The 125,881-nt window shown below is 37.5% G+C and overlaps 1 protein-coding gene and 1 pseudogene across 1 annotated transcript; both read right to left on the reverse strand.

Annotated features, from left to right (window-relative positions):
- Window positions 1-7,242: 7,242 nt before the first annotated feature.
- On the reverse strand, window positions 7,243-117,240 carry LOC123394002 (ankyrin repeat domain-containing protein 26-like). Its single transcript, XM_045087424.1, has 23 exons — window positions 116,905-117,240; window positions 108,969-109,083; window positions 108,644-108,817; window positions 105,956-106,062; window positions 104,126-104,263; window positions 101,783-101,850; window positions 90,388-90,421; window positions 84,582-84,657; window positions 78,268-78,391; window positions 77,670-77,728; window positions 74,132-74,222; window positions 66,967-67,049; window positions 64,352-64,500; window positions 50,714-50,747; window positions 50,239-50,365; window positions 44,969-45,182; window positions 41,691-41,874; window positions 39,350-39,502; window positions 29,854-30,123; window positions 28,991-29,205; window positions 27,580-27,745; window positions 14,196-14,241; window positions 7,243-7,462 (listed from the first exon to the last, which is right to left on the reverse strand). The coding sequence occupies exons 1-23, from the start codon at window positions 117,147-117,149 to the stop codon at window positions 7,323-7,325; spliced, it is 3,012 nt and encodes a 1,003-aa protein (XP_044943359.1). The 5' UTR covers window positions 117,150-117,240; the 3' UTR covers window positions 7,243-7,322.
- On the reverse strand, window positions 89,059-90,239 carry LOC123393992 (annotated as a pseudogene).
- Window positions 117,241-125,881: the final 8,641 nt, after the last annotated feature.

Raw genomic sequence — 125,881 nt, forward strand, 5'->3', positions numbered from 1 at the left:
ATCAATAATCAGAAAGCTATCCATGAACAAAAATGGCTCTGGAAGAGCTTAGGAGTCCTCTTAAGAAATCTTAGCAACACAGTGAAACAAAAAAATTGAGAATAATTGCAGAAGAAGGGAAAAATGTTTCATTTTGCCTGCATCATCTCACCCTTCAAGCTGGCACTGCTCAGTGCCAAGAGTCCCCAGCCAGAAAGAGTTCCACTTACCAGAAGAGGAAAAGCAGAGTGAGGGACCAGCTTCTCCAGGCTTTCAGGATACTGCACAAAGGTCCCACTTCAGTTTTACCCCACCCAGAGACCAAAAAAAGTGAGATATGCATAGATGGCTAGGAACAACAAGAAACACAATAGCTACTAATAGCAGCCACATAGCAGGACCCACTGCAGTGAAGCCCAGCAGGTTTTGTCAGTGAAGAAATCAACCGCCAACTTAGCCTCCATGGAAGTAAGTTTCACTAAATTTCACTAAGATGAAAACCTGCAGTTTTCACCAGCTTTCATGTATTGGCATTTGCTGACACCCGTTGTCGGGGTCTCTTCCCTCTAATTCCCCTCTCTGGCTGCAAAAAGAGCCTGGAAACTGCACCAGCAGCTAGCCCAGTCCTCTGTTGTTGCACAAGCGTAAGATGCCAGTCTAGACCCCCGACACTTACCCCACCACCATGTGTGCACTTGGGGCTAGCCCAACTACCTGTGCACTTGCACACTGCAGGCCTGGCAAGCCTGACAATTGTCACTGGCCTCTGCTGAAGTGTGCAGGCCTTGGAGTAAGATTGTGGAGGCGTAGAAGAGCACACCAACAGCCAGGGATTCTGTAATTGCTTGTGGGCCTGGATTAGGCCCTGTATTCTGTCACTAGCACCACTAACTGTGTACCCACACATCCCAGGTTTGAATCCTGTCAATGGTCTACTCTACTATACACACATGGCAATACCCAACAGCTACAGTAGTGCATGCCAGTGAGCCTGTAGCTGGGCCTGCCCTTTGCTGCCTTCCATGACCCCACCACTGCATGATGTGGCCAACTGACATGACATGACACAGGCACTTGCAGCTAGACTCTGAAGCCAAGTATGCCACCGTGAGCTCTGACCACCATCACTACATGCCTTGTCTCTAGCCATTGTACCTGGAAGTGTCACTGAGGACCCCAACTACCCTTGAAGCCACTGTGGATCCCTTGAATGCTTACCAAGGACAACAGTGTTGTCAATGCTGTGAACCCTAGTGGCCCTAGCCAAAGAGAACCATGCCACCCACACCCCACACTTGGTGCCCTGCATCAGCATGCCCCCACTCTGAGATCAAAGTCTTATATTACCCAAGTCAGGCCATAAAGTTCAGGTGACTACTTCAGATGCATAGATCTACAAAAGGCTATTGGAATCACAAAGAATTAGGAAAACATGACTCCACCAAAGGAATAGAGTAAACCTCTAGTACCTGGCCCCAAAGAAATGGAGATCCAAGAATTGCTCAACAAATAATTCAAAACAGTTATTCTAAAGATGTTCAGGAAACTATTAAAAAAACCATATAATCAACTTAACAAAATCAGGAAGACAATACAGAAGAAAAATGAAAAGTTCAACCAAGAGAAAACATTCTTTAAAAATACCAGATGGAAATTTTGGACCTGAAGAATACAGTAACTGAATAGTTCAATAGAGAGCTTCAATATCAGACTTGACAAAGCAGAATAAAGAATCAGTGATGTAAAAGAGAGATTAACTGAAATTATCCAAATAGGGGAGCTAGAAGGAAAAAGAATGAAAAAGAATAAAGAAAACTTATGAAAATTATGAGGCACCATCAAAACTAAACAAAAGAAAACAAAAAACAATGTAAGGATCACTGGAGTCCCAGAAAGAGGAGAGAAAAATGTGGTGAAGAGCTTAGTTAAAGAAATAATGGCCGAGAACTTCCCAAACCTGGGGGAGATATTTGGAAGTTAATGCTAACTAAGTTAATGAAGGTAATAAGTCACCACAAAATTTTAACCCCAAATGATCTTCTAGATGATGTATTGTAATGTAACTCACTAAATCAAAGACAAAGAAAGAATTTCAAAAGCAACAAGAGAAAAAAACTCTCTCATACAAGGTAAGCTCCATAAGGCTACAGCAGATTTCTGAGCAGGGACCTTGCAGGCCAGGAAAGAATAGAATGATATTTTCAAAATCCTGTGAGAAAGAAACTGCCAACCAAGAATACTTAACCTGGCAAAGCTGCCTTCAGAAAGGAAGGCAAAATGAAGACTTTCTCCCCCAAAAAAGGAAGATGATGGAGCTCACTACCACTAGAACTGCCTTAAAAGAAATGCTGAAAGGAGTACTTGAAACTGAAATGAAAGGATGATAATTAGAAACATGAAAACACATGAAAATACACAACACTGGTATGCTAACCATTTAACTCTAGTTTCACAGTTAAAGGACAAAACTTTTTAAAAATAACTATAGCTACGTATCACCTGGAGCACTGGGTATGGTGCATAGACAATGAATTTTGGAACACTGAAAAAAAGTAAAATAAAATAAAAACTACAGCTACAATGATTTATTAATAGGTATGCAATATAAAAAGAAGTAAACTGTGACATCAAAAATATAAAAGGGTAGTATATAATATAAAATATATATATATACTATATAACATATAGTATATAATACAAAATATATCATATTTATATATATATATATTTATATTTATAATATAAAAATATAAAAGGGAGTAAAAGGGTAGAGTTTTCATGTGATTGAAGTTTCATTATTATCAGTATGAAATAGACCGCTATACATATAAGATGTTTCATGTAAGCCTCATGGTAACCAAAAAGCAGAAACCTACAATAGATTCACAAATGATACATGGAAGAGAATCAAAGCATACCACTACAGAAAATCATCAATTCAGAACGGAAGGCAGTCAAAGAGGAAGAAAGGTATAAGGGAACTATAAAACAGCTAGGAAACAATGAGATGGCATAAGTAAATCTTTATCTATCCATAATTACTGTAAATGAAAATGCACTAATTTCTCCCAGGAAAAAAACACAGAGTGGCTGAACAGATAAAATATATAAGACCCACATATATGCTTTCTACAAAAGACTCACCTCAGCTTTAATACATATAGGCTAAAAGTGAATGGATGGAAAAAGATATTCCATGCAAGTGGAAACCGAAAAAGAGCAATTGATGTAGCTTTATTTACATTAGACAAAAGAGACTTTAAGCCAAAAATAGTAACAAAAGACAAAGAAGGCCATTATAGAATGATGCAAGAGTCAACTGATCAAGAAGATACAACAATCATAAATACATATATGCATCCAACACGAGAGCACCGAAATATATTAAGCAAATGCTACTAGATCTGAAGACAGGGGCGCCTGGCTGGCACAGTTGGTAGAGCATGCAGATTTGGGTTTTGGCTTAGGTCATGATCAGGGTCATGAGATGGAGCCCTGCATCATGTTCTGCACTCAATGCAGAGTCTGCTTAAGACTCCTTGTCCCAGGTGGAAAACAATTTACCATACTAATGGACATCAAAAGAAAGCTGGGGTGACAATCCTTATATCAGATCAATTAGATTTTAGGCCAAAGACTATAATAAGAGATGAGGAAGGACGCTATATCATGCTCAAAGGGTCTGTCCAACAAGAAGATCTAACAATTTTAAATATCTATGCCCCTAACATGGGAGCAGCCAACTATGTAAAACAATTAATAATAAATTCAAAGAAACACATAGACGATAATACAATAATAATAGGAGACAATAATACAATATTTAACACCCCCTCACTGAAATGGACAGATCATCCAAGCAAAAAATCAACAAGGAAATAAAGGCCTTAAATGACACACTGGACCAGATGGACATCACACATATATTCAGAACATTGCATCCCAAAGCAACAGAATACACATTCTTCTCTAGTGCACATGGAACATTCTCCAGAATGGATTCCATCCTGGGTCATAAATCAGGTCTCAACCCATATCAAAAGATTGGGACCATTCCCTGCACATTTTCATACCAAAATGCTCTTAAGCTAAAACTCAATCACAAGAGGAAATTTGGAAAGAATCTAAATACATGGAGACTAAACAGTACCATTCTAAAGAATGAATGGGTCAATAAGTAAATTAAAGAAGAACTGAAAAATTCAAGGAAACAAATGATAATGAAAACACAATGGTTCAAAATCTGTGGGACACGGCAAAGGCAGTCCTAGAGGAAAATATATAGCGATACAAGCCTTTCTCAAGAAATAAGAAAGGTCTTAAATACACAACAAACTGTACACCTAAAGGAGCTGGAGAGAAAACAACAAAGAAAACCTAGTCCCAGCAGGAGAAGAGAAACATTAAAAATCAGAGCAGAAATGAAATAGAAACTAAAAAATAATAGAACAAATCAACGAAACTAGGAGCTGGTTCTTTGAAAGAATAAATAAAATTGATAAACCCCTGGCCAGACTTATCAAAAAGAAAAGAGAAAGGACCCAAATAAATAAAATCATGAATGAAAGAGGAGAGATCACAACCAATACCAAAGAAATTCAAACAATTATAAGTACATATTATGAGCAACTCTACACCCACAAATTTGATAATCTGGAAGAAATGGATGCATTCCTAGAGACATACAAACTATCACAACTGAACCAGGAAGTAATAGAAAACTGAACAGACCCATAATCAGCCAGGAGATTGAAACAGTCACCAAAAATCTCCAAACAAACAAAAGCCCAGGGCCAGACGGCTTCCCAGGGGAATTCTACCAAACATTTAAAGAAGAATTAATTCCTATTCTCCTGAAACTAATCCAAAAAATAGAAATGGAAGGAAAACTTCCAAACTCATTTTATGAGGCCAGCATCACCTTGATTGCAAAACCAGACAAGGATCCCATCAAAAAAGAGAATTACAGACCAATATCCTTGATGAATACAGATGCGAAAATTCTCACGAAAATACTAGCCAATAGGATCCAGCAGTTCATTAAAAGGATTATTCACCACAACCAAATGGGATTTATTCCAGGGCTGCAAGTTTGGTTCAACATCTGCAAATCAATCAATGTGATACAATACATTAATAAAAGAAAGGACAAGAAACATATGATACTCTAAATAGATGTGGAAAAGGCATTTGTCAAAGTACAGTATCCCTTCCTGATCAAAACTCTTCAAAGTGTAGGGATAGGGGGTACATACCTAAATATCATCAAAGCCATCTATGAAAAACCCACAACAAATATCATTCTCAGTGGAGAAAAACTGAGAACTTTTCTGCTAAGGTCGGGAACATGGCAGGGATGTCTATTATCACCACTGCTATTCAACATAGTACTAGAAGTTCTAGTCTTAGTAATCAGACAACAATAAGAAATTAAAGGCATCCAAGTTGGCAAAGAAGTCAAACTATCACTCTGTGCAGATGATATGATACTATATGTGAAAAACCCAAAAGACTCCACTCCAAATCTGCTAGAACTTGTACAGGAGTTCAGTAAAGTGTCAGGATATAAATTCAATGCACAGAAATCAGTTGCATTTCTTTACACCAACAACAAGACAGAAGAAAGAGAAATTAAGGAGTTAATCCCACTTACAATTGCACCAAAAACCATAAGATACCTAGGAATAAACCTAGCCAAAGAGATGAAGAATATAAACTCAGAAAACTATAAAGTAGGCATGAAAGAAATTGAGGAAGACACAAAGAAATGGAAAAATGTTTCATGCTCATGGATTGGAAGAACAAATATTGTGAAAATGTTTATGCTACCTCAAGCAATCTACACATTTAATGCAATCCCTATCAAAATCCCATTCATTTTTTTTCAAAGAAATGGAACAAATAATCCTAAATTTTTTATGGAACCAGAAAAGACCACAAATAGCCAAAAGAATATTGAAAAAGAAAGCCAAAGTTGGTGGCATCACAATTCCAGATTTCAAGCTCTATTACCAAGCTGTCATCATCAAGACAGTGTAGTACTGGCACAAAAACAGACACATAGATCAATGGAGAACATAGGCAATAACCTCTTCCATATCAGCCACAGCAACTTCTTTCAAGATGTCTCCAAAGGCAAAGGAAACAAAAGCGAAAATGAACTTTTGGAACTTCTTCCTTATGATTTTAATAACATTTTCTTTTGTATAACTTACTTTATTGTAAAAATATAGTATGGAATACATATAACACAAAACACAGGTTAAGTAACTGTTTTTTAACATGTAAGTTTCCTGGTCAACAGCAGATTATTAGTACTCAAGTGCTTGGGGAGTCAAAAGTTATTCACATATTTCTGACTGCAAAGGGTCGGTGACCTTAACCCCTGCATTATTCAAGGGTCAACTGTATTAGAATTAATTATCTGATTGTCAAGGTGGTACAGTAGTTATGCAGAATGTACTGACTTGTAGGATATAAATGCTATGGTAATCAGACATAATTTAACAATTGTCTTGCAAATGGTTCTGGGGTAAAAGTTCCTTTTTTTTCTTCTAATCTTAAGACTGTTCTATAAAAGTAAAAAATAAACAGAAAAGGTGAAAAGCCTTAGGCAAAACTTATTTAACGTGAGGGAAGAGCTATGAATCAGTATTTATTTATTTATCTATTTTTAAAATTTTTTAAAAGATTTTATTTATTTATTTGACAGAGAGAGAGAGATCACAAGTAGGCAGAGAGATAGATAGAGAGAGAGAGAGATGGAAGCACGCTCCCCGCTGAGCAGAGCGCCTGATGTGGGGTTCGATCCCAGGATCATGGGACCATGATCTTAGCTGAAGGCAGAAGCCCAACCCAATGAGCCACCCAAGCAACCCAGAATCAGTATTTAAAATTAAAATTATACATAGGTATTATGGCACTATAAAAATTAGAATACGTGTAAACATTGACATTAAATTTAGCATCAATATATCAAAGTAATGTCTGTCTAAATCTCTACGTTCACATGGAGTAATAAAAATTGGAAAATACCAAGAAGTTATCAATTAACATGACTGAAGTATTCATGAAAACTTGGTTGGTTGGGTGCTGTTTAGAAAGCTTGTATTTGGGCAGCCTGGAGCATGTAAAACCCATAATGCTGATTTCCACATAAAAAATCTGCTTAAAAGTTAATTAGCTGCCGAGAAACATAGCTTAAAATATTATATAAACTTTCATTACACACATGGTCCAGAAATATTTTCCTTTATTAAAGATTTTTGCATATCATACATTTAATAGGAAACAATTAAAATGTTGTGTAAACATCCAATAAATAAATTTTTACTATTTATCTTTCAGATGCTATACTTTTGCTTCAGAAACTCTGAGTACTCTCTGTATGCTTTTGTTACGTCGTCACAATCTGTATGTCTTTCAAAAGTAGATTCTAAAGAGGTGGCCTCACCAGGTAAGCCTAATTCAAATTCAGTAGCAGCTGAAAAGAAAAAGAATTACAGTCTTTATCTATAATAATTCATTTTTAATTAAAAGTCACTAAAAAAACAAAGTTGAAGCCTAATGAGTGTTATGAAGAATGAAAAATGTCTAATACAACTACAATATAAAATACAAGATCACTTTTATTTTTATTTTTTCCTGCGTACTTTTTTTAATAATTTTTTTCAGCATAACAGTATTTATTTTTTTAAAAAGATTTTATTTATTTATTTGACAGAGAGAAATCACAAGTAGGCAGAGAAGCAGGCAGAGAGAGAGAGAGGAGGAAGCAGGCTCCTTGCTGAGCAGAGAGCCTGATGCGGGACTCAATCCCAGGACCCTGAGATCATGACCTGAGCCGAAGTTCCCAGCTTAACCCACTGAGCCACCCAGGCGCCCAAGTATTCACTGTTTTTGCACCACACCCAGTGCTCCATGCAATCTGTGCCCTCTCCAATACCCACCACCTGGTTCCCCCAACCTCCCAACCCCAACCCTTCAAAACCCTCGGATAGTTTTTCAAAGTCCATAGTCTATCATGGTTCACCTCCCCTCCCAATTTCCCTCAACTCTCTTCTCTCCATCTCCCCTTGTCCTCCATGCTATTTGTTATGCTCAACAAATAAGTGAAACCATATGATAATTGACTCTCTCTTCTTGACTTATTTGACTCAGCATAATCTCTTCCAGTCCCGTCCATGTTGGTACAAAAGTTGGGTATTCATCTTTTCTGATGGAGGCATAATACTCCATAGTGTATATGGACCACATCTTTATCCATTCTTCCATTGAAAGGCATCTTGGTTCTTTCCACAGTTTGGCGACTGTGGCCATTGCTGCTAGAAACATTGGGGCACAGATGGACCTTCTTTTCACAACATCTGTATCTTTGGGGTAAATACCCAGTGCAATTGCAGGGTCATAGGGAAGCTCTATTTTTAATTTGAGGAATCTCCACACTGTTCTCCAAAATGACTGCACCAACTTGCATTCCCACCAGCAGTGTAGGAGGGTTCCCCTTTCTCCACATCCCCTCCAACACATGTTGTTTCCTCTCTAGTTAATTTTGGCCATTCTAACTGGTGTAAGGTGGTATCTTAATGTGGTTTTAATTTGAATCTCCCTGATGGCTAGTGATGATGAACATTTTTTCATGTGTCAGATAGTGATTTGTATGTCTTCATTGCAGAAGTGCTGTTCATATCTTCTGCCCATTTTTTCATATGATTGTTTGTTTTGTGTGTGTTGAGTTTGAGTTCTTTATAGATCCTGGATATCAACTTTTTGTCCCTACTGTCATTTGCAAATATGTTCTTCCATTCCGAGAACCCTCTTTGTTTTGTTGAGTGTTTCCTTTGCTGTGCAGAATCTTTTGATCTTGACGAAGTCCCAAAACTTCATCTCCACTTTTGTTTCCTTTGCCCTTGGAGACTTATCTTGAAAGAAGTTTCTGTGGCTGATATCGAAGAGGTTTCTGCGTATGTTCTCCTCTAGGAATTCTGATGGATTCCTGTCTCACGTTGGGGTCTTTTATCCTTTTTGAGTTTATTTTTGTGTACGGTGTAAGAGAATGGTCGAGTTTCATTCTTCTACATATTGCTGCCCAGGTTCCCCAGCACCATTTATTGAAGAGACTGTCTTCTTCCCACTGGATACTTTTTCATTCTTTGTCAAAGATTATTTGACCAAAGAATTGAGGGTCCATATCTGGGCTCTCTACTCTGTTCCACTGGTCTATGTGTCTGTTTTTATGCCAGTACCATGCTGTCTTGGTGATCACAACTTTGTAGTAAAGCTTGAAATCAGGTAATGTGATGCCCCCAGTTTTATTTTTGTTTTTCAACATTTCCTTAGCGATTCAGGGTTTTTTCTGATTCCATACAAATTTTCGGATTATTTGCTCCAGCTCTTTGAAAAATACTGGTGGAATTTTGATCGGAATGGCATTAAAAGTATAGATTGGTCTAGGCAGTATAGACATTTTAACAATGTTTATTCTTCTGATCCAAGAGCATGGAATGGTCTTCCATCTTTTTATGTCTTCTTTGAGTTCTTTCATGAGTGTTCTGTAGTTCCTCGAGTACAGATCCTTTACCTCTTTGCTTAGGTTTATTCCCAGGAATCTTATGGTTCTTGGTGCTATAGTAAATGGAATCGATTCTCTAATTTTTCTTCCTGTATTTTCATTGTTAATGTATAAGAAAGCCACTGATTTCTGTACATTGACTTTGTATCCTGCCACATTGCTGAATTGTTGTATGAGTTCAAGTTGTTTGGGGGTGGTGTCTTTTGGGTTTTCCATATAAAGAGTCTTGTTATTTGCAAAGAGAGAGAGAGTTTGACTTCTTCATTGCCAATTTGGATGCATTTTTTTTTTCTCTTTGTTGTCTGATTGCTGTTGCTAGGACTTCTAATACTATGTTGAACATGAGTGGTGAGAGTGGGCATCCTTGTTGTGTTCCTGATCTCAAAGGGAAGGCTGCAAGCTTTTTCCCATTGAGGATGATATTTGCTGTGGGTCTTTCATAGATAGATTTTATGAAGTTCAGGAATGTTCCCTCTATCCCTATACTGTGAAGCATTTTAATCAGGAACGGATGCCGGATTTTGTCAAATGCTTTTTCTGCATCAATTGGGAGGACCCTGTGGTTCTTCTCTTTTCTCTTATTAATTTGTTCTATCACATTGATTGATTTGAGAATGTTGAACCATCCTTGTAGCCCAGGCATGAATCCCACCTGGTCATGGTAAATAATCTTTTTAATGTGCTGTTGGATCCTTGTTGAGAATCTTGTTGAGAATCTTAGCATCCATATTCATCAGTGATATTGGTCTGAAATTCTCCTTTTTGGTAGGGTCTTTGGCTGGTTTGGGGATCAAGGTAATGCTGGCTTTGTAGAAAGAGCAGGTCCAGGTTCTCAATTTCTTCCTGGTTCAATTTTGGGAGTTTATATTTTTCTAGGAATGCATCCATTTCATCTAGGTTGCTTAGGTTATTGGCATATAACTGTTGCTAATAACTTCTGAAGATTGTTTCTACTTTCTTGGTATTCATTGTGATCTCTCCCTTTTCATTCATAATTTTATGAATTTGAGCTTTCTCTCTTTTCTTTTGGATTAGTGTGGCCAGTGGTTTATTGATCTTATTGACTCTTTCAAAAAAACAGCTTCTAGTTTCATTGATACTTTCTACTGCATCTCTGGTTTCTACCTCAGTGATTTTAGCTCTAATCTTGATGATTTCCCTTCTTATGTGTGGAGTTGGTTTGATTCGTTGTTGATTCTCCAGTTGTTTGAGGTGTAGAGACAGCTGCTGTGTTCTGGATTTTTCAATTTTTTTGAGGGAGGCTTGGATGGCTATGTATTTCCCCCTTAGGACCTCCTTTGCTGTATCCCATAGGTTTTGGAGTGAAGTGTCTTCATTCTCATTGGTTTCCATGAATTGTTTCAGTTCTTCTTTGATCTCCTAGTTGATCCAAGCATTCTTAAGCAAGGTGGTCTTTAGCTTCCAGGTGTTTGAGTTCCTTCGGAACTTTTCCTTGTGATTGTGCTCCAGTTTCAAAGCATTGTGATCTGAGAATGTTCAGGGAATCATCTCAGTCTTTTGGTATCGGTTGAATCCTGATTTGTGACCGACCCAGTATGTGGTTTATTCTGGAGAAGGTTCCATGTGCACTTGAGAAGAATGTGTATTCTGTTGTTTTAGGGTGGAATGTTTTGTATATATCTATGAGGTCTATCTGGTCCAATGTGTCATTCAATGCTCTTTTTTCTTTAATGATTTTCCACTTTGATGATCTATTTCTGAGAGAGGCATGTTAAGATCTCCTACGATTAGTGTATTCATATCAATGACTATCTTGATTAACAGTTTTCTTATGTAATTGGCTGCTCTCGTGTTGGGGACATAGATATTTCCAATTGTTAGATCATCTTGGTGGATAGTCCCTTTAGAATTATGTAGTGTCCTTCTGTATCTCTGACTACAGTCTTTAGTTTAAAATCTAATTTGTCTTATATGAGAATCACTACCCCGGCCTTCTTTTGAGGCCCATTCGCATGAAAGATGCTTCTCCATCCCTTCCCTTTCAGTCTGGGTGTATCTCTAGGTTCAAAATGGGTCTCTTGTAGACAACATATGGATGGGTCCTGTTGTTTTATCCAATCTGCAACCCTGTGTCATTTTATGGGTGCATTTAGGCCATTCACATTGAGAGTGATTATTCATAGATACATTTTTATTGACATTGTGTTACCTTTGAAGCCTTTCTTTCTGTAGATTGTCTCTATATTTCTGTTCAATGCTATTCTTAGGTTCATTCTGCTTTTATAGAACCCCCTTAATATTTCCTGCAGTGTTGGCTTGGTGGTTGCATAGTCTTTTAAGACTTGCCGGTCTTGGAAACTCTTTATCTCTCCATCCATTTTGAATGTCACTCTTGCTGGATAAAGTATACTTGGCTGCATGTTCTTCTCACTTAGTGCCCTGAATATATCTTTCCAGCCCTTTCTGGCTTGCCAGGTCTCTGTGGACAGGTCTGACATTTTCTGATGGGCTTTCCTTTGTATGTAAGGAGCCTCTTTGACCTAGCGGCTTTCAAGAGATTATATCTACAATTATGATTCCTCAATTTGACTATCAGGTGCCTTGATGTTTTTCTGGAATCTATAGTCAGGTAGAGACCATTCAGCCTCTAGTACATGAATGCTGGTTCCATTAGCATGATTGGGAAAATTTTGATGAAGAACTTGTTCCACTATATCTTCCAGACTTCTTTCTTTCTCCTCCCCTTCAGGGATTCCAATAATTCTGACATTGAAATGTTTCATGGCATCCTTTATTTCCCTGATTCTGTTTTTGTAGCTTCTAAGCTGTCTGTTCCAGGCTTCCTCCTGACCCTTTCTCTATGTTTGTCCTCCAGATCACTAATTCTGTCTTCTGTCTCAGTTACCCTAGCTTTAGAGAGAATTTAGATTAGATTGGAACTCATTGAGAGCATTGTGAAGCTCATTCCTGGTAGCTTTCAGCTCTTCCCTAACATTGAAAACATGATCTCTCTTTGCTTTCAATTCAGCCCTAATCAGTTCCATTTGATCATTCATGGCTTTCTCCAACCTAACTATGTCTGGATAATTGTTAGCCTGAATTCTCTTTCTGACATATTGTCTATGTTGATAGCTGTTAGCTCTGTTGCAAAAGGCTCATCCTCTGTATTTTTCTTCTGTTGGGCATCCTTCCTCCTAGTCATCTTGGTGAGAGATGGCTGAATGGATGTAGCTGGATGAATCAACCGTGGTGCAGTCAAGGTGCACCCGGGAACACTTCTGAGCAATCAGGATTGCCCACCCAAATGAGAGAAAAAAGAAAAGAAAAGAAAAAAAAGAGAGAGAATGAGAGACAGGGAAGAAAGGGAAGATAAAAAAGAAGGTTCAGCCCAAATGAGCCCCAAGGTAAGATTGATGAAGTATACAAACAAAAACAGATAAACAAAAAGACTGCCCACTGGCGTCTTCTGCTCCAGTAGAGATCCAGATGTGTATAATTCTGATATAGGCTGATTTTGTGGGTGATTGGAGTTCTTTGGAAGGTAATCAGCTCACTTTAGGGTACAGGGTGAAACGGTGCCTACTCCTACTTCCCAGCCATCCTGCTTACCTCATTCATCTATTCTTATCTCTGTGGTCAAGTATGGCAGGACCCATTGGATTTTTATGGTCATGACCAGCAGAAAAGTCTCTTGTCTTTAGGAAGAGAGGGGAACCTTCCAGACCAACAAGCCACCTGATTGCTTCTACAAGATCACTTTTAAATATATTTTGCTCACAGTTGCCCACTGAGGTAATTACTATTGTGGATAAATATCAGAGCTTCTGTTTTTCTCATTACAAGATGATAACAGAGCAGATCATATAGGACAGACTGAAAAATCAAGCAGGCAAGTTTCAGCGTTGAACATAAGAACTCACAGAAGGAAAATCCTAGTTTTCTATCAATATTGTCTGCTTTTTGGTGGAGGGGATATGTAAGCTGATACCTGAAGGACAGGGAAGAAGCATGTAGGTAGAGGGAAGATGCATATACAAAGAATGTACACAGAGAGTGAGAAAGAACACTTGTGGAACTGCAAGTAGTTGATGCTGAAGAGGTGGGAGAGCAAAGCCGCAGAGTAGGGTAAATGTTAGAAATAGAGAAGGCTGAAAAATCTGGCAAGAACCAAACTGATTTGGGTGTTTTTATTCCATGTATGGAGCTTGGAGTTTTACCCAATGGCAAATGATAAATCAATGACAAAATCAATGACTGGAGATTTAAATGTCACCTGTCAAGTGACAGCTATTTGAACTATAATTGCTTAACTATTACCTAAGACAAGACTTCTTTTTTTTTGGGGGGCGGGGGAGGATGTTTATATCATTAGCAGAAACAAGGATTTGAGAAAGCCCACATATTTAGGTTTACAGTTCCAGAGGGATGGCCGAAGTGAAGGAAGATTACAGCTTGAAATAACAGATAAATAGGCATTTGGAGATTTTTTTTTAAAGTCTGAAACAATGACTAAATGAGGAATAAGTATATATCTCATTGTGTTTATGTTTTACATTTTATTAGATATATATTAAAAATTTTAACATAGTACCATTATCCAAACAATAGAAAGCATTGCCATTTAGTATTCATAGTTTACTTCAGAAATCAATGACCACCTTAATTCAGAAATTTGGCAACATACCTTCCTTTGCTGCTCTAGATAGAGTTTCTTCAAACTCCTGCAGCGCCTGAAATTAGTCAAATATTATTTATAATGTTCAAGTTAAACAAGAGACTTTACTGTAGGAATTATATATATCTTATGAAATGTGAACTTAAAATAACACTATTATGTCCTCCATGTTGTTCTGCTCCACAAATAAGTGAAACCATATGATAATTGACTCTCAAGAGGAAAAGGGAGTTGAGGGAAATTGGAAGGGGAGATGAACCATCAGAGACTATGGACTCTGAAAAACAATCTGACAGTTTTGAAGGGGCTGGGGGTGGGAGGTTGGGGGAGCCAGGTGGTGGGTATTATGGAGGGCATGGATTGCATGGAGCATTGGGTGTGGTGAATAAACAATGAATTCTGTTACACTGAAAAGAAATTAATAAAAATTTTTAATATAAAAAAACCACTACTAGAGACTAAGTTAGGGATTGCTTAAATAGAAAGATAATCACATAAATAAAATAAACCCCTACTTATTTTAATCTTAGGTAACAGAAGAAATACAAGTAATGCTATTTAGATAAATCTGATAAAAAGTACAATTAATATTGGTCTATTAAATATACAAAATTTCTGGAAGAGGAGGAATATGGCAGAGGCGTAGGGGACCATAGATTTGTCCAGTCCCTGGAACTCAGCTAGAGTTTTCAAATCATTCTGAACACCTGTGAACTCAACCCGAGATCTAAGAAAAGAACTGTTATAATTCTACAAATAGAAAAGTGACCATGTTCTCCAAGGTAGGAGGTGTGGCATGGAGAAGTGAATCCAAGGTGATACATGGGAAGATAAACTGTTGGTGGGGTGGGGTGCATAAACCACCTATCAGAAAGTGATATAGCAGTGGCGTGCAAACTGAAACTTTTATAAGTCTAATCTGATGAGAGACATCCCAGTATGAAAAGCACTCAGGTGGAGAAATAGGTCGGAATCCTCGGTAGAACTGCCTGATCTCAGGATCCCCAGGGTCACAGAAAGAATGGGGTGCCTGAGTATGGGAGAGTTCCCAGGTGTTTCAGCAGGGAAGCCAGCTGCAATCAAAGAGCAGAGGAGGGGGCTTTCAGCTCAGTGTTGCCATTAACCACAAACCCCATCCCGTTGGGTAACTGCTCTTAGAGTAATGGCCCAACACACAGAAAAGCCAGGGCAAAACATCCCTCCCTTCCCCTGGAGGAGCAGCATGAATGCTTGCCACAGGAGACTGCAAAGTTTGGAAACTCCAAAGGGGGTAGCATGGCTGAGATAAAAATGCTCAAAGGTTGAGCATGCAGAGAGTGCATACAGAAACCAGGGAGACAAGAGTGATTGACAGATTTTCTGTGAGGGCACACTGAAGAGTGGAATGTGCCCACTTTCAGCTCTAGGGCCGGACACTGGGAGGCTCACATTTTCATTTTAATCCTCCAAGAATCAGCTAAAGCACAAAGGCACCTCCCCCAGAAAATCAGCAAGAACTTAGCGCTAGGATCAACTTTAACCAATCACAGAGAACTGCAAAACTCTAGTGCTGGGGGAAAATACTCTCTAGGACTCATGGCTCCTTAATCTTTCTAGTTTAATTTTCTTTTTTTCCCCCATTTCAACTAATTTCTCATTTTATCAACTCGGGTTTTTAAATTTTTTTATTTCAATTTTTATAGTTACATTCTATCCTTTCATAGTGTTTAACTTTATTTTTGATTATATATATATTTTCCTTTCTTTACAATTTTGGGATGTAGGTTCCTTCAGCAAACAGACCAAAATATACACAGAATCTAGTGTATTGTTCTGTTTTCATCACCTGATTATATTCTCTCTCTTTTTAAATTTTTATTTTATTTTTTATTTATTTTGGTTTCTGGTCTCTTCTGAATGGTTTAAAATTATATTTCTCTGAGGTTGTTGTTATTTTAGTATTTTGTTCTCTCATTTTCTGTTCTTCTCTAGACAGAATGACTAGATGGAAAAACTCACCTGAAATAAGAGAACAGGAGGTACTACTGACTGTCAGGGACCTAATCAGTATGGATATAAGTAAGATGACAGAATTAGAGCTTGGAATAACAACTATGAAAATACTAGCTGGGCTTGAACAAAGCACAAAAGACACTGGAGAATCCCTTTCTGCAGAAATAAAAGAACAAAAATATTACCAAGTTGAAATCAAAAGGTTATTAAGGAGATATAATAAAAAAATGGAGCCTCTGCCTCCAGAAACAGTATGGAGTTTCCTCAAGAAGTTAAAACTATGACCCAGTAATTATACTGCAATGTATTTACCCCAAAGATGAAAACATACTGATCTGAAGGGGCACCTGGACACCAATGTTTATAGAAGCAATCTCCACAATAGCCAAACTGTGGAAAGAGCCCAAATGTCCATCAACATATGAATGGATAAAGAAGATGTTGTGTGTATATAAATACAATGGAATATTACAAAGCCATCAAAAAGGATGAACTCTTACAATTTACATTGATGTGGATGGAAATGTAGGTCACTATACTGAGAGAAATAAGTCAATAACAGAAAGACAATTATCTTATTGTTTCATACATATAAGAAACAGTGCATAGAATCATAAGGGAAGGAAGGGAACACTAAATAGAAGAAATCAAATAGGGAGACAAATCATGAGTGTCTTTTAACTATAGGAAAAAAACAGATGTTTGCTGAAGAGGAGGTAGGATGGGGTAGGTAATTGGGTGATGGGCATGAAGGAGGGCAGGTGATGTGTAGATCACTGGATATTATATACAACTGATGGTTAACTGAACATTATATCTGAAACTGATATATCATGTATCAGCTAATTGAATAGAAATTTTAAAAAATTCATCACATACATAATGGGTAATGGTGAAATAAAACACTTCTTATCTTTTATAGACTTACTGAGCTATAATTAACTAATAAATATTAACTATTTCAAATTTTAAAAATTGGAGGCTCTAACGGGTAGGATAAACAAAACAGAAAGAAGAAGTAGTGAGATAGAAAACAAAATGATGAAGAATAAAGAAGTTGAGAAAAAAGATAGATAAACAATTACTGGATCACGAGGGGAGAATTCAAGAAATAAGTGACACCATAAATCAAAACAATATTAGAATAACTGGGATCCCAGAAGAGGAGGAAAGGAGGTGTGGCAGAAGGTATATCTGAGAAATTATAGCAGAGAACCTCCATAATCCAGGGAAGGAAAAAGGCATTCAAATCCAGGAGGCACAGAGAACCCCCTTCAACATCAATAAGAATTGGCCAACACTTCGACATATAGTAGTGAAGCTTGCAAATTTCAGAGACAAAGAGAAAATCCAGAAAGCAGCTCAGGACATGCCAGAAAAGACTGGCAAGGTATAGTCAGGGTGCTAAACCAGAACAATATGCAGCCAAGAATACTTTATTCAGCAAGGTTCTCATTCAAAATAGAAGGAAAGATAAAGAGTTCCCAGGACAAACAGAAACTAAAAAATCTGTGACCACCAAACCATCCCTGCAAGAAATACTAAAGGGGATCCTTTAAGCAAAGAGAGAGCCTCAAAGTGAGATAGACCAGAAAGGAAACAATATACAGAAACAATGACATTACAGGTAATACAATGGCACTCAATTCATATCATTCGATAATTACCCTGAAAGTCAATGGGCCACATTCCCCAATCAAAAGACATAGGGTATCAGATTGGATAAAAAAGCAAGACCCATCAATATGCTATCTGCAAGAGACTCATTTTAGAACCAAGGACACCTCCAGATTGAAAGCGAGGGGGTGGAAAACCATTTACCATGCTAGTTGACATCAAAAGAAAGCCAGGGTGGCAATCCTTCTATCAGATAAATTAGATTTTAAGCCAAAGGCCATCATAAGAGATTTGGAAAGACACTATCATAATTAAAGGGTCTCTCCAAAAAGAAGATCTAATGATTGTCAAGGTTTATGCTCCTAACATGGGAGCAGCCAATTACATAAGCCAACTAATAACAAAATTAAACACATCGAGCATGATACAATACATAGTAGGGGACTTTTACACTTCACTCACTGCAATGGACAGGTCATCTAAGCAGAAGATAAACAAGGACACAAGGGGTTTGAATGACACTTTGGACCAGATGGACTTCACAGATAAATTCAGAGCACTCTATCCCAAAGCCACAGAATACATATTCTTCTCCAGTGCACAGGGAACTTTCTTTAGTAGAGATCACATATTGGGTCACAAATCAGGTCTCAACCGGTACCAAAAGTTTGGGATCATTCCCTGCATATTTCCAGACCACAGTCACTTCAAGCTTGACTCAGTCACAAGAGGAAATTTGGGAAGAACTCAAATACACAGAGGTTAAAGTGCAGCCGACTAAAGAATGAATGGGTCAACCAGGAAGTTAAAGAACAAGTAAAAGAATTCATTGAATAAAGGAATTAGAAAACACAACCATTCACAATCTTTGGGATGCAGCCAAGGAAGTCCTGAAGAGGGAAGTATAGAGCAATACAAACCTTTCTCAAGAACCAAGAAAGGTCCTAAATACACACCCTAACCTTCCCCCTAAAGGACCTGGAAAAGCAACAGCAAAGAAAGCCTAAATCCCACAGGAGACGCGAATTAATAACAACCAGAGCAGAAATCAATGAAATAGAAATGGAAAGTACAGTAGAACACAGCAACAAAATTAGGAGATGGCTCTTTGAAAGAAGTAATAGGATCGATAAACCCCTGGCCAGACTTTGCAAAAAGAATAGAGAAAGTACCCAAATTAACAAAATCACGAATGAAAGAAGAGAGATCACAACCAACACCAAGGAAATACAAACAATTTTGAGAACCTATAATGAACAACTATTTGCCAACAAATTAGGCAATCTGGAAGAAAGAGTAACAGAAAAACCTGAACAGACCCATAACCAGCAAGGAAACTGAAGCAGCCATCAAAAATCTCCCAAAAAAGAAAACTCCAGGGACAGATGGCTTCCCTGGAGAGTTCGACCAAACATTTAAAGAGGAATTAACACCTATTCTTCTGAAGCTGTCTCAAAAATAAAAATGGACAGAAAACCTCTAAACTCTATGAGGCCAGCATTACCTTGATCCCAAAACCACACAAAGACCCCACCAAAAAGGAGAATTACAAACCAATACTGATGAACACGGATGCAAAAATTCTCACCAAGATACTAGCCAGCAGGATCCAACAGTACATTAAAAGGATTATTCACCATGACTATGTGGGATTTGTTCCTGGTCTGCAAGGGTGGTTCAACATCCGCAACTCAATCAATGTGACACAATATGTTAATAAAAGAAAGAACAAGAACCATATGATACTCTCAATAGTTGCAGAAAAACCACGTGACAAAGTACAGCATCCTTTCTTGATTAAAACTCTTCATGGTGCAGGGATAGAGGGAACATACCTCAAAATCATAAAGCCATCTACAAAAAGCCCACAGCGAGTATCATTTTTCAATGGGGAAAAACTGAGAGCTTCACTCCTAAGGTCAGGAACATGGCAGGGATGGTTACTCTCACCACTGTTGTTCAGCATAGTACTGGAAGCCCTAGCCTCAGCAATCAGGCAACAAAAAGAAATAAAGGCATCTGGATCAGCAAGAAACCAAACTCTCACTCTTCGCAGATGATGTGATACTCTGTGTGGAAAAACCCAAAGACTCCACCCTAAAATTGTTAGAAGTCCTACAGGAATTCAGCAAAGTGGCAGGATATAAAATTAATGCACAGAAATCAGTTACATTTCTATACACCAACAATGAGATAGAAGAAAGAGAAATTAAGGAGTCAAAGCCATTTACAATTGCACCAAAAACCATTAAGATACCTAGGAATAAACCCAACCAAAGAGGCAAGGGATCTGTACTTGCCTCTTCAATAAACTATCAAACACTCACGAAAGAAACCGAGGAAGACACAAAGAAATGGAAAAACCTTCCATGCTCATGGATTGGAAGAACAAATACTGTTAAAATGTCTATGCTTCCCAGAGCAATCTATACGTTCAACACAATCCCTATCAGAATACCATCAGCATTTTTTTCAGAGCTGGTACAAATAATCCTAAGATTTGTATGGAACCAGGAAACACATCAAATAGACAAAGGAATGTCAAAAAAGGAAACCAAAGCTGGTGGCATCACAATTCTGGACTTCAAGCTCTATGACAAAGCTGTCATCATCAAGACAGTATGGTACAGGCACAAAAACAGACACACAGGTCAATGGAACAGAATAGAGAGCCCAGAAATGGACCTTCAACTCTATGGTCAACTAATCTGTGACAAAGCAGGAAAGAATGTCCAATGGAACAAAAGACAGTCATTCCAACAAATGGTGTTGGGAAAACTGGACAGACACAAGCAGAAGAATGAAACTGGACCATCTTCTTACACCACACACAAAAATAAGTTTCAAAATGAATGTAAGACGTACATGTGAGACAGGAGTTGGGGTAAATTGGAAGGGGAGGTGAATCATGAGAGACTATGGACTCTGAAAAACAATCTGAGGGGTTTGAAGTGGCGGCAGTGTGGGAGGTTGGGGTACCAGGTGTTGGGTATTATAGAGGGCACAGATTGCATGGAGCACTGGGTGTGGTGAAAAAATAATGAATAATGTTTTTCTGAAAATAAATAAATTGAAAAAATTAAAATAAATCCTAAAAGAGAACACAGGTTGTATTCTCTCTGACTCTGGCCAAAGCAACTTCTTGCTACAAACATCTCCAAAGGCAAGGGAAACAAAGACTTCATCAAGATAAAAAGGTTTTGCATAGCAAAGGAAGCACCTGACAACACAAAAAGATGACATACAGAATGGAAAATGATATTTGCAATCGAACATATCAGATGAGGGGCTAGTATCCAAAATCTATAAAGAACTTATCAAACTCAACACCCAAAAAACAAACAATCCAGTCAAGAAATGGGTAGAAGAAATGAACAGACATTTCTCCAAAGAAGACACACAAATGGGCAACAGACATGAAAAAAATGCTCAACATCACTTGGCATCAGGGAAATTAATACGAATCAAAAGCACAATGAGATATCATCTCACACCTGTCAGAATGGCTAAAATGAACAAGTCAGGAAACAACAGATGTTGTCAGGCATGAAGAGAAAGCAGAAACCGCTTACACTGTTGGTGGGAATATAAGCTGTTACAGCCACTCTTGAAAACAGTATGGTGGTTCCTCAAAGAGCTGAAAATAGAGATACCCAACGACACAGCAATTGCACTACTATGGGTTGATCTCAAAGATATAAATATATTGATCCAAAGGGGCACCTGAACACCAATGTTTATGCCAGCAATTTTATTTATTTATTTATTTATTTATTTATTTATTTGAGACAAAATGAGAGATAGAGAGCATGAGTGGGGGAAGAGGCAGAGGGGGAGGAAGTAGCAGACTCTCCACTTAGCAGACAGCCTGAAGTGGGGCTCTATCCCAGAACCGAGGAATCATGAGCTAAGCTGAAAGCAGTCACTTAACCAACTAAGCCACCCAGGCAACACTTGGTACCCTACATTAGACCCCATTTTGGGCATTCAGTGAGAGGATACCTTTCAAGAGTAAGAAAATTTTAAATGGGAATACTTATAATATACAGCTGACCCTTGACCAACATGGGTTTGAATGGTGCAGGTCTACTTACACATGGACTTTTTTTGATACTGTATTTTAATGTATTTTCTCTTGTGTTTTTCTCATTAACATTTTTTCTCTAGCTTTATTATGAGAATATAGTATATAATATAAATGTACAAAACATGTGTTGATGAACTATTTATATTATAAGAAAGGCTTCCAGTCACCAGTAGGCTATTAGTAGTTTAGATTTTAGATTCCATGCAGAAGCCAAATCATATGGTATATGCCTTTCTCTGCATTATTTCACTTAGCATAATACTAGGTCTATCAATGTTGTCACAAATGGCAAGATCCCATTCTTTTTTATAGCTGAATATATATATATTATATATATAATATATATATATTATATATATATTATATATATATACATCAATCACATCTTTATTCATCTATTGATGGACACAGGTTGCTTCCATAATTTGGTTATTGTAAATAATGTTTCAAAAAACATAGGGGTGCATATAACTTTTCAAATTAGTGTTTTCATTTTCTTTGGGTAAATACCCAGTAGTGGAATCACTGAATTGTACTGCATTTCTATTTTTATTTTTTTTGAGAAATCATAACATTTTTTGAGAATACCATTCTATTACCATACTATTCAGGCCTTATAAAATTAATAATCTGACAATACTACTAGACAGCCTTTTAAAACTAATAACTCAATACCACTTGATGGGAAAAACTTTTATTGAAGCAATTTTATAATACCATTAATAAATACTATGTAAAATATAAAATATTTTTATATGACATGACTTAAGGAATTACCAATGTAATGTTACTATCTTTTCCCCCATAATTTACTAAATATTTACTTCTGTGACCTTTATTTCCAGGAGAGAACTGTGTTTAGATGTAGAAATAGCTTGAAGTCCACTAATAAGGAGAACGCATTTGCAATTTTATTTATACTTTTCCATTTATCAAAAAAATAGGAGGGTAAGAAAATTATACACAGAAAAACAATGTTCAATGTATCAGCAAATTTTAATTCAAAGAATTATTAACTAGAAGGATTTTCTCATAACTGTTAGTTTTCAAACTATGGCTCATAGAAATCTAAGGGTCCAATGGGACATAACAGGATTGAGGGACAAGGAAGTCTATAGGTGTAGTCTCCTTTCTCCTTTAGCTAAACAGCTCTACTTGTCTCTGTTTCATATAATAAAGTTTAATGCAAAATGGTTCAACTCCCCTTCCAATTTCCCTCAACTCCCTTCTCCTCTCCATCTCCCCTTGTCCTCCATGCTATTTGTTATGCTCCACAACTAAGTGAAACCATATGACAATTGACTCTCTCTGCTTGACTTATTTCACTCAGCATAATCTCTTCCAGTCCCGTCTATGTTGCTACAAAAGTTGGGTATTCATCCTTCTGATGGAGGCATAATACTCCATAGTGTATATGGACCGTGTCTTCCTTATCCATTCGTCCATTGAAGGGCATCTTGGTTCTTTCCACAGTTTGGCGACAGTGGCCATTGCTGCTATAAACATTGGGGTGCAGATGGCCCTTCTTTTCACTCTATCTGTATCTTTAAGGTAAATACCCAGACTATGGACTCTGAAAATCAATCTGATGGTTCTGAAGGGGGGGGGGGGGGTAGGAGGTTGGGGGAACCAGGTGGTGGGTATTAATTAGAGAGGGCACAGATTTCGTGGAGTACTGGGTGTGGTGTAAAAACAATACTGTTATGCTGAAAGGAAATAAAAAAATTAAAAAAAAAAGCTAAGTTCTATTCTTTGGAAAAAAAATTTTCCCCAGGGCACCTGGGTGGCTCAGTGGTTTAAGCCACTGCCTTGGGCTCAGGTCACGATCTCGGGGTCCTGGGATTGAGTTCCGCATTGGGCTCTCTGCTCAGCAGGGGGCATGCTCTTCTTCCTCTCTCTCTCTGCCTGCCTCTCTGCCTACTTGTGATCTCTCTCTGTCAAATAAATAAATAAAATTTTTAAAAAAAAATTTTCCCCCCAGAGGTATAAAAGTCACTAACTTAGTCAAAGTCCCTAATTTTACATAAGAGACAAAAAGGCTTCAGAAAGATTGTAGTTTGCCTGAAGTCAAAAAACCACCTCATTGCAAGCCAGGCATGTGTTTTAGGTCTTACTGAGCCTAGTGTTTTATGAGAGTTACTTCCTCATATTCAGGAAAAATACATGCATTTTTAACTAGAACTCCAAGAAAATGAATATATAAACCTTTGTCATGTGGATCAATAAAGTTAAGGCATTAGGCAGAAAACAGCTTTCTAACTATAAATTTTACAGTCATAAACAGAAATAAAGGAAGGAAGTTATCTTAACTCCTATTAGTAACAGTCAATATATTCAATTTATAAGCATAAATTTTTTTTAAAGATTTTTATTTATTTGACACACAAAGAGAGAAATCACAAGTAGGCAGAGAGGCAGGCAGAGAGAGAGGAGGAAGCAGACTCCCTGCTGAGCAGCCAGCCCAATGTGGGACTCAATCCCAGGACCCGGGATCATGACCTGAGTCGAAGGCAGAGGATTAACCCACTGAGACACCCAGGTGCCCTATAAACACAAACTTTTTTAACTTGAAGGGACAGAGAACTTGAAGAAGAAAATTTTTAATTGAACCAAAGTACCTGAAACCAAGGAAATTCTCCCTTGAAAGAGTTATTCATTTCCTTCAAATAAAACTTGGTTTATCAAAATCAATCAACAAATGTGTTACCTATGTTGTGAGTTATTTATAGCAAAATTTAAAACACTGAACAGATTTCTCTTTGACATCTAGCTTCTCCATTAGTTCATATGTACAAAAGACACGATTAACTTTAATTATAAATTAAATCCACTCAGAAATTATAGGTAAACCTTCATTTCCATGTGAGAACACTTCTCTACCTTCTTCATGACAGGAAAGGAGATTTACCTAGTGGGTGAATTTGGGAGAAGGGACTAAGCAGTGCCTATGTGCTTCCAAATCTCTGTTTTGCAAAACTATGCCTGCCATAGTAACATGAATTGAGGTCTGCTTTCATCTTTGTGGGATGGGCATCAAACATCTGTTCCTTCCGTTTACAACTCTGTGTGGAAGTGCCTAATTTGAAATAAAGTATTAGGAAGTTCGATGTGGCTACATACGTAAGCCACATCCTCCAAGTTGTTAGTATGTATTCATGTCACTAAGCTTATCTCCAGCTGCCTGACTCCTGTGTTCTCAACTCAGAAAAAGAAGAGCAATGTCATCTGCCACCTACTCCACCATAGTTTCAACAAGAAAAATGATCAGACAATACTTAGAAATGGTTTCTGCTTCCTTGACTTTATACTTAACATTCATTATTCAAAGCAACGTACTTTAAAGAGGGAAAAAAGCTGAAAAGAACAATTTCAGAAATAAACACAGAAAGTCAGACAAAATGAAGAGATAGAGGAATATGTTCCAAATGAAAGAACAATACAATGCTTCAGAAAAATAACTAATGAAACAGAGATAACTAATCTCCCTGATAAAGAGTTCAAAGTAATGGTCACAAAAATGCTCAGCAAACTTGGGATAAGAATGAATGGATTCAGTGAGAACTTCAACAATGAGAAAATATAATGAAGAACCAATCAGAGCTGAAAAATACAATAACTGAAAAGAAAAATACACCAGAGGGAATTAACAGCAGATTCAAAGCTTCAGATGAACAGATCAGTGATCTATGGGACAGGGCAGCAGAAGCCATCCAAGCCAAAAAACAAAAAGACAAGAAAATTTTTAAAATGAGGACAGGTTAAGGGACCTCCTAGGATCAAGCCCCACACCAGGCCCCATGCTCAGGGAGTCTGCTTCTCCCTCTTTCTGTGGCCCTCCCCTCCCATCTGTGTTCTCTCTTGCTTGCTCTCAAAAATAGATTAAAAGAAAGAAAGAAGAAAGACAAGGCCATAACTAGAAATAAGAAAATTATGAAAGAAAGAGTTTTATTAGTAAAACCAAACATACAATAAAAGTAATAGATCAGTTTTATAAAGTCAGTATGAATGTTAAAAGACAAAAGTAGTAACAACAATTGTATCTACAGTAATTAGTTCAGAGATACACAAAATAAAAATATGTAAATTAAGACATCAAATACGTAAAACAAGGTGGGGTGGAAAAATGTAGTGTTTTAAAAATGTGTTTGAACTTAAGTAACCATCAACTTAAAATAGACTTCTATATGCATGGGATGTTATATATGAACTTCATTGTGATCACAAAAATCTATAATATACAAAAAAGGAAAAGAAAGGCAACCAAGCATAACACTAAAGAAAGTCCTCAAATTAGGAGGGAAGAGAGCAAATGAAAGGAAAGGAAAGCAAAGGAAACCAAATGAAAGAACAAGATTGAGGCCTCACTTACCATGAGTCTATGCTACTTTTGTCTACATTAGGAAGACCATGAATATACTTTCAAAACCATAAACCTATGTACATTGATTGAAATGGATATTTTAGTAACAATGATACACAATGGAAACCAGCTGCTACTTAAAGACTCCCTATTATTCCCATCTTAGTCATCAATCATTCAAGTGATGGCAAGGTAGATATATGTGAACTTAATTTTAAAAATTCCAGTTGTGGGGCACCTGGGTAGCTCAGTCAGTTAAGGATCTGATCTTGACTTTGGTTCAGGTCATGATCTCGGGATTGTTGAGACTGAGCCCTGCATCAGGCTCTGCACTGAGTATGTAGCCTGCTTACCCTCTGCACCTCACCCCCCACTGCCAGCTTGCACATACTCTCTCTCACCCTCTCACTCTCTCTAAAAAAAAAAGAAGAAGAAGAATCCTGTATCTGTTTGATTTGATTTAGCAATTTAGAAAATGCTCTACCAATTGCTCAGCAGGACATTTTGTAAAAATTGAAATAGAAGTGTTATAAGTTTTAAAAAATGCTCCAAGTAACACAACTATTAAGGATGTACTCTCAGGTGAGAAAATGACAGCAATCACAACTGAAAAAGTAAAATTAATCTCTTTAGAATTACAAGTTTATTTAATTCATAAAAAGGACTTATAATAGGCTCTTTTAAATAATAAATATCCATATGTGATTAGTGTTTGGATTCTTATTGTTCACTTATACATAGGGGTGGGAAAAATGGGTAATAGCGAACTTTAAAATTGTTATGAACCATTGCCAACCAGGAATTTAGTCAAAGCATCTAAGTATACATTTCATTAGTGAGCAATTATAGTTACTTTCTAAAATCGAATTTAGATGTAGGTTTTTAAGAAATTTAAAATGTGTCCATTTTGGGGTGCCGGGGTAACTTTGTCAAGTGTCTGACTCTTGTTTTTGGCTTAGGTTATGATCTTAGGATTGTGAGACTGGGCCCCATGTAGGGTTCCACACTCAGCAGGAAGTCTGCTTGAGAATCTCACACTCTCTCCCCCTCTTGTACACTCTCTAAAATAAATAAAATCTTGAAAAAAAATAAAATATGTCAGTTTAGTTATATTTATTGATAAAGGTTATAATAGGTATCTCTTGAAAGTAAGAGTTCCAGGATCTAAGAAAAAAAATCAAAATTTCTGTCTCATTTCTTTATTAGCACAAATAATTATGACTTTTACTTAGTGTGTATTAGTTAGCTAAACAACTCAGAATTTTACCAAATTAAAAACAAAAATTATATCAGGAATCTGAAACCCAAGGAAAAAAAGGAAAAATAATATAACTAACCTTGGTGATGTAAGTATCGATGTCATTACTTGAACGCCTTGAGTTTGAGGTACGAATCACCATGTTTTCTCTTAGAGAAACATCTCTATTGAATAGCGAGCTATTATTATTAACATTTATACCATAAGGCAGATATGGGGCTGGCCTCATATTGGCCGCACTAGTCCTGTTCAGATAACAAAACACAATGCTTAGTATTTCATTTCTCCCCAAATTAGTCCTAAATTACTTGCATTTTTTAAGTTTCCATAATAGTAAACAGAATGTGCCATTAAATAGTGTTTTAACATGGTAAATGTGACAGAGAAGACCCACTATGTATAATTATAGGTTTAAAACTGTTCTAAAGAAGTACATATATTTCTAGGGTTCCTAAATAACAAGTAATTCAAATTAAGGAGGGAGAGAAATGGCTATCAGTGATGTCCATGGCCTAACAGGTTATACCTGCTGCCTTTTGGAATGGTTGTACTTAAAAGATTCTTGGGGATGCCATGATACATACTTATATTTAGTAAGCCAGTTTAGAGCTGCAAAAATAAGCCATCCTGGGGGGCTGGGTGGCTCGGTCAGTTAACCATCTGCCTTCAACTCAGGTCAGGACCCCACAGTCCTGGAATTGAGCCCCACACTGGGCTCCCTGCTTGAGGGAAGCCTGCTTCTCCCTCACCCTCTGCCTGTTGCTCCCCTCTGCTTGTGCTCATTTGCTCTCTCGCTCTCTCTCTCTCTCTCTGTCAAATAAATATGTAAAATCTTTAAAGGAAAATAAAAATTTTAAAAATCCCTCAAAGACATTTTTCAAGCATTGGCTTTCACCACTCTTGTACATTTCACACATTACCTCAGAGAGATTGAGCATTTGGCACTGAGGAAAAATTTAGACGAACAATTGGTAGAGGACAAGTAGATGGCAGAGTTGTGATCAGAAAGAACTGAAACAGCTCCAGAGGCAATTAGGTTATAACACAGATACCAGGGTACTGGGGGTGGAATCTACCACTTCCATCTTGACATTTTGGGTTAAAGATGTACTCTTCCAAAAATAAACTAACATTAATAAATAAATATTAATAAACTCATTTCTATTTAGGTTAATTCTGACAATTTTATAATAATATGCTGTCTAAATTATAAACCTTCCAACAATTAATTTAAAGACTAGGAGATCAGATTAACTGAAAATATGCAAGGGAAAAAATAAAATCATTTAAAACAACAAAAAAATGAGAAATGCAAACTGACTTGGACTAGCATTTTGACAATAAGTTCATTTACAAACATCATTTTTCAAAATTATACTATCTAGTTGGCTTTCACTTACTACTGATCTCATGAACGTGGCTCCATAAAAATTATGGGTTAGAGGCAAATTAATAAGCTAACTCTACTTTCTACGATTGTTTTAACTTACTTGTTCAGTTCATTTTTCAATGATATTCGATGTCTTACTTCTTCTAGGTAGAGGTGCTTGTATCTGTCCAATTCTGTTTTAGTAACATCTTGAGTTTTTTTCATTTTGGATAATTCAAATTCCAGCTCTTTAATTCTGAGTTCCATTTGACTTCTTACTGAAGCATAATTATTTTCTTTTACCTGTGCTAAGCTGTCTTGAAATGCTACTTGCATCTAAAGCAAATCAAAAGCATAGTTTTAAAATTGTTACAACCTGGGTAATTACAGTATATTTCTTTCTTAAGAATAATTGAGGTACCTGGAGTGCCTGGCTGACTCAGTCATCTGAGTGCCTCACTCTTAGTTTCTGCTCAGATAGTGTTCTCAGGGTGCTGGGATAAAGCCCTGTGTCCTACTCAGCATGAAGTATGCCTAGAATTTTCTCTCTACCTGTCCATCCCCCACTCGTGTTTTCCAAATAAATAAAGATATTTAATATTAAAAAAAGGAATAATCCAAGTATGGTACCATTTCTTTTATGTAGGAATGCCCAGAATGGAGCCCAAACAAGCAACTGACTGAGCCACCCATGTACCCCATGATCAAAAATTTTAAAGCACAGTTTTTTCTTTTCATCTCAATAGCCTTGTTTTATACTAACTGGTCTTAAAAAATAAAATTACTTTCTACTGTGAATCATTCTGAAAGATCGACTAGTGTGAATAATAATGAAAACTGAAATTTTTAAAGGGAAGGAACAAATGCTTCCAGAAATTTACCAAATTGCTATAAAGGAAGTAGAGGAAAACTCTACACTGCATATAACCAAAATGTAATTTGCAGTGAAATGAATTAAAACATTTTATAGATAAATAAATTAACCTCTAAAAATAGATCAACTTCTTTTAATTTTTCTGCTACGTTCAATCTTATAGTTTCTTCAAAATCCCGTTTATATTGTTCCATTTTACTATATTCTAACATGTTGACTTCTACACAACTTCTGAGCTTTACTACTTGTTGTTCCAACTTCTTTTTAGTCTTCTCTAGCTTTTCACATTTCCTTTGTAATTCTTTCATAGATGATAATTCCTGAATAAGAACTTGGTTTCTTGAAGAAACAGTTTCCAGTTTTGCAGTAAGGTCATCAACCTGCATGAATAAAATAATACAGCTTGGAAGTAAAGTGAAAAGAGTCTAATGCAAAACTAAGACCCCAAAATTTTTTCAAAGATTTTAAATCTCTGCACAAAATATGGGGCTTGAACTCACACCCCCAAGATCAAGAGTCACATACATTACTGACTGCTCCAGGCAGGTGTTCAAATCTTAAAATAAGTTCATTTTCAACAAAACGTTATCTATATTGTAGTACAGTCTTGGAATGCGGAACCTCAAATAACTCAGAAAACGAAGAACAAAGTTCAAACCACTAACAGTTGCTAAAATTGATCTCTGCTGTCATCCTCTTTGCCACACATTTGTATTTAATTTTTATACTTTTATTTTTCTGATTGTTTCAGATTTTTCCTCCATAAGATAACTGTAAGTCACATCTTAGTAGAAAGACTCTTAACCCTTCCCTCATCTTAACACTCCATAATATTTTTAAAAATTTTATTTCTGTATTTGAGAGGGAGAGAGAGCAAGAGAGCAAGAGCACAAGAGTAGGGAAGAGGGAGAAGCAGACTCCCCACTGATCAGGAAGCCAAGCATGTGGCTCAATCCCAGCATCCCAGGATCACGACCCAAGCCAAAGGCACTTAACTGAGTCACCCAGGTGCCCATGTACTCCATAATTTTTAAAGAAGTTTTAGGAATACCATATTGACTTATGTAGGTCTGAGCCAATAAATTCTTACCAAAATAAGACATTGAAAATAAGACTCTAATTAATGAATCTATAAATGCTGATTCTATTGCCATAAGCCTTTTTCTGAATTACAAATGTCTTATGCTAATTTGAATTTCAGTCTGAGGAGAAATGATTCACAAGATTAAGAAATCACATCTCTCAGTAAAAAAGAAAAATAGTAGTAGGGAAAAATTTAGTGAGATGATTCATATATTTTTGGATAAAAAAAATACTTTAACCTGACAGTGTTACAATCCTTTGTTACTTCCCACAAAATAAGAGAATATACTAAGCAATGAAAACAACCAAAAAACTTGCTGGAGTTTCAGTGATGCTGAGTTGGGAAGAACTCCTTTCCTTTAAATATGACTGGAAAGACAAGTGGATATGGTGGGTTTATAAACCATGACAATCCCTCCCCTTCATATGTGTTGGCCTTAGTAACTGGTTCCTAGTGAACAGAATATGGCAGAGCTGCGGTGTGATTTTTAAGGTGAGGTTAGAAAATGTGATATAGCTTCCATCTGACTTTCTTCTTCTAGGAAACCTCACCCTTAGAATCCAGCTGTTGTGGGAAAGCCCAGGGTACCTAGTTAAGTCTTCATGCAAATATTCCAGCTGAGACTGCCCTAGCTAACATCCTAGCCAAAAGCCAGCCTCAACAGCCAAACATGTGCATGAACAAGGTTTTAGATGATTCTAGTTCCCAGCTTCCAGTCATCCCAGGTGATGCCAAATGAAGAAGAAATGAGTTGGTCTGACTCAGCCTTGTCCAAAGATTTGTAAACAAGATAAATGTTGTTTTCAGCCACTAGGTTTTGAGATGGTTTATTATACGGCAATAAATAACTGGCACATATACTGACATTAAAATGGGGTGCTGCCATTAAAAAAGAAAACCAAAAAACTGAAACTAAACCTTCTTTGAACCAGGAGGTGGGTGGAACCTGAAAGAAGAGTAAGAGTGAGAAGTAGAGAAGAGTAAGAATGAAAACCAAAAGGGCTTCCAAGAGACTGTGAGTGGAAACCTGATGTCCCTTGAAGGGGCTTACAGAAAAGGCTTCTATACAAGTGAAGAAAATGACACTAGACGGAAAAGGAACTCGTGCCACAAACGACATGAAAGTAAAACTGGTAAGAGAGTTAAGCTAAAGAAAGACTATTCAATATGAAGGAACCAGGACTTACTGGGTTCATCTATCTGTTCCTCATTTATAGCTTCTCCACATGCTGTATTCTCAAATAATGCTAAAATAAAGAAATGGCTTCTGAGTTAAAAGCAAATCCAGGTAGACATGGCCTATAGATGAAACCAAAACTATAAACCCTTTATTAAGACTGGAGAAGGACTTAAGGTGTGCCTCAAATTTCTTTAAGGATCTTAAGAGTGTGAGAATTTGAAAGGCATTGTCAAATGAGAGCTGCACAGGAAACCTGAGGTGAAAGCTTATTTCAAAAGACCCAGGAGAATGGCCTTTCTAATGGCATGAAATCAAACCGTAATCATGGAAAACTCAAAAACTAAGAGAATTATCGTAGCAAAAACACTGTTTGCGAGCTTGGACTAAAAGAGACCAAGATAGTACAAACTAAAAATAGGCCTTTGAGTCTTAGAATTCCCACCAGGAGGAAGCAGGCTGAAAAAGCAGCTACAAATACAGGTCATTCCTCATGAAAAGGACAGAACCAAGAGCTCAAAAAGTAAAGCAAACAACATGGAGAAGCATTCCCATGGTTAGGACTAAATCCTCACTGAAGAACTGACAGCATGCTTCAGGGTGTGTTTCAAAACTGCTATGGACTAGTGTGCCACCCATTTTCTTTCAATGGGAGAGTCCTTAACAGGTTACCAGAGTGTTCCATTTTGAGTGGTAGAGAACTGTCTTCCTTAATTCCCAAGTGTTCAGATGAAGAGGACTTGCACTCAAGGGACTCTACTTCAGACACCTTATCCCTGCTGTACCTGATTAAGATGGTAAGATCTTGGACTCAAGCCCAAACCCAATGGAGAACTGAGATCTGTGGGAGGTATGGGAGGGGGGAGGTGAGTGTATTTTTCATGTGGGAGGATGACAAAAAGTTGTGGCCAGTGGGTAAATTATGCTGCTTTTAAAATGTGTCCATAGGTTTTTAAATATTCATCCCATTAAAAAAAAAAAAAAAAAAAAAGACCATGGGCCTACCTTTGTGACTTTCTCCTAACAGAATATGGTGAATGTGATGCTCTGTGTATTCCAAGGCTAGGTTACAAAAGACAATAGAGCTTCTGCCTTGCTCTGCAGCTCAGGCAGCTTTTTCGGATTGGAATTTAGCCCCCCATCTTGTAAGAAAATTCAGGCCACAAAGTGTCTAGGTGTGCCCGTGTAAGTGTTTTGGCTGCCTGCCCCAACTATAGTCCTAGACAATAGCCAGCATCAACACCACCAGATGTGAGTGAACAAATCTTCAAACAGTTCCAGCCCCAAGCCTTTCAGCTGCCCCACCTGAAGTTAGGGGAAGAGAACAAGCTGTCCTAGCCACACTTTTCCTAACAGTAGATTTGTGAACAAAATAAACGTTACTTATTTAAGCCACTAAACTTTGGGGAGTTTGTTAAGAAAAAACAAACAGAAAATGGAATGCAAAAAGAGTTAATAAGATACACAATTTATATATTAGAAATTGGTCTCCATTTAAGTGGGAAGTAAAAAAGGTTAAGATTAATTTTTTTAAAAATTTTAAAATATTTATTCATTTGGGAGAGATACAGAGAGACAGAGAACAAGCAGGGGGAGTGGCAGAGGAGAGGGAGAAGCAGACTCCCTGCTGAGCTGGGAGCCTGAAATGGGACTCGATCCCAGGACCTGGAGATCATGACCTGAGCCGAAGGCAGACACTTAACCATCTTAGTCACCCAGGTGCCCCTAAGATTAATTTAATAATGACAAACAGTGCTAATGAGAAGAAGCCCATAACTAGAAGCAAGACCTAAGAAGTTTTCTTTCCATTTTCCCCCATTTAGGATGTCATTACCCGTGCATTTTTTATATTATGTTGAAGTATATTCCTTCTAAACCTACTTTTTGAAGGTTTTCTTTAATTAATTAATTTATTTTCAGAAAAACAGTATTCATTATTTTTTCACCACACCCAGTGCTCCATGCAATACGTGCCCTCTATAATACCCACCCCCTGGTACCCCAACCTCCTACCCCCCCCCGCCACTTCAAACCCCTCAGATTACTTTTCTGTTTTTTGGAATAGTTTGAGAATAGGTACTAACTCTTCCTTTAAAATGCTCAGTAGAATTTGCCTCTGGTCCTGGACTTGTGTTTGTTCATAGTTTTTGGATTAATGATTCCATTTCTTTGCTGGTTGTCAGTCTGTTCAAATTTTCTATTCTTGTTTCAGTTCTGGTAATTTATATGTTTCTAGGAATTTATCCATTTCTTCTACATCATCCAAATTGTTGGCATATAGTCATTCATAATATTCTTTTATAATTGTTTGCATTTATGTGGTGTTGATTGTTATTTCTCCTCTCTCATCTGTGATTTTATTGGGGTCCTTTTTCTCTTCTTTCTGATAACTCTGGCTAAAGCCTTATCGGTTTTATTAATTTTTTCAAGGAACCAGTTCCTGGTTTCATTGATCTCTCCTATTTTTTGTCTTTTTAAGGTTTCTATAGTGTTTACTTCTGCTCTAGTTTAAAAAAAATGTATTTGAGAGAGAGAGAGAAAGCGGGGGGAGGGTCAAATGGAGAGGGAGTGATAGAATCCTCGAGTAGACTCCCTGCTGAGCACAGAGCCAAAAGCAGGGTTCAATTCCAGGTCTCTGAGATCGTGACCTGAGCTGAAATCAAGAGTCTGCTGCTTAACCAACTGAGCTACCTACTACTACTACTGCTCTAATTTTTATTATCTCCTTCCTTTTGCTGCCTTTAGGCTTCATTTGTTGTTCTTTTTCTAGCTTCTTTAGTTTATGGTTAGGTTGTTGTATATTTTTCTTATTTCTTGAGGTAGGCCTGCATTGCTATATACTTCCCTCTTAGAACCATATTTACTGTATTTCAAAAGTTTGGGCAATTGTGTTTTCAATTTAATTTGCTTCCATGTATTTTAAAAAATTTATTCTCTTATTTCCTCATTGGTCCATTCATTGTTTAGTAGAATGTTACTTAACCAACATGTATTTGTGGTCTTTCAGATTGTTTCCTATGGCTGACTTCTAATTTAAATAGTATTGTGATCAGAAAAGGTGCATGGTATGACTTCAGTCTTCTTGTATTTATTAAGACCAGTTTTGTGGGTATTATGGAGGGCATTGTATTGCATGGAGCGCTGGGTGTGGTACATAAACAATGAATTTGGGAACACTGAAAAAAAATTAAATTAAAAAAAAAAAGACTTGTTTTGTTGCCTAACATGTGATCTATTCTACAGAATGTTCCAGAATGTGTATTCTGTTGTTTAAGGATGGAATATTTTGAATATATCTCCTTAGTCCATCTAGTCCAGTGCATCATATAAAGCCACTGTTTCTTTGTTGACTTTCTGATCTGTCCATTGATGTAACTGGTGAGTTAAAGTACCCAACTATTGATTATTTCTATTCCTTCCTAAAATATCCGAATTGTACATTGTCTTCATGGATACTTTTGCAAGTGGGAATAAAAGAAATGAATTTCATTTAAAACAGATATAATAAAATTAAAGGACCCTAGTATTATTGTATTATTATCAATTATGTTAGTCATTAATTGTTTTAGGTACATGGGTGATCCCATGTTGGGTGCATAAATATTTACAATAGATAGTTCTTCTTCCTGTCAGATTGTCCTCTTCATTATGATATAGTGCTCTTGTCTCTTACTGCAGTCGTTCTTTTAGACTCTATTTTGTCCAATGTAAGTATTACTATTCTGGCTTTCTTTTTATATCCATTTGCAGGATACATGTTTTTTCCATCCCCTGACTTCCAATCTGCAGGTGTCCTTATGATAAAAATAAAACTCTTGCAAGTGGCTTATACCATGGGTCTTGTTTTTTTTTTCTTCTTCTTCTTTTTTTTAATCCACTCTGACATCCTATGTAATTTGATTGGAGCACTTACCCCATTTATATCCAAAGTAATTATTGATAGATATGTATTTGTCATTTTACTACTTGCTTTGTGGTTGTTTCTGGATATTTTCTCTGATCATTTTTGTGTCTTCGATGTTTTACTGGTTTTCTTCAGTGATATATTTGGATTTCTTTCTCCTCTTTGAGTGTTTATCAGTGTGGTTTTTTTTTTTGTTTGTTTGTTTGTTTGTTTTGTTTTTTTTGAGAGGGCTTGAGTGGATTGGGGAGAGGGAAAGGGAACCTTAAGCAGACTCCATGGCCAGAATAGAGTGCAGTGCAGGATTCAATCTCACAATCCTGAGATTATGACCTGAGCTGAAATCAAGTCAGATGTTTAACCAACTAAGCCACACAGGCACCACTATTAGTGGGTTTTGATATATAATTTGTATATAACCTCTTCTGCATATAGCAGTCTATATTAAGCTGCTGGTCTTTAAGTTTGAGCCCATTCTTTTCTCTTCTTCTCCCCATGCTTTAGGTAAAGTATTACATTTTATATCATTTTTTCCTGAGTTCCTAAACTTATTTTTTATATAAATGTTCATTTTTACTACTTTTGTGTTTCCTGCCTTTATAGTGTCACATTTGGTCTCTTCTTTCCACTCAAAGAGTCCCCTTTAATATTTCTTGTGGGGCTAGTTTAGTAGTCACAAACTCGTTTAGTTTTTGTTTGTTTGTTTGTTTGTTTGTTTTTTAATTTTTTATTTTTATAAACATATATTTTTATCCCCAGGGGTACAGGTCTGTGAATCACCAGGTTTACACACTTCACAGCACTCACCAAATCACATACCCTCCCCAATGTCCATAATCCCACCCCCTTCTCCCAAACCCCCTCCCCCCGGCAACCCTCAGTTTGTTTTGTGAGATTAAGAGTCACTTATGGTTTGTCTCCCTCCCAATCCCATCTTGTTTCATTTATTCTTCTACCCACTTAAGCCTCCATGTTGCATCACCACTTCCTCATATCAGGGAGATCATATGATAGTTGTCTTTCTCTGCTTGACTTATTTCGCTAAGCATGATACGCTCTAGTTCCATCCATGTTGTTGCAAATGGCAAGATTTCCTTTCTTTTGATGGCTGCATAGTATTCCATTGTGTATATATACCACATCTTCTTGATCCATTCATCTGTTGATGGACATCTAGGTTCTTTCCATAGTTTGGCTATGGTGGACATTTTTATCTGGGAAACTCTATCTCTCCTATTCTGAGTAATAGGCTTGCTGGATAGAGTATTCTTGCCTACAGATTTTTCCCATTCACCACGTTGAATAGATAATACAACTCTCTTCTGGCTTGCAAAGTTTCTGCTGAAAAAGTTCCTGCTAGCCTTAAGGGGTTTCCCCTGGAAGTTACTGACTTGCTTTCCTGCTTTTAAGATGTTTTCTTTATCAGTATATTTTGCAAATTTTTACAATAGGTTTTGGTGTTAGCCCACTATTGTTGATTTTGATAGTTTTCTGTGTCTTCTGGATCTTGATGTCTGTTGCCTTCCCTAGATTAGGGACATTTTCAGCTATATTTCTAGAAACAAGTTTTCTTACACCTTTTTTCTCTCTTCTTCTACTAGGAATCCTATAACATGAATGTTATTACATTTGATGGAGTCACTGAGTTCCCTAGGTCTTGTCTCATTTTGCATAATTTTTCTTTCTCCCCCTTCTTTGGCTTCATTGCTTTCCCTTACTTTGACTTCTTAGTTGTTAATTTGTTCCTCTGTTTTTTCCAGCCTGCTGTTCATTGCATTAGGTGTGTTTCTTAACTGATTTATTCCACTCTTCAACTATGATTCTTTTTTAACTCTTACATCTCTGTTGTAAGGGTCTCAATGATGTTGTTGTTCTTTTCTCAAGTCCAGTGAGTGTCCCTATGATCACTGCTTTAAATCCTCCATCAGCCGTGATATTTACATCTGTCTCACTTCAATCTCTGGACCCATGGCTTTATCCTGTTCTTTCATTTGAGATAAATTCCTATGTTTTCTCATCTTATCTAAGTCTCTACCAGCTTCTCTGTGTTAGAAAAGCCATTTATGTCATCTGCTACCAAAAAAAAAAAAAAAAAAAAAAAAAAAAAAAAAAAAAAAAAAAAAAAAAAGGACTGAGAGATGGTGAAATCAACCCAATTAACTGAGAGGATAAAATGTGATGGCAGGAAAATAAAAAGATATGTCTAGACAATAACTAAATGAACATTCACAGCAGCATTATTAATGGCCCAAAAGTGGAAACAACCCAAAGGTGCATCAAATGATGAATGAACAAGGGGTTTTTCTCATAATGGAGTACCGTTTGATAATAAGGAACTAAGCACTGATATATGCTATGAGACAGATGAACCCTAAAAACATTAAGCGAAGAAAGCTAGTCACAAAGGACCACACATTGTGTGTTTCCTCATATATGAAATATTCAGAATGGGCAACTCTATAGAGGCAGAAAGTAGACTGGTGGTTGCCTGAGCCTGGGGGCAAGGATTAAGGGTTTCTTTTCAGGGTAATTAAAATGTTCTACTTGATGGCAGTAATGGTTGCCCAACTCTATCAATATACCCAAACATTGAACTACAAATATTAAATGGGTGAATTGTATGGAATGTGCATTCCATCTCAATACAGCTTTAAAAAAATCCAATGGCAAGGCCAAGATAATTTTCTTAATTCTCTCTTTTGGGTATATATAGTATACATGATCTAAATATTTCTGTGCATTTATTATATATTGAAAAGGAAAAGAAAATGAAGGAAATGCCTAAGTTCAACTGGTTTGTTAAATCACTTTTCTGCACAAGTTATCCTGAAATCAGTACAGATTCTGTATCCATTCAAAAAAATGAAGATGAGAAATAAGATAATTTTCTGAAACATTCTATTAAACATTATCTTCTGCTTTTACATGGCTTAGCTCATGATGGTAACAGAGAGATCATTAAAAAAACATTATTTAGCACACCTGGGTGGCTCAGTTGGTCAAGCATCCAACTCAGGATTTTATCTCAGGTCATGATCTTATGGGTCATGGAATCAAGCCAGCTTGGGGCTCTCTGCTGGGCAGGGGTCTGCTTGAAATTCTCTCCATCTCCCTATGCCTCTCCAACCGCCCCCACCATAAATGAATAAATAAGTCTTTAAAAAAAATTATTTAGTAGGAAAAAAAGTCCCAATTTCTGTGAAGAATAATGTATAAGATTTAACTTTCCTAAGGGTAACTACCATAAGAAAAAAATGTATAAAACAAATAACAGAATGAAAGTCAAAGTTTAAGAAATAAGTATATTGTGAAGATACTAAAATTATACTAAATTAATTATAATGAAAAAGAGAAGGAAGTGGTCCATGGAAATAAGCATCCTAAAACACTTCATATTATTTAACCAACTACAGATTAACTTGAAATGTTACATTTCATACATACCTGATTCTTACTCTGAGCCAGTTTTTCCTTTAAGTCTTTTACCTCATCTTCTAAATTTGTACAACAACGTGATTTCACCTCCAGTGAAGCCTCTGACATAGACAGTGTTTTTAGGGTATTGGCCAGTTCTTCTTGAAGTTGTCTCATAGAACCCTAATAAGACATTTCTGTTACTGGTTTTATAAATCATCTTACTATTAAGATATGTTAACAATATATAACTTTAACCTATGTACCTGGAAAATTTCACTACAAACATCGATTCATCTCCTTTTCCTAACATGTACACATTATGGCTGTTTAATGAATTTGGTTAAATACACAAAAAGATGTTATCTGCCTAGTCAGTATTATGTTACTTAGTTAATTAATTCAGCCCCACTATCCTTTCCTTGTGGGTGAATTTTCCCAAAGCTTCCCAATCGACTGAAGTCTCAAAAAGAAATGGGTATATAGGTGGGACTAGCATTGGTAAATTCTACAGTATGAAATGTTTTCCTTCTTTTTTATTAGAGGCTTCAATTAATGTCAGAGTTCCTCACATGTTCAATCCTCTGCTCAAATCCTTTTAATAGATAACTATCTCAGAACATAAGTGAAGTCATTCTAATGGCCTTCAAGACCCTAGATGACCTGGCTTTCACCTCTCTCTCTGACCTCCATTCCTGCTACACAAGAATTCTGCCACCCCTCATTAATCTGAAAATGGAGATCCAATGCCCAATTAATAAATTACAGAGATACAATTCTCTTTCTGTTGGATAAACTTAGGCCCAAATGATAGTAACTGAGATTTGAAATGAGAAAATTATTTGTAAAATTGCTTAAAAAATTATAAATAGCAGTGGGAAGATTAAATCAAATATAGTTTTGCTAAAGCTCATCACAATTGCCCCAAATTATGATTTAATGAAAAGGAAGGGCCTTCAAAGGATTAAAAGGTCATTGGATACACGATTTCAGACTAAAAATTCAAATTTATATAAATAAGAATAAAATCGAGCCAACCTAAAATGTATATAAAGGTACTATGTATAGTTTGCATAAATGTATACATATATTAAAGTATATATGTATATACATATATACATATATTTATACTTATAAATATATACTTGTATATATGTATAAAAAGTACTGAGATACTGTACTTTTTATTCAGTTCACTTGGGAAATCTGGAGCTGTCAAGTTAATCCACTTAATTGAATCTCAATTTCAAAATATGCATGCTTTAAAAATCCTCTATGTTTGCAGTGTTGGCTTTTAAAATATATATACATATATACATGGAGAAAATATATATATACAAACACATATATATATACATATATACATATATACATATATATACATATATACATATATAAACATATATATACTATATTTTATATATAATATATATTTTTTAATTTTATATTTTATAAATATATATTAACAAAGTAAAAGTTTAAGAGAACTTAAAAAAATGTTCAAAAGAAGTAGCCTTTTTAAATACAAGGATTTTTATCCTACATGAATAACACAAATTTTAATAAAAATGACAGCTAAATTTGTCATAGATATACAGGTAGATATAGTATGTGAAATAAAATTTCTTTACAAAACACTTAACTAATTCCATCATTAGTCTCAAGGTGATTTAGCCTATATTTTAATATAAAAGATCCAAAACTGGGGGCGCCTGGGTGGCTCAGTGGGTTAAGCCGCTGCCTTCGGCTCAGGTCATGATCTCAGGGTCCTGGGATCGAGTCCCACATCGGGCTCTCTGCTCAGCAGGGGCCTGCTTCCCTCTCTCTCTCTCTGCCTGCCTCTCCATCTACTTGTGATTTCTCTCTGTCAAATAAATAAATAAAATCTTTAAAAAAAAAAAAAAAAAAAAAAAAGATCCAAAACTGGGGTGCCTGGGTAGCTCAGTTGGTTAAGTGTCCTACTTTTGGTTTCAGCTCGGGTCATGATCTCAAGGTTTTAAGATCCAACCCTGAGTCAGGCTCTGCACTCAGAGTCTGCTTGAGATTCTTATCCCTCCTTTTCCCACCCCCTCTACACATCCCCTACTCATGCTCTCTCTCTCTAAAAATAAATAAAATATTTTTTAAAAGATAGCCAACATGCATATTTATTTCAATTTACCCTCCATCCCTTCATTCAGAAAATACACATAGGGTTTATATGAGAAGCCAAGAATTCCAATAAATTAATGATTTTAGCTATAAATATCATAGTTCCTATGAGTATAAAACTAAATTTTTTATCTATTTTATACCTAAGTAATACACATTAAATCAAAGGGATATTATAAATAATAGTGATGGAAATATGCAATTTTTATCAAAGACTTACCTGATTGACATTATTTCTTAGAGTCCTCAATTCCATATCTACTGCTCTAAGATTAAATTCAAGTTCTTGTTTCATTTCAACTTCTTTCTTATACTGCTCTTCTCTTTTTGTTAGTTCCTCCTGAATCTTTCCATATAAGCTTTCAGCATTTATTCTTTTTTGTTTTTCTTGTTTTAGAGTAAATCTGCAAATAAATGTACTTATTTTAAAATTTGTTTTGTAAACAATAAAAAGCTCATGTTATGATCTGGTGCCACATATGCTGGTTTATTATCCAAATGAAATTTCTATGTTCTCAATTATTTTCCTTTCTAGGGCTCATGTTTGTAATTTCTCACTTCAATCTCTTCCAAAAGATATATATAGTTGAAAAGAAGCAATGAAAAAGCATTATGCTGCTTAGTACTAGTATCTCTGGGAGACATCTCTGGGAGATACATTAGGGAAAGGAATTTTGATATTATTCAAGAAAGAATGGAAAAGTATTGTTTTTTCCACATACTCATAATTACTCCTCCATTAGAAAAGATAATTTAGTTAATATTTAAAAAGAGAAGTTCCTGTCTCACATGGAGGTCTTTTATCCATTTTGAGTTTATCTTTGTGTATGGTGTAAGAGAATGGTCGAGTTTCATTCTTCTACATGGATAAAAGACCTTAATGCAAGACAGGACTCCATCATAATACTAGAGGAGAACATAGGCAGTAATCTCTTCGATATAAGCCACAGCAAATTCTTTCAAGATATGTCTCCAAAGGCAAAGGAAACAAACGTGAAAATGAACTTTTGGGACTTCATCAAAATCAAAAGCTTCTGCACAGCAAAGGAAACAGTCAGGAAAACAAAGAGGCAACCCACAGAATGGGAGAAGATATTTGCAAATGACAGTACACACAAAAGGTTGATATCCAGGATCTATAAAGAACTCCTCATACTCAACACACACAAAAGAGACAATCATAACAAAAAATGGGCAGAAGATATGAACAGACACTTCTCCAATGAAGACAAACAAAAGGCTATCAGACACATGGAAAAATGTTCATCATCACTAGCCAACAGGGAGATTCAAATTAAAAGCACATTGAGATACCACCTTACACCAGCTAGAATGGCCAAAATTAGCAAGACAGGAAACAACATGTGTTGGAGGGGATGTGGAGAAAGGGGAACTCTCTTCCACTGTTGGTGGGAATGCAAGTTAGTGCAGCCACTTTGGAGAACAGTGTAGAGATTCCTCAAGAAATTAAAAATACAACTTCCCTATGACCCTGCAACTGTACTACTGGGTATTAACCCCAAAAATACAGATGTCGTGAAAAGAAGGGCCATCTGTACCCCAGTGTTTATAGCAGCAATGGCCACGGTCGCCAAACTGTGGAAAGAATCAAGATGCCCTTCAACGGAGGAATGGATAAGGAAGACGTGGTCCATATACACTATGGAGTATTATGCCTCCATCAGAAAGGATGAATACCCAACTTTTGTAGCAACATGGACGGGACTGGAAGAGATTATGCTGAGTGAAATAAGTCAAGCAGAGAGAGTTAATTATCATATGGTTTCACTTATTTGTGGAGCATAACGAATAGCATGGAGGACAAGGGGTGTTAGAGAGAAGAAGGGACTTGGGGTAAATTGGAAGGGGAGGTGCATCACGAGAGTCTATGGACTCTGAAAAACAATCTGAGGGGTTTGAAGTGGTGGGGTATGGGAGGTCAGTGTAGCAGGTGGTGGGTATTATCGAGGGCATGGATTGCATGGAGCACTGGGTGTGGTGCAAAAATAATGAATACTGTTATGCTGAAAATAAATAAAAAATAAATTAAAAATATAAAAAATTTTAAAAAACAGATTAATTTAAAAATGTATGTGAAAAGCCTTCTGTTGAAGATTATACATGCAAATTTGGACTGTAGCTCTATAACATAAACATATGGATTATTTTTGAGAAAATAGTCTATAGCAAATTTTCAGTTTTAGATAACAGAATACTCAAATATACAGCTTGCCAATTCTCATCACAGGTGACACTCAAATTACACATTTATACATCTTTTTTTTTTCTTTTTTAAATTTATTTTTTATTTATTTTCAGCATAACAGTATTCATTATTTTTGCACCACACCCAGTGCTCCATGCAATCTGTGCCCTCTATAATACCCACCACCAGGTACCCCGACCTCCCACCCCCCACCCCTTCCAAACCCTCAGATTGTTTTTCAGAGTCCATAGTCTCCCATGGTTCACCTCCCCTTCCAATTTCCCCCAACTCCCTTCTCCTCTCTATCTCCCCATGTCCTCCATGCTATTTTTTATGCTCCACAAATAAGTGAAACCATATGATAACTGACTCTCTCTGCTTGACTTATTTCACTCAGCATAACATATAATGTATTATTGATTTTCCCTATTATCCATTTAATAAATCATTTGAAAACTCTTTTTATAACACAGGGTCTATATTAAGTAAATAATAGTGATATGTGCTTGCAGCATAGACTTTTTTTTTTTTTGAATTAATTTCATCAACATATAAGAGAGATGCTGAAAAACTTAGCAGTAATCATTTTCTATTTCACCTTTTAATCACGCATATGTTTAAAACTAGTTTTTAAAATTTTTTCTGTCTTGAGAAAAATGGCCATTTTCTACTCTGTTGATGGGCATCTAAATTAATATAAAATTTCCTGAGAACAATTTAAAAATAGGATCAAAGATGTTCTTTAAAAATTTTTATACTTTAACAACACTACATTGAAGAATTTATTCTGAGTAACCAGAAATGTAGAAACAGATTTATATAAAAAACATTCCTTACAGCATTAATTAAAGTATAGAAAAATGGGGGTAAAAAACCCAAAATTCAATTTGGTAAATAATGAGGTTTCCACATGGTGGATTTCTATATGGTCATTAAAATTATGTTTTGGAATATTCATTAAATTATTAAAAGTATTCACTGTTAAGAACTTGCTATATTATTTTGAAGAATCTCATACTTCACAGTACTAAAGAAGTTTTCTTCCCTATAAAATCCAAGGTAAGTTAGCAATTTCAAAACATCTATGCATCTCTAGATAAAAGCAAATAATACAAGGCGTGCCTCATTGGCTCAACTGGTAGAGCATGTGACTCTTGATATCACTCTTGACTTTAAGCCCTAAATATATTGGGTGTGGAGCCTATTAAAAACACACACACACACACACACACACACACACACACACACAAGGTAAATAGTACAAGTATTTCCTTAAAACCAAGATATCATACCTCAAACTGCAGAGTTCATCCTCCCATTTTATTTTTTGAAGCTCCAACTTAGATATTATTTCTTTTGTTTTTGATAGATTCTTTTGTAGTCCCTTAGCCATATTTTCCATTTCTTTATTTTTTCTTTTAAGTTGTTCACATTGATCTTTTTTACGTTCTATTTGTCTTTCATTTGAAAGAACCGCATTCTGGGTTTTCAATAAACTGGCAAAATCTACATCAGAGAAAAAACAAAAACAAATAAAATATATAGGGCACCTGGGTGGCTCAGCTGGCTAAGCATCTGACTCTTGGTTTCAGCTCAGGTCTCATACATAATCCCAGAGTCGTCGTATCGAGCCCTGCATTGGGCTCCACTCAGCACAGAGTCTGCTTGAGATTCTATCCACCCTTCCTCCCTCCTGCTCTGTTCTTTCCCACACCCCCAGTCATGTTTGTTCTCAAATAAATTAATTAAATATAAAAAAAGAAAAATAAATAAAACATATGAGTACTTTTTGCATATAAAAGACTGTATGCTTTCACATTCACTCATTCATACATTAAACAAATATATATTGAATGATTTCAATATCAAATATAGTACAGGGATGCCTGGGTGTCTCAGTTGGTTAAGCATCTGCCTTCAACTCAGGTCATGATCCCAGGGTCCTGGGATCAAGCTCTACATTGGGCTCCCTACTCAGTGGAGAGTCTGCTTCTCCCACTGTCCCTGCCCCTCCCCCTGTTTATGCACTCTGTCTCTTAAATAAATAAAATTTTTTTAAAAAGCAAAACATATTACACTAAGCTCTGCAGATCTCTGGCTTTTATTTAGCTTAAAGTCTAGGGAAGGAGAACACAATTATAAATTCAGATAGTTCCTCTAATAAAAGAGTTCTATGATCACATAACATAACTTGATCTATAGTAAGAAGGGAAGATTTCCCTGAGGAACTATTCTGAGAAATGAAGGAGGAGCAGGAAGCATGTGAGCAAACGAGGAAGGAAAGCATTAAAGACAGTCTACAGCATGTGCCAAAGTTCTATTGCAATCTGCTTCTGGCCAAGATGGAGTAACAGGTACTGATTTATCTTCCTACCTGAAAAAAGCCAAACAAAAACAGGTAAAATACACTTTAAAATCATTTTCAAGGAAAAGGAATTCAGGCAATGAAGGACAATGATCCCTGAAAACATAGGAAGTTAGCCTAACACATACCTGAGCTCACTGCCTTGGGACAATTTCCAGGCCATGACATAGGAGAAAAAACCGATAGACTCCACCAGACTCCCTGAGTTGAGGTGATGAAACTGAGTCTGGTGAAACCAAGACAGATGAGATCAGAGGTCAAAGCCCTGGTGAGGAGAAACCAAACCAAGAAAGAACCCTAGAGATCAGAAGAGTAATAACCAATGCATGGCCGTAAGGAAATCTCCTGCCACTGGGGGAAAGATCCATCTAGAAAGAGCAGAGGAAACCATTCCTGGAGCTCACATGGCACCAGGGGCAGTATCTATCCCCATTAGCCATGCTGGAAAAACTCATAACCCGCAGCACAATTAATAGAGTTAAGTAGGTCATGCCTCAGCAGTGGGGAATTATGAGCTCTAGGCTGAACACTACTCTGGATTCACCTAACAATTCATAAGAGCAGGATGGGAAAGGATCGAACTGTTTGTCATTAACTGAGATAGAACTCCAAATAAAGCATAAAAAGGTAAGTGGAGGCGTAGAAGCTAATTTTTGAAAAACCAAATAGCACTTACAGAGATGTAAATTATGTCAGACATGAAAAACACACTGGATTGTAATAAACACACATTAGACAGCTCAAAATAAAAGACTGAAATTTGACATAGGAAAACTGAGAAAACTTCAAGTAACTAATATACAGTTCCCCAAAGAGGTAGAGGAAAAGAACAAGAAAAAAATATTTGAAGAAAAAACGATGGAGGCATCTGAGTGGATTCGTCAGGTGGTTTCCACCTTCAGCTCAGGTCATGATCTCATGATCTCAGGGTCCTAGGATCAAGCCCGGTGTTAGACTCCCTGATTAGAGGGGAGTCTGCTTCTCCCCCTCCTTCTGCCACTCCTCCCTGGCTCGTGCACTCTCCCTCTTTCTCCTTCTCTCTCTCAAATAAATGAATACAATATTTTTTTAAAAAAGAAAAGAAAACATGGCCAAAACCTTTCTAAACTTAATGAAAACTACAAACCCACAGATCCAGAAGGATCTGGCTAGGAGTGAAGAAAAGGAAGTAAACCTTTATAATTTCTTAAACGACATATGATCTGTTATAACATTACTAGATGGAGGACTATGATGCTTAGGTCATATACTTTAGGCTCTAATCACCAAAATAGCAAAACTACAGAGTTACAGCTAGTAAGAAAAATACATACATACACATACCCACACACACATAAATAAAACTAACTCATAAAAATTACTTGCTCAATCTGAAAGAAATCAGAAAAGAAGAGAATGCAATGAAGATCGGAAAGGACAAATTGAAGTCAAACAACATGATGACAGATTCAAATCGACTACATCAATAATCACATTAAATGAAAATGGTCTAAAAGCCTCAAGGAAATGGCAGACATCAAAATGGATAAAAAAGGAAGACCCAGCTATCTGCCAGCTATTAAAAAATGCATTTTAAATGTAAAAACTACAAATGTGTTAAGAGGCCAGAAACATGACAGACCACACTAACACTGGGCAAAAGAAAGCTGAGCCTGAGCGGTTACATTAATACCACACAAAATAGATTTCAAAACAAAAAAAAACATTAGCAGCAGTAAATAAGTTCATTTAATAATGATAAAACAGTCAACTAAAGGAAGCATAATAAACCTAAATGTTTATGCATTTATTAACAGGTTCAAAATACATAAAGTAAAATTGACAGAACTTCAGAGGAACAAGCAAATTCACAATTATAGTCTGAGATTTCAGTAGGCAGAAAATCAGCAAGGACATAGTAGACTTGAACACAACTGTTCTTCTCAAGCATCCATGGAACACTTACCGAAAGAGACGATATTCTGGATCATAAAATAAATTATAATAGGAGAAGTAAGTCAAAAGAACTGAAGTCATAAGAGTGTGTTTTATGACCACAAAGAAATCAAATTAGAAATCAAGAATAAAAATATCTCTGGAGAATACTCAAATATTTGCAAACTAATTAACACACATCTAAATAAAACCTGGGTCAGGGCGCCTGGGTGGCTCAGTCAGTTAAGTGTCTTCCTTCGGCTCAGGTCATGATCTCAGGGTCCTGGGATCAAGCCCCACACTGGGCTCCCTGCTTAGAGGGGAGTCTTCTTCCCCCCTCCCAGCTCATGCTCTCTCTTTCTCTCTCTCTCTCTCTCAAATAAATAAAATTTTAAATAACCCCTGGGTCAAAGAAGTAAAGAAAAAAGAAATTAGAAAATATTCTGAACTGAATGGAAGTGAACATATAACACATAAGAGTTTCTGGAATCCTGCAGTAGCAGCACTCACATGAACATTTACAGCACTGAATGTATGTACTAAAAAAGAAGAAAAGCCTCAAACTGATGACCTTTGGCTCCACCTTAAGAAATTAGTAAAATAGTAGTTAAAAAAAAAAAAGTTTGATATACTTTGGTTATGTAGAAAAATCTGACAGAATTTTTTAAAAAGCTACTAAAACTAATAAGTAAACTTACTAAGTTCAAGAATAAACCTGGGCCCATACCCTGTATCATAAATAAAAAAGAATTCAAAATGGGAGTGCTTGCATGGCTCAGTCAGTTAAGTGGCTGCCTTCAGCTCAGGTCATGATTCACGGGTCCTGGGATCGAGCCCCTTCCAGCCCTCTGCTCAGCTGGGAGACTGTTTCTCCATCTCCCTCAGCCTGCCATTCCCCCTGCTCATGCGCTCTTTCTCTGTCAAATAAATAAATAAACAAATAGAATCTTTAAAAAAAGAATACAAACTAGATCTCATGGATCACAGACCGAAATGTAAGACCTAAAACTATAAAACTTTGTTATTCAACTGCAAAACTTCTAAAAGAAAGCAGAGAGAAAATCTCTGACCTTGTGCTAGGCAAAGAGTTCTCATATAGGAACACCAAAAGCAAAAATTCATAAAAGAACAAAGTATAAACTGAACTTCATCAAAAAAGAAAAACTGTTCTTCAAAAGATATTGCTGAGAGAATGAAAAGTCACAGACTGGGAGAAAATCTTTGCAAAAAAAAAAAAATACAGGTGATAAAGGAACTATATCTAGAATATACAAAGAATTCTCAAAACTCAACAGGTAAGAAAACCCAATTTCTAAAATGACAAAGGATTTGGACAGTTCAAAGAAGATATACAAATGGCAAATAAGCCCACAAATATATGCGCAACATTATAAGTTCTTAGGGAAATGTATACTAAAACCATAACGATACATATACTACAGTCCCATCAGAACATCTGAGATTTAAAAAACTGACAATACTAAGTGTTATGAATATACAGGGAGAAATCAGAACTCTCAGACATTGCTGGTGGGAACTGAAAATGTTGCAACTACTTTAGAAAAACATTCGGCAGTTTCATAATGGGAGATTACAAAGAGACACGAGACTTAAGGGTTATTTACCTGCCAGAATTACAGTTATGGTTTCATATGCATATACATATGTCAAAACTATCAAATTATACACTTTATACATGTGCAGTTGTCCTAACTTAAGCTGTTGAGGGGAAAAAAGCTCTATTGTAAGGAAAAATATCTAAAACAGTGGCTGAGATATGGACAGAAGGATATGAAACAATCCAAGATGAGGCTGAGAACTGTGGTCTTTCATCCCAGAACGATGAGAAGTAATAGCTAAGCTTTAAGCAAGGGGGTCACGTGATGAAATATAAATTTTTAAAAAATATATGGTAACTATGGTTGCAGAGTAGACCAAGATTCTGGGAGGAGGCATGACAAGGAAAACAGTCCCGAGGTTGTTTCAGTATTCTAGGACAAATATAGTGGTAACCTGACCTTGGGTGAAGGCACAGAAGAGGAGAGTTAACACACATCAGGTGTGCCATTCCCATGATGAAAAGTATAGTGGAAATTATGGCTCTTTGCTAAGAGTATTCAACATTTCTCTATTTTCATATAAAATGTATTTCTGAGATGAGTAGCTCTATAACACATCAGTGTTGTATGGTACAGCACTAGACAAGAAGTGCACATATTACTATAGTAATGTACATACAAAGGCTTCATATTTACACAATGGTCTGACCTTTACAATACATACCATGCTGTTCAATTAGCAACATGCAAGCCATATGATGACAGTCAGGCATGTGGAAAACCTCCGAAATTCTTTCAGATGACAAAGCTAAGTCATTGAAGTCATCCATAGAATCAATTGTTTCTTTGACCTACAAATAAATAATACTACTTCAAAATGTTCCCTGAATATTGATAAAATATACTGAGTGTAGAGAGATGATAAATACACATATCTCTTTATAAGAGCAAAAAAAAAGGTACTTTCAAAAGGACTGATTTTTATCAAAACGACCTTTATCAATAGCTAGTGTTTCTGAACAACTTTTTCAAAGTATATGTCTGTACAACAAAGGCAGATTTTCTCTTTTTTCACTATACCTTTCCTAAAGTAATTTTATATCATGGAATAATATTCCTGATAAACATTATCAAAATAACATAATAAAATAAAAATTTAAAAATTAATAAATTAATAAATTTTCTATATATGTATTTACCTCTTCCTTGTCACTAGAAGTTTTCTTTGAATATCTAAAAAAAAAAAACCAATTCTTTTCAGGCAAATATTAAATACTTAAAATATAAGGAATATCTAAATCATATCTAAACTATATTATTAATAATGTTAACAAAGCACTAAATTCAGATCAAACTGAGCAAAGGAAAATCATAACATAACTTGCATTATTTGATACGAAGAAATATACCACATTTTTTGTTGTCATTTTCAATAAATAAAGCTTTTACTGGTTCTAAAAACTATTTGGAAACTTCAAGTTACGTTCTGATATGGAAGAAACCCTTTTTAAATAATCATGATATTAGTATTTTGAGGATCTATTGTGTAAATACTATGCATTTTTATGAAAACTTCACATGTTTTAAAGCTATTTTAAGCCTCACAACAATCTTACAAAACATAGGTAATTATATTAGGTATTTTACACAGGAAGAAAATGAGGCACAGAAAAATGTAACTTCCCAAAGCTAGTACAGGTGGTCAGGAGTAGACCCAGAATTCAAATCCAGGAAATGTGCCTTCAAAACACGTGTTTTACAACATATGGTGAAAGTAATGTTTAAGTGTTTTTAAGTAATCAGATAGCAAGTGAATCTATTAGTATTCCAATTTTAGCTATAATTGTAATAATAATTCATAAATCTTAACCATTTTTTAAATAAAAAGACTACATATGTAGGCAATATTGAAAATCTACTTTCAAACAACTCAAGATTTGCTTCTTCTACAGAAGCTGATCAATGGGCATTCATTTATTCATTCAACTGTTTATTCCCAAACGGACACTTATTGAGTATACTATATATGTGTCAATGACACTGTTGGTACAGGAATCTTCAGCTTTTGTAATTTAGAACTTTATAAGCCAAAAGTAATAATCTATGATAGATTGATAAATAAAATCTTCCCCCTTCCCCCAGAATCTAAACAAATATTAAGTAAATATAACCAGATAATTCAAAGTCCCTAATAAATCCATAACCATTCATGATACTATCAAAGGCACTGAATATCTAAAATTATCAAGGAATGGGGGTGCCTGGGTGACTCAGTGGGTTAAAGCCTCTGCCTTCAGCTCAGGTCATGACCCCAGGGTCCTGGGATCAGGTCCTGCATTGGGCTCTCTGCTCAGCAGTGAGCCTGCTTTCTTTCCTCTCTGTCTGCCTACTTGTGATCTCTATCTCTCTCTGTCAAATAAACAAATAAAATCTTTAAAAAAACAAAGCTAATATTTTTGGGAGCCTGGGTGGCTCAGTTGGTTAAGCCACTGCCTTTGGCTCAGTGGCCTTCTCCCCTCTTATGCTGTCTCTTACTCTCTATCCCTCTCTCTTAAATGCTCGACATTTCTCTTATACCATACACAAAGATAAACTCGAAATGGATCAAAGACCTCAATGTGAGGCAGGAATCTATCAAAATCCTAGGGGAGAACATAGGCAGTAATCTCTTCGACATAGGCCACAGCAGCTTCTTTCAAGACATGTCTCCAAAGGCAAAGGAAACAAAAGTGAAAATGAACTTTTTGGGACCTCCTCAAGAAAAAATAGTTTCAACAAATGAAACAATCAACAAAACAAATATACAACCCATGGAATAGGAGAAAATATTTGCAAATGACACTATGGACAGAAGGCTGATATCCAAGATCTAATAAAGAACTCCTCAAACTTAACACACAAAAAAACAGAAAATCGCATCAAAAAATGGGCAGAGACATGAACAGACACTTCTTCAAAGAAGACATACAAATGGCTAATGGACACATGAAAAAATGGTCATCTTCACTAGCCATCAGGGATATTCAAACCAAAACCACATTGAGATACTACCTTACACCAGTTAGAATGGCCAAAATCAACAAGACAGTAAACAACAAGTGTTGGAGAAGATGTGGAGAAAGGGGAACCCTCTTACACTATTGGTGGGAATGCAAGTTGGTACAGCCACTTTGGAGAACAGTGCAGAGATTCCTTAAGAAATTAAAAATAGAGCTTCCCTATGACCCCGTAATTGCACTACTGGGATTTACCCCAAAGATACAGATGTAGTGAAAAGAAGAGCCATCTGTACCCCAATGTTCATAGCAGCAATGGTCACAATCCCCAAACTGTGGAAAAAGCCAAGATGCCCTTCAACAGACAAATGGATAAAGAAGATATGGTCCATATATACAATGGAATATTATGCCTCCAGCAGAAAGGGTGAATACCCAACTTTTGTATCAACATGGACGGGACTGGAGGAGATCATGCTGAGTGAACTAGGTCATGCAGAGAGAGTCAATTATCATATGGTTTCACTTATTTGTGGAGCAAGTAATAACATGGAGCATATTGGGAGATAGAGAGGAAAAGTGAGTTGGAGGAACTCGGAGGGGGAGACAAACCATGAGAGTGGTGTACTCTGAGAAACAAACTGAGGGTTTTGGAGGGGTTGGCGTGGGGGGTTGGTTGAGCCTGGTGGTGGGTATTAAGGAGGGCACAAATTGCATGGAGTGCTGGGTGTGGTCCATAATCAATAAATATTGGAGCACTGAGAAAAAATTAAATTCTAAAAAATCCTTTAAAATATTTTTAAAAGATTTAATAAACTGATGTTTTCTAATAATTTTACTGGTAAAGAATAAAAAACCAGTTTTTTGTAAAATTCTGATAGCCATCTCAATTCATTTATTAGTTCACAGAACAGTTATGAAGTCCAACCATATATAAGCACATCCCTTGCTTCAAAGATTGATAAATATACAATTACAATACAATGTCTTTGTGGCAACAAAACAGCTGTGGACCTCTTTGTAGGAGCTGTGGAACCAAGCATCATAAACCAAGGGACCTAGGAAAACTCTTGCCTACCCATGCATCAGATAACAGACACACTCACTAAAGTCCCAGCTATAGAGCCAGCAATAGTCCACAGACTGGCTCCAGCCCCTTCCTCTCAACCACATCTGGGAGCCCTTGGAACACACTTAGATATTCACCCATTGAAGAGAGAGCCTTTTTGGAAAACTAAATTTCTTACAGTAAAGTTCCAGCACACCACTAGAGAAAAAACAAAGCAAAACAGGTTTGGATACACTGGAAAGGTAGTCATTAAAGACTACTTCAAATGCAAAGACAGCAATGTAAAACTTCAAAGAATATAAAAAGTCAAGGAAATATTATACCACGAAATGATCACAATAATCTTCCAATAATTGATCTCAAACCCATGAAGATCAGTAGTTTATCCAAAAAAGAATTCAAAACAGCAGTTTTAAGTAAACTCAGTGAGCTACAAGAAAACACAAAAAGCCCGTTCAGGAGTGCCTGGGTGGCTCAGTCTGTTAAGCGCCTGACCTTTGATTCTGTTTCAGGTCATGGTCGCAAGGTCATGAGATGCACCCCTGCATCGGACTTATGCTCAGTGCAGTCTGCATGTCCCTCTCCTTCTCCCACTCACCTGGCTCACACACATGCTCTCTCTAAAATAAATAAATAAACAAATAAAATCTTAAAAAACAAAAAAACCCAGTTCAATAAGATGAGAAAAATACTAGAAGAACGAAATGAGAAGTTTAATAAAGAGTTGGAAGGGTCAGTTAGGTGTCTGCCTCTTGGTTTTAGCTCAGATCATGGCCTCAGGATTGTGGGATTGAGCCCCAGGTCTGCTTGACATTCTCTCTCCCTCTCTCTCCCACCCCCAACCTGATCTCTTTCACTTTCTCTCTCAATAAATAAATAAAATATATATTTTTTAAAAGAGCTGGAAATAGTTAAAAAAATAACTAAAAAATTCTGGAGCTGAATAATATAGTAAATGAAATAGAAAAAAGCAATAGAAATCACTGACAAGGGGCGCCTGGGTAGCTCAGTGGGTTAAGCGTCTGCCTTCAGCTCCCGTCATGATTTCAGGGTTCTTGGATCCAGCCTGGCATCAGGCTCCCTGCAGGGAGCCTGCTTCCCACTCTCTCTCTGCCTGCTTCTCTGCCTACTTGTGATCTTTCTTTCTCTGTCAAATAAATAAAAATAAAGTCTTTTTAAAAAGAGAGAGAGAGAAAAAAGAAATCACTGAGAGGAAAATGGATCAAAAAAAATCTTGTGAATTTAAAGTTTTCAAATTTTAGAACTTTCAAATTATCCAATCAGTGGAGAACAAAGAAAAAAGAAAGAAAAGAATGAGAAAAGCCTATGTGATTGTGGGATACCACTAAAAGAAACAACATGTAAATTACTGCAGTTCCAGAAGGAGGAAAAGGGAGAAAAACATAAAGCTTAAAGAAGTCATGGGTGAGAACTCTCAAACCTGGGGAAACATTTGGAATCCAAGTTTATGAAGCTCAGTCATCAAAAAAACTAATTAAAGAGATTTTCTCCAAAACACATTATAATAAAACCATCGAAAATCAAAATCAAAGAGAGAATCATAAAAGCAGCAAGAGAAAAGAAGCTTGTCACCTACAAGTGAGCCCTCATAAGGCTATTAGCAGTTTCTCAGCAGAAACCTTATATGCCAGGAGAAGAATAGGATTGTATATTCAAAATGCTGAGAGAGGGGAGCCTGGGTGGCTCAATGTGCTGGGCCTCCGCCTTCAGGTCAGGTCATGATCTCTGGGTCCTGGGATTGAGCCCCACATCAGGCTGTCTGCTTGGGGGGAGCCTGCTTCCCCCTCTCTTCAGCCTGCTGTTCTGCCTACTTGTGATCCCTCTCTCTGTGTCAAATAAATAAAATCTTAAAAAAAAATGCTGAGAGAAAAGAACTGCCAACCAAGAATACTTTACTGAGCAAAATTATCCTATAGAAATCAATCAAATCAAATCAGTAATTTGATACACATTAACAGAATGAAAAAAATTACTTGATCATCTCAATATGTGCAGAAAAAGCATTTGACAAAATTCAACATCTTTTCATGATAAACACTCTCAATAAAGTGGGTACCAAAGTATCATACCTGAACATAATTAAGACCACATAGGAAAAACCCACAGCTAACATCATACTCAGTGGCAAAACACTGAAAGTTTTTCCTCTAAGTTCAAGAATAAGACAAAGGCACTCACCTTACCACTCGTATTCAACATCAGACTAGATAAAGAAAGGCATCCAGATCAGAAAAGAAGAAATCAAATTGTCTTTATCTGCAGAGGATATGATCTTACATATAGAAAATCCTGAAGACACCACCAAAAAGCTGTTGGAACTAGCAAAGATGAAGGATGCAATATCCACATATACAAATCCATTACATTTCTATACATTAACCCAAAAAATCTGAAAAAGAAATTTAAAACTACCATTCACAAAAGCATCAAAAAGAACAAAATACTTAGGAATAAACTTAACCAACGAGGTGAAAGATATGTACACTAAAAACTGAGACTTTGAACAAAGAAACATCAGACACACAAATAGGAAGATAACTCATTATTTATAGCTTAGAAAAATCAACATTAAATATCCACATGACTCAAAGCCATCTGTAGATTCAAGGCAATCCTTGTCAAAATTCCAGGGACATTTTTCAGAGAAATAGGTAAAAAGAATCCTTAAATTTATATAGAACAAAAAATACCCCAAATAAGCAAATAATTCCTGGGAAAGAACAAAGCTGGAAGCATCACACTTCCTGTTTTCAAACTGTTACAAAGGTATAAAAATCAAAATAGGATGACCGTTCATTAAAAAAAAAAAAAAAACCACACACACACAAAACCCAAAGAAAAAGAATCAAGAACTGGACAATAAACCCATGGATGTAGTCAACTAAAATTTGATGAGGGAGCTGAGCACACTCAAGGAAGAAAAGATAATCTCTTCAATAAATGATCCTGAGAAAACTGGATATTCACATGCAGAGAATGAAACCCGACCCCTAACTTACCACCACTCATAAAAATTAACCAAAACTGGGTTAAAGACTTAAATATATAACCTTAAACCATAAAACTCCTACAAGAAAACAGGGGGAAATCTCCCTGATATTGCCAACATTGTTGGCAATGATTTTGGATGTGATATCAAAAGTACAACCAACAAAAGCAAAAACAGTGGAACAAGCAATGTTTCTGCACGGCAAAAGAAATGAGCAACGCTCTAGTTCCATTTACGTTGAATATATAGGGGAAGGAAAGGAAAAAATAAGATAAAAACAGTGATGGAAGCAAACCGTAAGGGACTCTTAACTAGAGAAAAGAAACAGAGCTGCTGGAGGGGAGGTGGGCGGGAAGATGGTCTAAATGTGTGGTGGGCATTAGAAGATGGTCTAACTGTGTGGTGGGCTCATCACTTTTGAGGAGCACTGGGTGTTACATGCAAGTGATGAATCACTAAAGTCTACCCCTGAAACTAATAATACAATATATGTTAACTAAGTTGAATTTAAATAAAATCTAAAAAACAAAGCAGAAACAAGTAACATAATGAACATGCAACCTACAGAATGGATGAAAATATATGTAAACCACACTATCTGAAAAAAGGTTAATGTGTAAAGTATATAAAAAATTCATACAATTCAACAGCAAAAAAACAATTCAATTAAAAACTGGGCAAGGCATCTTAATAGACAGCTTTCCTCAGAAGATATTCAAATGGCCAACAGGACCAAAAAATGGGCTCGACATCACTATTCATCAAGGAAATGCATATCAAAACCATAATGATATATCTATCACTTCACACCTGTTAAAATGGCTTACATCAAAAAGGGAAGAGATACCACTGGCAAAGATGTACAGAAAAGGGAATCCTTACACACTGTTACAGGACTGTAAACGGGTACAGCCACTGTGCAAAACAGTGTGGAGGTTCCTCAACAAACGAAAAAATAGAACTATCAGAATATCCAGTAATCCCATTTCTGGGAACATTCTGACAGAAATGAATCAGTATCTCAAAGAGGTATCTGTCCCTCTACATTTACTGCAGCATTATTTATAGCAGCCAAGACACGGAAACGACCTATGTGCCCATCAGTGGATCCACTGATTTAAAAATGTGGTATACACTTACAATGGAATATTTTTAGCCACAAAAAAAGAGGGAAACCCTGCCCTCTGCAACAACATGAATGAACCTTGAGGGAATTAAGCTAAGTGAAGGAAGTCATGCAAAAAGATAAATACTCTATGATCTGACTTACTCAGGGAATCTTGAAAAAAAAAAAAAAAACACACACACATTTATAGATTTGTGGTTGCCAGGGGTAGGAAGCTGAGGGAAATGGGTAGATATTGGCTAGAGGGTACAAACTTCCTGTTACAAGAAGAGTAAGATCTGAGGATCTAATGTACAGAATGGTGATTACAGTTAATAATACTGTTATATATTTAGAAGTTGCTAAAAGAGTTGCTAAAAAAGAAATGATAATTATGTGAGGTGATAGAGCTATTAACACTATTAGCATTTTACAATATAAAAGTATATTAAAGTAATACAGGTATACCTTACATTTACACAGTTATCTGTCAATTATACCTCAAAAAATCTGGACAAAATTCAACAATACTCAGATGTCAAAAATAGCAATAATGTGCTTAACTTTGTTTGAAAATAAAATTATTTGGGGGTGCCTGGGTGGCTCAGTCGGATAAGGTCTGCCTTCAGCTCAGGTCATGATCTCCAGGTCCTGGGATCGAACCCCAAATCAGGCTCCCCACTGAGCTTCTCCCTCTCCCTTTGCCCCTCCCTCCTGCTCATACTCTCTCTCTCACAAATAATTTCTTTTTAATTTTCTTAAAGAAAATGATTTGGTAACTTTTGTATACTTTTAGCTTACTATTTAATCCTAATATAAAAGCTAGACTTACTAATACAAAATTATAATTACTTTTTCATGGACTAAATGCATGCAAGAGAATATTATTAGCATATAGCTACATAAACTCACAAAAAGACTAAATTTCCCAAGAGATTATTAATTTAGGAATTGAGCATGAGCCCCAAAGAGCACTGAAAACAAAAAGAAAGCTAGCAATTATTGTTTTAAAACTGTTAAACAGATAACTATAATCCTACTCATGAGTGAAGTAAATACAATGAACAATAAGCTACACAGGCAAAATAGCCAATAGTAGAGGAGAAAAACTAAAGCAGAGAAATCAAATTTTGATGTGCTATAGGATAACTAAGAAATCAGGATATTTCCTGAAATATAGGATAACCAAGAAAGGCCTTAATTTTTTTTAAGATTTTATTTATTTATTTGACAGAGTAAGAGATCACAAGTAGGCAGAGAGACAGGCAGAGAGAGAGGGGGAATCAGGCCCCCTGCTGAATAGAGAGTCCTGTGCAGAGCTCCATCCCAGGACCCCTGCATCATGACCTGAGCTGAAGGCAGAGATTCAACCCACTGAGTCACCCAGGCACCTCGAAAGGCCTTAATTTTTAAGCACATCTTAAAAAAAAAAAAGGAAGGAGCAAGTAGCAAGCAAGCCATATGAGAGCATTGATGGTAAAAGCACTCCAGAGTCAACAGCAAGTAGAGAGGTATGCTCAAAGTGTTTATAGAGAGCAAAAAAAGAAAAAAAAAAAGAAAAACATTCAGTGTGCCTCAACAGAGTGAAAAGGACAGAAAATAGGAGTTCAAATCAAGGAGAGGTGGTAAGCAATAGGGAGAGACCCTAGATGAATAGATCATACAAGGCCTTGTAGGTGTTAGAAAAAACTTCGGCACATACTCTGAGTGAAATTGGAGACAATTGGGGTTTGAGCAGAGAAAGACATAATCTGACTTGTGTTTTAAAAGATCCACTGTGTTTAGAATAAATGGAAAATGAAAAGGCAAAAGAACAAACAAACAAGACCACCAATTAGTTAATAATTACACTTATACAGACAACAGATGACAGTGGCTTGGTCACGGAGGATGTGCTTGGCTTCTGGATATATTTTGAAGGAAGACCTGACAAGATTTGCTGACAGAGTAGATGGGACATGTATGAAAAAGAAAAAGACAGGAGTCAAAGATGATACCAAGTTTTTTTGGCAGAGCAACTAGAAGAATTGTCATTAACTTAATTGGGAAAGACAAGAAGAGAAGGTATAAGAAAGAATATCAGTAGTTCAATTTTGGACATGTTAAGTTTGCAATACCCAATAACTATCCCAAAGAAATATCAAATAGGCAGTTTCATATGTAGGTCTGGAATTCCACAGAGAGATGTGGGCTGGAGATACAACCTTGAGGATCATTAGAATATACAAGAATATACAAGATAGTAAAAGTCAAGAGAAGGAAGATCAAGAACTGATTCCTGGAAGACTTCAATGTGGAAGACATGGAGAATGAAGAGAAAGAAGCAAATCGGGCTGAGATGTACAGACTAGAAAGGCAGGGGGGGAACCAGGTGAGTGAGTGATATTCTGAAAGCTAAATGAAGACAGAATTTTGGAGAAGAGACTTTTCCAATGGGTGAAAGATTGCTGATAGGTTAAATAAAATGAGATCTAAGAAATTATGTCTAGATTTATTAAAATGAAAATCAGTGGTAACCTTTGAAAGATCAATTCTGGAGTAATGGGAGTGAAAATTACTAGTGATAATTCAATAGTGAATGGGATGGAAATAAGGATCACTGAGTGTATATGGTTCTTTTAAGGATTTCATAGCTAAGTGGAATGATTATAGATGACTTAATTTTCTTGTTTAGTTCAATCCTTACATAATGATGACGTAGTATTTTTGTAATATCTTGAAGTTTTTTAAATTGCATACATGTAGCACTATTTTTTTTTTTTTAAGTGCCTGACCAAGGGTACGCCTGAGTGGCTTAGTTGGTTAAGTCTCTGATTCTTGGTTTGGCTCAAGCCATGATCTCAGGGTTGTGAGATCAAGCCCTGCACAGGGCTCTGCTCTCAGTGCCAAGCCAGCTTATCCCTCTCCCCACCACCGCACCTCAAACCCAACTCTCTTTCTAATATAAACAAATAAAATCTTTTTAAAAAGCCAGACCAAGGCATTAAATAATTCATGAAATTATACAAGCAAAAGACTCCTTAAAAATTTTCTATATATATATTATATAACCTGATTATCATTTTTCTCATGCTTAGAAAGACCACAGAAAAACTCTAAGTTCCAACAGCAGTATTTCATGCTTGATAAAAATCATCTAACTCTAGGATATCTTCTACTATCCAAAATCATTAGTCAGATTAAAATTCTCTAAGGAAAGTACAAGGGGTTTAGAATGTAGAAAATATTCCTACTTTGTAAATTGAATTCTCATAAATTCTATAATATGAAGTTACTATTGAAAATTTTGGTGGGGTGCATGTAGAAATAGATTCTCTTTAAAAAGGAAGGATAATAGCATGCATGCATGATATCTTAAGAAGATTCAACACATTAGCAACATCTTAGTTTATAGCACAGGGATCAAATGAAATGTTTGTATAGAACATGGGACAAGTTGCCATATGAAATCTCTTGGTAATATTCAGATCAATTTGAGGGTCCAACATTTGAGCACTCATGCGCTAGGAACCAAAACCAAAACCTAGTGACTAGCAATTTTGTTGGTAATAAGAGTGCCAGTATAGCAGGTAACTTCCTTTTGCAACACATCAGATTTTAAAAGTATTCTGTTTTTCACAAAACTCAACCATTCTCCTACACCATACACAGAGATAAATTCTAAATGGATGAAAGACCTCAATGTGAGAAAGGAATCCATCAAAATCCTAGAGTAGCCCATAGGTAGTAACCTCTTCCTCATCAGCCACAGCAACTTCTTTCAGAACATGTCTCCAAAAGCAAAGGAAAAAAAAGTGAAAATGAACTTTTGGACTTCAAGATAAAAAGCTTCTGCACAGCAAAGGAAACAGTCAACAAAACAAAGAACAACCAACAGAATGGGAGAAGATATTCACAACTGACACTACAGATAAAGGGCTGGTATCCAAGATCTATAAAGTACTTCCCAAACTCCACACCCAAAAAACAAATAATCAAGTCAAAAAATGTGCAGAACAACAGAGTCATGAAAAAGTGCTCCACATCACTCCATATAAGGGAAATACAAATCAAAACCATAATGAGATACCACCTCACACCAGTCAGAATGGCTAAAATTAACAAGTCAGGAAATGACAAATCCTGGTGAGCATGCGAAGAAAAGGGAACCCTCCTACACTGTTGGTGGGAATGCAAGCTGGTGCAACCACTCTGGAAAATAGCATGGATATTCTTCAAAAAGTGAAAAATAGAGCTACCCTATGACCCAGCAATCGCACTACAGGGTATTTACCCTAAAGATACAAAAGTAGTGATCGGAGGGGCACAGGCACCTGAATGTTTATAGCAGCAATGTCTACAATAGCCGAATGATGGAAAGAACCTACATGCTCTTTCAAGATGAATGAATGGATATCAACAGATGAATAGATAAAGAAGATGTGTTACACACACACATACACACACACACACACACACATACATACGATGGACTACTATGCAGCCATCAAAAGAAATGAAATCTTGCCATTTTCGATGACATGGATAGAACTAGAGGGTATTATGCTGAGCAAAATAAGTCAATCAGAGAAAGACAATGATTGTATGATCTCCCTGAGATGAGAAAGTTGAGAGGCAACATGGGGGACTTGAGGGGTAGCAAAGAAATAAATGAAACAAGATGGGATCAGAAGGGAGACAAACCATAGGAGACTCTTAATATCACAAAACAAACTGAGGGTTGCTGGAGGGGGGGTATGGAGAGGGTGGTTGGGTTATGGACATTGGGGAAGGTATATGCTATAGTGAATGCTGTGAAATGTGTAAACCTGGCGATTCACAGACCTGTACCCCCGGGGCTACTAATACATTATATGTTAATAAAAAAATAAAGGAATAGCATGGAGGAATTAGAAGGAAGGGGAAAATGAAGGGGGGAAAATCAGAGGGGGAGATGAACCATGAGAGACTATGGACTCTGGGAGTCAAACTGAGGATTTTAAAGGGTAATGAGGTTGGAGAGTTGAGTGAGCCCAATGATGGGTATTAAGTAGGGCATGTGTTGCATGGAGCCCTGGGTGTTATACACAAACAACAAATCACAGAACATTACATCAAAAACTAATGATGTATTGTATGGTGACTACCATACCACCATAAAAAAAAAAAAAAAAGAAGAAGAAAGAAAGAAGAAGAAATGCTGGGATAGAAAAATAAATAAGTAAATAAAAGTATTCTAAAATTTGCATAAAACATGACATCAAACCAAAAACTTTAAATATACTTTGTTAAACAATCAGTACCTTGTAGACTTAAACTCATTTTTTCCAACAGTCACATACTACATTGTTTTACAGGGGTAAAAATTTCCTTCCCTATTGACAGATACTTAAGACTATCTCTAACTTTTTAATATGAAAATAATGCTATAATAAATATCCTTAACATATGTCATATTTTATATAAATAAAATGTATAATAAATGTCCTTATAATGTGTGTGTGTGTGTGTGTGTGTGTGTGTGTGTATGTGTGTTTACACAAGTCACATTTTCCCGTAGGATCTAGTCCTGGCAATGAAGTTCTTGGGATAAGGGGTCAGAATATTTAAAACTTTTATTTTTAATTTTTTCAATTTATTTATTTTCAGAAAAACAGTATTCATTATTTTTTCACCACACCCAGTGCTCCATGCAATCCGTGCCCTCTATAATACCTGCCACCTGGTACCCCAACCTCCCACACCCCCGCCACTTCAAACCCCTCAGATTGTTTTTCAGAGTCCATAGACTCTCATGATTCACCTCCCCTTCCAATTTACCCAACTCCCTTCTCCTCTCTAACACCCCTTGTCCTCCATGATATTTGTTATGCTCCACAAATAAGTGAAACCATATGATAATTGACTCTCTCTGCTTGACTTATTTCACTCAGCATAATCTCTTCCAGTCCCGCCCATGTTGCTACAAAAGTTGGGTATTCATCCTTTCTGATGGAGGCATAATACTCCATAGTGTATATGGATCAAATCTTCCTTATCCATTCGTCTGTTGAAGGGCATCTTGGTTCTTTCCATAGTTTGGCGACCGTGGCCATTGCTGCTATAAACATTGGGGTACAGATGGCCATTCTTTTCACGACATCTGTACCCTTGGGGTAAATACCCAGGAGTGCAATTGCAGGGTAATAGGAAAGCTCTATTTTTAATTTCTTGAGGAATCTCCACACTGTTCTCCAAAGAGGCTGCACCAACTTGCATTCCCACCAACAGTGGAAGAGGGTTCCCCTTTCTCCACATCCTCGCCAACACATGTTGTTTCCTGTTTTGATAATTTGGGCCATTCTAACTGGTGTAAGGTGATATCTCAATGTGGTTTTAATTTGAATCTCCCTGAGGGCTAATTTAAACTCTTCAGAAAAGGTTTACCAATTTTATTTAACAACAGTGTATAAGAATGCCCTTTTCTTCACATTTGCTGTTAATTTCTTAATAAAATATTTATCATTATGATTGCAAAAAATGGTATCTCAGTATTTAAATTTTTCTGATTAGTACCCAAGATGAAATAGTCTTACTAAAAAATATAAAATTTGTTAATCATGAATGTTAGCTCCAACTAGAATTTGTTTTATAGGAAAAGAATAATTACCTACTATTTAAATATTGCTATAGGCTTACCCATGAGATTCTTCATTTTCCGTAATAGGACATAGGTTGTTATCAGTTTTTCCACTCCCTATTGGATGCATTAGTCCAGCAGCAGCAGCAGAATATATGCTTTCTAATACTGCCGTTTCATCATTTTGGTGCTTCTCCATTTCTTCAACCTTTAACAGAAGTTTGATACGAAGGATAATTGTTACTAGTTTATTCATTAAAATGAACTTTTTTAAATCAATTATACATGTTTTAAAGATTTCATTTATTTATTCATCAGCGTGAGAGAGAGCACAAGGAGGAGGAGGTGCCAGCAGTGGGAGAAGCAGGCTCCCTACTGAGCAGGGAGCCTAATGCAGGACCCCATCCCAGGATCCTGGGATCATGACCCAAGCCAAAAGTGGACTCTTAACTTACTGAGCCACCCAGGCATCCCAGAACTTTTTTCATTAATTATATCATTTGACTCTTAGTTTGTCATAATTTTAATTGATAAAAATATTTTATGTTTATCATTACAAGTAACTGCAATATTTATAAATTCTGCTTCATTTCTGTTTCAATAAAAAGAGAGGAATTGGGACGCATAGGTACCTCGTTGGTTAAGTATCTGCCTTGGGCTCAGGTCATGATCCCAGAGTCCTGGGACAGAGTTCAGGCCTCCTTCTTCTGCCAGTACTTCCCCCTGCTTGTGTGAACATGCTGTCTTGCTCTCTCTATCTCTCAGTCTCTCTCCGACAAATAAATAAAATCTTTAAAATAACTAGTTTGATTTATACTTTTTTGCCATTTGCATGTCAAACTCTTGGTCTTCTTTCACTTCAAACGTAACCCGTGGGTTCCTTACTTTTTTATATTCTCTGTCACTATCAAAACTCATTTTTGTTAAAAATATGCTCAGAGTCTGATTTGTTATCATTTTCAGAGTCTGATTTATTTTCACTTAAGGAAAGATCAGAAGATGACCGGCAACTACAATCCGAGGATGAATGAGAAAGAACGACATTTTCGAGTCTAGACTCTTTCTGTTCAGGTGATGCCCGAAGTGTGACAAAGACAGGCACTGCAAATGCATCTTTTTTCTCGCAATCAAATCTATCATTTGTCAAATTAGAAGGTTATTCCGTTAAGTTTGCTCCTTCTGTAAAGGGACCATGTAGGGATTCTTCCTTAGGATAAGCAGTAATGTTGTTTTTGTTTTTGTTTTTGTTTTTCACAAATTTCACCAAACTTCTGCTTTAACTCTCTGGTGATGAGTTTTAACTTATTTTTCCACTCTAATTTGTCTTGTTTGGTCCACATGTCCTCACACTTTTGAACAGAGGGATGTTCTGAATATAAAAATATATCATCCTCTCTATCACATTCCTTCTTCATTCCTGGTTCTTGGGCCATTTTTGATAGATACAAAAATGGAAAGTGAAAGTGCTGTATTTGATTTTCAGATGTCCCTTCTGTTAGCATACATGTTTATAAAATAACTTTATCCTTAAGTAATCGAGTATGGACAAAGGAAAAATTAGAAAATAATTAAAATTTAACTGTTAAATTCCTTAATCTATGTTAAGATGCTCCCAAGTCACTGGATTGTAACTAAGAAGCGAAAAATAACTTGCCCTAGCCTGAAATAGAAGAAAAACACAAATCCATAAACTTAATTTTGTCAGTTTTTTAAGCTAAACAATTCATCACATGTTACATCTACCAAAAAATGAATTACATGATTTTCAATGTTACAAACTTAAAAACATTTTATCTTACCATACCTTAAACAGTGAGCCCCAATAGTGCATTTGATGATGTTTTTTAAAGATTAATAACTAGACAATAGGCAAACTTATTATTAGGAACTGAAATCAATAAACATCAATCAGAAAAGAAAAATAAATTCCTAAATTTTAATTCAAATTATATACTATGATAGTATTATACATCACTATAAATTATCTGCCTGTATGCAGCTATTGTAATGTCCTCTGAGAGTAGGTAAGAAAAAATGTTAATAATATTTACAGATTCCCTATACTGAAATGAAATAACTGAAAATGTGCCTGTTTATTACCCAACTACAAAGGTCGCATCCTGGAAGGTGTGATTCTACAATAGGCAATTGTGTTGATTTTATGACCCTACTCTCTGAAGTCAACTACACAGAGATCACAAGGCAAAATAAATCTTTAATCTTGACATTAGTGACAGGCAATACAGAACTGCACATTTTGAACCACTGAGAACTGCACATTAAGAACCACCAAGAACCACTCCTTCTACATGAGTCTAAGTCAGTAGTCATCATTGTTATACTGCTCATAATTTCAACTGCTTAAACATATGGTTCAGTATTTGATGTTACCTTTTTAGCATGTAAAAACTTACAAAAATGGAAGAAGCAAATAATATTCAGGATTTTTTTTCGGTCCAATTGCAAGGATAAAGTTTAACTATAAGCGACTATAAATTCTAACAATATTTTAAATTTGGTAACTTGTAAAATTTTATAAAAACTAAATATTAAATTATAATCTATCAACTTCAATACGCTCTGTTCAGAAGATAATTTCAATTGAACTATGTTACGTTCTTAAAGCAGGGAAAACAATATAAAATTGGAAATTTAAATTTAAATTTGTATATACCTGCAGGTGTTTATTTTCACTTTCATTACAACTTTCTTCCTCTTTTTCTGTTGTCATTTCTAAGTCTAGTTCTCCAGAAAAATCTATATATTTTAGTAAAATGGACAAATTAGAATGGTTAGATAAAAGCTATAACCTTCATAAAGATAGAAAACAATATCTTATCAATTAAGAGTTTAAATTAAACTTAATCTTTAGATGAAAATTTAATTTAAGAAATACTTTTAATTAACAAAAATTTCAGGAAACCATTTGGGAAATACTAAATGTCACTAGGTTAAAGGCATACAAACATCTCAAAGGGGCTAGAAGGCGGAAAATGGGGGGAGTATAAAAGCCAGTAATAAGACAAGGGAGAGAAGCACACAACAGGGTAAATATCTAAAATACAGGAATCAAAGAGGAAGACATCACCAGCAGTTCAGAATGCCAGAGAAAAGGGCAGACAGTAGAAAGGGTTGGAGAGTTTAGCACAACTCAAAATTATGAAAGCTTTATATGTATTTTTAAGATACCTGGACACAAACATATTTTCAGCAATGGTTCACAGTAATATTTGCATTTGAGGCAGGTCACTCTCAATGCTGTGGGGAGGGATGAATTTGAGGGGCATTTTAATATAAGATGGGAGATGAATGAGAAGGCACTGATGCAAAATAAAGATGAAGCACACCTGAACTGACAGACTCGTTCTAGAAATATTGAGGATATAAAATTATCAGGGCCAGTACAGAATAAATCTATACCAAATGAATAAACACACAATCTTGGGTCCTTAGCAACCAACTCTGCTCATTACTTTACAAAAGGAATCAAGTGGGAATTATTCTACATGAACTGTTTTAAGTTGCATGTATTTATTTTATAATTTTTCTGTTCCATATCTTCCTGTGTTACAGGAACCTGTAGGTGCTTTGTTTTATTTATTTTTATTATTTTTATTTTTTTTAAAGATTTTATTTATTTATTTGACAGAGAGAGATCACAGTAGGAGAGAGGAAGGGAAGCAGGCCCCCTGCTGAGCAGAGAGCCCGATGTGGGACTCGATCCCAGGACCCTGAGATCATGACCTGAGCCGAAGGCAGCGGCTTAACCCACTGAGCCACCCAGGCGCCCGGTGCTTTGTTTTAAAAGTCCTGCTTCTTGGATCCACCAAGCTCATGAGGAAGTAACAGGAGCAAATCACTTGTATAGGTAAATAACTTTGAACTTATTGTCTGTATTCACTACTCTAGGAGATTAATTGAAAATCTTTTGAAAATATAGCGTTAGTTCTACAAGGAAAGAAAGAACATAAAACTACAGGGGTGAAAAAAATACTGTACAATTTATTGGTACCAATCTGATCATATGACTGATGAAAGGCCCTGAGTTAACTGGTACATTAAGTAGAGCACAAATTAGAAATGGTTAATCAATAGACTGAGTATCAGGAGAATATTATTTTTAAATGATATAGTACTCCTGAAAACCAATATTCCACCTATTCATCAAAATTAATGAAGGGGGGCGCCTGGGTGGCTCAGTCAGTTAAACGGCTGCTTTCAGCTCAGGTCATGACTGGGTCCTGGGATGGAGTCCTGCATCGGGCTCCCAGGTCAGTGGGGAGTCTGTTTCTCCCTCTGCCCCTCCTTCCACTTTTTCTCTCAATCTCTCTCAAATAAATAAAATCATTAAGTAATAATAACAATAATAATAATGATAATAATAAAGGGGCATCTGGGTGGGTCAGTGAGTTAAGTGTCTGACTCTGGATGTCAGCTCAGGTCATGATCTCATGGTCATGAGATGGAGCCCCACATCAGACCCCATGCTAAGTGTGAAGCCTGCTGCTTAGGGTTCTCTCCCTCTCTCTCCTGCCTTCCCTCCCTCCCTCCCCACTTTCTTGCTCTCTAAGAAAAAATAAAAATAATAAAACAAGGAGATAGACAATGTGTACATAATTGAGAAGACGGTACTATATAGTAAATTCTCAGTGATTCCCATTATGGCTGGGAAAGCCAACGCTAAAATAAAGTCATAGAGAATATAGGAAATATTCTAATATTTGGCTTGGGAAGCTGCTTTTTCTAGTTACATTGAATATAATTTGACCAATACTTGTGAATTTAAAGCTATAAAAATAAGGCTAAGAAACTTTGTTTTCAATAAGCAATCTTTAGACCTCTACCTAGTATTCCCAGCTGGGCACAAGCATCTAAATATAATCCTGCCACCCACTCTCAAGTAAATGCTAAAAAAAGCCTAAAAGAAATTATTTTCTCCTAATTCTTTTTTTAAAAAAGATTCTATTTATTAAAATTTAAAAAATATGTATTTCAGAATTAGTGTCACACTTACTGATAATAAAAATTTTAACATGTAGGGAACCAATCCTGTAATTCTATAATTTCCAAAAGGAGTTTGATTTGGGAGATCATATCGATCTTTTAAGGGTTTTTGGAAACAGCTATCAAATCAAAAAATTAAATATCTTTACCAAAAAATGCCATAGCTTCCGTATCTCATTTGAATAACAAATACCAATATAACCTGTATCTTTGATGTCCAATAGACCTGAGGAGGATGAATATGTGGCTATGGTTTACCCCATGTATAGCACTCCATCTGCCTTCAGTATTCTTTGTGGCGCTGCTGTGATTAAATCTGTTCTAGTGCATATACCCTCAAACCATCTTAAGTGAATTCTCTGGAGTTTCCTGCTCAACTCCAAAATTCTCAGCTAACGAGCCGTTCTTTTTCCCCTTGTTCCCATCACTGTCCCCTTCCTCAAAAGTAATTACTGAAAAAAAAGAAAAAAAAGTAATTTCTGGGGACACATGAACGGAGCCTTGGATTGCACATCCGGCTCTTGATTTCAGCTCCCATCATGATTGAAAGGTCCCTGGATAGAGTCTCACATCTGCCTCCAGGCTTGGAAGCTGGTCTCCTCCAGAGAGGCAGGGGGAGAGAGAGGTGGAATCAGGCTCCCTGCGGAGCAGAGAGCCAGATGCGGGGCTCAAACTCAGGACCCTGAGACCATGACCCGAGCTGAAGGCAGAGCCTTTAACCGACTGAGCCACCCAGGTGTCCCCATCTTAAAGTTTCTTGATCCACTCACGCAAGAAGATATATAAAACACATCTACGAAACAATGTACAATAAGCTTTCAATATGGAAATATGACTATCAAAATGGAAGAATGCTATTTAATTGCCACAGAATACTTAGGCACTGAAAATCTTTTGTATTTCAGAATCAGTGTCATAGTTACTGATACTAGCAATTTTAGCATGTAGGGAACCAACCCTATAAGTACTTTTGTTTCCAAAAGTAGTTTAATTTGGTAGACAATGTCAGGGTTTTTTTCTTAATTTTTTATTTCTTTTCAGAGTAACAGTATTCATTGTTTTTGCACCACACCCAGTGCTCCATGCAATCTGTGCCCTCTATAATACCCACCACCTGGTTCCCCCAACCTCCCACCCCCTACGCCTTCAAAACCCTCAGACTGTTTTTCAGAAGGTTGTTTTGCATCGTCTCTCACGGTTCACCTCCCCTTTCAATTTCCCTCATCTCCCTTCTCCACTCCATCTCCCCTTGTCCTCCATGATATTTGTTATGCTTCACAACTAAGTGAAACCATACGATAATTGACTCTCTCTGCTTGACTTATTTCACTCAGCAGAATCTCTTCCAGTCCCATCCATGTTGCTACAAAAGGTGGGTATTCATCCTTTCTGATGGAGGCATAATGCTCCATAGTGTATATGGACCACATCTTCTTTATCCATTCATCCGTTGAAGGGCATCTTGGTTCTTTCAACAGTTTGGTGACCGTGGCCATTGCTTCTATAAACACTGGGGTATAGATGGCCCTTCTTTTCACTACATCTGTATCTATGGGGTAAATACCCAGGAGTGCAATTGAAAGGTCATAGGGAAGCTCGATTTTTAATTTCTTGAGGAATCTCCACAATGTTCTCCAAAGTGGCTGCACCAACTTGCATTCCCACCAACAGTGTAAGAGGGTTCCCCTTTCTCCACATCCTCTACAACACATGTTGCTTCTAGTCTTGCTAATTTTGGCAATTCTAACTGGTGTAAGGTGGTATCTCGATATGGTTTTAATTTGAAACTCCCTGATGGCCTGTGATGATGAACATTTTTTCATGTGTCTGATAACCATTTGTATGTCTTCATTGGAGAAGGGTCTGGTCATATTTTCTGCCCATTTTTTTATATTACAGCATGGTACTGGCATAATAACAGACACATAGACCAGTGGAACAGAGTAGAGAGCCCTGATATGGACCCTCAACTCTATGGTCAAATAATCTTCCACAAAACAGGTAAAAATATACATTGATAAAAAGACAGTCTCTTCAATAAAAGGTGCTGGGAAAACTGGACAGCTATATGTAGAATAATGAAACTTGACCATTCTCTTACACCGTACACAAAGGTAAACTCAAAATGCATAAAAGACCTCAACGTGAGACAGGAATCCATCAGAATCCTAGAGGAGAACATAGGCAGTAACCTCTTCAATATCAGCCACAGCAATTTCTTTCAAGATATGTCTCCAAAGGCAAAGGAAATAAAAGTGAAAATGAACTTTGGGGACTTCGTCAAGATCAAAAGCTTCTGCACAGCAAAGGAAACATTCAGCAAAACAGAGAGGCAACCCACAGAATGGAAGAAGATATTTGCAAATGACAGTACAGACAAAAGGTTGATATCCAGGATCTATAAAAACTCCTCAAACTCAACACACACAAACAGACAATCATATAAAAAAATGGGCAGAAGATATGAACAGATAATGTCAGTTTTTGCAGGGGTTTTCAATCAGCAATAATATCAATAAATTACCTATGTTAAAAAAATAAAAACCTATAGCTTCTGTATCTCATTTAAATAATGAATATCAATCTAACATATATCTTTGATGTCCAGTAGAACTGAGGAGGATGAATACGTGGCTATGATTTACCCCATGTCTAGCACTCCATCTGCTTTCAGTATTCTCTGTAGAGCTTCTGTGATTTAATCTGTTTAGAGCAAATACCCTCAAGCCGGCTCAAGTGAATTCTCTGGAGTTTCCTCCTCAACTCCAAAATTTCCCAGCTAATGTGCCCTTCCTTTTTCCATCATTCCTGTCACTGTCCCTCTTCTCCAAAAGTAATTCTGGGGGTGCCTGGGTGGCAGCGGATTTGCCATCCAGCTGTTGATTTCGGCTCAAGTCATGATGGCACCGTCTTGGGATTGAGCCCCGCATCGGGCTCTAGTCTCAGAAGTGAACCTGTTTGAGGCAGCTCTCTCCCTCTCCCTTTGCCCATCCCCCTAATCACTCACTGTCTCTCTCATTCTCTCTCCCTAAAATAAATAAAGAAAGAAATCCTTAAAACAGAATTATTTCTGGATCTATGGTCTTGATTGTTCTGCTTTTACACCCATTTTACTAGGGTTCATCTTCACCATTTCTTTCCTCTTTATTTAGCACTAGTATCTCACATCTATAATCTCTCTTTCTGCATCTCCTTGCTTCCCTCTAGCTAAAAACATGCTCACAAATAAAAACAAAATAATACTTCTTGATCCCATGGTGTCCTGAACTATCCACTGGCCCTTCCAGATATCTCTACAGAAACCCCTTGCTACAGAGCACATGACACAGGGACCACAGACATTGGCATCACCTGAGAGGTCAGAAGCAGAATCCCAGACCTGCTGCTCACAATCTGCATTTTTAGTAAGGTCTCTGATTACTAAAGTTGGAGAAATTCTAGTCCATACTGTGTCTGCTACCACATTCCTTTACCTTAACTTCACCTTCTAGAAACAAGCCTTATGTGCATCACTATCAATTCTTCGAAAGTGGAAATGTCTTAAAAGCCATAAGCTATCTAATGGACTTTTTATCATGGCTAAAGTTTTCTTGATTTCTCCTGAACTGACCCTCCTCCCTTCTTCCTTCCAATACTCTTTCTTTGCACTCAATGAGACTATTTATGAAGTACCACAATTTTTATGCCATTAAGATACACACATAGCTCTGCATCATCAACCAGGGAAGTCCTGAATGTCTTCCCAACCATGAGGAAAGAAGTAAGAGCAGGAAAATTTTGGTATCCTACTCTAACAGGTTTTGGTACTGGAAGCTCACCTGATATTATTCTTGCAATTCCTATAGTCTGCTCCTCATTTAAAAGAATTATTTTGGTGGGGTTATGGGCATTGGGGAGGGTATGTGCTATGGTCAATGCTGTGCAGTGTGTAAACCTGGAGATTCACAGACCTGTACCCCTGCAGCTAAGAACACATTATATGTAAATAAAAAAATAAAAAATATTAAAAAGAAAATAAAAAATAAAGAATTGTTTTACTTTACCACCTTTCACATTAAGAGATGCTTATTGTCCTTCATTTACTCCCTGTATTCTTGACTTTCTTTTTTAAAAATTTATTTTTTATTTATTTTCATCATTACAGTATTCATTATTTTTGCACCACACTCAGTGCTCCATGCAATCCATGCCCTCTATAATACCCACCACCTGGTACCCCAACCTCCCACTCCCCGCCCCTTCAAAACCCTCAGATTATTTTTCAGTGTCCATAGTCTCTCATGGTTCACATCCCCTTCCAATTTCCCCCAACTCCCTTCTCCTCTCTATCTCCCATGTCCTCCATGCTATTTTTATGCTCCGCAATAAGTGAAACCATGAGATAATTGACTGACTCTGCTTGACTTCACTCAGCATAATCTTTTCCAGTCCCGTCCATGTTGTTACAAAAGTTGGGTATTCGTCCTTTCTGATGGAGGCATAATACTCCATAGTGTATATGGACCACATCTTCCTTATCCATTCATCCGTTGAAGGGCATCTTGGTTCTTTCCACATCAGTCACTCTTTTTATCCTTTCCACTTATTTCCTGACGTTCCTTTGGTCTTAGAGTATCTTGAAATGGAGCTACTAATTAATCTCCTTTGTGGCACCCTCAATTTCATCTGTTACTGACACTGACACCTGATAAGACTTCAACTTATCTCCTTTTCAATCTTTCTCCTCTTTATCTCTAATTCAATAGGTGACTTTCTTTGGATATTTAAATATATCAGTGTTCCCATTTTACATCAGTATTTTATCAAATGACTTTTTAATAAAATACAAGTCTTACCTCCTACTTGTTGTTTTAATGTACTTGCCCCTTTCTGTTCATTTACAGGTAAATGAACAGCGTATGTTTCTGGAAGACTCTCAGAATTACTCTGTTAAAATGAACAACAAAAATGAGTTGCATAAAGATTACCTAATCCTTTCCTAAGAAAATATCTGAATTTCCTACTTTAATAGCAATCAGACTCACAAATAAGAAAAGCATATACATTTGAAAATAAGTAATAGTAATCAGACTCACAAATAAGAAAAGCAAACATTTGAAAAACTCATATATGCTTTCTAAATTAAATATAATGTTTAATCTTCATTTGGCCAATGGCTGTAAACTGAACATCAAATGCCAGAGTAAATATGTACTTATATGTACTTATATGTACATTTCCACAGGAACTAACAAAACACCTAACTCTCCTTTGCATTCCCCACCAAAATAAAAGGATATTAAAAATATGTATTAAATAAATTCTTTAATAAGTATATTTGCTACAAATTTAAACTTCTCCTAACAGCAGAACTTTTTTCCATGTTAAAATAGGACACTTGACATAAGAAACCTTGGAGTAGATCATGTTGAGTATAAAGAGTACAGTTTGGTAACTGCTGCTTCATTTGGATAAACAAAGGCTTGGAAACTTTATTGACAGGATAATGGTTAAAGGCAATGGCAAAGTAGGAAGAAAAAGTTTTCTTGAAATTATGTTTAAATAATAGCAAAAAGTTTTATATATAGGTATGAAACTCTCCAAAAAGTAAAATAAGCTTTCATAAGGGAATAATAAGAACATTTATTTATTAATTACCTAAAAGGTACCAGGCACTTATTTTAGTATACCCATTTTCATTTATACAAACAACAATAATACCAATGGTTATGACAATGGGGTGGATCTTCCTGCTTCCTGGGCATTCCAAGACATTAGAGTGAAATGATGAACCGTGTGATCCACGGTTCTGTCTGTCTAGAATTTCTAGAAGGTCTCCAAGACCTTCATACAACTGGTCCTTCTCATCCTTTACTTGGCAGTTCTTGCCACACTCAAAGAGATTGTTTCTGACCAACAAAATTCCATACGAGTTCTCATCCCCATTCTAACTGCAAACTCCCCCACAATTCCCTAACCTAACATTTCCATTTTCTTTATATGAACCACTAACAGTGACTTACAGTGCGTTGTTGTTTCCTCATTTTTCTGCTTCAACCACTACAGCCTAACCCCTCAACTTGTACAGCCTGGTACATAGCTGGTATTCAATAATAAATGTATTTAAGGTCAAAACACTTAAAATAATCTCACTGAGGGGGAATCTATATGGATCAGTCAGTCAAGCAACTGACTGTTGATTTCAGTTCAGTTCATGATCTCAGGGTTGGGAGATTAAGCCCCATGTTGGGCTTCATGGTGAGCATGAAGCCTACTTGGGAATCTTTCTGTCCCTCTTTTTCTGCCCCTCCACATCCCCCTCACATGCTCTCTCTCTCTCTCTCTCTCTTTCTCTAAAAAACAATAACAATCTCACTGAGAAGGTCTCAAGTACCAAGTCACTATACTAGGTATCGATCCTTGCACAATGCAAGGGTTAAGGGCATTGATAGCTGTGCAGTCCAAACTCCACATATAACTTTGGATTACCCCAAAACATTACTAAAATCCTATTGAACTTCCTACTTCAAAATCAGTTAGACTTAAAAACAGCAAAAGTGTATATTAAAAACCAAAATATTGAAAGAAAACCTTTTATCTCTAGAATAGAGATCATTAGATCTCTAGATCTAATCTACTTCTTAATCCTCATTTGACCATTGACTCTGTAAACTGAGCACAGAAGGTCAAAGTAAATTATAACCTAATGATGAACTTACCAATAACGTAAAGTCAATTAACACATTTTGTATGTCCTATATATTATATACAGTATTCCTACAATATGAACTAAAGAAAAGGTTATTAAGAAAATCATAAGGAAGAGAAGATACATTAACAGTACTGTACTGTATCAAAAAAAAGTCTGAGTGTAAGTGGACAAGCAATTCAAACCCATCTTGTTCAAGGGTCAACTGTATACTTATGCAATGTCATTGAAATTTAACATAGCCCAAATTAGAAATCCACCTGCCCATTCTAACTTTGCCCTTCTTTTCTTGACACTACTGCCATTTATTTTATTGTCCTTCAGAAATCTTCACATTTCAAAAAAGTGTCCTCGATATTTAGTAAATCACTAAATACTGCTGTGATCATTTTTGTCTGGTATTTCTATAGTGCCCTTAACAGTTTACAAAGTGTTTTCACATTTGTTCTTTACACATACCTGAGAGGTAGGTATTAGAACCATTTTTATGAATGAGGTCTGTGACCTTCAAACAGGTTAAACAAGTTTTTCTGGGATCCCACAGCTACCAAGTGACAGAACCTGGGTGCCACGGTATCTTTTGACTTCAAACACGGTGCTTGAAGCACTGTGTAGCACCTACCTGTGCTAAGAGATCAGGCCCTTTTTACCTCCTTCCATAGCCCATCACCTTAGAAAAGGTCATCATTTCTTTACACTCATGCTTCTACAAGTATGGTTGCCACAAAGATACTCAAGGCATACTATTTTAACTATCCAAAATAGTTTTTACTTATTGAAAACACCACTAGACCAGCAATGCCTGGGCATTTCTGGGATTTAGCCCCACATGACAGCAGGGAGCCTGCTTCTCCCTTGCCCTCTGCTCCTCCCCCCACTCATGATCCCTTTCTCTCTCTCTCGAATAAATAAATGAAATCTTCTAAAAAATAAATAAACAAAACACCACTAAACCAATAATACCACTAATACCATTATATTATTGTAATATTTATTATAATCCCAATGCTCCTTGTAAATTTACTTAACAATCCAAATAAAATAGTTTCAGGGCCCCCCGATGGCTCAGTTGAGCTCTGTGCTCAGACTGGAGTCTGCTTCAGATTCTCCCTCTCCCTCCCACTCACTCACTCTCTCTCTCAAATACTTAAATAAACTACATATTTAAAAAAATATACATATACATATGCATATCATACATGCATATAGATAGATAGATAGATAGATAGATAGATAGATAGACTTTCAAGTCCCAGGCATTATCTTTTCAAGTTCCAAGTTGTAAAAAACTAAAAATCCAAACTCTTTCTAGATCTCATTAGGGGTTTTGCACATCCATATACACCACAGAATCATATATCTGGCCATAAGCTGGCCTGGAGTAATTCTTTGGTTATTCAGATAACTTAATTTCAAAATACAAGCTAATTCCTTATCACGTCTAAGCCTCCGTTTTCTGCAATACTACTACACAGCTTTCATTAGGTTAAGTTTGTAAAATAATAGAACTGTATTATGCTGGATTATTATATTTAGCACATAAATATTTTATCAATTACAGGTAAAAAGTATAAGGAAATAGTTTTTATGGGCAAATGCAGAGATGAGAGAGTAACGTCTAAGCATCCCTTTTACATTTTAACATCATTCCATGCTTTGATTTTTAAATAATAATAAAACGGTACCTCAGAATCCCAAGGTGATTCCTCAGTTTGTTCTGTGAATGCTAATGCTGACAGTGTAACTATAAAATACAGTCACAGATACATTAATGAGAACATGTATTATGTATTTTAAATGTGTATACAAGCCTATCCCCCTTCACGATTACTTCAATAAAATAAAAGTAAAAGCAGTACAGATTTTCAGAGGGTAGAAGTATTTTCAGGAAGAAAAAGCTGGTAGCAGTCGGGATACTTAAAAAGAAAGACAGCATTGGGAGGGAGACAAACCATAAGTGACTCTTAATCTCACAAAACAAACTGAGGGTTGCTGGGGGGAGGGGGTTTGGGAGAAGGGGGTGGGATTATGGACATTGGGGAAGGTATGAGCTTTGGTGACTGCTGTGAAGTGTGTAAACCTGGTGATTCACAGACCTGTACCCCTGGGGATAAAAATATATGTTTATAAAAAATAGAAAATTAAAAAGAAAAAGAAAGACAGCAAAAAGAATAAGAAAAATATCTTAAAGAAATGGGTAACATAACTGGATCTACATACTGTGATATTTTCTATACTAGCATTTAAGCCTAGAAAAAAATGTATGGATGTTCACTAACTTACCACGTCTATCATTTTTATCTGCCCTGTCAGCAGAAGTCAAACAGTCATTAATTGTTTGCGCTTGTGGAACACTTTCAGTGATACGATCGTCCTTTGTTCCAGTTGCTGGCCTCTCCTCTCCTTCCTATAAAAACAACAAAAAACAAAAACCCAACTTCAGAAAACATCACATCAATTCACGTGCTCACCCACTCACTCAGAAAGACAAAGGCTTCTGTCAAGTCATAGGCACTATCTTTGGAGAAAAGAGACTGCCATATATACTAGTAGGGGTAGAGATAGACAAAAACAAGAACAGAAGAGTATCATTTACTAGTTTGACAGGTGAAGTGAATAAAGCACAGTGAAGGCACAAAGGGGAAAACAGTTGTATATGGGAAGCTCAGGAAATGCAGCGAAGTTGGGCTGTATTTTGAGAGAGAGACTACAAAAAGACGGTGCAAAGGGCATTCTAGAAAAGGTAGAATGAGCAAAAGGACGACGTATGGAATAACACAGTAAGTGACGAGAGCTACAGAAGGTGGCAAAACTGGAACACGATTTTGGGGTGTGGGATAGAGAGATGGAATTGGAAAATCAGGACTGAAACCAAAAAGGCAAGTGTCATGCAGGAATATGAACTTTCTCCTTCAGGTAATGGATAGCCACTAAAGAAGCAGAGGAGTTACATCACCACAAATATATTCTAGAAAGGTCACTCTGACAGCAATGTAGAGATGAACATAAAGGAACCCAAAGGACACCTGGGTGGCTCAATGTGTTAAAGCCTCTGCCTTCGGCTCAGGTCATGATCCTGGGGTCCTGAGATCAAGCCCCAATCAGGCTCTCTGCTCATCGGGGAGCCTGCTCCCTCCTCTCTCTCTGTCTGCATCTCTGCCTACTTGTGATCTGCCTGTCAAATAAATAAATAAAAGAAAGAAAGAAAAAGGAGCCCAAGCCAGAAGAGGATTTCAAAATTATAGGTGAGAGAGGGAATTATAGTAAGATATGAAAATGGGAAGCAGGTACAAAATAATGAATGCAGAGAGTGACTAAATGTGGTGATTTTATTTAAATATTTTTTAAAGGTTTGATATGTATTTGTCAGAGAGAGAGAGAGAGCACAAGCAAGAAGAGCGGCAGGCAGAGAAATCAGCAGACTCCTCGCTGAGCAAGGAGCCCAACGAGGGACTCAAGCCCAGAACCCTGGGATCATGTTCTGAGCTGAAGGCAGATGCTTAACCGACTGAGCCACTCAGGTGCCCCTTTTCCTAATTAAATTCAATTAATTAACATATAATGTATTATTTCAGAGGTAGAGATGTGATGATTTTTTTCTAAAAGATTTAATTTATTTCTATTTAGAAGGAGAGGGTGTGTATGCAGGTGGAGGGGCAGAGGGAGAGGAAGAGAGAGAATCCTCAAGTAGACTCCCTACTCAGTATGGGGCCCGATCAGGGCCTTCATACCAGGACCCTGAGATCATGACCTGAGCAACACCAACAGTCAGATGCTTAACTGAGCAAGCCACCGAAGTGCCCCTGGATGTAGTAATTTCAGGGAAGTTTGGAGTCCAGGATTTTTCTACTTCAGTGTTTCAGTGGTGCTATCTACTAGGATGGGGAAAACAAATGACAGAGCAGATTACAAAAAGTCAGGGAAGAAGAAAGGGTCAGAAACAATGTCTTCAACCTGGGACATACCAAATTTGAAGCACCCAGGAGACTTTTTTTTTAAAGATTTTATTTATTTATTTGTCAGAGACAGAGAGTACAAGTAGAGGGAGGGGCAGGCAGAAGGAGAAGCAGGCTCCCCACTGAACAAGAAGCCCAAATCAGGACTCAATCCCAGCACCCTGGGATCATGACCTGAACCAAAGATAGAAGCTTAACTGACTGAGCCACCAGATATCCTGAAGCACCCAGAAGACATACGAAGAAAGTTCTAGACAAATACATTTGGAGTAGGAAAAATGACATTACTCATAATGTTAAAAGATAAATATTGGGTGCCTGGGTGGCTCTGTGGGTTGAGCCTCTGCCTTCAGCTCAGGTCATAATCTCAGGGTCCTGGGATCGAGCTCCACATGGGGCTGTCTGCTCAGCAGGCAGCCTGCGTTCCCCCTCTCCCTCTGCCTGCCTCTCTGCCTCCTGCCTCTCTGTCAAATAAAAGCATAAAAATCTAAAAAAGAAAAGATAAATATATATACTAAATATAGATATACTAAAATATACTAATGTGATATAATTAAATAATATAAACCTACACAGAACTCTTGAAATTTTCAGAATAAAAATAAAAGCAGGTAACTATCATATGATCTCCCTGATATGAGGAATTGGTGATGCAACATGGGGGCTTAAGTGGGTACAAGAAGAATCAATGAAACAAGATGGGATTGGGAGGGAGACAAAACATAAGTGACTCTTAATCTCACAAAACAAACTGAGGGTTGCTGGGGGGAGGGGGTTTGGGAAAAGGGGGTGGGATTATGGACATTGGGGAGGGTATGTGCTTTGGTGACTGCTGTGAAGTGTGTAAACCTGGTGATTCACAGACCTGTACCCCTGGGGATAAAAATATATGTTTATAAAAAATAAAAAATATTAAAAAAAATAATAAATAAAAGCAGGGAGGAAAAAACCCATGGGATCCAATATTTCAATTATATACTACTTGTGATCTCTGTCTCTCAAATAAATAAATAAACTCAAAAAAAAAAGAAACAAAATTTTATATTTTTTCTTTAAGATTGTTTCAGCTTAAAATTTATTTTATTTAATGGATAAAGATTAAGAACCTCACTTACATAGTCAGAAATTTCAGTTTTAAGTAATGAAAAGACTACATAAAGTGTTTACTTATCTCCTCTCTTTATTCTCAAAAAGATCTAAAAACTTACCAAGATTATACCACATGGCAAATAAATTCTAAATCACAAGAAAGAGCACCTGGTTGGCTCAGTTGGTTAAGCATCTGCCTTCAACTCAGGTCATGATCCCAGGGATGAATCCTGCTTTGGGCTCCCTGCTCAGTAGGGAGCCTGCTTCTCCTCTGCCCCTCTCCCACCTCTTATACTCTCTCTCTCTATTACACATACAGAAAAAATAAAAATAAAATCTTAAAAAAAAACAAGAAATATAATGACCAAAACTCAAAGTTCATAATTAATCTGAGTAAGGCCTAAAATAGATTTCACTTTGCATTATCTATAAACACAGGTTTTGCTAAATTAAATATACAATATCACACTTTATCAACTTAAAGGTAAGGATAAAATTTTCTTCCACTTCTTCATAAAAATAAGCTGTAAGTCATTCAGAGGAGTCTGAGCATTTTTTAATTACCTGCCTTCATTTTCTTAATTTGCACTTAAAATAATTTCTACCATATTTTATGATGTAGAGTATTTGCTCTCCCATAGCCCCACAACTGCTATTGTGTTTTTATAATAATCTCTCTCAACTCTGCAAGTTTACATTTATATCGCCGTTCCTTTTTTTTTTTTTAAGTTAATCCCCGTAAAGGGCTTTTTTTAAAAAATTTTTAATTTAATTTTTTATGAACATATATTTTTATCCCCAGGAGTACAGATCTGTGAATCACCAGGTTTACACACTTCACAGCACTCACCAAAGCGCATACCCTCCCCAATGTCCATAACCCCATACCCCTTGAAGACTCTTAACTATAGAAAAGAACCTGAGGGTTGCTGGAGGGAGGTGGGTTGGGAATGGGAGGATTACGAGGGAGTGGAATAACTGAGTGATGGACATTAAAGAGGGCACTTGAATTAATGAGCAGTGGGTGTTGTACACAACTGATGAGTCACTGAATTCTTCTGAAACCAATAATACAGTATATGTAAAATAAATGGAATTGAAATTTCAAAAATGTTTAAATACTTTCTTTACCAAAGTAACCTAAAATAAAATTTATTCCTAGGTAATTAAAAGTATTATTGAAAAAAAAAACTAACATTAAGAAATGTTAACTATTTAATTGTTTTTAAAATGTATTTGCATGATTTACATTTGCATGAATATCTCTTACAGGAGGAAATATTAAAATTTAGTTTTTAGTAGTATCTTAGTTAGGTTAGTTGGAATTGCAAACAATTTAAGTTGCTTCTGTTTGCCAAAATGCTAAAGACAGGGACACCTGGGTGCCTCATTCGGTTAAGTATCTGCCTTTGGCTCAGGATTCTAGGATAGAGTCCCACATTGGGTTCATTGCTCAGCATGGAGCCTGCTTCTCCCTCTGCCTGCTGCTCCCTGCATGTGCAGTCTCTATCAAATAAATATTTTTTGACAAGTGATTGTTTAAATTTAGTTCCTTCCAGAAAAGAGAAAAAAAAATCATCATATACCTTGTGGGGCATGATTCATGAACAAAAACCACACACACAAAACAGAAAGTCATAACCAAATATGTTGACAGTGGAGATAGAAAGAGATGGACTGAAACAATAGACACTAAAGTTTTCTGCAAGGAAAAATTAGGGTAGGAATAAGTCATTAAAAAAAAAAAAAAAGCTTTGGAGGGAAAGGAAGAAAAAAGGAAAAATATAAGACATGACCAATCAATAAAGCATGAGTGTAAGACAAGAAAAAGAGGAAAAATGTAAGTTAAAAAATGATATGTAGAAAAAACATACTTTTCAGTATATGTAAGTGTGATTATGGATATACCATAAACAGAAGTCTCTTAAAATTTTTTCCAATTACATATATATCTATCTATATATATATATATTATAAATATATATAAAACAGAGGTTTTTTTTCAGAGTATATCCCTAATACTACTGACTTTTCTCACTCTACAATTATTTATTTATAAATACTATAGTAAAGAATTTAATTTTTTGGCTATAAAGTAAATTGCTCAATTAGTGGCCATCTATTGCTACCTGAAAGCCATAATTATCTCTCAAGAGAAAAAATAGTAAAAGAAATGTTTCTAATACATCAGCTTTCACATGAAGAAAGAATTGGTAATAAGAATTCTAAGGAGAAATATATACATTGGAAGGATATATCTAATGGGACACAAATGGGGTTAAAGAAAAAAAGTTGAGGAATTTTTATCAAAAAAATTTTTAAATTTAATTTTGTGTGTGTGTGTTCCAAAATTCATTGTTTATGCACCACACCCAGTGCTCCATGGAAAAGATATCCTCCTTAATACCCACCACCAGGCTCAACCAATACCCCCCACCCACCTCCCCTCCAAAACCCTCAGTTTGTTTCTCAGAGTCCACAGCACTCATGGTTTGTCTCCCCCTACTATTTCCCCCAACCCACTTCTCCTCTCCATCTCCCAATGTCCTTCATGTTATTCCTTGTGCTCCACAAGTAAGTGAAACCATATGATAATTGACTCTCTCTGCTTGACTTATTTCACTCAGCATAATCTTTGCCAGTCCAGTCCATGTTGATACAAAAGTTGGGTATTCATCCTTCCTGATGGAGGCATAATACCCCATTGTATATATGGGCCATATCTTCTTTATCCATTTATCTGTTGAAGGGCATCTTGGTTCTTTCCACAGTTTGTCAACTGTGGCCATTGCTACTATGAACGTTGGGGTACAGATGGCTCTTCTTTTCACTATACTTGTATCTTTTGGGTAAATACCCAGTAGTGCAATTGCAGGGTCATAGGGTAGCACTGTTTTCCAAAGTGGCTGCACCAACTTGCATTCCCACCAACAGTGTAAGAGGGTTCCCCTTTCTCCACATCCTTTCCAACACCCGTTGTTTACTGTCTTGTTGATTTTGGCCATTCTAACTTGTGTAAGGTGGTATCTCAATGTGTTTTTGATTTGAATCTCTCTGATGGCTAATGACGATGAACACATGCAACTGGCACAAAAACAGACACATTTCCAAGAAAAAACAATTTGCAATAAATAACTGGTCCACTAAAGTTTCATTTAGGCATGAGTATTATAAAAGTCATGTTAGAAGAAAAGAAAGAGAGGAAGAAAAAGGAAAATAAAAGACAGAAAAGTCATGATACTATAATTTAAAACTCACAGTAAGAATCCTTATCCATGACCAAATGTCCTATTTCCTCCATCATGGGAAAGCTTTTTCCAATATAATTTTTCTGTCACGATACATTTCCAGCCTATTTTTTCCACCTTCGTTATTTAACGGAGTTTAAAAAAAATTCACCTTGTCATATTTCTATAAAATGGTTTGTTCTGACCAACTTTCCACTTCAAACATAAAATGATGATAGGCAGGCCACTGTTAAATTTTAAGAGCAAATAATACACAAAACTAAATTCAGAGCAGGAAAATTAATTTCACAAGAGAGTACATTACCTTTGTATTCAAACTTAAGTCTTCAACACCTGATGCAGGCCATGAAGCATCATCATCACCAGGTTTAATGGAAATACTTTAGAGCAAAAATACACAACAAAAACAAGTTCATGAAAAAGAAAAACTGAGTTAAAAGTCAGCTATCTACTTATTAAATGAAGTTTCTTGATGTAATTGAACTTTGACCTCTGTTTTTGTTATTTTTTATTTTAATTCCAGTATCATTAACACACAGTGCTGTATTAGTTTCATGTAGACAATATAATGATTTGGTAATTCCATCACCCAGTGCTCATCACAACAAGTGCGTTCCTTAACCCTTAGCTCCTATTTCACTCGTCCCCCCACCCATCTCCCGTCTGGTAACCATCAACTTGTTCTCTATATTTAAGAGTCAGTTTCTTGGTTGTCTGTCTCTCATTTTTTATTTTTTTCTTTGCTCATTTCTATTGTTTCTTAAATTCTACATGAGTGAAATCTTATAGTATTTGTTTTTCTCTGACAACTCTGCTTAGCACAATATTCTCTAGTTCCCTCCATTTCACTGCAAATGGCAAATTTTGATTCTTTTCTATGGCTGAATATTCCATTGTATATATATATGTCACTTCTTCTTTATCCATTCATCTATCAATGGACACTTGGGTTGACTATTATTAACTAATGCTGTTGTAACCACAGGGGTACATGTATCCCTTCGAGTTAGTGTTTTCGTCTTTTGGGGAGTAAATATCCAATAGTGTGATTACTGCATTGTAGGGTAGTTCAATTTTTAACTTTTGGAAAACTCCATACTGTTTCCACAGTGGCTGCATTAGTTTGCATTCCCACCAATAATCAAAGTGGATTCCTTTTTCTCCATATACTTGCTGACATTGTTACTTGTCTTTTTTTTCTTTTAACCGTTCTGACAGGTATGCAGAGATACCATTGTAGTGTTGATTTCCATTTGCCTGATGATGAGTGATGCTGAGTATCTTCTTAGGCGTCTGTAGGTCATCTGTATGTTTTCTTTGGAAAAATATCTGTTCGTGTCTTATGATAATTATTTTTACATCTACTTTCTTATAATTTTTAATATATTTTTTAAATTTATTTTTAATTTGTTTTCAGCATAACAGTATTCATTATCTTTGCACCATGCCCAGTGCTCATGCAATCCATGCCCTCTCTAATACCCACCATCTGGTACCCCAACCTCCAACCCACTCCCGCCACTTCAAACCATTCAGATTGTTTTTCAGAGTCCATAGTCTCTCATGGTTCACCTCCCCTTCAATTTACCCCAACTCCCTTCTCCTCTCTAACTCCCCATGTCCTCCATGCTATTTGTTATGCTCCACAAATAAGTAAAACCATATGATAATTGATTCTCTCTGCTTGACTGATTTCGCTCAGCATAATCTCTCCCAGTCCCATCCATGTTGTTACAAAAGTTGGGTATTCATCTTTTCTGATGGAGGCATAATACTCCATAGTGTATATAGACCACATCTTCCTTATCCATTCGTCCATTGAAGGCATTTGGTTCTTTCCACAGTTTGGTGACCGTGGCCATTGTTGCTATAAACATTGGGGTACAGATGGCCCTTCTTTTCACTACATCTGTATCTTTGGGGTAAATACCCAGTTTTTTATTTATTTTCAGCATAACAGTATTCATTATTTTTATAGCACACCCAGTGCTCAATTCTGATAATTTTTAAATTGGGTTAAAAAATTTAAAAATTGGGTGTTTTGGTGCTGAGTTCTATGAATTTTTTATATTTGTATACTAACCCTTTACTGGCTATATCATTTGCAAATATCTGCTCCTATTCCATAGGTTGCCTTCTTGTTGTGTGGATTGATTCCTTCACTGTGCAAAAGCTTTTGATTTTGATGTAGTCCCAACTTGCTCCTGAAGCAAGAGCAGTAAAAGCAAAAGTAAACAGAAACAGACCCAGAGATACAGAGAATTCTGTATCACCAGAAGGGAAGGGGGTGGGAGGATGGACAAAATGGGTAAAGGGGAATGTGAGGTTCAGGATTCCAGTTATAGTAAGTCACAGGGATACAGGTACAGCATAGGAAATACAGTCAATGGTATTGTAATAGCATCATGCAGTAAGAGATAGCTATGCTTGTGGTAGGCATGGTGTAACATTCAGAGTTCTTAAATTGTCTGAAACACAACATCACATTATGTGTCAACTATGCTTCAATTTAAATAAACAACCAAACAAATATACACATGTTAAAGAACAAATTTATGTTATTAGTGGGAATACTGTTCCCAGAGAGGTTATAAAGTATAAGGTCCAACTTTTTCCCTACACAGGTCCTGCCTTATTTAGGTCTACCTGAACCTTCAAAGCACTGAGATACCCAAGAAGAGAGACTGCTATAAAAATAGAGTCCTGGTAGCTGTTCCTCTATTTCCCTATACACCACCTAATATTTTCTTTCTGTGAGCTCTTAGATCACTCTTTTGCAGGGCTCAGTCGTACCCTCCAACCTTTTAAATCTTTAGCCTATGAAAGCAGATTCCCAAAACAAGCATACCTTCAAATGGCCAAGAGTAGGAGCCATGTCCTGCTCCTGGAGGACAAGCTAAACTGAAAGTCATCCATGTAATCATCTCAATGTAGACATGTTACCAACTACCAAAATGAAGCTCTGTTACTGATCTGACAGCCAGTCCTAGCCCACCAAACCCTACATGTACATGGGAAAGACATCAAAGAATTAGAAAAAGAGGTGGAGTGAGGAGACCCCTACCTTGGGCCATATATCTGTGTGGTTCAGAATCTCCATTCCCCCTTAGATACTCAAGAGGATCTTAGCCAAGATTGGGCTGCAAGTAGATGATATCACATTCCTATATGCTGTAAAAAGCCTTCCTCATGGCTCAAATGATTTTAAAACCCCTCAACAGCGGGGAGTGAGAAGTCGGGGTACAAGGTGGTGGGTATTATAGAGGGCACGGATTGCATGGAGCACTGGGTGTGGTACAAAAATAATGAATACTGTTATGCTGAAAAGAAATAATAAATAAATTAAAAATAAATAAATAAATAAGAGAACCAAAAAAAAAAAAAAAACAAAGAAAGAAAACCTGAAGTATGCTAGTTCATTCAATTAAACAAATCATCAAAAAAATTGCTCATGATTTTCTTGAACCCTCTATTTTAATATGCTTTTCTAAACAACTCCCAATATCCTGTGTCCTTCATTCCTTCCCATGTGTGTGTGTCCTTCATTTCTGTAATCCATCTTTATCTAACTTATCATATGCCCAAATAGTCTGACATCTTTTCTAAAACTCTTATTCCTATCCAACCCAGTGTTGTTATTCTTGAAAGTTGGCCTCTCCTGCCAATTCCTTCCTTACACACCTTCACTGTGTTCACTAGACCAACTCCCCATCTTTCTATTATTAAAACATTCACCTATTAAGATGAGAAAAAAAAGGGGAAACCTGAATGTAAATCTCATTTCTGTCACTTATATCCAAATAAGTTACTTTAATCTCTTTTGCATTTCAAATTCTCCATTTAAATAATCATTTGGTGAGGATGTTAAACACAGGTTGTAGTACCAGAGAGTATTTTGATTAGTTCATCTCTAAGATGTCCTAAAATCCTGAAATTCTATGTGCTTTTGATTTTGTCTACAGAAAAACAGAGAATACTTAGCTGGCAGAAAGGGAAAAAATGGAATAAAAGAAATGCCAAGAAAAGCAGAGAAGAAAGAAAAAAGAAAAACAACAAGAAAAGATTATAGAAAAGTCAACAGAGAAAAGGAAAAAAAAAACTACAAAAAAAGAAAAAGCTTCAAGATCAAGGGAACTAGCCTAAAGGAAAAACTAGAGTGGGAAGTCAGTAAACAGAGACTCATTTAGAAATATCCTCTAAAGAGATGATAATATTAATGAACGTATCAAGGCCTACACCTAAATTACATATACATCACTTCTGGAAAATCATTCATCTCAAGGAGAGCAGACATCTCTATATCTAAGAACTTGCCTGATTAGGTCTTGCTTATATAAAAGCTATGTACTATGGCCATAGGTAATGAGAGCCATCCTAAAATCTTTGACAGTAAAAACAAGAGACTAGTTGCCGCTGCACTAATTACCCCTAGTTATCACTAGTTGTCAAATATATTAGGACAAATGCTTGGACTAACCTGGTCTCTTAGGAAAACGCTAAATAAGCAAACACATAACTAAATTTGACTCTCTGAATTGATCTGACTAGGATCTGTACCTTAACCCCAGTGCTGCTGAGGGACAAAAGAATCGATGTGGGAGTCACGCAGGCTGACAGTCAAATCATGGGTCTACTACTCGTTTTTGTTTTTGTTTTTGTTTTTTTTACATTAAAGGATTCCTTTATAGTATGATAACTTCCTTAAATAGAAACACAATTCAAACATAAACACACTTGTAAAACTCTTTTTCTCTTAATCAAACCTTCGCTGACTACCACACTCAGCCACTAGCAGCATTTGGATGCAAAGGTTTCACTTGTGCTAATCTGGACAAGCCAAGGCAGAGACTCTGATTTGGAGACTTAACAGACACCCCTGCCAGTGGGCTCCTGCTGCTGTTGCTGCTGCTGCTGCTTCCAGACAGCGCTGGTGGCATCTACTTATGTTTTCTGCTTCCAGCTTCAGCTGGAAGGTTTGCATATTTGTAGTGGTTTCCAAATGGCCTCTTCACTGATAAAGCCTTTTTTGGTGAAAGCTGAGATTCTGATTTCAGGGCAGCTGGAGCAGAGTCTCTTGAAATCACTTCCAAAGTATCACATTTGGATTTAGGTTTCTTCTCCTTTTTTTTTTCAACTGGGGATTTTACCTTCACTTCTTTCTTTTTAATTTCTTCCACTTTTTTTCTCCCAGAGTGAAGTTTGCATCATCATCTTCACTCTCCCTAAAATCAGACTCATCCTCAGACTCTCCACCAGAGGTTCAGAGTCGTCAGCACTACCACCATCACTGCCTTCCAAAAGAATCTTCCTCTGTTGTACCACAGCTTTTGATGCTGCTTTTCTTTTCCCTTGAGCACTGCACACATCATCTTCCTCGGTAAGCTTATCCAAATCTAAATCATCACTGGCTACACTGCAATCGGAGAGATGGGGAGCCTTAGTCATTGTCCCAATTTCGCTGCTGCCACATTTTTTTGGTGCTTGTATCTTGAGCCTCTCCCATATCATTGGTGACCACTGGAAGTTCCTTCACTGATAAAGCTAGTGCGACTTCTAAGTCTGGCTGGTAGAGTTCGTTACCTAAAGCCATCCTTTTTTAGGGGTTTTCTCTTGTACTGGGATATGTTCTTTCTGGAGATTCTTCAATTTAGGTTTCCTTGTTTCTAGTATTAACTCTTTTGGTGTTGTTCTGGGCTTCTTATTCAAAGGTGTGGTTGCGGAAACAAAGTCATCATCGCTGCCAGAATTTTCAACTGTGAGTAACTGACTAGTTTCTTATGCCTCAGGGGGGCACCATGGCCCCCTCCAAGACTGAAAATTCACAGTGTTCAAGCTCTTGTTAGAAGCAGTGGTGGTTTCTGGGTCTCTTTAACTATAGAATCATAGGTCAATTAATCAGTGTTCCTGAACCACAGATGACTAATTAATAAAAAAATAGGCTGTAACAGCACATCTACTTCATGATGCTATTGTAATGACTATATAAGTAATAAATGTCAAGCACATAATATAGGGCCTAGCACACAGTAGAACTCTCAACAAATGCTTTTCTCTGCATTCCCTTAACACAGAATTTGTAAAAAGAAAAAAAAAATCCACAAAAATCCTACCTGATTACAAAGTCTTCTTCAGAAGTCTTATTCACTGTAAAGAAAAAAGCAAAATACATTTTAAATCAACAACAGAGAAATACAGAATATTCAAAGTCTAAGACTGATGTTGTGTTAAAAAGTATTCTTCGGGACCATACCTGGTAACCACACTGGAGTGAATATTAATTATACTATTGGTAGGCAGTTAACTCGCTAAGAAATCTTACTTTCTCCTCTACATTTACCAAATGGAAGAAAAGAATGGTATTTATCAGAATTTGATACCTACAAGTGGATGTTTATAATGACCATAATTTTAACCAAACCCTTGAGACTGACAGAAAATGGTGTCATTAGCAGAATCATCATCATAGACTGACAATGTCAGGATTCTTCTGGATTCTTCAGGACTTTCACTATGAGGCACAGTTAAAAGACACTATACTTATTTCGCTGTAACACAACAGAACTTCTCCAGATCTCCAGCAGGGGCTGTTAAGTTTGGGGTGAAACACCTCATCACAAAGTTTGGTCTACAGCCACTCTACTTTGCAGCATGGCAAAACATAGCAAACAGACTCTCTCTGGCCTTATTTCCAATTGCAAGGTAAGTATGAAAGCTTTTAGTGATTTTAATGATTCTGGTTCTCTTAAGATGACCTATTTTCATTGCTGGAGAGTCTACCTGGATCCACCTCTTAGACCAGAATGGTACCAGTGATTTGGCTAGGTAGCAGGATATGATGTCATTGTTCTCAACATTCCCCACTATGTGACAAACATCTGTAGAAATCACACTTTTTCAGTCTGTAAGGCATATGTCATCAATCCTACACTGATGAACATAACAAAGGACAAAGATTATCTTGAATCACTATATTCAATTACCTCGGAAGATTAATTTTTAAAAAATTCAAGAAGATATCCACTGTATGATTGCAACTATATGACATTCTGGTAAAAGTAAAACTTTTTAAGTTAGGAGTTAAGGGTTGCAGCAAGGGGAACAGGCACAGCACAGAGAACTTTTAAGGCAGTGAAACTATTCTATGTGATACCACATGATAGATACATGTCATCACACATTTGTTAAAACCCATAGAATGTAAAACACCAAGAATGAACCCTGATGTAAATTATAGACTGTGGACAATAAAGATAAGCTAATATAAATATAACAATGTACCACTGTGGTTCAAGATGTTGACAACAAGGAAGGCTACGTGTGTAGAGGAACATGCGGTAAATGGAAACTCTCTGTACTTTCTGCTATATTGTGCAATAAACTTGAAAATGCTGTAAAAAATAATATTTATTGTGAAGGAAAAAAACAAAAGGTATCCATTGAGACTGCTAAGTGTTGGTACAAACCAGGTGATTTATCAAGTACTTATTACTTGATTTCCTTCTGGGAACCAGAATTTTGATATATGCTAGGGAGAAGATGCCTACATGATTATCACTTAAAGAAAATTTCAGGCACTGAGTATCTATAAGATTCTTGTATTGGCAGCAACATCTCACACGAGTTGTCATGATTTGATGCTGGAGGAATTAAGCACACCCATAGGCAGAGGATTCTTAGAAGCCTGCACTTGGCTTCCTCTAGACTTCACTCCAGGCACCTTTTCTCTGCTGATTTTGCTTTGTATCATTTCACTGTAATAAACCACAGGCATGCGTACAAATATGCTGAGATGTGTGAGTTCCTCCAGTGAATAACCAAACCTGGTTGTCATTTTGGGAGCCTCTAATACCAATGCATTATATGCAATTTTTTGATTAAGGTTGATGTTTTAAGACACGATTACAGTTAGAATGTTAATTCATAGAACACCTTTCCTTGAATCTGTTTTTCTTAGTATTTGCCTGGGAGACTGCTGTATTTCTATATCCATTTGAATAAAGGCATAAAAGGAATAGATGAAATAATGTCAGAAAATAATGTGAAACAAGCAACAATCGTATTTTAATTGGGAAAAAAAAGAGAATTCTGATGATTACCAATATGTCCTACAGTACAAAAGTTCCTATAAAAAAACTAAAAGGTCACATAAATTTTCTGCAACTAAATAGGGCTTAATTCACTTCTATTGTAGTTATGAATCAATAAGGTAACTGGGATAATTATAGAAAAATATATAACTATCATACACAGTATAATAACACACTATTGGTTATAGAGTTTTTTTTGTTTCCACTCATTTTCTTAATTTCTTATAGAATTAGAAACAGTTCACCTATTAAAGGCAGTTGTTGACAAACTGCTCAAAAACTCAGAAATACTACAGTCAAAATGTGGGATGAGTTATCCACTCCAGCCTGAAAATAGTGGTTTTGATCATTAGAGATCAACAGAACTCATTTGGGGGAAAACAAAGTGAGTTATCTTATATACATAGGTGATTAAAAACTTGTAAATCTAATTGGCCACATATTCTTGTTAAGGCACAGTTTACCAAATTCTGAAAAAATACAAAAGCATGTCACATTAAAATTTCCGATAATCCAGAAAATGCTTTCAATCTTGGCTAAATATCATCACTACCTCTGTCACTGTGGTACAGGTACAAAGAAGTTTACCATAAGAAACAACAAAATATGAAATACATTTTAGATGGGTAGCCTGTTACCTTTGAAGGAAATATACATATGGTAGAAATATGTTCCAATAGTGATAGATTTCAAGACAGTTTTCCTTAGTGCTTTCTTTACAGATGAAATTCTTTGGGACTTCATCAAAATCAAAAGCTTCTGCACAGCAAAGGAAACAGTCAAAAAAACAAAGAGGCAACCCATGGAATGGGAGAAGATATTTGCAAATGACAGTAAAGACAAAAGGTTGATATCCAGGATCTATAATGAACTCCTCAAACTCAACACACACAAAACAGACAATCATATCAAAAAATGGGCAGAAGATATGAATAGAGACTTCTCCAAAAAGACATACAAATGGCTATCAGATACATGAAAAAATGCTCATCATCACTAGTCATCAGGGAGATTCAAATTAAAACCACATTAAGATATCACCTTACACCAGTTAGAATGGCCAAAATTAACAAGACAGGAAACAACATGTGTTGGAGGGGATGTGGAGAAAGGGGAACCCTCTTCCACTGTTGGTGGGAATGCAAGGTGGTGCAGCCTCTTTGGAGAACAGTGTGGAGATTCCTCAAGAAATTAAAAATAGGACTTCCCTATGACCCTGCAATTGCACTACTGGGTATTTATCCCAAAGATACAGATGTCGTGAAAAGAAGAGACATCTATACCCCAATGTTTACAGCAGCAATGGCCACCACGGTCGCCAAACTGTGGAAAGAACCAAGATGCCCTTCAACAGACGAATAGATAAGGAAGATGTCGTTCACATACACTATGGAGTATTATGCCTCCATCAGAAAGGATGAATACCCAAGTTTTGTAGCAACATGGACGGGACTGGAAGAGATTATGCTGAGTGAAATAAGTCAAGCTCAGAGAGTCAATTATCATATGGTTTTACTTATTTGTGGAGCATAACAAATAGAGAGGAGAAGGGAGTTGGGGGAAATTGGAAGGGGGGATGAACAATGAGAGACTATGGACTCTAAAAAACAATCTGAGGGGTTTGAAGTGGCGGGGAGGTGTAGAGGTTGGGGTACCAGGTAGTGGGTATTATAGAGGGCACAGATTGCATGGAGCACTGGGTGTGGTGCAAAAATAATGAATACTGTTTTTCTGAAAATAAATAAAAAATAAATTTAAAAAAATGAGCAGTAAAAGTAGAGATATCAGAAGAAGGCAAATGAAAGAGGATGGATAGAGACAGCACTAACAAAAATAGTCCAGTACTGACATTTTTTACTGACACAGAATCCCTGGCAAGTGAGAACGAGTATAGTCAGCATATCACCTTATATTTCCAACTTGATATTATACTAATTTTCTGCAATAAAATACTTAGAAGGGGTCAGTTTCTCCCAAACTGCTGGTCTGTGTAAAATATTTCTGATCAAAATTTAAAACTGTCAAAATACAGCTGCATCGTGATTCCATTTCAGAGATAGGGCCTGACAGTGACTCCTGCCTATTGCTTCCAGATTGTGGCCCTAGTATTCATCCAGGAGAATGTCCCAGGGACTTGAAGAAAAGATCAAGTACCTCTAAACAAAAAAGGTAAGAAAGAAAACACTTTTCCTCACACTTGAACCCTAGGTTTTGACAATTATGGGAAAATGTTGGCCAGTCTACTCACCAGGCTAGACCATTTCCCCTTGACCCTGTCCAGGTAGATACTGCAGTTAGAAAAGTTAGGGAAGACCTTATTTGATGTGTTATTTTTCCATATTTGGACACAGAATGTACCAGTCACATAAATAACAGACCTTACAACTCAAAAATGGTTCTTTTACCATTTTTGGTAAGAACTTTTAAAAGTTAAATCCAACTTTTTTTAGTGATTTTATTTGATACAATTAATACTCCATGAATTTTTTTTTCAAAATTTTCAATAACATTTCCTCTAATTCCTCATCCTAAGTTTCCCCAGCCACTTCTCAGTCTTCTCTACCAAGTCTTACACCTCCATCCACACTTTATATATTGGTATTCCCAGGCTTTGTTCACTGGCCTTCGTCTATTTCTATATGTTTTCCATCATGGACAAGCTCAATTTTTGTCCAAGCTATGACTTTGCCTAATAATTCTAATTCTAAATAAGCACCTCCAAACTTGATGCTCTATCTCCAGCTAGAAACTCCTAGTATTCAATTATCCAATTACTAAAAATATACTACATGGATATTCCATCAAATTCAACATATACAGAAAATACCTGGTCATCCCTATTCCCACTGCGCTCCGATAAAGTCCTACTCATTCTTCATGGCCAGTTTAAATGTTAGTGCACAACGTGGAAATGTATGACTCTTCTAAGATTTCTTCCTCCCCCTCCCCTTTTTTAAGATTTTATTTATTTATTTGACAGAGAGACACAGAGAGAGAGGGAACACAAGCAGGGGGAGTGGGAGAGTGAGAAGCAGGCTTCCCATGGAGCAGGGACCCCAATGTGGGGTTTTATCCCAGGACCTTGGGATCATGACCTGAGCTGAAGGCGGCTACTAAATAACTGAGCCACCCAGGCATTCCCCTCTCTCCTCTTTCTACATTCAATAATCATGAAACTGTATTAACTATACTTCTTTTCTCTCATTGCTTTATATTTCCCCTGCCACTGCCCTACACAAACATGAGCTCCTAACTGATGACTTCCAGAAGAAAAAAAAAAGCCACCAACTAATATTGTTATTTCTTAAATGAATAAAAAGTTTCTAAGCAAAACAAATGAGAAAGGGGGCACCTACGTGACTCAGCTAAGCATCTGCCTTCACCTCAAGTCATGGTCTCAGGGTCCTGGGATCAAGCCCCATACCAGGCTCCCTGCTCAATGGGGAGTCTGCTTCTCCCTCTCCTTCTGCCCCTCTGCCCCACTTGTGCTCTCTCTCAAATAAATAAAATCTTTTGAAAAGTTTTAAATTTTTAAAAAATCAGAAAGATAAGGCCTAGAAAAAGAACAACATTGTAAATTGAATAAATTGAGCCTCATGACTTTTTCAGTATAGAGGAGTGAACATTTCATAATGGACTGATACTAGACTAAGGAAATATAAGCGTCCTTTATCTTCCAGTATCTTTACATTTTTTTTTTCCAATCTATCCTCCACATGAGGGGTGACCAAACTATGGCCACAGGCCAAGTCAGACCAGTCACGTGCCTGTGCCCCCATAAAACTTTATTTACAGAACCAGATGGTTGGCTCTTGCTATTCACCTACATATTGCTACAGCTGATTTCACACTATAGTGGTATTTGTAGTTGAAAAACCACAGGGCCTAAAATATTCACTGTCTGGACCTTTAGAGAAAAAGCTTGGTGATCACTATTTTGTGCCACAACCAGAAGGCCCTAATTCAAATCTAATCTTATTACCCTTCTGCTTCACATTCTCCAGTGAGTCTCTGCATCAAGTACTGCTGGCTCCCTCCCCAATAACCATGCCATAGTCTTCATTCTTGCTGGAAAACCACAACTTTATTTGGATATTTATTGTCCCAAACACAAAGAAGGTGGCTTTAGCCCAGCTTCAAAAGGAAAAAGGATTATTCTAAGCTAATCACAGTACCTGGTTTACCAGTGGCTGGTTTAGGAATAAGCATGTGATATAACCAAGCTTATGAGATGTTAGAGGAAAGTTGCTGCAAGCCGCTGAGTTTTCTTCCTATTTAAAAGAAACATATATATTTGGGCGCCTGGGTGGCTCAGTGGGTTAAGCTGCTGCCTTCGGCTCAGGTCATGATCTCAGCGTCCTGGGATCGAGTCCCACATCAGGCTCTCTGCTCGGCAGGGATCCTGCTTCCCTCTCTCTCTCTCTCTGCCTGCCTCTCCATCTACTTGTGATTTCTCTCTGTCAAATAAATAAATAAAATCTTTAAAAAAAAAAAAAAAAAAAAAAAAAAAAAAAAAAAAAAAAAATAAAAGAAACATATAGGGGTGCCTGGGTGGCTCAGTTGTTAAGCGTCAGCCTTCGGCTCGGGTCATGATTCGAGGGTCCTGGGATCCAGCCCCACATCAGGCTCTCTGCTCAGCAAGAGGCCTGCTTCTCCCTCTGCCGCTTCCCCCTGCTTGTATTCCCTCTCTGTCTGTCTCTCTTTGTCAAATAAATAAACAAAATATTTTAAAAAAAGAAAAGAAACATATAAAGAAAAACAGTCCTTCCAGTCAATGGATATTGTCATGTGAGAATATGCCTCTAACTGTTGCTAATTAGCCAATCAGGAAAGGGCATAGAAAATATTGCCAACCTCACAGCTAAAAAGAGACAACTGGGATCCTGGAGACATCACTGATCCATCAAAACGATTCTGGTTCCTACTGTTTTAGTCACTGTTTTGTTTGGTTTGCTTTTTTTTAGATTTATTTATTTGAGAGAGAGTGAACGCTTACTAGAGAGAGTGCACGAATCGGAGAATGGCAGAGGAAGAGAATCATCAAGCAGACTCCATGCTGAGCACGGAGCCCTGTGGGATGTTGGGCTTGATCTCATGACCCATGAGACTGTGACCTGAGCTGAAACTAAGAGTCAATGCATAATGAATAAGCCACCCAGGTGGGCCCGTTTTAGTCACTATTATAAGTCACCTGTTATTTGCAGCTAAAAGCATTCGATCTGATAAATTTCCCAAGGTCTAAAGGGTAAGATCTACACCTTTCCATGGTACTGAAAAACTTTCATTAGCTTGCCTTAGCTAAGTATTCACTCATTCCAACCATTCCCATAGCACATTTTCTGCACCAGCAAAACTGAACTTCTCCTAAGTGCTCCGAAGTTCATTCATACATCTGAGCGTCCGCACTGCTGTTCCCTCTGCAAAACATGTAATCTTGATGGACGTTCCTCCTGCCAAACATGGTTCTTCTGCTTATTTACCTGGCAAACTTACTACTCAGTCTGCATACTATCGACTTACATATTAAATACCAATAAAAACATAACAATGAGAATTATAAACATTAGGGGACTCTGGCACATACTAAGCATGGAATAAACTAAATAATAAAAATAAAATAGTGAAAATAGAGTAAATAATAAAAATGACAATGATAATAACAAACTTCTGGAGGGCAAGGATTGTGTTTTTTGAATGTGTTTATTCTACATCAGAGTAACAGTAGCTAAAAGACACTTGATAGTTATTTGCTAAGTGAACAAATGAAAATGCGTAAATTGCAAAACCAAACCAACCTACAGTTTTCTTTGATAAAAGTCTACTAAATTAAATGTTTCTTCATACATTTCAGATTGTACAATGCACTAGGTGCCACATCTAGGAAGCAATGGTAGCCTTTTTGTTATTGTGAACCATTTTTGTGCTTTTATTATAATCTGTTGAGCCTCAGTTGCCCCATTTGAATTTTTATTATGATAATCTCTTTACTAATGGCAACAGAGTATCTTGTTCTAACAAAATTACACTATCCTGGGGCACCTGGGTGGCTCAGTGGGTTAAAGCCTCTGCCTTTGGCTCGGGTCATGATCCCAGGGTCCTGGGATTGAGCCCTGCATTGGGCTCTCTGCTCAGCAAGGAGCCTGTTTCCCTTCCTCTCTCTGCCTGCCTCTCTGCCTACCTGTGATTTCTCTCTGTCAAATAAATAAATAAAATCTTTTTAAAAAATTACACTATCATGACAATTATGCAACAAACAGAAGAAAACATTGTTCTAATAAAGTCAACATATCTCATTCTCTTTTACTAATGAGAAATTACTAAATAGTTGTTAAAGGTGAGATCTTGTTGGTACAACAATATGTAAAACAACCTATGCTCCTCAAGGCGTTTCTTTTCTGATTTCTGTACCATAGACAGTTACCTTTAAAAAAAAAAAAAAAAAAAACACAGTCTCACTGGTATTGCTGCATACTAGCTAAGTTTTCCAGTTCGTATTTTTTGCCATTTCTTTACGGTACCAGGAATATATTGTAGAGTTCCCAGTTTTAAGGATAGCTCCTTTTTTAATGAGACAAATCAGTATGTAATAATATTTACTAAATGTAATCCACTTGTAAAAATTAAAAGATCCATTTTCATAACAAGTTCAATTTGTTTTAATATGCTTAAAGAGGAAGTATGAAACATACTAACTTAAAATCTTTCTCTTATTTACACAAAGATACAAGGGATTTTAGGGGTCATGACTATAATAATGAATTTCTTTTCAGACAATAATGCCTTATATTTTAAATTGCCTACAATTAAATTCTTTTTTGTTATTGTTCACACTGAGGTACTTTTTTTTTTTTTTTAATTATGTTCAGTAGCCAGCATACACTACATCGTAAGTTTCGGTTGTAGTGTTCAATGATTAATTAGCTGTGTATAACACCGAGTGTCATCACAACACGTGCCCTCCTTAATACTCATCACCCAGTTCCCCCATACCCCAAGCCCCTCCCTTTCATAACCCTCAGTTTATTTCCTGGAGTCCAGTCTCTCTCATGGCTTTGTTCCTATTCTTCATGACAGTATTTAAATTCTTAAATAATTCTGAATACTGGACTATAAAGAAAGATACTAATGCCCTTCAAGGGATGAATGGATAAGGAAGATGTGGTCCATATACACTATGGAGTATTATGCCTCCGTCAGAAAGGAAGAATACCCACCTTTTGTAGCAACATGGACGGGACTGGAAGAGATTATGCTGAGTGAAATAAGTCAAGCAGAGCTTATTTGTGGAGCATAACAAATAGCATGGAGGACATGGGGAGATAGAGAGGAGAAGGGAGTTGGGGGAAATTGGAAGGGGAGGTGAGCCATGAGAGAATATGGAATCTGAAAAACAATCTGGTGGATAATCTTTTTAATGTGCTGTTGGATCCTATTTGCTAGGATCTTGTTGAGAATCTTAGCACCCGTAATCATCAGTGATATGGGTCTGAAATTCTCCTTTTTGGTGGGGTCTTTGCCAGCTTTGGGAGTCAGGTTAATGCTGGCTTAAAGACAGTCTCTTCAATAAATGGTGCTGGGAGGGATGCCTGGGTGGCTCAGTTGGTTAAGCAGCTGCCTTCGGCTCAGGTCATGATCCCAGCATCCTGGGATTGAGTCCCACATTGGGCTCCTTGCTCAACAGGGAGCCTGCTTCTACCTCTGCCTCTGCCTGCCATTCTCTCTGCCTGTGCTTGCTCTCTCTCCCTCTCTGATAAATAAATTAAAATCTTTTAAAAAATTTAAAAAATAAAAAATAAAATAAATGGTGCTGCGAAAATTGGACAGCTATATGTAGAGGAATGAAACTCAACCATTCTCTTACATCATACACAAAGATAACCTCGAAGTGGATAGAAGACCTCAACATGAGACAGGAATCCATCAGAATCCTAGAGGAGAACATAGGCAGTAACCACTTAAACACTGGCCACAGCAACTTCTTTAAAGATATGTCTCCAAAGGCAAAGGAAACAAAAGTGCAAATGAAATTTTGGGACCTCATCAAAATCAAAAGCTTCTGCACAGCAAAGAAAACAGTCAACAAAACAGAGAGGCAGCCCACGGAATGGGAGAAGATATTTGCAAATGACAGTACCCAGGATCTATAAAGAACTTCTCAAACTCAACACACACAAAACAGATAACCATATCAAAAACTGGGCAGAAGACATGAACAGACACTTCTCCAATGAAGACATACAGATGGCTATCAGACACATGAAAAAGTGTTCATCATCACTAGCCATCAGGGAGATTTAAATTAAAACCACATTGAGATACCACCTTACACCAGTTAGAATGGCCAAAATTAGCAAGATAAGAAACAACGTGTGTTGGAGAGCATGTGGAGGAAGGGGAACCTTCTTCCACTGTTGGTGGGAATGCAAGTTGGTGCAGCTACTTTGCAGAACAGTGTGCAGTTTCCTTAAGAAATTAAAAATATAGCTTCCCTATGACCCTGCAATTGCACTACTGGGTATTTACCCCAAAGATACACATGTAGTGAAAATAAGGGCCATCTGTACCCCAACGTTCATAGCAGAAATGGCCACGGTCATCAAACTGTGGAAAGAACCAAGATGCCCTTCAATGGATGAATGGATAAAGAAGAAGTGGTCCATATTCACTACGGAGTATTATGCCTCCATCAGAAAGGATGAATACCCACCTTTTGTAGCAACATGGATGGGACTAGAAGAGATTACGCCAAGTGAAATTGGTCAAGCAGAGAGAGTCAGTTATCATATGGTTTCACTTATTTGTGGAGCATAACAAATAACATGGAAGGCATGGGGAGATGGAGAGGAGAAGGGAGTTGAGGGAAATTGGAGGAGGAGATGTACCACGAGAGACTATGGAATCTGAAAAACAATCTGAGGGTTTTGAAGGTGCAGGGGGTGGGAGGTTGGGGGATCCAGGTGGTGGGTATTATGGAAGACACATATTGCATGGACCACTGGGTGGGGTGCTTACACAATGAATTATGTTACACTGAAAAGAAATTTAAAAAATAATAGAAAGATATTAAGAGAGGAAAAAAAAAAATAAGGGCCCCTGGGTGGCTCAGTTGGGTAAGCATCTGCCTTCAGCTCAGGTCAAGATCCCTGGACCCTGGGATTGAGTCCTACATTGGGCTCCCTGCTCAGTGAGAAATAAGCTTCTCCCTGTCCCTCTGCCTGTGTTCTCTCACTTTTTCTCTGTGTCACATAAGTAAAATCAAGAGGTGGGAGAGAGAAAGAGAAAGAATGCAAGAAAGTGAACTTAACAATTTACATTTACGGTTTTTTTTTTTTCCCCACTATTCTTTAATTATCAAAACTTTTTTACTCTGACTTCATCTATGTGACCACGAAAAGTACTTCACTCTGAAAAGTCTTACCTGGATTGTTATTTTGCGAAAAATTTTTAAGTCTTTCTTCTGTATGTTTGGCAATTATTTGGTGATTGCTACATATAAGAAGGGTGATAAACAATGTTACTATTTTAATACTGATATGAAAAACATTTACCAAATATATCAAATTCATAAGTGTATTTGAAATAATATCAGAGCTAATATCAAAACTTAAATTACCCTATATACTTAAAGTAAGGTGAACTAGTCATAAAGTAGTAATTTAGCAATTCGTAGTGTTAGCTTGCCATAATGGAACATGTTGTGAACTCAGTGGTCCTAACTATAATCACAGCTATTTGCTCTTGGAGGAGTCACTTCTCTCTGTCTCCAAGTCTTCCTCTATAAAACAGGCATCTTACTGCCTTATTTCACAGTGTTGTTAAGAGGATTTAATGAAATATTATACCCAAACATGGCCTCTAGGGAAAGGTGATGCCCACCACTCTGGGAAGGTCAGTATGACACCTTTCATCACCTCATAAGAAAAGGCGCTCTGCGGGATTTAAATCAGGCTTGAGATACAGGCCTAGTAACAAAGGAGAAAGGAAAGTCCAGGCTCTTCTTGTAGCATTATTTGAACCTCTTTAACAGCTTAGGGTCCCAACTATCATCTGCTAGCAGGATAGACAAGCAAAATCCTCAAGCGGATTATGAAGGTCTGCACTAACATATGGGCTTCATGTAAGGTTTTTGAGTGTGAAGGGAAGGGTGTGTGTGGCTAAAGCCAGGGGGCCTGGTGGCCAGAACAGGGTGCTGGTGCCTTGGAATAGCAGCTGAACATATAAGCATATGTCATAAACTAAAAAATGTTGTAACTTTGAAGTCTCATTGTGGGTCACCATGAAGACCAGAGAATGCAGATCAGCAAGGTCTTCCTGGGAGCAAAGGTCAATTATAACCAGACTACAGGGGAAAAAAAATTGCCTTCTAGAGGATAGGTCTGTATAAAAAGTTATTTGCAGGTGTGTCTGGGTGGCTCAGTCATTTAAGTGTCTGCCTTCAGCTCCGTCATGATCTTGGAGTCCTGGAATTGAGCCCCACGTCTGGCTCCCTACTCAAACCCTCCCTCTGCTCATGCTCATGCTCTTGCTCTCTCTCTCTTTCAAAAAATTAATTCTTTTTTTTTTCTTTCTTTCTCTTTTAAAGATATTTATTTATTTATTTATTTGAGAGAGAGAATGAGAGAGGGAGAGAGAGAACATGAGAGAGGGGAGGGTCAGAAGGAGAAGCAGACTCCCCTCTGAGCAGGGAGCCCACCTGTGGGACTCAATCCTGGGACCTCAGGATCATGACCTGAGCCAAAGACAGTCGCTTAACCAACTGAGTCACCAAGGCACCACACAGCAATATTGCAGCAATAGAATCAAAGGAAACAAAGGAATGATAAGAATGTCCTTTTCCTTCCAAATGACTTGAGAAAGAGGATGGTCTCTTTGGTCTTAGGGAACTCCTTAGGTTCTTGGAAAATTCAAAGGGGAAAGGAGATAACCATCAAGGGAAAGGATAGGATTTTCTACTAAACTGAGCATCTCAGGACCCAAGTAACTAGTTGGGCGGGGGGGGGGGGGGGGGCGGGGAGGTGATGTTGGGACACCTAGGTGGCTCACTTGGCAGTTGGTTAAGCATCTGCATTCAGCTCGGGTCACAGTCTTGGGGTCCTGGGATTGAGCTCCACGTCAGGCTCCCTGCTCAGCAGGGAATCTGCTTCTTCCTCTGCCCCTACTCTGCCCCTCTCTGAAATAATTATAACTGAAATCTACAAAGAAAGGAAAGGAGGAGAGGGAGGGAGGAGAGGGAGGAAGGGAGAGGAGGCAGGAAGGAGTAAACACACAAATGTAACATTCTTTGTACCCCATGCATACAGTTATCCTTGGAATGAAACAGATACAGTTAGGATCCCTAAAGATAAAGGTCTCGATAGTTCTGAGATAAAAAAAAAAAAAAAAAACAACAACAACAACAAAAAAAAAAAAACCCGCACTCATTTCTAACTAAAGATAAAGGTCTCGATAGTTCTGAGATAAAAAAAAAAAAAACAACAACAAAAAAAAAAAAAAACCCGCACTCATTTCTAACTAAAGATAAAGGTCTCGATAGTTCTGAGATAAAAAAAAAAAAAACAAACAAAAAAAAACCGCACTCATTTCTAATGCTGACTAGTCTAGCCTTTGTCTTGGTTTCTGGCAAGTGACATGGGCTAACTCACTGCAGCCCCAAAATTGCCGGAATCAAACTACGAACGCTCATCTGTTACATAAGAACTAAGAGTTCAATTATTTTAAACTTCACTTTAGTAATAACTAACATTTTAATGTAAACACTTACCCATCAGATCCACTAAAAAGAGCATAGTCTCCTGCCGTCCATCCACGTTTATCACGAGAAGAGGTATTAACACCTTGCTGAAGAAGAAGCCTGACTATATCTGGAGATTTAGAAGGTGCAGCATGCATGAGGGCTGTTCTAAAATAACAGAGACATAACTTCACCCTTAGGAACTTAGGGTTATCTAAACAGCAAATTTCATATACTTTACCAGGTTAATATCTTTCCTGTCAGTACAGAATTGACCATTAACAACTTCAAGTGTTTATTTTTGTAAATTACCTCCATGGCTAAAATTAAAAGACAAAAAAGAAGCCTCTTGTCCCACCTGGGTATGATAGTAGAAGTTGCTAAAGTCATTTGATGAACAAGAAACTACGCTGAGGTCACTTAACTGAATGAGTGAATATTTAAAAAAAGAATTCCCCATAAGCTGATTCAGTGTACTTCCAAGCCTTCTAGAGGACAGGTCTGTATAAAAAGTTATTTGCAGGGGTGCCTGGGTGGCTCAGTGGGTTAAGCCTCTGCCTTCAGCTCAGGTCATGATCTTAGGGTCCTGGGATCGAGCCCCACATTGGTCTCTCTGCTCAGTGTGGAGCCTGCCTTCCCTCCCTCTCTGCCTGCCTCTCTGGCTACTTGTGATCTCTGTCAAATAAATAAATAAAATCTTTTAAAAAAAAAGTTATTTGCAGGGGTGCTTGGGTGGCTCAGTCATTTAAACATCTGCCTTCAGCTCAGTCATGAAATTGGGGTCCTAGAAGCGAGCCCCACATCTGGTTTCCTGCTCTGACCCCTTCCCCTGCTCATGCTCGCTCCCTCTCTCTCTCTCTCTCAAAAAAAAAAAAAATCTTTAAAAATAAAAAAATAAAAAAAACAAAAAATCTACTTTCAGGCTTAAAATAACAGCATTCATACTAACAGTAATAAAAGAGTCATAGTTGCAGTTAATGGTACTAAAATAAGCATGGTTAGGCACTAAATTAAATACTATATATATATATATATATATATATATATATATATATATATATTATTTACACACAACAACCCTTGAAGGATATATTATCCTCCTTTTCATATCAGAGAACGTATCTGATGATGATAAGTAATGTTTCCAGAGTCACATACCCAGCAAGTAGGAAAGGAATTAAACCTAGTCTTGTGTCTATCTAAAGTCCATCTCTTTTCTCTTTATCATCAACCTATGATTTGTCCTCACAAAAAGAAAAATCTCTTCGATTAAAGTTATATTTCATCCTTCTACCCTTACCAATGGAAACTATATATATATATATATAATGAAAAAGGATGATAAGCTCACCCTATCTGGTAATAGTAATTAATAATCACTTAGGGGTCATCTAACATCAGTATTCTTTACAAAAAAATTTAAAGCAAGGAGTCATCCAAAAGATAAAACAACTCCTATTTATGTTTAATATGCATCTTTTAAGGAAAATGTATATGAAGTAGAAGTTTCTAAAAAATACTATAAAAGGGTTAAGAAGTTTAATATTGTGTCATAGAATAAAAGGAGTCCACACTTTATAATAAAACTAATATGAAACCCTTTTAGCTAACATAAAGTCATATGGCAGAAAAAAAGGACTGCAGATCACATCAGTCAATAATATGAAAGAATATAAATTTCGTGTATACTGTTCTTCATGTTGCCCCATCAGAATAATTGATTTCTGCCTAACTGATGACATGTCGACATTTTTCACTATGTAATTATAAATTAATCCTCTTCTTATTAAGTTAATATTTCTGACTTAATTATTACCACCCTAGAACAATATAAGGTTAAAAAAAACACAACTACTGTACCTTTTAAACTTATCAACCACATGTACATCTGCTTTTTCTCTAATTAACAAGTCCGCCATTTTGTGGTTGTTTTCATTTACAGCAAGTAAAAACGGTGTGAATTCGTCCTGTAAAAGTGTAAAACCAATTTATAATTTACAAAATTACATATTTCCATACTGAATTTTAAAACCTATAAAGGATCCTCTAACCTTAAACACATACATAAGTACTCTCAACCCCCCACCTTCTCCAGCCCTCAGTCTTCCCCACCCCCTCACACCGCCCCTACCTTTCCCCCCACCCCCACCCCCACCCCCTCTTTCACCAGCTGCTCCTTCTCTTGGCAATAGCCCTCCTCAGGGGACCTGGGCAGCTCAATCTGAGGGTCTGCCTTCAGCTCAGGTCCCGAGCCCAGGGTTCTGGGATCCAGCCTCACGTCAGGCTCCCTGCTCAGTGGGGAGTCAGCTTCCCCTTTTCCCTCTTCCCCACCCCTCTACTCACGTCTCTCTCCCACTCTCACTCTCTCAAATAAATAAATATTTTTGAAGAAAATAAAATAAATTAAATTAAGTTAAATAGCCCTCCTCCACCTCTTCAACAGATTAACTGTAGTCATTCTCCAAATCTTACTTCAAACATTGACCGGTTCCAAGAATCTCGGCTTCTATCACAGCATTTACCACTGTATACTCCACTTATTTTATTGCACCCATCGAAACCAAGAGCTTCTTGAGGGAAGGGACTATATTTTATCTCTGTATCTCCAAACTCTAAAACATAGCCGTAAAAGCTTAAAGTATTTTTACTGAGTTAACAATCTAAATGATTATCTCTGGAGCAGTGTTTCTTAAATTATATTCCAAAGAACATATACTTGCTGGAAGGTGAGGATTGTGCCTCAATAGAAAGATTCAATGATCCTCGATGTTTGAGAAATATTACAGAACTGCACATTATCTCTAGCACAAAAGAAATCGGTTTAAATTTGCTTATCCCCATTTGACAATACTTTCATGGCAAACATTAACATTTCAGAATTAGAGTTTCAGGGATACAGTGTTGAGAGCTTTCCAGTAAAGGTGAAGCTTTTCTCCAGGTTATATCAACATGCTTGATTCTCTTCTATCAATGGTATCAGGATCCCAGATGTCAACATAAAGCGCTCTTGCTCCAAATAGGTCACTAAGGAGATGGATTCTGAATTAAATGAGCAGCTGTGGGGCATCTGGGTGGATCAGTCAGTTAAGTGTCTGCCTTTGGCTCAGGTCCTGTTCTTGGGGTCCTGGGATCCGGGCCTGCATCAGGCTCCCCTATTTTTCCCTCTCCCTATGCCCTTCCTCCCTACTCAAGTGTGTTCACGCTCACGTTCTCTCTCAAATACATAAGATATTTCTTTAAAAAATGTTCATTAAAGTGAAATCTTAAAACTTCGAATAACTAACTTGACAGGTTACAGCACTGTTAGCCAAAGCCGGCCTCTTTCAAAACTTGAAGAAAACCAACACTTGGGTCAACAAAAACATAATAACTATAATCAATTGTAGATAATTGCTGCATTTAAGAATGAAAATGTATCAAAGACTAGTATTAATATCAACTGAATCTTAGAAACTTAGATAAATTCCTTATCCCTATAACTAGATCATGGTCTTAGAGCAGAATAAGGCATATTCCATGTAAAATTACTCAGAATTACTACTTGGGTTAGAAGTCAAGACAGAAAAATTCCTGCTATGTGAAGAACATGCTTCTCTTCTTATAAGTCTGCATATGTGCTTTCTTCCTGCTTTCTTTCTTTAGAGTCCCTAAAAAAATGTATTTCCAAAAAGTAAGCTCAAGAAAAAAAATTAAAAAATAAAAATAAAGTGAAATCTTAGACAATGAAGTTATTTCAAAATATTTTCATTCAGGGAATGCTCGAGATTCTATGTATGAAAAAATTGACCCTATCTATGTCAACCAACAGTGCTTCCTTAAGGGCAGTGGTAGGAGGTAAGACATGTCAAAGAAATAACAAATGGAAGAGTGAGTGCGGTCCCCCTCGACTCCCCATGCACAGCTACTACCCCCTGAGGACCTACACAATGCTGAGCAGGAACTACTCTGTGAAATGGGAGACCCCAGTGCGGGACATGGCAGGCAGAGTGGCTATGAGCACAAGTAGATGCCCCTGGAGGATGTCAGGACCCGATCCCCTTGCTCTCATCTTCAGAACCTTGGGGCCTGCAGTGCCTGGGGCCTGCAACCTGCTGCTTTCTCCTCCCACTCGCACTCACCCAAGTTACCCCACTGGGTCATGGTCTCCCACCCCTTCCCAGCAGCACCTGTTTCCTAAGTCCCTGCACAGCACCCAGCCTCCATCATCACCTCACTCTCCTCAGGCCTTCAAGCCTTTGTGGGCTCTGAGCCCACCATCCACTCCCAAACACTAATGGGAAAATTCTCCTTCTGGGGTGGAAGAGTGGCTGGGAAACAGAACTCTGCCCTTTCTATGGGCTTCATCGTTCTCTAGTCCTCCCTGCCCTGGCTTTGGAGTTGTTTCCATGGTATAGGACTTGATGATAGAATTCAGTATTTATTATTTATTACATATATGAATAAATATGTAAATAAATGTTTTGTAGCTAAAAAATTTATATATATATATATATATATATATATATATGTTTTAAAATTTCAAATACTTTATAAATAATGTTGACGTACCTTGTTTCTTGCTTCAATATTTGCATGGTATAAAATCAGCTTCTCTACTATTGATGTGTTCTCACCAGCAACAGCATAGTGGAGCGCAGTATTGCCAAACTTATCCATAAGATCTGGATTAGCACCATGTTCTAAAAGAGTAGTTACACATGCCTCTTCCTGGTATTGTACAGCCTGTCAGTAGTATCCCAAGAAACAGAGTGTAAATTCTGGGAATTTAAAGCAAGTATGCTACAACCAATTAGTTACATTTAATTGTAATAAATTTTCATTCTAAGCAATTAAATCAAATCCATCTCAGGCAGACACAGCTGCTACCACACACCTTCATTAGAGGAGTCCTATAGTCTCCATCATAGAGGTCAAGCTTGCATTTCCTCTCTACAAGAAAATCTACCATGTCAGCATGGCCGATGGTACAGGCCAGATGGAGAGGCGTCCTATGAAAGTGAAAGAATGTTTTAGGAAATTATAGTGCACGATTTCAAAACATGCAATTAATTCATGAAATTGTAAACATTAAATAGCATTTATTCCTTTGACTCAAAAACAAAGATTTCATGTTCTTTTGAAGAAAGCACAATAATTATTAGTGATCATTCACCATACTAATAAAAGAGCAGGCTATCTGATTAGGTAGAGCGTGACCTCAGGATTCAGCTCAACCTGGGATAGGATTTAAACTTAATAGTTATGGTTCAGCCTTATCCTCAATTTCCTCATCAAATAATGGAGACAAAAACAGTTAGCTCATGTTCCCTGCCTTGCTCAGTTTGAAGGTCATGTGACTCTTGATCTCATGGGTCATGAATTCAAGCCTCATGTTGGCTACAGAGATTACTAAAAACTAATAAAAATAAAGTAAAGAATAGGTATCTCACGAGACCTCGTCACCATGCTTAAATGAGGATCTATGCAAAGTTTGTTACATATTATTATTATGACTATTACTATTGCTACTACTGTACAAATCCCATTAGGTAAAGTGATACAATTATGCCTACTTCTCAGATATGTTTTAAATGTTCACAAGAATACTACCTATCAATAATTCTAGGAGGCTCATTTTGTCACCTTTTAGTATCTCTGACATTGGAATGTGATTTAGAATTCAAAATGTCTTACAATTATAACTGGCAGAATTTTTTAAGATTTCTTATTGGTATACAAAATGGTGGGGCATCACACAATCAATGTGCCTTACGTTAAATGTAATAATGTTATATACATACAACAGCTCTACTGCAGTTCTAGTCACATGGTTGGCATTTAAATAAATTTTAGTTCTTGAAAGCATTATGGGAAAAGAGGACTAAAATAATGAAGAATTCTTTTTAAGTAATTCTTCACTCTGATTTTCAAGAAACTTAAAGCCAAAGGAAGCTCAGGATTCAAATAAACAGGAACAGTTTTATTTTTGTACATTATGTATTTTATATATATTTTATATATGAAATAATATATATTTTCTATATCTTATACATAAATATATCATATGTTTATATATGATATATTTTCATATACATTATATTAAATAAAAAATGAAATTTTTTTTCATTTTATTAGATTTATAGATCATATGAAAATCAAAAATTACCAATTATCAATATTAGTATTTAATACCATTATAAATAAATAAATAGCAGGTCTTTCTTCACCACTTATGAATGATTCACCTTTTCCTACTAATATGAAATGTCACCATATTGGGGTGTTTGGCATTTTCTTCTCTGCCCCATTCATTCATCTATCCTTTCAGCCATTAGTAACCGTGTAATTTGTGGAAACTTAAGATACATTTTGATATCTGGAAGGGTATATCTGTCTACTTATAAAAATTTAAGTTTTTATTTTAATTCCAGTTAACATGCAGTGTTATATTACTTTCAGGTGTACACTCTAGTGATTCCAAAAAATTTCTTAATGTCATCACAATGATAAATGAGAGCAGGTTTAACACAAAATTCTTAAAATCATGATGATTTTATTTGCTTTATGGAATGTGGAAGAGTACACATTTTGAGAAATACGTCTTCCTAATCACAAACAGAACCATCTTCCCAATTCAAAATTTCTTTTGACAGCCATTCAGTAAATAACATACATACAAAGTGGACACAGATAAAAATTATATATTGGATTTTATCGAAAGAATTGGTAGCCCAGAAGTTGATCTATTATGGGATTAGACCTTTTTTTATAACATTATCATATAAAAAGATGTCCATTAAAAATAAAATACTGGAGGTGCCTGGGTGGCTCAGTGATTCAGAATCTGCCTTGGGTTCAGGTCCTGATCTCAGGGTCCTAAGATCAAGCCCCACATCGGGCTTTCTGCTGGGGGTGGGGGGCTGCTTCCACCTCTCCCACTCCCTCTGATGTATTCCCTCCCTCTGTGTCTCTGTCAATAATACAATCTTAAAAAATAAAGTGAAATACTGTATATACTTCATTTCTTTTCTGTCACTATTGAAATGTGGTTCAGTCATATCAAAGCTTTCTCTTAAGTGGCCTATACGGGGACTTATGAGTGGGTCCAAAGGCAGCTGAGTATTTTGTTTTGTTGCTCAGCCAGCCTGGGCACCAGACCCCTTGCTGCCCAGCCTCAGGAGGGAAGACCGCCAAGTGCCCTCGGTGACAGGAGGGCATTTACCCCAAAGATACAGATGTAATGAAAAGAAGAGCCATCTGTACCCCAATGTTCAGAGCAGCAATGGCCACGGCTGCCAAACTGTGGAAAGAACCAAGATGCCATTCAACGGATGAATGGATAAGGAAGATGTGGTCCATATACACTATGGAGTATGATGCCTCCATCAGAAAGGATGAATACCTAACTTTTGTAGCAACATGGCTGGGACTGGAAGAGATTATGCTAAGTGAAATAAGTCAAGCTCAGAGAGTCAATTATCATATGGTTTCACTTATTTGCGGAGCATAACAAATAGCATGGAGGACATGGGGAGATGGAGAGGAGAAGGGAGTTGGGGGAAATTGGAAGGGGAGGTGAACCATGAGACACTATGGACTCTAAAAAACAATCTGAGGGGTTTGAAGTGGCAGGGGGGTTAGAGGCTGGGGTACCAGGTAGTGGGTGTTATAGAGGGCACAGATTGCATGGAGCACTGGGTGTGGTGCAAAAACAATAAATACTATTATGCTGAAAATAAATAAAAAATAAATTTAAAAAATAACATTAAAAAAAAATTCTTGGTTCCTTACCTCTTTCTCTTTTCCCTCTTCCCATTCTAGTTCCTCCTGCATTTACTCCCTGGCATTTAGCACATCCATCAACTACATCCTGAAACATACGTCCTAATTTAGAAACCTGGAACTGCTTGCCTATAAGCTCCTTAAGTTTTCATGTCCTCAAATGAGTACCCTGATTTATCTGGCCTACTAAGTTCTTACCTAGTCTCTGAGTAAGAATTAACTTTCCTGTTTTAGTCTTAGCCCAATTCTCCTCATAGTCTAATTTAGGCCATTTTTGTAAATACTTTAAATCTTCTGAATAGTTCAGTTTTTCTGGTAGGGCTGGAGCCAGAAGTGTAACCAGCTCCTGCACTGTTTTTTGGGGGTGCTTGCTTTGCAGGTTGATCTGCTAATTGGTTTCCTTTTGAAATCAGACCAGTCCCCTTTTAGTGTCCTGGGCAGTGCATAACGGCCACCTCTTTTGAGTCCCAAATAGCTTGGAGGAGAGCCAGTACTACTTCTCTGTTTTTAATCCTTTTTCCTTCTGCTGTTAATAGGCTCCTTTCTTTATGAATAGCCCCATGTATATGGAGAGTAGCAAGGGCTTACCTGCTGTCCATATAGATGTTGGCAGTTTTACCTTTGGCCATCAGCAGTGCAATCAGCTCCGCTTTTTGCACCGATGTTCCATGTGGCAGGGCTGCTGTCCAGAGTTCCTGCTCAGGGGAAACCACCGCAGCCCCTGCATCCCTTTCTCCATTGACCATGTAACTACTCCCATCCGTGAACAGAGTCACCTCTGCATCCAGAAGGTGAATGTCTCTGAGGGCCGGCCTTACTTCTGTGACTCGGGTTAGGACGTACCCGCAGTCATGTAGGTGGTGAGCCAGCTCTACTGGCAGCAGCGTGGCTGGATTTAGCACCACTGGGGGCCAGAAGCTCACTCTTGTTTCATTGAGGAGGAGGCCCTGATACCCTGTCACTTGGGCGTTCATCACTCATCGGTCTGGTGGATTCTGGAGAAGGCCTTTGGTAGTGTGGGTGGTGGTCAAGATGAGATTTTGACCCAAGATGAGATTTTACTTGCATCCTTGACCAGGAGGGCCATGGCAGCAATTCTGCAGATGCAAGGGGGAACCCAGCTGCTACTGGATCTAGTTTCTTGCTAAGATAGGCTACTGGCCTTTGCCAAGCCTCCAGAGTCTGAGTCAAAACTCCTTTGGCCACCTCTGCTTTTTCATCCACATACAACTGGAAGGGCTTCTGGGATGGCCAATGCTGGGGCACTCAGGAAGTCTGTTTGTAATTCCCAAGATGCTCCTTCTGCCTCAGCCGTCCACTCTATCATAGTGAGCCCCCCTTTTGCCAGTTCATAGAGAGGTCAGGCAATCTCCGTAGACTGCAGTATCCACAGCCTACAGTAGCCCACCATCCCAAGAAACTCCCTCACTTGTTGGGACGTGGTGGGGTGGGGGTATTGGGTGATCACCTGTTTCCTGGACTCAGACAGTGAACGCACTCCCTTGTGGAGATCAAAGCCTAGATAAGTAGCATGGCTCTGACAGAGCTGTGCTTTCTTTGCTGACACCCAATACCCTTTTCCTGCAGAATCTGTAAGAGAGCTCTCATCCCCACGAACATGACTCATAGTCCTCAGTGGCTATTAGCAAGTTATCAACATACTGTAACAGAGTGACTCCCAGGTTAGAGGTTCTATACTCATGCAAATCCTCATGTAGGGCCTCGCTGAAGATAGTGGTTGAATTCTTGAACCCTTGGGGAAGTCCTGTCCATGTGAGTTGGCCTTGAAATCCTTCCTGTGGATTGGGCCACTCAAAAGCAAAGAAGGGGCTGAGACTCCCTTGCTAAAGATATGCAGAAATATGCATCTTTGAGATCTAAGATGGTATAAACAGTTCTTTGGGGGCCCAGAAGGTAGAGGAGGGCATAGGGATTAGGCCCCATTGTTTCCTGTAGGGTTTGGAGGAGGCTCCCTTCTCTTGTCTCCTCTGGTTCTGAGACTGGCTCGTAAAGAAGGTATTCATCTACAGCTGCCACAGACATCTGCACAGTTGTACATTTATGTCTTTCTATGCCATTCACCCCTTGTACCGAGACTTCCTCTTCAGATAGCTTTCCCATAGGTTTCAATTGATTTCCCCTCCACTTCAGTTTTTACCTGAGGTTCGGGGAGGGGCTCTGAACCATAGCCCTTTCAGTCTCTGGAGGCCAGCATGGCCATCTACCATTCGGGGCACTCCCTGGCCCAATGCCCTTTTTCCTTACAGTAAGCACACTGATCTGAATCTATGTCTTCCTGCCTGCCTTCTCTGTGCTTAGGCTTTTCCTTCCATTTACCATCCCCTACCTGCCTGATTGTAAAGCCAAGATCTTCCTCCTGTACATCCCTGTTGTTAAACACCTTTTCTACTAGTCCCACTCACTCAGTCACATTCTTCCCTTCAAATCCTTCAATTTTCTGAAGTTTCCTCCCTATATCTGCAGCTGACTGACTGGCAAAAGCAAGATCATCTAAACAAGCTATCATGCAACTTCCCTGACGTTTACCTCAGGTTGTCTAGCTTAGGTAAGCAAGCATTTAAAGACAATCAAATGTAGAATTTAACATCCATAAAGGTGTATTATTAAAACATAATTTTTCTCTCTAAAATAACCCTCATTTCCAGAGATAACCAAATCAGGACTAATTTATTTGAAAAACAAGTCCAGCTTTAACAAACTTGGCCTTAATTACTTACATAAGCTCTGCAAGAACAGTGAGTGATCATATAAATCTTTTACAATCTGCTTTGCTGGAACTTCTCATAAGGAATCTCTAGGTTGAGCTTATAGTAGCCTCTCCAGGCCAGAAGCCAAGCCACGTACTTGCCATCAGACATGCCTGCAATACCTCTCGATTTGGGCGAATTCCTCTTCCTGAGGTACCCAAAGTATCCTGAGGTTCCTGCATCTGCCAGGAAGTTATATCCTTTACTCGCCTGGGGAGGCTGCTGGGAACTCTCTAAGCAAGGTCTCAGGCCAACAGTACCAAAGGGCTTTCAGGCTCCAGGTTTTATAATGTCCACCTTAGTTCCTTTAAGCTGTCTAGTCATAGCTGAATCTTTTCAAATATGACATTCCAGTCAAAGCCTTGGTAAAATAACCAGTGTTTCCAATGGTGTCTTGTTACAAGGAGAACCGATTCTTACTGAACTTATGCAAATGACTGATTGCCATGCAAGAAAGAATACTTGCTGAGACCTTTCGGTTTCAGAGGGTTCAGATAGAGAGAAAGAGTTGAATACCTTGATTTGTTTACAAATGACTACTTTTACATCTCTGTAAGTTACAGATAACTTAAGAAAAAGTTTAACAAGCCTGGGAGAGCAAACACTACAGAACCAGTAATGTTTAAAATAAGACAAAACATCAAGAGATACAACATTACAATCTTTCAGTTCATCTAGTCCCATGTTACTAATTCTGGTTTAGTCTGAATGCAGCTTTTACTTCTGGCAATTCTTACCCATTTTAGTTCCAGGATTTTAACATATCAAAGACCTGTATTTGTCCTGAAAGTCTACCCATATGAATTTCCTTTAAGGCGGAAGTCATTTTACAAGAGAATTCTTGGCAAATTTAAGAATCATTTAAGTACAAAACATGTTCACCAGCAGATTTCAAAAGCACAAAACAGTTCCAACAACCAACGCTCTAGCATTTTATCCCATTTGGTTAAGACCTAGATGTACAACAAATTTAATTCCATTTGTCATTCAAGCAAACCTTCAAGTTTTCACAGTTTCAGGATACCAAAGACTTTGAGAGCTACTTTAACAATTACCCATTAAGACCCTGAGACAGACAATTAACCATCAGTTTAGTAACCTCTTTCTTAACATATTTCATGTTCCACCTGGGCCCACTCCACTTCAGATGCCATGCTCTCCTGCCAGCAAGGGGGAGGGGCTAGGCAGTCCACATCGGGCCATAGAAGACAGGAACTGCCCCAAAACAAAGAGAGTTTCAGCAGCTGCTTGGGAATATTCCTTAAAGTCTCTGTCTCGAGTTAGACTAACCACAGTCGGCTCCAGTTATACCCATTAAAAGTCAGAGTCCCCTCATTCTCTGCTTGCCCCATTTTTTCAAACACAGCAAACAACACAACAGACAACAACAACAACAACAACAACAAAACAAGACAAAGACAACTTCAGGCCCAGTGGTCCTGCCACAGGTGGGGATTTTCTAGGGGGACTCGAAACCCCTGACAGCCTAGGGGGACTCGAACCCCCTGGCTTCCTAGGGGGACTCGAACACCTGGTGACAGCTTAGGGGGACTCAAACCCCCTGACTGCTTATAGGGACTTGAACTCCCTGGCGACCTACCAGTGGAGGGAAGGGGTGTCCCCGCATCCACTCTAGCCCTGGGGAGCATGGCTGCTCCAGCTCCTTCCCGGTGGGCCATACCCTAGAGCTCCACAATCAGACAGACAGGATCCCGTGATCTTACCTCCAGAGGCTTTTCCCAGAAATCCTGATGCTGGCTCAGTGCTCATTGTTTGTTCCCGGACAATCCCATAATCAAAGGAATGAGACTGATACAAAGCGAAGGTCAAGCAATGCTTTATTTCGTGCCAAGCATCGAGAATCAAACTGACCGCTCAGGGCTGTCTCTTGCAAAGAGATGAACCCTCCCAGCCTCACAGACTTTTCTAGAGGTCGTTTAGCCGGGCTATACACAGGTGGGCAATGAGATTGTGATACACATAGAAAACTGCACAATCATGCTAGGTCTGCAACACACAGAGAAAACTGCCCGGGCTTTCTCTGTGTGGCCAATTGAATTTCAATTTACCCTAGTAAATATACGGATGGCCAACTGAATTTCAATTTACCCTAGTAGATATATGCGCATCCCACTGATTGGATTTCTTCACCTGGCCTGACCTGCCCCTGTATCTACACTTTGCAAGTAATTTCCTCTGGGAGGGGCGGGGTCAGTCTAAGTTCACTACATAAACACAAAATGACCCCCTCTGGCTAAGCAGGCCCTTAATGCCTATTACCTTTTCCTCTTGTCTCTTTTATTCACGTTCTTCCCACGCAGTAGCAACTGCTCCATATTCCTTATATCACCCAGGAGAGCAACTTTGTGGATCTTTTTGAGCTCTTTCCGGCGGATGTTATACCGGGGCTGGGTCTCCGTGACTTCCTCCTTGTGAACCCAAGCCATCAAGTCATTCATCCCCTCGATGTCAGAGGCTGGGGATGAGCACACCTTCGCACTCTGAAAACAAAAAAACTTCTTCATTGCAAAGCCTAGAGGCTTTACCACCACTTCACCTTCCGCTTGGCTCTTCGCCGCTTCTAGACACCAACACCAGTGCTAGAGATAAGCCTAACCCACCACGCAACAGTTAGGAATCTTGGAGCACCTAACAACGGTAACTAGGACGCCAAGCAAAAATGCGCTTGCGCACCTCTGAATCCGGCGTGGCTGCGCCTGCGCATAAAGGGCAGTGACTAAAGGGGCCCAACGCGCATGTGCGAGGCCCAAGCCTCTCAGATCTCAGTGTGGCAGGGCCTCCGCTCGGCTCCCCGCTCCCGGGCAGCGGGGCGGCGGGGCCTCCGCTGGGCTCCCCGCTCCGGGGTGGCGCGAGGGCGGGGCCACGGTGCCTATGCTGAGCTCGCTGCTCGGGGGTGGCGGGGCGGCGGGGCGGCGGGGCCTCCACTCTGCTCGCCGCTCCGGGGCTATAAATCTGGATAATAATATTTTAAAGACTCTAAAGACCTACAACAGACGAAGAAGTGTTTATTCATGAAAATTACTGAAGGTTGATTGGAGTTGTGTGAGTCTGTTCTGTGCTCTCACCTCCCATGCCAGAAACCTGTCGCTTAGAGAAGGGACTTGCCTGACCTGAGGCAGAGTGAGTCAAAGAGGTGGCCTCCATGCTAAGCAGACAGGGTTCTCTAGCCTGAGGCTGCAATGCTGTTTGGGGGAAACAAGGTAATAGTAGCAAGGTACTTAACTGTAAGCTCTGAGAGTTCAGAGAGCCTTCTAAATGTGATAAGCACTCCACATAAATTCCAGGTTTACCCAGGGCATGCAGTTGAAACTGAAGCTGGTTCAAGCCACCCACATACCCATGGTTGCCAAGCCATGCACACATACGCAAAGAAGCAAAAAGCTTGTTAGCAAAAACTAGGAAGCCTTGAAAATGACCCAAATGTTGAATGGACCTAGAAGCCCACACAGATCCATCAGCAGAGGAGAAAGCATGAATAATGGGGTCTGCACACAACATCTGCCCAATCCTTGGCTAAATGTGAAAGGATGCAGACACAGCAGCAACATGTAGGAAGCAAGACTTAAAAAATTAAGAAATGAACAGAGACATCAATGGCTGCACACTGCAGGAGAGACAGACTTCATAAATTTACTGGAGGAAAGTTATTAAGCAGAACAAGACAACCCCCTGGGGTGGAAATCAGAACCCCTAATTGCTACATTACCTGAAATTCAACAAGATTATAAAACAAAGAGACAAGAAAGGTGACCCTTACTACAAAATGCATTAAGGAGAAACCATCTAAGTATTTCCAGATGGTAGATTCAGCAAAGATTTAAAAGCAGCTACATGGACATGGTCAAAGACTAATGGAAATAGTGCTGAAAACCATGATGAAAATGACACATGAAGAGTCTCAATAAAAACATACAGGGGTGCCTGGGTGGCTCAGTGGGTTAAGCCTCTACCTTCAGCTCAGGTCATGATCTCAGGATCCTGGGAACGAGGCCCACATTGGGCCCTCTGCTCAGCAGGGAGCCTGCTTCCCCCTCTCTCTCTGCCTGTCTATATGCCTACTTATGATCTCTCTGTCAAATAAAAAAAAAAAACTTTAAAAAATAAAAATTAAAATTAAAAAAAATACAAAGAAAATTAAAGAATTGAATGGGAACTTACAGCTGAAAAATACAGTACCTGCAATGGAAAATTCAACTGATTTGAGATGACAGGAGAATCAGTGAACTTGAAGAATCAACAGAAATTACTCAATCTCAAGCAGAGAGGTAGAAAAGAAAATGAAGAAAATGAACAAAGCCTGAGACCAGATCAATGATAAGGAGATCCCCAGAAGGAAGACAGAAAAGGATTAATAAATATATTTGAAGAAGCAATTGCCAAAATTTGCTTAAATTTGATGAAAACCTAATCTGCAGATCCATAATCTGCCCAGTAAATCCTAACCAGGAAATAGACAAGGACATCCACACCTAAACGTGTCATCATGGGGTCAAACTGCTAAAATCAAGGATAAACAAATGAACACAAAACCTTGAAATCTGCAAGAGAAAAAAAAAAACAACCTATCACAAAAGGAGACCAAAATTATGATTAACAGCTGACTTCTTACAAAAAATGAATGGAAGCTAGGAGCCTATGGGATAACATAATCTAAATGATTACAGATTTTAAAAAAGGCAACAATGTATTCTATATCCAGCAAAACCATTCTTAAAAAAACAGAGGCAAAAATAAATGACATTCCCAGAGAAAGACTGTGGAAAGAAGAGTCTATAAAGCACTAGTTATGTCACTGTATTGTTGAGCTGCTGTAACATGCACAGATATAACATATGACACTAGGAGCACAGAGAAGAAAATGAGATCTACTGAAACAAAGTTCCCACATTTGACCAGAATTAGAGTAGACTGAAAAGATGTACACAGTCATACCTAGATCAATCACTAAGATGTAACTCAAAAAAGGAGGAACAGAAGGATCTCTTGAGATATGAGAAAACCAGGAAAGAAAAGGCAAAATGGGAAGTGTAGAAACAAGTATATCAAAACTAAATCTGAATTAACTAACACTCCACTCAACAGAGATTGTCAATTGGATTTTTAAAAAGCAGGATTGTTAAAGAACTTGTGTTCAGAATATATGATCTCTTACAACACATAATAAGAAAACCCAAAAGGGACAGTGAGGGTGCTCTGAATGGATGTTTCTCCAAAGGAAATATACACACGGCCAATAAAACAGGAGAGGATATCACTAGTGTAGCTAACCATATGTTAATCCATGAGATATTATTTCATTCACACCAGAATGACTCTCTAGGAATGACATTTTTATCAAAAAGACTCTAAGAATATACTGTAGAAGATACGGAGAATGATGCATTTCATCAGGTCCGTAAAAAGGTAAACAGAAACTTTCTACATGACCCAGCAACTTCTACCCCAGAAGTCTGTCTAAGAAAAATAAAAACCTGCATCCACACAAAGACATGTATACACACAGGGGGAAGAGAGGAAGGAGAGAGGGACAGGGAAGGATGAAAGAGGAGAGAAAGGGGAAGGGGAAGTGGCCAATTAAAAAATGGGATAATGGGGGTGGAGGAGTCAAGATGGCGGAGAAGTAGCAGGCTGAGACTACTTCAGCTAGCAGGAGATCAGCTAGGTAGCTTATCTAAAGATTGCAAACACCTGCAAATCCATTGGCAGATGGAAGAGAAGAAGGACAGCAATAGACCTGGGGGGAGGGGCTGGCTCCTGGCAAGTGGCGGAGCAACAGAGCACAAAATCAGGACTTTTAAAAGTCTGTTCCACTGAGGGACATCGCTCCAGAGGCTAAACCAGGGCAAAGCCCACGCGGGGTCAGCATGGCCTCAGGTCCCGCATGGTCACAGAAGGATCGGGGCTGTCTGAGTGTCGCAGAGCTTGTGGTTATTGGAATGGGAAAACCAGCTACAGAGACAGAGCCAACAGTAAGCTCACATCTCGGTGTTACCTTGAACCAGCCACAGGCTTGGTGAGCTCAGAGCGTGGCCGGAGGTCAGGCAGACGGGAGTACCTGGGCGCTGTTCTCTGAGGGTGCACTGAGGAGTGGGGCCCCAGGCTCTCGGCTCCTCTGGGCTGGAGAACAGGAGGCCTCCATTTGTATTCCCGTCCTCCGGAACTCTACAGAAAGCGCTCAGGGAACAAAAGCTCCTGAAAGCAAACCCGAGTGGATTACTCAGCCCGGACACTGGTAAGGGCGGTGCAATTCCGCCTGGGGCAAAGACACTTGAGAATCATTACACCAGGCCCCTCCCCCAGAAGATCAACAAGAAATCCAGCCAAGACCAAGTTCACCTACTAAGGAGTGTGGTTTCAATACCAAGGAGAGCAGCAGAATTCCAGAGGAGGAGAAAGCAAAGCACAGATCTCATGGCTTTCTCCCTGTGATTTTTTTTAGTCTTGCAGTGAATTTAATTTTTTTCTTTTTCATTTTTTTTTCCTCACCTTCTGGTAATTTTTTTTTAACTTTTACCCTTTTCTTTTTAAACGATTTATTAACTAGTTTATCTAATATATATATTTTTCTTTTTTATATTTTTCTTTATTCGTTTTCTTTTTTTAAATTCTTTTCTTTTCTTTCTTTTTTTTTTCTTTCTTCCTTTTTGAACCTCTTTTTATCCCCTTTCTCCCCACTCACAATTTGGGATTTCTTCTGATTTGGTTAAAGCATATTTTCCTGGGGTTGTTGCCACCCTTTTAGTATTTTACTTGCTCCTTCATATACTCTTATCTGGAAAAATGACAAAACGGAAAAATTGACCACACAAAAAAAGAACAAGAGGCAGTACTGAAGGCTAAGGACCTAATCAATACAGACATTGGTAATATGTCAGATCTAGAGTTCAGAATGACAATTCTCAAGGTTCTAGCCGGGCTCAAAAAAGGCATGGAAGATATTAGAGAAACCCTCTTGGGAGATATAAAAGCCCTTTCTGGAGAAATAAAAGAACTAAAATCTAACCAAGTTGAAATCAAAAAAGCTATTAATGAGGTGCAATAAAAAATGGAGGCTCTCACTGCTAGGGTAAATGAGGCAGAAGAAAGATTTAGTGATCTAGAAGACCAAATGACAGAGAATAAAGAAGCTGAGCAAAAGAGGGACAAACAGCTACTGGACCACGAGGGGAGAATTCGAGAGATAAGTGACACCATAAGACGAAACAACATTAGAATAATTGGGATTCCAGAAGAAGAAGAAAGAGAGAGGGGAGCAGAAGGTATACTCTAGAGAATTATTGGGGAGAATTTCCCCAATATGGCAAAGGGAACGAGCATCAAAATTCAGGAGGTTCAGAGAATGCCCCTCAAAATCAATAAGAATAGGCCCACACCCCGTCACCTAATAGTAAAATTTACAAGTCTCAGTGACAAAGAGAAAATCCTGAAAGCAGCCCGGGAAAAGAAGTCTGTAACATACAATGGTAAAAATATTAGATTGGCAGCTGACTTATCCACAGAGACCTGACAGGCCAGAAAGAACTGGCATGATATTTTCAGAGAACTAAACGAGAAAAACATGCAGCCAAGAATACTATATCGAGCTAGCCTATCATTGAAAATAGAAGGAGAGATTAAAAGCTTCCAGGACAAACAAAAACGGAAAGAATTTGCAAACACCAAACCAGCTCTACAGGAAATCTTGAAAGGGGTCCTCTAAGCAAAGAGAGAGCCTACAAGTGGTAGATCAGAAAGGAACAGAGACCATATACAGTAACAGTCACCTTATAGGCAATACAATGGCACTAAATTCATATCTCTCAATAGTTACCCTGAATGTTAATGGGCTAAATGCAACAATTAAAAGACACAGGGTATCAGAATGGATAAAAAACAAAACCCATCTATATGTTGCCTCCAAGAAACTCATTTTAAGGCTGAAGACACCTCCGGATTTAAAGTGAGGGGGTGGAAAAGAATTTACCATGCTAATGGACATCAGAAGAAAGCAGGAGTGGCAATCCTTATATCAGATCAATTAGATTTTAAGCCAAAGACTATAATAAGAGATGAGGAAGGACACTATATCATACTCAAAGGGTCTGTCCAACAAGAAGATCTAACAATTTTAAATATCTATGCCCCCAACGTGGGAGCAGCCAACTATATAAACCAATTAATAACAAAATCAAAGAAACACATCAACAATAATACAATAATAGTAGGGGATTTAACACTCCCCTCACTGAAATGGACAGATCATGCAAGCAAAAGATCAGCAAGGAAATAAAGGCCTTAAACGACACACTGGACCAGATGGACATCACAGATAGATTCAGAACATTTCATCCCAAAGCAACAGAATACACATTCTTCTCTAGTGCACATGGAACATTCTCCAGAATAGATCACATCCTTGGTCCTAAATCAGGACTCAACCAGTATCAAAAGATTGGGATCATTCCCTGCATATTTTCAGACCACAATGCTCTAAAGCTAGAACTCAACCACAAGAGGACGTTTGGAAATAACCCAAATACATGGAGACTAAACAGCATCCTTCTAAAGAATTAATGGGTCAACCAGGAAATTAAGGAAGAATTGAAAAAAATCATGCAAACAAATGATAATGAAAATACAATGGTTCAAAATCTGGGGACACAACAAAGGCAGTCCTGAGAGGAAAATATATAGCGGTACAAGCCTTTCTCAAGAAACAAGAAAGGTCTCAGGTACACAACCTAACCCTACACCTAAAGGAGCTGGAGAAAGAACAAGAAAGAAACCCTAAGCCCAGCAGGAGAAGAGAAATCATAAAGCTCAGAGCAGAAATCAATGAAATAGAAACCAAAAACAAACAACAACAACAACAAAAAAAAACAATAGAACAAATCAACGAAACTAGGAGCTGGTTCTTTGAAAGAATTAATAAAATTGATAAACCCCTGGCCCGACGTATCAAAAAGAAAAGAGCAAGGACCCAAATAAGTAAAATCATGAATGAAAGAGGAGAGATCACAACTAACACCAAAGAAATACAAACTATTATAAGAACATACTATGAACAACTCTACGCCAACAAATTTGACAATCTGGAAGAAATGGATGCATTCCTAGAAACATATAAACTACCACAACTGAACCAAGAAGAAATAGAAAGCCTGAACAGACCCATAACCAGTAAGGAGATTGAAACAGTCATTAAAAATCTCCAAACAAACAAAAGCCCAGGGCCAGACGGCTTCCCGGGGGAATTCTACCAAACATTTAAAGAAGAACTAATTCCTATTCTCCTGAAACTCTTCCAAAGAATAGAAATGGAAGGAAAACTTCCAAACTCATTTTATGAGGGCAGCATCACCTTGATCCCAAAACCAGACAAGGATTCCATCAAAAAAGAGAGCTATAGACCAATATCCTTGATGAACACAGATGCAAAAATTCTCACCAAAATACTAGCCAATAGGATTCAACAGTACATTAAAAGGATTATTCACCACGACCAAGTGGGATTTATTCCAGGGCTGCAAGGTTGGTTCAAAATCCGCAAATCAGTCAATGTGATACAACACATCAATAAAAGAAACAAGAACCATATGATACTCTCAATAGATGCTGAAAAAGCATTTGACAAAGTACAGCATCCCTTCCTGATCAAAACTCTTCAAAGTGTAGGGATAGAGGGCACATACCTCAATATCATCAAAGCCATCTATGAAAACCCCACCGCAAATATCATTCTCAATGGAGAAAAACTGAAAGCTTTTCCGCTAAGGTCAGGAAAACAGCAGGGATGTCCATTATCACCACTGCTATTCAACATAGTACTAGAGGTCCTAGCCTCAGCAATCATATAACAAAAGGAAATTAAAGGCATCCAAATGGGCAAAGAAGAAGTCAAATTATCACTCTTTGCAGATGATATGATACTATATGTGGAAAACCCAAAAGACTCCACTCCAAAACTGCTAGAACTTATACAGGAATTCAGTAAAGTGTCAGGATATAAAATCAATGCACAGAAATCAGTTGCATTTCTCTACAGAAACAACAAGACAGAAGAAAGAGAAATTAAGGAGTCAATCCCATTTACAATTGCACCCAAAACCATAAGATACCTAGGAATAAACCTAACCAAAGAGACACAGAATCTATACTCAGAAAACTATAAAGTACTCATGAAAGAAATTGAGGGAGACAAAGAAATGGAAAAATGTTCCATGCTCCTGGATTGGAAGAATAAATATTGTGAAAATGTCTATGCTACCTAAAGCAATCTACACATTTAATGCAATTCCTATCAAAGTACCATCCATCTTTTTCAAAGAAATGGAACAAATAATTCTAAAATTTATATGGAACCAGAAAAGATCTCGAATAGCCAAAGGGATATTGAAAAAGAATCCCAAAGTTGGTGGCATCACGATTCCGGACTTCTATTACAAAGCTGTCATCATCAAGACAGCATGGTACTGGCACAAAAACAGACACATAGATCAATGGAACAGAATAGAGAGCCCAGAAATAGACCCTCAACTCTATCGTCAACTCATCTTTGACAAAGCAGGAAAGAATGTCCAATGGAAAAAAGACAGCCTCTTCAATAAATGGTGTTGGGAAAATTGGACAGCCACATGCAGAAAAATGATTTGGACCATTTCCTTACACCACACACGAAAATAGACTCAAAATGGATGAAGGACCTCAATGTGCGAAAGGAATCCATCAAAATCCTTGTGGAGAACGCAGGCAGCAACCTCTTCGACCTCAGCCGCAGCAACATCTTCCTAGGAACATCGCCTGTACCATGTAAGACTATGCTAAGGTTTTTATATCTTTAAGTTTCATATACATTTGAACCTAAAACATATACTAGCTAAGCATCATTTTCCTTAATAACAATGTAAGTGTGCCATCTAGTGGAAAGAGTACCTACCGCCCTCGCAAGCATAACATTTCAGAAAAGGATTAAGAGCAAAGAAAGAGTATTTCCAATGCTCTAATACTAGAAGAGATAATTTACTCAAGATAACATAAACAGTAAAAAAAGGAATGAAGATTCAGGCAATGGAGAGAGAATTCCTCTTCTGAAACACCTTCTAAACCTTTCCAACATATAAACTTTTCATAAACTTAAAGACTTTAAAGCTTTTACCTCCTTGAGTTAATCAAAACCTGGCCCTCCTGGGGACACTCTGAATCCCTCGACTGACAGCTACTGATTCCCTCCTATCCCAGATCTTTCAGAGTAAAGGGA

This window comes from Mustela putorius, unplaced genomic scaffold (assembly GCF_011764305.1).
Source record: "Mustela putorius furo isolate JIRA1106 unplaced genomic scaffold, ASM1176430v1.1 tig00001130_pilon_pilon_pilon, whole genome shotgun sequence".
NCBI lineage: Eukaryota > Metazoa > Chordata > Mammalia > Carnivora > Mustelidae > Mustela > Mustela putorius.

Bases quoted from the DNA above. Each gene is read 5' to 3' on its own strand.
- LOC123394002 (XM_045087424.1), bottom strand. From the start codon at position 117,149: ATGAAGAAGTTTTTTTGTTTTCAGAGTGCGAAGGTGTGCTCATCCCCA. The intron at 45,183-50,238 runs GTATGTATTGTA...TCTCTGATGTAG, and splicing joins GTTGCTAATTGAACAGCATG to ATTTTGCCAGTTTATTGAAA. The intron at 7,463-14,195 runs GTATGTTGCCAA...TTTTCTTTTCAG, and splicing joins ATCTAGAGCAGCAAAGGAAG to CTGCTACTGAATTTGAATTA.